This window comes from Indicator indicator, chromosome 5 (assembly GCF_027791375.1).
Source record: "Indicator indicator isolate 239-I01 chromosome 5, UM_Iind_1.1, whole genome shotgun sequence".
In the NCBI taxonomy this organism is placed as follows: Eukaryota; Metazoa; Chordata; class Aves; order Piciformes; family Indicatoridae; genus Indicator; species Indicator indicator.
The window spans coordinates 13,852,335-13,991,999 of record NC_072014.1 but is presented as its reverse complement, the minus strand read 5'-3'; the positions used below and the strand labels follow the sequence as shown (position 1 = coordinate 13,991,999).

At 40.8% G+C, this 139,665-nt stretch overlaps 9 protein-coding genes across 12 annotated transcripts; 4 read left to right on the top strand and 5 right to left on the bottom strand.

Moving 5' to 3' along the window:
- Window positions 1-1,302: 1,302 nt before the first annotated feature.
- On the bottom strand, window positions 1,303-15,302 carry CFLAR (CASP8 and FADD like apoptosis regulator). Its single transcript, XM_054380859.1, has 9 exons — window positions 13,340-15,302; window positions 12,397-12,502; window positions 11,353-11,488; window positions 11,083-11,180; window positions 9,955-10,006; window positions 9,106-9,155; window positions 7,861-7,939; window positions 4,790-5,303; window positions 1,303-3,925 (listed from the first exon to the last, which is right to left on the bottom strand). Exons 1-9 carry the CDS (start codon window positions 13,633-13,635, stop codon window positions 3,787-3,789), a joined length of 1,470 nt encoding a protein of 489 aa, XP_054236834.1. The 5' UTR covers window positions 13,636-15,302; the 3' UTR covers window positions 1,303-3,786.
- A 5,584-nt stretch (window positions 15,303-20,886) lies between these two features.
- Window positions 20,887-23,049, bottom strand: NDUFB3 (NADH:ubiquinone oxidoreductase subunit B3). Its single transcript, XM_054380956.1, has 4 exons — window positions 23,039-23,049; window positions 22,827-22,870; window positions 21,272-21,407; window positions 20,887-21,145 (listed from the first exon to the last, which is right to left on the bottom strand). The coding sequence occupies exons 1-4, from the start codon at window positions 23,047-23,049 to the stop codon at window positions 20,989-20,991; spliced, it is 348 nt and encodes a 115-aa protein (XP_054236931.1). The 3' UTR covers window positions 20,887-20,988.
- A 19,507-nt stretch (window positions 23,050-42,556) lies between these two features.
- Window positions 42,557-67,311, top strand: HYCC2 (hyccin PI4KA lipid kinase complex subunit 2). 2 transcript variants are annotated; one of them, XM_054380721.1, is made up of 11 exons: window positions 42,557-42,607; window positions 43,634-43,735; window positions 50,107-50,286; window positions 52,259-52,339; window positions 52,971-53,086; window positions 53,776-53,871; window positions 55,564-55,680; window positions 56,288-56,375; window positions 60,448-60,607; window positions 61,766-61,933; window positions 66,707-67,311. In XM_054380721.1, the coding sequence occupies exons 1-11, from the start codon at window positions 42,557-42,559 to the stop codon at window positions 67,309-67,311; spliced, it is 1,764 nt and encodes a 587-aa protein (XP_054236696.1). The 2 variants fall into 2 exon arrangements, with proteins under 2 accessions (XP_054236696.1, XP_054236697.1); XM_054380722.1 differs by lacking the exon at window positions 61,766-61,933.
- A 7,930-nt stretch (window positions 67,312-75,241) lies between these two features.
- ORC2 (origin recognition complex subunit 2) lies at window positions 75,242-91,494 on the top strand. The gene is made up of 16 exons (XM_054380723.1): window positions 75,242-75,332; window positions 76,249-76,392; window positions 76,669-76,755; window positions 77,914-78,003; window positions 78,765-78,796; window positions 79,969-80,026; window positions 81,239-81,420; window positions 82,032-82,130; window positions 84,624-84,733; window positions 86,190-86,322; window positions 86,715-86,811; window positions 88,163-88,309; window positions 88,900-89,071; window positions 89,425-89,486; window positions 90,152-90,270; window positions 91,408-91,494. The coding sequence occupies exons 1-16, from the start codon at window positions 75,242-75,244 to the stop codon at window positions 91,492-91,494; spliced, it is 1,710 nt and encodes a 569-aa protein (XP_054236698.1).
- Window positions 91,495-93,296: 1,802 nt separating this feature from the next.
- NIF3L1 (NGG1 interacting factor 3 like 1) lies at window positions 93,297-100,121 on the bottom strand. Its single transcript, XM_054380822.1, has 7 exons — window positions 100,106-100,121; window positions 97,826-98,194; window positions 96,969-97,134; window positions 96,396-96,519; window positions 95,896-96,034; window positions 94,495-94,578; window positions 93,297-93,591 (listed from the first exon to the last, which is right to left on the bottom strand). Exons 2-7 carry the CDS (start codon window positions 98,178-98,180, stop codon window positions 93,407-93,409), a joined length of 1,053 nt encoding a protein of 350 aa, XP_054236797.1. The 5' UTR covers window positions 98,181-98,194; window positions 100,106-100,121; the 3' UTR covers window positions 93,297-93,406.
- On the top strand, window positions 99,669-105,193 carry PPIL3 (peptidylprolyl isomerase like 3). Its single transcript, XM_054380821.1, has 6 exons — window positions 99,669-99,692; window positions 100,802-100,876; window positions 101,653-101,746; window positions 102,389-102,456; window positions 103,171-103,289; window positions 104,906-105,193. Exons 1-6 carry the CDS (start codon window positions 99,690-99,692, stop codon window positions 105,030-105,032), a joined length of 486 nt encoding a protein of 161 aa, XP_054236796.1. The 5' UTR covers window positions 99,669-99,689; the 3' UTR covers window positions 105,033-105,193.
- A 2,718-nt stretch (window positions 105,194-107,911) lies between these two features.
- On the top strand, window positions 107,912-114,643 carry CLK1 (CDC like kinase 1). 2 transcript variants are annotated; one of them, XM_054381085.1, is made up of 13 exons: window positions 107,912-108,013; window positions 109,064-109,218; window positions 109,403-109,598; window positions 110,662-110,752; window positions 111,168-111,234; window positions 112,136-112,252; window positions 112,377-112,543; window positions 112,618-112,712; window positions 112,795-112,924; window positions 113,065-113,147; window positions 113,607-113,686; window positions 113,891-113,981; window positions 114,072-114,643. In XM_054381085.1, the coding sequence occupies exons 2-13, from the start codon at window positions 109,064-109,066 to the stop codon at window positions 114,279-114,281; spliced, it is 1,482 nt and encodes a 493-aa protein (XP_054237060.1). In that variant the 5' UTR covers window positions 107,912-108,013; the 3' UTR covers window positions 114,282-114,643. The 2 variants fall into 2 exon arrangements, with proteins under 2 accessions (XP_054237060.1, XP_054237062.1); XM_054381087.1 differs by lacking the exons at window positions 107,912-108,013; window positions 109,403-109,598; window positions 110,662-110,752 and having other exon boundaries at window positions 109,099-109,218.
- Window positions 114,644-115,574: 931 nt separating this feature from the next.
- BZW1 (basic leucine zipper and W2 domains 1) lies at window positions 115,575-124,588 on the bottom strand. 2 transcript variants are annotated; one of them, XM_054381088.1, is made up of 12 exons: window positions 124,438-124,588; window positions 123,849-123,922; window positions 121,724-121,900; window positions 119,434-119,528; window positions 119,136-119,201; window positions 118,724-118,859; window positions 118,101-118,210; window positions 117,811-117,981; window positions 117,302-117,448; window positions 116,853-116,991; window positions 116,051-116,173; window positions 115,575-115,786 (listed from the first exon to the last, which is right to left on the bottom strand). In XM_054381088.1, exons 2-12 carry the CDS (start codon window positions 123,910-123,912, stop codon window positions 115,755-115,757), a joined length of 1,260 nt encoding a protein of 419 aa, XP_054237063.1. In that variant the 5' UTR covers window positions 123,913-123,922; window positions 124,438-124,588; the 3' UTR covers window positions 115,575-115,754. The 2 variants fall into 2 exon arrangements, with proteins under 2 accessions (XP_054237063.1, XP_054237064.1); XM_054381089.1 differs by lacking the exons at window positions 123,849-123,922; window positions 124,438-124,588 and having other exon boundaries at window positions 115,576-115,786; window positions 119,523-119,528; window positions 121,724-121,838.
- Window positions 124,589-128,083: 3,495 nt separating this feature from the next.
- Window positions 128,084-138,637, bottom strand: LSS (lanosterol synthase). Its single transcript, XM_054380952.1, has 23 exons — window positions 138,504-138,637; window positions 138,136-138,432; window positions 137,863-138,055; window positions 137,638-137,776; window positions 137,474-137,555; window positions 136,932-137,053; window positions 136,511-136,607; window positions 135,552-135,687; window positions 135,238-135,346; window positions 134,780-134,898; window positions 134,350-134,447; window positions 134,165-134,192; window positions 133,494-133,550; window positions 132,154-132,225; window positions 131,526-131,576; window positions 131,226-131,375; window positions 130,879-130,975; window positions 130,566-130,671; window positions 129,987-130,052; window positions 129,450-129,530; window positions 129,000-129,170; window positions 128,467-128,545; window positions 128,084-128,257 (listed from the first exon to the last, which is right to left on the bottom strand). The coding sequence occupies exons 1-23, from the start codon at window positions 138,635-138,637 to the stop codon at window positions 128,084-128,086; spliced, it is 2,658 nt and encodes an 885-aa protein (XP_054236927.1).
- Between the last annotated feature and the right edge of the window lie 1,028 nt (window positions 138,638-139,665).

Sequence of the window (139,665 nt, the reverse complement as noted above, 5' to 3'; positions counted from 1 at the left end):
GATCTGAGGAGAGGCGCTGGGGGCACGTACGCGGAGTGCGACACCGCTACCAGCGGGTGCGCGACCTCTCACGAAGCAGCGGCCGAGCACAGGCGAGCGGCCGTGGGTGTTCTTCCCCTCCGGCCGAGCACGGGCCGTGACCCTGCCGCACTCCGGCTCAGGGCTTTCGAGCCTCTTTACCACCTCTCCGGACAAGTGCTTTACTAGATAGTCGGAAAAAGGAAACCGACAGCGTATCCAGGACGAAATAGAAGTGACCAGTAACATTTTTCGCTTTTGCTGATAGCTCCTTTTAAAGAAGGCCATATCACAAAGAAGTCCCGAACATTTTTGGCAGACTTTGTTTTTTTTTTTTTTTTCGCTAACAGGAATGTTGAAAGTAGTGTTCGGTTTCAGTGTCGTTTTAATGCGGATCCGTCCCCTCCAAACACCTGCAGTAACGGGAGGAGGGTGATGGTGAGCAACAGCCTGCCTTGAGCAGGGGCATTCAGCATTTCCCCAAAGACACTCAAGCCCCTGAAAGGCATTATCTATATTCTGCCAATTCCCTTTTCCCTCATACACATACAGATGTACAAGACATTTCTATTTCAGTAATCTGAAAGCCAAAATGAAATTTGGTGGCAAGGAGCAGTAAGTCTGACATCCTTCTTCCAAACACTGACAGTGCAGGATAAAGGAAAACTAGATATTTTGGCAGCCCCTGATCATGACATTTCATTAGCATGTAACTTCTTATGTATCATAAACTCATGAGGGATCCAGAAAGAAAATTGTTTTTCCCCTTCTCTTTTGGCCAGTTTTATCACAAAATGATCAGAAACAATATATTTTTAGTGCTATTATTTTAAGTAAACAGTTGTATTTACAACGAGCCCACAAAACTCCACCACATTGTTAGATCTGGTAGGGATAAACACTGTTATTCTTACTTCCTTTCTCCCTTTTCTCCTGTTTTCTTCTTTCTCATTCCAATATCGATGCATTTCTCAAATTATCTTTTCCCTAGTTGTTCTTCTCTTGGTTCTCCCTACCATTCCCCTTTTTGATCCTGCTTGGAATTTCCATATGTCTTTCCCACATCTGCTTCCTCTTGGTTCCATTCTCCCTGGTTTTGGTTGTCTAGGGCAGCACGAGTGCTCATCACATGCAAAAGCTAGTAAGGGAAATAGGAAAAATGAAGTTAATTTGTGAAAGACATTGTATTTATTAACATCACATCATTTATTATCATCACATATAACTAGGAATCACATTTTATTTCTACAACCATAGAAAACATACTTGTTTAATTTACCAACCACTACGAGAAGTAACTTCTAAGATTCCAAATACAGCCTTCTCTTACTCCATAAAACATAAACAAGGTAGAGTTTCAAAATTAAGCTTTATTTTATTGTTGGATAGTTGGTTATTTTCAGAAGTAAAAATTAATGCTATTTTTATTACTTATCACATATAATATAGACCCTTCTGTTGACGCAGTGCAGTAAGTTCTCTACTTCAGCATATGGAATACAGATGAATGTGATTTTAAGACAAATATTTTTAAAGTCAAAAGAAACATGTCACTAGTTGAAGAAAAGAACCAGTTCAATTGGCCCTTTCTTAGAAAACAGTAAACTGAAAGGAAGTCCTACCACACTATGCTAACTTGTTTCCACACCTATAACATAATGAAATTGCATTTCCTATTTTCACTGTAGTGCTCACGAAGAATGAGCTTTTAGAAAAATGTCTGAATTATTTCCTATTTTTCCTCTCATCCCTGTAGCTGCATAGAATTACAGTAGCAAAAATAGCATATGTACTCAGAATTTAATATACAAATTTGGGTTGCATTTCACAGTTCAAAGCTATTAAAAAGTTTCCATATATTTTTATATGAAGGAAGACACTTCCATAGCTTGTGAAGTGGAAAGAGAAAAGTATGGAATGCACAAATGTGCAATACAGCTGAATTATTTTTTTTAATTGTGGAAAAATTTTTCCTCATCACACCTGTGTACATAACTTTCTAGAGTTAGCATGCAAATGAGCCTGAATAAAAATGAGGGGGAAAAAAAGTGAAGATTGAATAATAATGATATAAAATGTACTTAATAAATTTTAAAAAAAATCAATTTTCAATATAAATATGTATGTTAATATCAACATTTTATATAAACAGTTAAAGACTGTAACACAAAACTCATTCAGTGGGTATCTCCTCTTTGTATACTCTTAATAGTCCTCACCAATCAGCAGTTTAAGAACTTCTTAACCCATGAAGAGACTGGGTCTGTATCACAGAACAAGGACTCCTGAACACTTTTTATATTTCAGTATGTACTTTTTGCCAAATAAAGGCAATTTTTACTTTCAGTTATAGAAGCTATTTAAAAACTGTTTTCTGAATAAAACTTAAGTCTGGTTTAAAAAAAGACAGTTCATAAAAACAATGTCAAGCCAACACCCAAGTACAACATAGTATCAAGGAATTAAAAAAGTCACCACTGCTAAGTAAAGTTTACTGGCCAAGCCCTTCTAATTATTATTATATGCTACTGATAGTATACAATATATAGTATCATTAGGCTAGCTGCCTAATGATACTATATATTATAATGATACTATATATAATGATACTATGAAAAGCGTTGTTGGCAAAGTTTATGTAAGCACATCTACTTTTTGCTCAAATCCAATGTAGCTGTACTAGAAAAAAATCTTTTTGCATTATATTTGTTCAAGGAACTAGCATACCCTATATAAGCAAAAACCCCTTTCATTTCTGATTGCATGGAATGTGTGCCATGAGGATACATGGTGTAGCTACATCAGAAACTAAGCAATCACACCACGGCCTTGATTGTTTTCCTGGGCTGTATTAAAAGTTTGTAAGCACCCTATGTTATGAGGGAAGAGATTGCCATAAATTCAGTGACAAAAAAAATTCAATGGCATTATTTAATGTAATCTAGTCTTAAGAGCCAGTGGCTGCTACACAACATTTAGATTCAAATATGATAAAGTGTACTTCCACAACTATACTTAGTGCAAAAAGTGTGAATTGTGATTCAGCTTCCATAAACCATGTATCAAAATCCCATTATGTTTTTTAAAATTCTGTGGTAGATCACTATAAAGCCCTGCTACATGTAGACTCATTTTTTTATCAGTGAAAACCAGTACAAAACATGGCAGACTGTGTCATTTATTAACATATAACCTTTGTGTGCTGCGGACAGTACTGATGACACAGGGTTCTGGGTGAATCACAACGTCTAATGCAGCAGGTAGATGGAATCCAAATTATTTAGAAGACTCTCCCCCTTCTGTTTTATTAGTCTGTGAAGGCATGCAAATGACAGCTTACTAATTCTGACACATTTTCCATTATTATTAGTTGCTGGGGAAAGTACCCAGTGAACTTCAGTGATTTACACTGGCTTGTATTTAAGTATCAAGAGAAGAACCTAGATCAATGTACTGCTAAAAAAAATGAATGAAATAAAAACACAACCCCCTGAAAAACCCAATAGCTATACAGAGCTCCTTCCACCCTCTTTACCTGTTGTATTTGGTTGTAAGATCTGTGGCAGTGCTCTATGATAGCTGCCTTCTGTATTGAAATATTGTATCTAGTGCCTTAACATACCACAATGCTTCTAAATCCCTGGGTTTGGAAGCAATAGGTATTTTATATATATGTGCAATAGCAATGCATAAAGTATGTGTGAAACTGTCTGGACCATATTTTGTGTTTCTTATTAGCTAATTCAGACATGTCCTTTCCAACAGCAGTTAGGCAGGAGAAAGAAAAAGTTTCTTCCTCAGTGTGTGCTGGAGCAGAAGTGAGTATTGTTGGCTTGGGTCGGTGGTCTTATTCCATTCATAGACTCTTCTGTTCAGTTCCGTATGGATATCTAATATAGAGAGTTTCCTGCAGCAACGAAAGTAAAAGCTTTCTATTAGAGAATGAACAAGACGCCATTTAAGAATCCAGAAGAGAAGATACCTTTAGACTCAGCTAGAAATCAATTTTCAGTGTTTACTGCAGAGGTTACACCTCTAATCCCCAAGGCTAATATGCATTTTGGAGACATCTGTTACAGCCCAAATCACTGTGCTGATACTGGTTATGCTGCCATGGTATCTGTGATTTCCTTACAAGGCTTTAGGGTTTACAGAAAAGTACTAAATGCTAACCCTGCAACTACCTTAAAAACAGTAGCTAACTCTCTGTTAGATCAGTTGTAGAAAGAAAACCTTTGCTGGTAAATTATATATCCAAATGTACCTGACTTTTGCTCATCTTTTCTGATAGCTCTCTAAATGATAGTTTTTTGATAGTTTAAATTCAAGATTACAAATTGCTAATCTAGTGGCTCCCTCAGTGATGGGACACACCCCTTCCCTCTCAACTGCCTCTTGCCTGAACTTTTTGTATTTGCAAGTGGAGCCCTTTTTAATGATAAAAGGCAATCCTCAGTTTGACAGAAGCCTCGTGTATGCCTTACTATCTTGGAGACTTCCAATCCTCACTAAAGCACATTACCCAGGAAAGGTTCTTCCCTTCTCACTTTGCAAGCCCCAGTGCCATCATACACTTAAATTTTAGTCTCCAGAATTGGAAACTTCATTTTTAAACTAGCTTCTCATGCCATTGTTTCAGGGTCAGATATACTAGTCTTTTAAGCTACAACACAGCAAGACAACACTTTTCAGGACCAGACACGATGAAACTTAAGACTGTCATAGGAAAAAGGTTATTTTTTACCTCTTTTTTTTTTTTTTGGTACTTTACCTTTTATGAGGATTGCGGAGTAGATCAGACAGACAACGCAGATAATATGAGGATGAACTTGGAGAGTTTTCTAGTGTACACACATCCACCTTGCACTGACTCCAAAAGATGTCTGCTACTTGGGGGATAGTGACTTTTGAAGGGATGTTTGCATTAGCAATGATTTTCTCACAATTTCCATCTACTTCCAAAAGACTAGTATATTCTTGCTCATTTTCTGGCACAATGTAGCTCTGAATAAAAAAAAGTTTTGGTTTTCCTAGGAGTTCAGGACATGAGTCTGCTGTAAAGTATTTCTTTATTTGTTCCAGAGGGAATCCAGAAAAGGTATGGTCTGTACAAAAGATGCTCTGAGGACTTCCACGGCTGACCAGTATGCAAACGAAGCTGTCACAATTTCTGTGCTTCTGCAACCTTGCAACTTCAAGCAATGTTTGATTCATGATGTTCATATTTAAGTATCTGTGACAATGAATATCATAGCCTAAGCCTCTGAAGGTCTCTTCCAACATATCTGAAAAAAGCAGGATGTAATTAAAGTAACATCACATCAAGGCTCAGTCTCAACTACCTTGAAGTACAGCATTTCACCATTGGGAACAACATTTATTTCATCACAATAATTAAAAAATTGGGAGAACTTGATCACAGTACATTACATGCTTATAGTGCTATATGCATGTTGTCTTTAACATGAGTTATGCACTTCATGACAAAGACAATATTACTTGGTATGTGATCTGTTCCAAATTCCACAGACACCTGCATGCTTCCATTTAGAGTTAGTATCCCAAACTCCTAGCACTTAAAAGTATCAGATAAAAGAAAACATTAAAAAATGCTTCACACAGAACATTCTTGAAATGATAAGGAGTGATATGTATAGCATGGGAAGTCCATTGCTCTTTTTGTTGAAATTACTCTGAATGGTTATTACAGAGAATTGCATGCATAAGGAAACACAGAGAGGCTCCCTTTTATCAGTCCAAAGAAGCCCGCTCCAGTCATTTATGCTTCCTACTATATAAAATGGACTTTAAGTGATGACTCTTTCAAATGTGTTAGAAACTAAAGAAAAAAAAAAATCAAGATTTAACTCTACTGTATTTGTGTTAACCCATACTGGAGGAAAATGTGCTGCATTCTAAGTAATTTAGTTGTTTATGAATATGGGAGTGAAACCAGATACATGGTCTTTAAAACCATGGGTATTTCCTAAGTGTTCACAGAACCACAAGCTACTATTATGACTCATATCTGTAGCATCATATCTTTAGTATAAGCTACATATACATTGAACATGCAGAGTTTCTTGTATGGCAGGAAATATCAAGTGCCATATTTCTGTAAAATGAATGAATGATGAAACTAGACTGCTCCTTGACTTTGAAAGTTTAACAATGCCTAATTAGCAGAGCCTACTTCAGAGGTAACTGGCAGGCAGTCGGGAGCTGTACTACCACACTGTTCTCAAACAGCCCATAGCGAAAACAGGGAATACAACTTGTTACTTTCTTCAACAAAATACCAAGTAGATACAAACTCTACACTGGAGTGAGGTTATAAACAGGAACTACAGAATTACATTCCAGTTCTGTTTGATTAGATTTTGTAAAATAATTCAAAAAACTTGAGAGTCATTTTTTTATTTAGAAAGAAAAATCCCCCTACTTTAGGCAATAAAGCATGGAATAATTCAAATGGAAGATTCAGCATTTTACTGTCCAGCAGCTACATACTCGATGGAGGACTTAATACATTAGAGGGCAGTAGTACACAAGCAAATCTAGAGTTACAGCAACCAGAGTGCTTCTGTAATTATCTAGGTAGCAGGTATACACACAAAGACCTTATGCACATGCCAAGTGTCACAGTTGAGAGAACAAAAAACCCAAAAAGACCTAAAAACCAAAAACAACCAACAAATTTAGAGATGATACCATAGTTTAACAATGAATCAGAAATTATACATGGTAAGCTTTGGATACAGCTATTTTACTTTAAACCAAGACAAAACACAGCAAGGTGCATTTCAGTTTGAATTTTATCTGCACCTGATGAATTCACATTGTTTACACGAGGCATTTTCAATTGTTCAAATCATGGGATAGCTAGACTAATGCATGCCACAGAATCCTAACACTCTCCTTCTTCTCCAGTCTTCAGAAGTAGCATGGCACAAATACAGAGTAGTGAATGCCTTTCTAACAAAGTCCTTTAAGCAATGCTGTTTGTCCTGTCTCTCCTGAACCTTACTAGCACAATAATGTATTCCAGTGAAAGTCTTCCTATCATGTTAAAATCCTGATGACATTAAACATCTAAGACATACACATGGTTTAATTGTTTCTGTATCCAGTGCAGATACTCTTGGAAACCAAGGCACACCAACACTTGCTTCAGGTGGTTTTGGCACAACAGCAGCAGAGTCATGATTTGTAGGTGTATTTGACATGCCAGATGCTAAAGATGTAACCTATTTTTGTCCCTTCCAGTCATCAGAGTTTTTCCACCATGTTTACACTTTGTTCTTCTGTAAGTAATGAAATGACTGTATGAGCTCATGAAGAGCACATGCATTGATTTTTTCATTTTGTGCACACTTTATATCATTTACCTAAAACACTATTGTCAAGCAACCATAAAATTTTTTTTTCTGTATCTGTTGTCTGCATCCACTGCTCTTCAACAACTGCATCAGTAATTCTAAGCTGGCTCATCTGCCGGGCCATCAGCTATGAGAAGAGACAGGCCCACAAACCTTTTCCTTCCCGTACATCCCCTAACCTACTACAGAACTGGCTGCAAATACTCTCAATTTTTTTTTTTTTTTAGCCTCATGTTACAATTGTTAGAGAGTGGAGTTTTTTGTTTGTGTGGGGTTTTTTTGTTTTGTTTTTCTTGCTTATGCAATGATCTAATATTTTGATTCCACAAAAGCAACCAGGAAAACCCCACATTTTAACCATGGCACTGACTACCTTGAATTCTACATGTGAATTATTAACTTTTTTTAACTAGACCAAGAGGGAAGGTGATAGTTTCATTAAACTGCAATTTCAGAGACTTACCTGTGTCATTGCCAATACAGTCTATTATCAGGCATATTCCTAAAGGCTGACTTTGCATTCTGTATTGATCTTCATTCACCTGAGGAACAAATAAGTTAATGTCACTATGTCAACTTAATGGCTTGATTCTTTTCTCAAATTTAACCACCAGTTACATTCTGTATTTTTTCCATAGAGTAGCTAGCAGAAGTCTCTTTACTGAGATGCAGTATCTTTTATCTAAAGGACAAAACAAAAAAAAAAAATCAGTTGTGGACTAATGATTTTTTTCCACCGTTTCTAGTAGAGGTTTAATTTTTGTATCCTTGTGTTATGCAATCTTACTACTATAATGGTCCTTAAATGACAATTAAGACAGTACCAGAAATGAGAACACCAAACTTGAAACTGAATCTTAACTCTGTACAGATAGATCATAAAATGTTAACAAAAAAACCCCAAACAAACAAACAAAAACAAACACCACCAAAACCCAAATCAGGATGGGATATAGAGCCTTTTTAAAGGCCTGGAGTACAACAGCAATGACCCTTCTGTAGTACTTCCATTAAGTGTAACAACTATTGAGATGTTGGGAGCTATAAGCTTCATACTGCCCATGAAATAAATGGAGAGAACCTTTGTGTTCAAGTGTGCAAGCAAGCACTGCTCATCAAAACAGTTATTTCCTTATTTAGTGGAACAACCTCCTTGTTCCTGATAATCTGTAATGACTTCTATCACAATTTCTCGTCCCTTAAGAAAGATTACAGTCAATTTCCTATAGGTAACTCCCTGGTTCCTGACCTATAGGAGAGCTAGTGAAAATAGCAGCAGTCCATTCTTATCATTAATACTCAAAGGCCATCTGTATTCTACCTGCAGAGCAAGGGGTGGAGAGAGAATAAAGAACAAAATTTAGTGCCTGCTAAGAAGCCCTGCAATTTCTAATGCAGATGGCAAGAGGCCAGACTTCCAACAGATTTTGACTTAGCATCCACTAATAAATACACAAGTCCTGTGTCCACATGATATGTACATGCATTTTGCACACTGCTGCTTCAGAGTAGCAGCAAATATTTTATATTAAAAATATGTTCTGCAAAAGCAATTTATAGAACCTGTTTACAGCTGAGGAAGATATGGATGTACACATTTTTTTGTTTGCATGCAATTAAAGGAAATTTCAAACACAAAGAAAACTAAGGTAAATATCTGCAGAGGTTTGTATTATATTTACATGCAAAAATATGCACAAGCACATACCTTATGTGACACTGGTCCTGATTCCTGAATAGACATGCGGACTGGCTCTGCTGCAGTTAAAACATAAGTAATTTAAGTGTGTATGTACCAATGGCATTTCTTTGATAACAAATCAGTTGAAGAGGCACTTTAACTAACCCACTCCTGGAAGCATTTGAAACCAGGCTGGATGCAGCTTTGAGCAACCCAATCTAGTGGAAGGTGTCTCAGCCAAGTTCTCACTCATCTGAACCTCTTAGTTTCTATGTATGCTACTGAAGTTAAAAAAAAACCAAACTCAACACAATTTTCACCTCTAAAATGGTGCTTGGATTGCATTCTATATTGCTTGTGACTAGAATTAACGAAGAATCTCTCCTACACTGAGAGCATTCAGCCAAGTATTCCTTTGAAAATCACCATATTTGAGAGGGTTTCCAGAAAGAACACATAGCACACGTGGTAAGAACCTGGTACTCACTGGAAAACTTCCTGGATGGCCTGATGGAGAGTTGACCACTTAAGTGATGCAAAAACTTCCTACTCAAGACTTAATGGGCATAGCTGCACTATACAGGCCTCCAGAGCTGGTTAGTCAACTTTTCTCATAATTCTATTAATAAACTATTTATTCTGTTGAAAAGTTGTAATAATGGAAGCCCACAAAAGTTTCAATAAAGTTCTGGCAACACATGGAAAGCAAGTGAAAGAGCAAACAATAAGGCAAGGCTCAGTTTTCAGAGGTACCAAATACTCCTTGATCCTGGTGTTATCACCTGGATTATCCATAAAGTCAACTAGTCTTCTGATACAACGAAATTCGTAATTTGGCTCTTTTAGATTATAACAATTCAGATAGAATGCTCTTACCTAGAATAAGACTTTGTCCAGTTTGTGATTCTTCTTTGTTCACATTCTGGATCTAAAAATGAAGAAAAATGTTTATTTGTCCCCCTTGTTCAAGAAATAATAGTCATGTATCTCAAAATGTAACACAAAAGTATTTTTCTTCCTCAATAAAAGGATGATATATTTCAGATTCACATTTATCAGCTAATGGCAATTGCAAAATAAAAAGTGAAAAAACCCTACCACCCTACCAAAACCACAAACATAAAAACCTGAAACCCTCAGGAAAAAAAAATACAGCTTGCCACAAACAGTAAAGAAAAGCTTATTCCCTAAAATTGTAAACTAAGAACACCTCTGAAGATAGGAATTTTGTTTCTTGCAGAGTAACAGAGAGGAACTTTCACTGAGTTAGAAAGACAATTGTAACAGTAATATCATAATATGGAAAGCCAATGCAAACTTTCTCATTAGTAGTCTGGAAAACAACGGTGTTATGACTTTGTTAATGAAGACAAATTGTTTCATTGCTGTCTTGTATTTAAGCTTTATTACATACATATTTACTGACCATGACAGAAACAATTTCATCAAATGCATTTAGCAGAAAATGCTAAATTAGCTGAAGACTTTAAGTAAGATCATGCTATTACAGTATCAGACCTAGCCCAAATATAAAGAATACTGCATGCAGTATAAGTTGATGACTTCACACATACTGACATATTTTCATTAAAATGAGATTAAACCAAAACACTATAATCTGAAAAGCTGTCCTTAAAAAGCTTTAGCCTTTGGTTTCCAGAGTTAAAAACCTATTTTTCAGAAGTACAAAGAAGAATGTTTTGCAAAGGACAGTTAAAGCAGAACTGTTCACTCCTCAGAATGGTAGAAAAAACTTTCAAGATACCCATTTTATATGTCCAACTAATAGGGGAAAATTCACAGAAGCTCTTTAGAAGGGATCTTTCTCAGTCAAAAGATTAAAATCGTACCCTAAATCCTGCAAATAACAGGAAAAAGAGGAATAAACCAAGTAATATTTTAGTTACTAGCAATCTCTCATTCCTTAGGCTCTGCAGAGATGAATCCCCCTTTCAGTGCCTGGCAATATGTAGAAATAAAGGATCCAATTTACTGTATACTTACCCCTGAATTATAAGGAGGATCAATCAGATTGAGATTAGGGAGAGATGCCTGAAGTGCATTTATATATAGTGGCTGAGAATGAATGGAGGACATTGAAGCTGAAAGTGTAAAAGAAACACAGAGAAACACAACATGATATATCATCTGCTTAAAAATCCTAAATCTATAAAGCATGCAAATACTCTGACTTGTAACTCATAATTTTATCTTCACTAAGTGCACATCTGATCATTGCTATCAAGACTAACCAGTACAAACCCAGCATTTTACCTTCGTGTTTGTACTTCTGAATCTTCCTAATCAGGTCTATCCGGTGGATATTATGAAAACAATTTTCTATCAAATCCAGCTGATTAGGAGCCACCAAATTTAGTTTCTCCAGGTCAATCACAAGAGCTAGAAAACTCTAGAATAGCAATAGATAACAGAACAATTATATCAGTCACTTTTCTCTATTAGTAAATAAAATGCAACCCAGAAAATAACATGGGGAGGTCATAAAGGTTGTATATTCAAGAACTAAGGACATTATCTTCTGAATTACTAAAAAAAAAATTATCTAGAAGATAAAAGAATTCTTGGTATTATCATAAAAGTAATGGAAACTAGAAAGTTATATTCTTAAATCAAAGTTTTAGAGAAAAGAGTTTTGCATTCTCTCGTTGCTAGAAAGGCAGTCACTTAGAATGCCACCTCGCAAGCCACAAAGCAAGAGGCAAGAAAATCTTTGGGGAATTTGCAGGGCTCCTCTCTTTCTCTGGTTAAAGAAAGAAAAGACTCAATGGAAAAAGATAGAAATCTTCAGACCTCTATGCACAATAGTCAATTTTCTGAACCTTCTCTACTGAACATCTGCTTATTCTCAAAGCAATTAAAACAAATATTCAGAATGCAAATGTGGAGAGAAAGATAATTAAAACTGTTCTTCTGCAAGTGAAGCAGAACACAAACATGTAAAGTGACTTCATCATTCAAGATACATTTAATGTAATTACTGGTTTGAGATCCTTCATACATGAACTCTCCAATCAGTAATATTGAAAAGTTTTTTTTAATGTCTTCTCCTCCTGAGGTTCATGCTAACACCATTCATTACAGCAAATCTCTACTGTTCCCTCTTACTATTTCTCATGCCTCTTTCCCTGAATTAAAAGAAAAAATGAAATAGAAGCCACTGTGCCACTACTCTTCCTCCACTTCCTGACTTCTGTCTACTCCTGCCTCACTACCCCCTGCAGTACCGTCTCCCCTCTTTTGCTACTTCCTTTTTCACTTTAATCTCTCACTGCTCCAGAGATCAGCAGACAACCATACCTTATCTTTTGCCATTTTCATACGAGGAGTGTAATCTCTGAGTAGAAAAACAAGAGAACCCACTTCTTCTTTTTCCAGATCCTCATTAATCTCTATCATTAGTACCCTGAAATAAAGTTGAGACATTTCTAAAGGATTAGCTTCTAGCAAGATCCCATCCTTGCTTCTCCCACGTTACACTTTTAATGTGCTTTTCCCAATGAAACAACAGGGAAAAAGCCTACCTTGCTCCAGGATCCTGTTACAAAATACCTACTCTTGCTAGTCAGGACCTGCATCACTCAGACTGACTGTGTAATAGCCATGGCTAGGAAAACAGAAGTCTCCTTACTATGTCACTAAAGATGAAGTGAGAGAACGAGACAACAGAACACATCTTGAATCTTTTACCTAGCATTTACAGGGAGTTTATTTCCATGATAAGTTAACACTGGAAAATCTTCCTTATGAGCACGTATATTTCTTTCTAAAGTCTCTCAAATAAAGTAACTGGAGCTTTTTAATGTAAGCCTCTTAAAACTACAGAGTAAGAAGTACTAAGAGACATGTACCCTGATAAAAGCTGTACTACAAAGCTATGTGCCCAAAGCAAACTAGAAAATATTTCTAATTGTGTTCCTCTAAAGCATCATTTCTATCTACTACTCTAGAACTGTACAAACATCACTGCTTTTACTGATTAACTTACACAAACTCCTTACACACAGATGTTTCTAATGCCATGACTTGTAAGAAGCTACTAAGGCTTGTTTTAGGGACTAAACTCAAAACAGTCTTTTCACTATACTCTAGATATAATACCCTTTTCTGATTTTCTTTTACCTTCATTACCTATTCAGAAAAAGAAATTATAAACACTCCCCGGCCCACCAAAACCAGTAAAACCTCCCACACATTTTGAACAAAGTAAGAATAGCCTTGAAATCTGAAATACATATATTACCTGTAATCAGGGACAAGCTTGAGACTCCTTGCAAGGTTCGCTTCCACTGTTGCTTTCTCAGTCTTCAAGATCCTCCTCAGCAAGTCAAACCTCTTAATTCTGTACAACAGCTCTGATAAGCCAAAAAAAGACAATTTCTCCCTCTCATTCAAAGCCACTAAGAGCTCTCTAAGGTCTGCAGTGGCCAAGTCAGGAGCAAGGTCTCGGCACAGGAAACCCATCATCTCTTCCTCTTCTTTATCCAGTTCTTGTTCAATCTGGTAAATAAGGACCGCTGGCACCTGACACCTGGTCATCACTTTATTGCTCTTCCTTGAAAATTGCCAGCCTATTGTTTTTTAAACAGGAATCCAACATGACTTGAAGATCGTGCCCACAACAGCATCTCTCTGGTTTCATTTTTAACTATATGCATTTTAAAATAAGCAGTTCTGTTGGAGAGAATTAAAAAGTACTAAATCAGTTATCTGCTGTACAAAGTCACAGCTAACTCTCCTATCTGATGTATTTCACTTAAAACTAAAACACCAACATAACATGCACAAATCCTGTTCTCAATTCTCCCAACTGGTCTTTATAGAACAAGAATTACTTGGTAGGTCACACCCATCAGAAAAAAAGATGGAAATTCTTTTAAAAATATAATTATCTTAACACAAGTCTGTAAATTCCATAGGAAGTGAAACAAAAGTCATCAGCTTGCTGGTAAGCATTTCAAGAGTTTCTGTGAACACCTACCATCACAATTTAAGTCTAAAGTTCTGATCTCTTCCCAGCAACCCTCCCTTCCGCTCCTTTCTCCCCTAAAGGTCACAAGACAGGTTTTAGTTAAGAGTTTTGGGAGCTAAGAGGTAGTGCAACCATGCATTGTAGACAAAAGACATGTTAACCCACTGCCTGGGCCTTCAATTAATTAAAAATAACAGAAATAGTCACAATATAAAATCTTGAATTTAAAAATATTAATTATCTATGAATTCAGGAATGTGCAGAATGTGTGGATTTTCTTACACGTTAGCATGAACAAATTACTGGGGGGTTAAGGATTGCCATCTGCCATGATCAAAACCACCAAAGCACCACACAACCTTACAATATGCAAACTGGTTAACTCTGAAGGTATTTTCAGAAGAAAAAGGCCACATACTGCCTTTTTCTTCATGTGATGTTCATGTTTCACCATACTGAAAACTGAAGTGAAAATTCAAGCCTAGAAAAAATTCCACCTTTGTTTTTATCTAAATAAGTAGGGTGCTATGCTCAATTTCTGCTGCCACCAACTATGGAATTTCTATCTAACCTTCTATGATGCCCACTACCTACATGGAGAAAGGTGTAACAAGCAACCTGAAGACAAATTTTAGCCTGTACAAGGGCAAGGCAAATACATTTCATATGTGTACATCTAAGCCAGATCGAATTCACTGTAAGAAGTGAAGGACATGATTTTTTTTTGTCCCCACCAAGGAGCAGAAAATAACATAATAAAACTTCACACACAAAGATGTTCAAGGCTGCAGTTACTCCTTGCTGGCGTTAACAAGTAGAAACTTGGTATGTATGTACAAGGCTCAGGCAATTTTATTGTTTTCTGTTTAGTACTATGCATTGAACACTTGTTCTCATGGTTATGACACAAATGCTACACAATAAAAAAAAATACCAATGTGATTATCAGGCAAAGTGAAACGTATCGTATTAACGAAGGTAAGTCAACATAGCAGGCCTCAAAAGGGAAGGTATTTCAAGAGAAGAGAAATATTTCACACTCTGAACAAGTTCTACAGTAACAGTCTGTCATTTTTGACAGCATTTGGTTTTTGAACATTTCACAAACACCTAGGCAGCAGCAAAATCAGGATTTTACATCAGTGGGTGAAGTTCTGGATTGAAAAATGATCTTTGTTTAACAAGATGAGCTCATGTGGAAGTCCCTAAGCTAGAGGGGGAGAACAGGTAGTTACTTCACTATAGGCTGTATTTTGTGCTTCCTCCGCCCTGCCCTGTTTGAATAAGGTGTTGAAAACACACAAAGGTAAATGCATTTTGAGACTGCATAACCTGTCATTTTTCAAAGTGCAGAACTGCTTGGAGCGTGCTGCCCAACTCTCACATTTCCCTATAAATGATTTGGCACGAGATACTCTGAAAAAACACAGAAAACCGAAAGTAGTATTTTTCATTGCTGTACCAGGCTTAAAAGGTTTGATCTAGGTGAAAACTAGTAGCCAGCAAAATTTCAATTTAAAGATACGCTGGTTTAACACTTCAGTCATCTAAAAACCAAAACAAATAATAACCTCCCCCACCCCTCCGAAAACCCAACTGTTTTTACTGCAGGGAGTTTACGCAAGCTACCACGGAACTTCAAATCACACTTGGAAAACGAAACGAGCATAAATTCCGCTGAAAAACGAGTTTCAGACTGAAGAGCAGCGTCGGGTTTCGTTTCTCCTCACAAGTAACGCCCCGCTTGAGCCGGACGGCCCGTCTCTCCACACCCGGCTCAGCCCACCCCTCGGGTGAGGCCCAGACCTAGACAAGAAAAATGATTCAATCCCGATGCATGGTGTTGGAGCGCCTGCAGTGAAAGCGCAAAGTGAGAAGAGAGGTGTGAGGGGAAAAGGGAAAGCTGTAACGCACCTGAACGCGCCGAAGAGATCTCAGCTACGGCAGCAGTTCCGAGTCCGACATCAGGAGCAGGGGCGGTACTGGCCCCGCCGCACTGGGCGTGGCTTGGACTGTCTCACATCACTGAACGAGAGCGCTTCTCAGTTGTACGTCGTACGGCTAAGGGGAAAGAACTGTTCTGTCTTTGCGCGTAGATAGCAATGCTGTTCAAGGTAGCGATCTCCTTTCGCTGAGGGACGAGAGAAATGGCTTTAGGTGCTTTAACGTCATTATACATCTGCCGAGCCATGTTTGCTTTAACCCTTACGGTTTTATCGTGAGCATGAGCCGTCGGGTGTTTTGTGGCGAGGAGTGGGTGGGATTACGCTTTTCGTTTTGCTTTATCGCCTACATCAAAAGTGAAACCCGGAACGGTGCAAAGAAACCGGCTCTAGTCCTACAAAATGGCGGCAGATTGTGATGGATGGGACGTGTCGTTCTGCGCGTAATCTTCTGCCGGAGCCTGTGGTTGTCGGTTACGCACAAAATGGCTTCCGCTGAACTGGGGTGCTCGCAGCGCTGTGAGGAGACGGAGTTGGCAGTAGAATGGTCTTCAGTACGCGTATAGACGTTTATGGACTATGCTTTTTGTACTGCTGCTGGTATGAGGATAGACAAGACTGCTTTGTATCAGCAACTTTGGTGAAGGGACTTACAGGAGGTGCAACTATTGTAGCTGGAGCTGCTCTCTTAAACGCCTGAAGTCTAAAATTCGGGGCTCTTTTTGTCTGCTGAAACAGACAAAAGCCACCTCCATATGTCGTGGAATTAGTCATATAGAACTCAAAGCTCAATGAACTTAAAAGCATTTACAAACCAGTCATGTTTTTGCGCTGCTAAAAGTACAGCAGTAGAAGCACAGTACTCTGGGATAGCATGATGTTGTGCAGACTCATGCAGTCTTTGGGACTGCAGGGAAAATGGAGGCAGAAAGTAATTGCTCACAACAGAATTTGGTCAGGGACCTAGCAACTGCTTTGTGGTCTGAAAAAAATACCTGGATTCATGCTGAAATTGTAGGTTCAGTCTCTCACTTTAATAAGGGTTATTCAAGAGTATCAAAGTATCCCTGCTACTAAGACATAACATTGTGTCAGTGATGATTCAGATGGAAACCAGCTACCTGTTGTGCATCAGTATGTGCACTTTTCTCCTTTGACTATTCCATACAAGCACATGAATACTTGTAGAGGCTAAGAGTTTGAAGGAGATGGTTTGAATATTTATTTATTTATTTTAAAGGAAAAAAAAGTTTGAATGATTTACCAATTTAACATAGCCATTACTTAAGTGACCACTATACTCTTTTTATTTACTTACTCCACTTTTCCCTCAATTTACCTAATTTTTATACTTATTATGTGTTTAATAAGTGTTTGATCTTTTTAGATTCTCTTTGTTGTATAAACCAAAGAAGTCTTGAAGAATCTATGCCTCCTAAAATACAATGAACTTGTCTTTTATGCTATATATTTCAAAACCAGACTTGGTGTGATCTGGGCATTCCATCTATGTATAAATAAATGGTGTCACTAGTTTAAGCTGGTATGTCGTGGTGTTGCTTTTATGATTTTAAAAAGGCTAAGTCAGTATGATGAGATTATTTTCAAGAGCTTTTCTTCTCCATTGGAACAGTGGTAAAAGAATTATCTTTTATATTTTCAGATTTGTATTTGGCACACAACTGATGATAGGGACTTTATAGAGCATCTGTAAAATCAGTTCCCTGGCTTGCATGTAAAACAGTTTAGGTAAGTCTAAATGTTTTGATACCCATGATGAAATCAGTAAACAACTGGAGGACAAACATGGGTCCTGAGTACATTTCTTGTAAAATCCCTTGAAGCAAACGCTTCTAACTTCAGTTAGTTGCATGTAGAAAACACAGTTGCTTTGATGTAAAATGTCTGTAAATGCTGGTCTAGCAAAGATCTAATTGTGAGATAGGAACTTGTAGTTTTGAGAGCTCAACACAGCCAGAAACTGTTACAGTATGGTATTTAAACTACATCTGCCTCACATCATGAGAACAGTTATTCTGTTACACTCTGAAATAGGAATTTCAGAAATATCCAATGCAGTCTGACCAAGTAATCGTTGTATTGTGTTCATTTAGCTGCTTTAACTCTCTGTAACATGTAAATTTGGAAGATCATACTAATGATGTAAATCTTACAGGTAGCATTAGCAAAAACAATAGATGAATCACCAGTATCTTTCCATGTGAGCAGAAATAGCTCCTTGAATACTGATGCAGATGGGGTTTCCACCTGCATTGAAAAAAACATGGAGCATCATTTTTTCTGTTTTTCAGAACTTAAGAAAGAGCTTCTTGCTTGTGATATTAAAATCTCGTATATTCCTTTTCTGCAGGTGCCACTGCTGTTTGTGGCCCTGTTCTTTGTGCTACAAAATATCTGTGCTGGCAGAATGGTTGTTTTAATGTAAGGGCAGCTATTGCTATGGTTCCAGTGAAGACAGGTTGGGTACTTTTATTTTAATACACAGAAAATAGTCCCTGCCCTGGCAAGATTGGTATTACAATAGATGTGAAACAAAAATCTTTGAGTACTGTATATACAATAAAAATGAGACATTTTTATATTCCACACTAATGGCAAAACATGTTCTTCATAAATTAAGGCAGTCTTTAGGGCAGAGGATGACATCTGGCTATTAAACCTTTGAATGGTATCTCCTTAATTAGTAAATTCATGACTTTTAATTAAACTAGTCTAGTCTTAACAGTGAATATGCGTAAGGCTGACTCTTATGATCTTCCCTACACAAGACAGCACTTACTTATTTAATTTTTAAATCATCTAAGTAGAGCATCTATAGAAATTAATTTAAGATTGCTTGCTTGCATATGTAAGTTTTCTGGAAAGTGTGGCTGAAATTAAAATGTGTAAGATTTTGATTGTCTTAACTTTTTCCATATAGGATGAAGTCTGGATAAAATTATCTATTTAAAAAAATTATCAAGGAATGCATTTGTTTATATAGCAGCCACATGACAGTAACTTAAAACTGTTCATGTATGGATATCTCTATAGAGTTAAAGTTCTTTATTTCTAACAGAATTGGCTGCTGCATCAGTGAAGTGGCAGGCTTACATTTTAAAAGACTTAACTCCACAAGATCTTGCAGCAACTTTACCTCAGACTCTGAAGAACTTAATATAGAACAAACAAACAAACCCACCCCAATGAAAAGTATACATATAGAAGAACATGAAATCAGACTTTCCCAAGAGAAAACTAAATGGGATAGTAAAAAGTTGTTGTGGTTTGTTTTTTTTTTTAAGGCTTATGCTTCTGCAACTGGTGGGAAGGACAGCCAGTTAGCACACAAAATTAAAATTGCAAAGAGCTGCTGAAGCGAGAAGTACATGTCTTAAGTGCAGCAGTCACCAATATTGCATGTAATGCCAACTTTGTTGTTTTTGTAAGCAACCAGCTAAAACTTAGAAGTTTTGTCTTGGATCCAGCTAGAAAACTAGCAGGGAATACTAGCCTTTGAAAACGTGTATTCTGAGCAGGATTGCCTAAGGGGTAACATGGAAATATTTTGTGCAACAGACCTTACACAGTAGGTTCATTTGTTTTTCAGAGAATGAGGTAATTGGATAGAGAAGCTTGAGGAAAAAATTGGGCAAGAAGAATTTAGTAAAACAAGTGTTTGCCCTATGACTGGTGCCTTAAGCAATGTCATACAAAGATGACAGACTCTACTGAACAGTATTGATGCACTCCCACCAGAGCAGATGTCTACTGGCTCTAAAAATAAAACTCTTATCTTCTTCAGAAAGGTTGTGTGTGATTATATATACATATAAAAAATATATTTTAGCTATGTTTTAGTACGATCTTCAAGGTTTTTGTAAACCTGCAATTTGTGACACAATTGCTTAAAAGTTCAGTTTCTTGACTATGTAATTGTCCAGTAATATTTTAAGTTTCTTCCTTGTCTTATTTTGCTCTTCTGCTTACATATCCTGTCATTTGGATGGAAAAATGAGATAACCTCAAGAAGGTATGCTATGTTACTAATAGGATAAAAAAATGTTATGATACTCAGCCAATTCTAATTCCTAGTGCTACAGAGGACATACACTGTCAACAGGCCTTTTTCTCCTGTAGTTTTTACTCCAGGCATTTTTTGAAGCACTCCAGAAGCTGTTAGATAATTTAAAGAAAAAACAGCAAATTTAAAACAGATTACTAAAATGTACTACTACAAACTTAGACCTTAATATGCCAGGACAAGTTTTAAAAAAGCAATTGTTTTTTTCTCCTTTCTTCCCATTACACTCTAGCATCTTGGAATTCAAAGAAGGATAAGGTGCAGTTATTACCAAGTGTAACATTCTACTTCGCTTAGAACATGTGGCAGCAACATAATTTTTAATTTCTGGGTATGACAAAGCAGATTATTTTGGTGCACAGCATCTGCCAAATGAATTAGCTCTTCAATATGATTAAATATAAGCTTTGATACGTAGGCAGTTTTGGGTACTTTTTAAAGGTTGAAGGCAATAGTTCTTTGTATTTAGAGACAATAATGTATAGTAACAAATTACACTTTTAAGAAATGACAAGTCAAAACTACCACTTAGCAGCAAATACTTATTAAACTTGTAATTAATAAATTTTCTCTTAAAAGCAACATACTCACTCAATTTCATTTAATAGAAATTGGCAGGGGTTGAACGAGCTAAAATAGCTTCCCTTACTCTAAAGAGCACGGTACAGCCAATTCAAGAGCATATGCGTATCTTGTTTTTTTCCCCAGACTGAAGTTAGTAAATCACTCTGGTGGGTTTTTTTATCCTTCCACAGAAGTATAGTAAAAATCAAAGAAACATGCTTTTGCCTGTGATAGACTTTAATATCCATATTATAAGTACAGAGTAAGCATCAGTCTTACATGCATTTCAGCTTAGTGATGAGTAAATATTACGCTGTTATATTTGATCTTCAGTGATGGCCTCCATTCTTCTTTGGAGGGAAGAGGGTATATTCAATGCCAAGAGCTATGACAAAAGCTGCAAATCCCCACTTGAGTCCCCTAGTTACGACTTCTGTTAAAGTGACAGGTTTTGCAAAGCCACCCATGTATCTCCAGGCTTCATTACTGGAAGAAAAATGAAACCAAAACAATAAAGCAAGATCAGGGGAGAAATAATAATCTGCAATGACAAGGTCCAGCTGATGCTACAGGACAACATACCAAGATTACTTCTGAGGCTCCTGCACTTACCGAGCCCATGGATCCCTCAGACCCCGCTTAGCTAGCCTTTCCTGGACCTTCTCTAGTGGAGTACCCTCTACTTTCCATTGCCTGTAGTCAGGGAGTTCCATTTTGCCATGGCCATGTTCACTTCCGTGTCCCATACCTACAAGAAAAATTTTTTATTTCTCATAGAGTAGCAGCTTATTTTCACACACTTGCAAAGAATACCCTGTACGGGAAAAACAGGGAGGTTACAAGAAGTATTCAAACCACATTACATCTTAGATGAAGCATCTTTTACATTGTATACAGCACACTGTAGAACAAAGAGCTAAAAGACATTATGCTGCATTTCAGAAGTTGGCAATTCAGCACAGTAAGGCAAACTATGCAGATTTAAGTGTTACTGTCTTAAATCACTACCACCATTAGATTCATGAAGCCACTATGTAAATTTTCTGTGCTAGAAAATAGTGTCAGAAAAACAATTATTTCCAACATCTACAAATACAAACACACTTTAGCAACATCAGAGACTGACAACTTGCAGGCTTTCAAGAGTACATTGAAAAGGTCAGAGTTCACTTTAGAAATTACCAATTTAGGTATGCAGCTCTATGGTCACCACACTCTGAAGAAAAACATGAGAAAAACAAAGACTTGGCTCCTCGGCTCCTTTTAAGTTGCCTTCAATACAACCAAACATAACCGTGGTGACGAATACAGGATGAATTAAAAAGGACTACATCTTACTAGTCATTTCATAAGGTTTTGAAATACATTCTTTATTTAGATACACTGTTGATAGAACTATGAAAACGTTAAAGCTTACATTAAAACATTAAGACAGATGGGAAGCAAAGGAATGGAAGAAAATAATGATGTTTTTAAAGTCTATTTCCACAAAGCACCTGAGATTCTGTGATCCAGGATTTCCTGTTTTAACACATACGTGATTATAAAGAATAGGTTAATATCCTTAATTTTTAGGAGAATTGACTGGAATGCGATGGTGCCAAGAACACAGCTTCAAAGCCGGCAACTCTTGAAGGTGTCATGCCGTGAAGACAAGCAAAAAGGATTATCTTGCAAAAGAAAACCTCTAGAGTTCCAATGCCATCGTTATACGAAAATCTCCCTCCAAATCAGCCCCGAGTCTATCCCCCTGCCATGAAACCCCAAGACCTCTCTTCTACCAATGTTTACCTTTCTACTACACAGGCCCTTACGCGCTCAAACGCCGCGGCCAGCGGGCTGCATTGCAGCACCAGCCGTCCACTCTCCGCCAGCAAAATTGGGAAAAACAGGGCCGAAAGGGTGCCCGGCATGGGAGCAGGGAACGACGAGGAGCGCCCGCGCTGAGCCAGCGCCAAGGCCCGCTAAGCGGGGCCCAGCGGGTGTCAGCCTAGGGGCGTCCGAAGGCCCACGGAAGCTGTACAAGGCCACTACGGCCCCGGGACACAGCCCGGACAGCAGGCATTGCCGCCACCGCCTCCCCTTCCAAAGCCCCCAGACAGACACTCCTGAGGCGGGCAGCAGCACGCGCAGGATGCAAAGGACTCCAGAGTCTGCCCACCCTCACCATCCACGGACGTGCCCTCAGTACCTGCCCGCTCCGTGACTCTCCTTCAGGACGCAACCGCCACCCGGTAGCGGAAGTCAGCGCAAAGACTGGCCACTACAGGAAGCGCAGCCAGCCAGTAGGGTTCCGTGAAGCTTCTGTTCCGGTACTTCCCACCGTCTTGGCGAAGGTGCGAAAGCAACAAGGCTGCTGCCTAGCCCTCTGCTGCTTGCAGGACTCCCATCGTGGTTTAACGAGGCACGTGCCGCACAAGGAATGACACCACCGACTCCCCTGGAGAAGCTGGCCTAGGAGAGTCAGAAGGGACACAGAGGAGAAAGTGACCAATCAGTGCAAAGCTTATTGGGGGAGGGAGCGGCCCAATGGGTAAGTGCGTTGTTGAGGTGCGGAGTTGGCAGTGGTTGAAGGTGGCAGCGGAGGAGAGAGTGAGGGGGTGGCGGTAATAGTAGTCACTACTGGAGCTGTTGAGTTGTGGTAGCGGGCGGGGCCTCGGCCAGCATCAGGACTGGGGTGGCAGGAAGGGTCCCCCTCCTTCCCTTTCTCTCTCTTCACTGGTTACTCACTGCCTGCCGGTGTTGCTGGTGCGCGAGCAGGGACGGAAGTCGGTTAGGTCTGCGCGTGCGGGGGCGCGAGCCGTTGTCCCCCGTCTCTACCCCGCTTCTCGTTCCAACGCTGCCGCTGCTTGCTGGGGTGCAGAGCGCCGCACTCGGCCTCGCCCTCACCTTCGCCTGTCCTTTCCGTTTCCATTTCCTCGCAGACGACGGCTCCCCAGGCACCGCAGAGGGGCGGGCGGTGGGAAATGTTCCCGCACCCAGCGGTTATGTAAGCCCCGGGCCCGCGCGCCCCCAGCCCTGACGACCGAAAGCAGCAGGGCAGTCGCAGGGCCCGGGAGAGTGCCCTCTCGCTGCCTGCCTTTGGGGTTCACCTCGTCAGGGGAAGAAGTTCGGGAAATCGGAGGTGCTTACAAGCCCGACTTGGCACCAGAAGGAGACTTTGATTTTCGGTGGATGTGTCTTAAAAAAGCATCGCTGTTTGTTTCCATAGGCGACGTGGGGAGACGTCCTGAAATCATGGAACTGCATTAAAAGGTAAGTGAAAGTTAGGAATTCTCTTTGACACCTGCTTCTTGAGTGAGGTGGTTGCTTGGTTCCGTCGAATACCTGTCTCTGGGGAGCTCGGCGTTTTGCATATTGTGGCTCTGTAATTGTGAAGTGTTGACTGTGTTCCTATCTGGATAAATAAATAATTTTTTATGTTCCTCAAGCCCGAGTCCCCTTCATCCAAAAAGAAAGTTAAAAAAGTTAACTATACAGTCGGTGACTTATAAAGGCTTAAATTATTCCATAATTGTAGATGATGTGCTAAGGCTGTTTTCTTACAGCAGAATAAAAACACTGTTATATTGATTTTTCGATGCTCTTATAAGAGTGAGAATAAACAGTGGTTTATAGCATGATGCTGGCAGACTTTTAGGACAGAATGTAGTGCCTTTTTCTTAATATCCTGATGTAAAGCTGCTTCTGGGTTTCAGGATTTTTTTTTTAATGGGGATGTTGGGAACACACGAAAAGAGCTTCAAGAGGAATACCAGTATTGTGTTCTTAACATTGAAACTGTTCTAAATAGAGTGCCATGTGTTTAATCCAGGCTGCCTCTATCTGGTTTCAGCATTGAGTGTTTTTCACTGTGAGGTAAGTCTGAAAGACTGAGAGGAGACACATTTGGGCTTTGTGTATATATGTACATATATATATATATATATATATATATAGGGTGAAATTGCGGCAGGGCTCTTTATTCATGAGATGCCTAAATCTTAATCTTATGAAGATGACGTTCTGTCGTACCCATGAAGAATTTCATGTTTCTTATTGTGACTGAAAGTTAAACGATATGTGTTCTGAGTCTGGTGTTGCTGTGGAATGTTAGTATTTTGCTCAGAAGAAAAATTTCAGTGACCGATAGACATGTGAGATACTGGACAATGTATTTGTTTTAAAAGAAAAATTTTAAAGTTCTGGTTTTATTTGGGTTCTTTTTTAATTTATTTTGTTGGTTTTTTTTTCATGGTACTTGGAAGCATGGCTTGATAATTTATGCATGAATCCATACTTCACTGGTATATCTGTCAACATGGATGTTCAGTTCTGATCACAGAATGTTGACTTTGTGTGACCTATTGCAGTCAAACAAAATTGTAGCAGAGGTGTGCAGTCGGCAAGATTTGTTTTCAAATATCCTACTGCTTTCAAGATTTGACAAGGTTTTGGGTAGCTGTTTCCCTCTGCCCAAGTACATAAAAGCTCTTGATAAAAAAAAAATGCTGACTGTTTTTTTTAGGAAGGGAAGGCTGTTGTGACTCCATGTACAAACGATCAGTACTTTTTGTGGTTTATTCAGTTGCCTTTTTTTTTAGTACTACTTGTGGTTGTGGTAATACTGAAAATATAGTGTTCTAGGATATAGTTAGGTTAGCATGTATCCAGCCATACTAGTTATGTTTTACTAATATTAATAATATTATGTTGCTAGGTTAGAGGAAGGTGGCAGGTTTTCTTGAATAGCATTTTCAGAAGGCCATGTTTCCAGAAATATGTGTTGATATGTGTTCTGGATTAACAGATTGTGAGATACATTGTGGGTACTTTTTTCCTCTGCCTGTGCATATAATGTTCTGTCTAGTACTGAACTGTGTTTAGTGGTATGCTCTTCAGTCTTTTTTTTCTGAGGTAGAGAGCTGTGTGCATAAGAGTGACTTGAAATATTTTCAGGTTGGAGAAGATAAAAAAGGGTTCTGGGATTGTTTTGGGGTTTTAGGTTTGTGAGGTTTTTTTTGCTCAATATGTGTTTGCTTAATGCATGTTTCAGCTACTTAAATACTGTGTCATCTCTTCCTGATGTTGCATGTTACTTTAGGTCCTTCTTTAGTCCACCTTGGTTGCTGTGTGTGTGTTTTAAAAAGGCTATGAGAGGTTGGGAAGCAAATTACCTTATTTGTGAAACATTTTATGGATAGTATCACAATTTCAAACCACAGTTTCACCTGTCTTGGACAAGTGATGTGCTGAAGCCACAGTCTTGTTTTCCTTCTGTTTGGTTTGGTTTTGTTTTTTTTCTGGCAGCCCAGAGACCATTCTTCACAGGAACAGCCATACTGGGTTAATCTACTGTGCTTCCTTGAAGCCTAAAGCTCTGGAATCCTGTTGTGTGACAGGACCATGTTTTCTAGTCCTGTTTGTCTTGCACAGCTAAGCAGTATTTGACAGCATGTGCTTTTTTCCGTGCACGTTCAAGCAAGCATATGAAGTTACTCCTTAGGTCAGCTCTTCCAGGCTGTCAGTAGGAATGATGGTTTGTATGGATTTGTATTCCACAGATATACTTAATTTTTAACAACTTTTGACCCTGTGTATGGTTTTTTCATCTACCATGTTTTCTGTCAGTAAGCACCATGCTTCATGTATCGTGTGAATAAGTAATTCCTCTGTTCTGTTTTGAACCTGTTACCTGAGAACTTCATGTGATACTGTTTTCTTTATGAGGAGAGACAGAACTGTTTGGCTTTTTCTCAAGCAGTTTGATATGAGTTTAGCCTTTAAAGATCAGAATGATGAAACACTTGGCAGGAGAATAATTTCAGATTTTATTATTTTTATTTTGTTCTTGTTCCTTTATATTAGGATGTGAATTAGTATCAGAAAGTGAAACTAGAGGCTTCTTCAGCTGACTTCTGGTGAAGGACATCTGTGCCATAGGAATAATCCTAAGAAGTCCTTTTATTCTTTTCAGGGGAAATTGATATGAGAAGAGACTATACAGTTTGAATTGCTACATCAGTCAATTTTTTTCACTTGCAAATAGAAGAGCTGTGCGAAGTAATTCTTGACTTACTTGATGCTGTTTTCCTCAGTGTTTCATTTGCAGTTATTTGTTTGGAGTAGATAAAATTTTGTGCAGAGCTGTGTTCAAGGAAGTACTAACTTCTGAGTTGTGTAAATTAAGACATTTCATGTAGGCTGTAAAGATTAACTATAAGATAGAGATGATGACTTTGAGAAAGATTTTAAGTGCTGTGTGTTGTCCAAATGATCTGTTGTTTTTCCCTGTCATCTTTGCAGAAGCAGAAATGTTTTATAAAACAAAATCACAATGTTTGAGGTTGAAGCGGATCTCTGGTGATCCTGTAGTTCAACCTCTTTGCTTAAAGCAAGGTGAGCTAGGGCAATTTCTGTAGGATGTGTCCAGTTGGATTTTTAGTATCTCCAAAGACAGAGAGCCCACAACCTCTCTGGGTAGCTTTTTCTGGTGTTTAAACACACTACAGATTTTTTTCTTACGCTTAAGTAAAATATTTTATATTTCAATATGTGTCCAGATTGGTGCAAAGTTTTTTTCAGAGTAAGAAAGTATTCAGAGTTTGTGCCTGCATGACTAACTGCAGATAAAACAGCAAGCTGGTTAATTTATCTTTCTGCATCTTTTCTTGGATAATTCACGCTTCTAATAACAGGACATATAATTCTTAATTTTTTTTTTAAACTTTTCTCACAGGACAGATATATGGACTGAGTCAATTGATCTCCTTTTTGGGTAAAATTCTGACTTCAGTTTCTATACTTGAAGCACAAGGTCAAGAGATAGAGGGTCACTTCTGATAAAATAAAATAAAATATCGAAAAACCCTACTCTAAAGCAAAATTCCTTATTGCCAGTAATACCACAGAGCGGAGAACACAAAAACCTTGATCAAGGGCTGTGTAAAATAATACATAGTTTGCAAACTCTTCCAACATGTTATCAAATGTCCGTAATATAAATTTTGTAAGGAAAATTGCTGTGTGGCCATTAGTCATTCTTCTGTTGGTATTACATTTTTATGTCAAATAGAATAAATTTGGACACTGGCTTTTTTATATTCTACTTTCCTTGGAGGTTGAGGTGGTGGTATGTCGTGTGGCATTGATGTTAATTTATGCTAATTATGTTAATTAAAGTTTTAAGAATAATAGGTGATCATGGAACTTACTTGTCTAACAAACCATGGTGGCTAGTTTTAAACTAATTTGCATCTTCAATTTAATGCCTCTATAGAGTAATTTGGATCTCATGTACCCTCTTGGAGGATTAGACTGAATTCCACAGCAGCTTTAATCTGTCACCATGTGATACCCTTTTCTGCTGAAATCCTGTTTCTCATATGGGAATAAAAATCACTGATGGCTGTCTACTTAAATAGGGGTTTTATTGATAATCACAATTCAGATGATTTGTAAAAGATAATCATCATTGGTGAATCACTTTTTCAGTCTTTCCTTGATTATTTTCTGCTCTTCAGAAGGGTCTTCAAGGCAGTCCATCTTGTTTCTGTGGCCCACTGCCTGTGTCAGATCTGCCACCTTGACCTCATGGTGTGATTCTGTAGAGCAATATGTATTTTATGGTTTAAATTTATTAACTGTCTTTGGCATGAAAATAGCCAGAGACATTTGGAAAGAGATTCCAATAGGGTAGTGAAGTGAAATGTCAGGTGAATAACTTTTGCAAAGTGGTAATCTTTTTATTTATCTATATAGTTTTCTCTCTGTACTGAATATTGCTTCTTGGAAAAATGCCTTATTCCCTGGCTGTGTAATACTGTTGAGCTGATGGAGCTTATTGGAGCAGTTTGTGCCTGTTAATCTCCATAATTTAGCTAATCTTACATTGTCTTTATTTTAATTACTGTGATCCTTCAGAAAACTGAACTGGTTAGGTAGCCTTTGTTGGTGTCTGCATTATGTATGGTTCATGAGTTCTTTAAATAGTTATACATTACTGTTCCTCTGAATTATATTTAAGTGAAATGCGTGATGCGGACACTCATGCAGGCTGCATGACTCTAGTTTGCCGATTCAAACAGGGCAGTGTTGATACTCCAGGGATTTTTAAAAAAATTTATTTCCATTCCAGATTATTAGCAGTTTATGAATTTTAAAATGTAATTGTATTTAGGGTATTTCTCCCCTCTTCTGCACAGCCTTGACCTGCGTTTGGGCTGGGAGAATTACTCTAGATCTATCTGGAAAGACAGGAAGTTTACAAGAATGATTGTGCTTTTGATGGCCATTCATTTGAGAAGATAGTGGGTTGAAAGTTAATGAGGTGGATTGTGTAAAATTTGCTTGCCTTTCTTCCCTCCTCTCCCTCTCCCCCTGCCTTCTAGCTTAATTTCTCTAGTTTTTATTCAAATAAGTTGATTATTCCTGATAGTTCTGGTGTCTGTCTCTTTTCATCTCAATTTCTGCCTTGTCCTTTCAGTCTCCTTTAGGGTTGAGAATATCTTAAGCTTTAGGAGAGGCTAGAGAGCAGCCCCTCTGCCTGCCTGCCTGCCTCTGTACAGATTCAGAATAGGACCAAAAGGTAGAAAACTTGATTTAGAAAAAATTCTGAAGAAGCTTGTAGTAGCTTTTCAAGCAACTTTCCTAAATACCCTAAGTACAAGATTTTGGTGGCATGTGGGCATAAGTATAGCAAATTTTGTTTCAGAAATACCTTAAAGCTAGCTTGTCTTTTTAGTTTAAATATGATATTTCTTACATGTGAAAACAAACTAGCTAGGAATTTTTATTGTTTTAGAATTTTTTTAAACAAGAACTTAGTGAAGATTCTGTGTCCTATAACCAATCTACCTCATGTGTAGGCTACACTGATGATTCCACTATCTGCTTTAGTCAATGTGGTAGCAACATCATGATTGACCCACAGGAGGGTCAATAACATTTTAGATGAGACAGGTTTCAGAAAATAGGAAGCTTCTACATTAACTTGGTTATGGGGAGGGTAGGTTGAGCAATTTATCATACATCCTAACGTGTGGCATCAGAGTGGGGCAAGGAGGAAAAGTCTTGATATCTATTACTCCAAATTATGGCTGTACTTTTTTGAAAAGTATTTGATGCTTCTGCATCTTTTGTCAGTCTTACTTAAAGATTGGACACACAGATGTGGTTAAAAATAAGTTTAAGAAAACTCCCTACTTAAAGTGATTTTTATCCTGGTCTTTAGTACCTGCATGTAACTTCATAAAAGATGTCAGATCACTTGGTCATTGTGGTTATATGACATTTAAGTTTTAATAGATTAAAATTTTCATGCTTCTGACACAGCTGAAGTCAATACTAAGATTTACTTCTGCAGAATTAAGGTATAGTGTGAACTTCCAGGCTTCTGTTGTAACCATGTTGCATTGCTACATATACAAGGTCAAGAGATAGAGGGGCACTGTAATACTAAAATACATAAATAGGGGCACTAAAATACATAAAACTGACCTTTAGTAGGCAAAACTAGTATGTGTTTGTAGTTAGAACTAAGAGGTGATGTTAGTACAATTTCAAACTCTTAATATTTTAGTTACCAGCAGTAAGATAGACAAATGACTGCTTAAAGTCCATTTACCATAGTTAAATTATGCAAGTAGTGATTTGGGACATTGTTAAGTAATAATGTGCCCTTTTACATGGAAATGTAAGGCAAGCTGACAAAGGATTTATCCTAGCCAAAGCTCATATTTCTCTGTGTGTCACTAGAGAACCTTCCATTGCTTTTTTGTAAGATGTTCAGCTGAGCTGGAATTTCATAGAGACACGAGCTAAATACAGTCACACAAGAGGTGTTTAGATATGCGATGGTAAAATCACTAGTTCCTTATGTGCATGGATTTTTATTGCTTGTAAGTTGCTTTTTTCTTTTTCTTAGCCTAGAATAGACATCAGACAAAATTGCTGAGCTCCCAAAACTGCTTGTAGATTGTTAGTTGTATGTCCATTCTATTTGACGATTGTGTCACTGACAGACTATGATACCTGATGGTCTCCAATTTTGCCTCTGCAGTAGTTTCAGATGGTAGCATCCTTAAATTTCTGAAGTCACTAAACTATATTTAGGGTAATTTCTTGACAAGATTGCAGAATGAAGTGCTGTTTTTGTCAGACTTGACATGAGCCATTCTGATAGCTTAATTCACATTAATAAATTGTAGCAGATTGCAGTGTAAATCTCTCCATGTCGAAGCAGCAAGAGTTTAATGAAAATCTCTTTACCTGTTTACCTACGGAAATACAAAGAAAGATGAGAATCCTGGGTTGGAGGCTAAGCTGGATGAATTTAGGCTGAGAATTCATAAACTGTATTTCTGCGTCATTTATTTTCAGACAATTTGTGACAGCAACTCTTCCTTTAAGTCATCATTGTCACATGCATTTCATGATCCTCCAGTGAACAGGATGGCTGGTAGCAGACTGGTACCTTTGCTGTTGGCTTACCTTTGTGCACCTGCCAAGGCTTCTTCCATTGGATGTGAACCTTAAACTTTGCCTTTACCCAGGTTGCTGTAAACACCAGGTGAGTTTGAGAAGCCTCTATATCTGTAGTATAGAAACACACAATGGTTTGAGTTGAAAGGTCCCTTAAAGGTCATCTAGTTCCAACCATGGGCAGGGACACCTTCCACTTGACCAGGTTGCTCAGGGCCTCTTCCAACCTAGCCTTAAACACCTTCAGGGAGGGGGGCATCCACAACCTCCCTGGGCAACCTGTTCCAGTGTTTCATCATCCCAACTGCAAAGAATTTTTTTCTAATATCCAGTCGAAATCTATCCTCAAGCTTGAATGCATTCCCTTTCATTCTATCACAAAAAGCCCTAGTAAAAAGTCTCTCCCCAGCTTTCTTGTAGGCCCCCTTCAGGTACTGGAAGGTGGATATAAGATCTCCCTGAAGCCGCCTTTTCACCAGACTAAACAGTCCCAACTCTTGTAGCCTGTTCCCATAGGGGAGGTGCTCCAGCCTTCTGATACCTTTGTGGCCTTCCTCTGGACCCACTGCAGTTTAAGAGAACTTCTAGCTTTCTTTTTGTTTGTTTGTGAGAGAAGGAAAAAAATTGAGACTTTGAAACATCAAAGAAAAAAATTTTAAAATAATTTCCCCTGCATATTTGTCCAGTCTGTCCAATTGATTGCTGGAATGTGAACAGTTTAGGCAGTTTATTGTCCATGAATCTTCAAAGGACCAATTGCAGAAGTAGCTGAGATATCTTTTTGCTTGTGCCAGTGTTGACTGGACTTGGAATATGAAGTTCTTTAAGATGTATAGTAGATCTAGTGAAAATAACTGCTATCCTCACAGAATGTGTATCTTTTCTGCATAAGTGGTGAAAACCTGTATGCAATAATTCTTTGTACATACAGATATGAAACTGTTGGATTATTACCATCCCTTCAGCCATAGGAAAACATTTCTGAGGCATCTGAATATTTAAATCATTCAAATGGCAGCTGCATTATAAGCGCATATCTTGTATTCCAGAAATCACTACACTAAACTCTTTGGCAGAGCGTGTGCTTTACTTTGTTCCTCTGTATAAGTTGAATCCTAGCTACATGTGTGCTAGAGGTTTTAGAAGTTAATTTTTGCAGCTTACATGGTAAAACTAAAAACTACTGTGCTAATGTCCCTTTTTAATTAAAATGTTAGCAATTTTTGTCTATTTTTTTAGTATGCCAAGTTAGCCAAAACCTAAACTCTGGGATTTTTCGGAAAATGACTGGAAATGCTCCAATAAATTCTGTCATAATATTTATACATAAACTGTTTTTGCAATTTTACCCCCTTTTTTTAAAGCTACTTCAGTATTTAAATTGAGTAAAACTCATGATGTTAAGGCAGAAAAACAAATGTGCAAGAGTGGAATCTCACATTTGTTGTGCAGAAGGTCTATGGATGGATTCCAAACTGAGTTAGGGGTCAGTGGCATTGATGTTGCTGAAATTGTGCAATGAAATATTGTGCTGATTGCCATGGGGTATTGAATGTCCCTGCTTCACTTTATTTGGCAACATATAATTAACCAAAAGTTCAAAGGTTGGTTTGTTTGTGTGTTTTTTATCTGTGCTCTTTTTGTTAGACTTGCAGGTATAGGTATGTGCTAAAGATAGAACACTGAACTCAATATGAGGAAGGTAGAAGGAAGTTCAAGAAAACATAAAGGAAGAATGCCTCTAGAGAATAGATCTTAAATGGACATTATTGTGCTAATTAAGAAACCTTAATCGTTATTTAAAGAGTTCTCAGCTGTATGAAGTTTTGGGGTAATTCAAATTCATATTTAAGTAGCTTTCGATAGAAAAAATATTTCTCCTGTATGTACTGGCGTTGTGCAGAATTCCAGTAGCAGTTATGTTATGGCTATTTCTATGAACTCTAGGGGCATGCTTCTTTAGTCATGTGTTGATTTTTAATAGATTGTGTGATTGTCTCTGTAAACACAGACTTTATATCATGTCTGAAATGCACAGTATTGCTATGAGTGAATTCTGAATGTTTATTCATCTGCATTGCATTAATGTTTTTATTAGCATTTACTTTTTTATTGCAGGAGAATGTTTGAAATTGTAATCTTATTTCTTGGTTTTAAGTATTAAACAACTGATTAGGAAACGAGATAGTTAAAAACTTATTACAGAAGTCTTTTTGGTGTGAATTGGATAGCTGGCAGCTAAGCAAAAAGTGTGAAGCTCCCAGTTCTCTTTGATAAGAGATAATTATTGCATAATCATCTTGCAAATCTTCATATAACTGTGAGGTCCAAGGTGTTAGGTCTGGATGTGTATTTTGTTCAAAAGTCTTAAGTATTGAAGTAGTCACATGTGGACTCCCTGTGTTGGTTTGGTTTTGTTGCTTTTTTTTTGTTGTTGTGGAGGCTTGAGGTTTCTTTGTTTTGGCTGTATAACTGATCAGCCTTACTTTTTGAGAAGTTAATCAGTGTTCTCTATGCAGGTCCACTGCCATAATTCCAATAACCTTAGTATTTCTAAACCACCTAAGTTGCCCTTGAAAGACTTCACGTGTTTTGTGAAGCATGCTATATGAAGGGTGTTAGATGAATATATTACACCAAAAACGTATAATCTAACAATTTCAGGTGCCTGAACCAGTAAATGCTGCTGATTCCTATCAACACAATTCTATGGGAAGAGTGACAGTTTTAACAGGCTGTTCAGTTAAACTCAGACTTTGATTAAAAAACTTTGGACAGTGAAGAGAATGAACTGAATTTGCTATATTGTAATATAACTAATAAAAGAGGTATAAGATCATAGCTGTCACATAGATAGTCAGTGACTTACCTGTAAAAGAGTAAGGACACTGTTTAGCATAGTTCATACGGATGTATTTCTGTTTAAGTTAGACATAATATTTAGAATATGATGCGATGAGTAATGTTGCAGAAAGCAATAGTGTAACTCTTTGACATGTTTGCTTATAAGGCTGTCTCTGGTCTTTTTCCAAAGGAAAATATACTCGAGAGACTTGAAGGAAGGAAAAACGCAGTTCTACCAACTGCTTTTTAAGTTTGTTTTTATCAGGAAAACGATTTAGTATTACAAACAAAACCTCTGCGTATGGGTGAGGTTACGTAAAAATAGCCGAAGTTTAGAACATTGAGTCCTTGGTGAGAATTTCTACTGGGGTTTTTTGAGTGCAAGAAAATATATTTAAAAACCTAGAATGCTGTAAAATTGACCACATATGAATAAATGCCATTATTCTTTTTACACCAAACAAGCTGGAAAAAGGGTATGCATGAAGATAGCTGCACAGAATTTTCAATGCTGCCTGTTAAGTCGTAATCCTGCAAGATTCCTGCTTTCTGAGTGTACATTATGGCAGTATTTCACAAAAGGCTTTTCACTTTGTTCAGGTTGTGAGTAGAAAATACACATGAAAATAATAGGACACACTTACTATCTTTCTGTTTTTTCTGTAGCATTAGGGAGGGGGGAATAGGGCTGTGCATTTCAACTAAAGTTGTCATGGCTGTATCTATGGATGGCTGCAGTTTTTTGGCAATTCTATAGCTTAGATAAATGAAAAATATTGTGGAAGGTCTTGCCTAACAGGGTGCATAAAAGATCTGGTTGGTTTAAGTTGTTTGTGCTGGGTTTACATTACATTACAAAAGAGATTATATGCAAAGTTTTGCCCCAGAAAAAAGATTTAAAATTTTAGATTAGAAAAGCCTCACAAAACACAAAAAAGCAACCAATGACACTTGTCCCCTGAGGAAACACCCCCACATACTTTAGCAATTTAATGCTCCCCATTGTTTTAGAAATACATTAAAAGTTAACCACTTCACATTAAAATATTAACTAATTCTTCCTTATGACTGATCAGTCTATTCTGTTCTAATACTGATTTAACAGTAGAGGAATAACAACCGTGTATACAATACAGGTTGTGTTTAAATATTCAGCTGTGAAGATTATTTATTAAACTCATACAGAGAGAAAAGGGGAAATTAGTGTAGTTGTTGCGCTAGTTCACATTGTTCACATTTACAAGTGTTTTAATTCTCTCATAGTTATTTCACAGAGAAGTAGCATATACTTCCATGTGGTAGGCCATAGAATGCCAATTATACTAAACTGAGTTTCAGAATTCCATGAGAGCTTCTATGAAGGTGATTAAAAAGGACTTAATTCTTTAGATGTACTGTTTCATTGTTTTCTGTGAAAGAGGCAGGCCCTTGATCTGGAAGAATCCTAGTGAAGTTAGCAGGGTTAGTCATGAGCATCAATTTTTGTAGCACAGTCACCTTAATCGATGGATAGTTGGTGTTAAGGTAGCTCTTAATAGATTGTGTTGTACAGAGGTAAGATGGTCAGAACATATGTTACTTCTTAAATGAGAAAATCCTGACCGGAATGATTTGTCTATTCTCAAAATAGGTGTATTTTTCCTCTCATTTTGTGAGATTGTTCCTTTGCAGTTCTCTAACCTCCAGAAAACAAATGTGAAAATGAAAATTACTAACACTGAAATAATGCTGTGATGCATAACATGGAAGAAGATGAGTTGTTCCCTGTGAAGTAACAGTTGGAATTATTAAAGGCAGGTAATGGTCTGAGCAGTTTTGATTCTGAAAGTTGAAGCAGATCTTACGTTTCTGGATTCTTGATGCTACTTTGCGTCACTTTATCTGTGAATAGCAAACAACCTCTGCATGTGCCTTCGTGTTTTGTGTACAGGGCTCAACTATCTTGTATATTCTATTAAAACAAGCAGCAAAAATCTGTGCTGTTTTGAAGTCATGTTGTCTTGATGAGTAGTGGTGAGATCATGGTAGATGTTTCATGTAACTATATTTGTTGTTCAGTTTTGCCTTTTAAAGACTGGGAACTTCTGTTGGAAAAGCAACACCAGAATTTGAGTCAGAATTAAATTTATCCTTGAAAACCATAAATCTTAACTGTGACTGATACATATGATTCATGCATATTGAATATATGGCATCATATAGCAGAGGAATATATCATAATGCTCATGAACCTTTATCTGGCATTTTCAAAGTTTATGTTGAAACTTTGTTACTGAATTAGATCAGATACATTTGGAGATTCCACTCATTTAAGAGTTTGTGGATATGTTGGTCTAGAATTGATAGAGGAATTTTTTTTTAATGGTTATTTTCAGAATGTAACAGGCCTTTCTATTGATTCTACAGCAGAAAAATGGGAAGCTGCATAGAATCTACAGTTCATATATTTAGAACTGTTTCTGCATGTATTTCTTTTGCTTGAAGGCCAGACAGTGATCTTTCCCAGCATAATGTCTGCAGTCCTATTCCAAAATTTGTATTGAAGGCTTTTTTAATGGTATGTTTTGTTGTTTGTTTTGGTTTTGTGTTGCATTTGATTTTTGTTAGGTTGATTGGGGTTTTTTCAGTCAATTTTTTTTTAGGGGTTATCACGCAGGATCCTGATGAGGATGTATTAGGTTTAATGTAGGGTGACTACATGAAGTTGTTTCTAAGGAAACTGGTGCTGGGAGAGTAAGGTAACATTTTTATGGCTAACCTAATGCGTATGTATATACATATTTTTAAGTGTATTGTGTCTTTATAATAGAATAATTACCATGTCTTTTGCTGTATTTAAGGCTGCAGGATAATTTCTTTGTTATATTAATGTTTCTGAAATCCTGTAAGGAACATAAAGGACTGTTTTCTTCTTATACGGAAGATAAATGTCTCTTTCCACATTCTCGATCATCTTGACTCTTCTCTTTTCAGTTTCGTTCATTACATGAACTCCTGTGAGAGATTCATCTACAAGTGTACAGTTGTGTTTTATTCAGGTTCTTAGAGCCTCTGAGGCAAATGGGACTTATTTTTCTCTAGTCACCTGTCTTCATAGTTTTCTACAATTTTTTTGATCAATACAATGAAGAAAAAAACCTTTAAAGTAATATTTTCAAATCTGATTTGAAATATTTTCAGTGTTACATTTTCATTCACACTGCCTTAACTGTTTGCCTTCAGCAACTTTGTATCTGCAAATCACAGTTTTCTTGTTGTAATTGTAGAAAGATAGGTTTGGCCACTGAGCTTTCTGGTGCTTGAAAAGGCACAGAAGATACCTGAGGGCTCAAAATGAATTGGAGGAAGCTTTTTGGAACAACAGATGGTCTGTGTGTTTGCCCCTTTTTTTTTTGCCACAGCCAAAACTGATAGGAATTGATAAGTGGAGCTCACTTCTGTGCAAGTAGGGTACTATTAAAATTTGCAGGAGTATTGTCAATTGTCTTTGACCTCACTGTGGTAAGTTACACTTCAATGTAATTTCCTTTGTTGATGGTATCCAAAAAGAATTTTTTTTTATCCTAGTTATTACTAGTAAGTCAGAGTGGACGGGGAAGAAGTGTCTTATCCAAGTTGTTTTGTGTGATTAAGTCTTGTCTAGTAAGTCTGGCAACCTAAATGCTATCTATACAGTATGTCAGCATTTATATTTTAATGTTGGGATGCTTGTCTGGCTGCTTTAGCTTGCAATTAAATTACATAAGAACTGAACTTGGAAGAGGACTCTCATCCTATCAAAGAGAATCCTTAAGCTGAAGATTTAAATTAACAATTGTTCAGAAAATGTTTGGTTTCTTTCTGCCTTTGCCAGTTTTGTACCTTGCAGAAGTTTCTGTTTCTCTGTGCTATGGAGCTGTATGGTCAAGAGAGTTCTGGCAGAATGGGATCAGATTAGCCTAAGAATTAACTCCTTTTCCAGTGTGGAAATCAGACCATACCATGGGTGTTTAATATAATCGAGCATGTAATTTGACAGTAGCTGGATGAAGCTGTATATGCCTATATAAACAGAAATGAAGGGAGGAGATATTCCTAGCAGAAGTTCCTTGTAAAAGCATATGAAGTAAGTGCTAGCTTACACTGTTTTCTCCTTTACTAATCCTGTTCTACAAAAGAAGCATACAAAACTGGTGTTACAATGCTTATCTAAAATCTCATCTTACTGCCCTCATGATATTTTTATGATAATGACTCCTACCCTTACAGTATGAGAAACAGTATTCTGTTAGCAGTCTAACATATCTTGTTACATTTTAACTTTTTTTTTTACTACTCTGTTACAAAAAATACATTCTGCCTTCTTTACCACTTAATTCCATGCTCTTCAAAGACACCCTGTTCTTTTTTTCATTGACTATTTAAAATTATTCCCATATCCAGATTAGAAGTTATTTTTCATTGTTTTTCAACTGCCTCTCAGCTACTCTTCTGCTTTACACGTTCCAGTATTTAAATTAAGAATCTGTGTGGTCAGACATCTTGATTTGTTTTCTGCCTGCTGCTATGTTCCTGAGCAGATGTTTTCATTAAGCGTTGAATATATTACCCAGTCCTTTTTTTTTTTTTTTCCCCCCCTCATTTGGTCTTTTAAACCTCTGCAGTTCACTGGAGTGTTAAGAGAAACAGAATTTGTGTTTTGTTTGTTTTGTTGCTGTTTTGGGATTCTTCATTTGTTTTTCAGTATAACCTTAACTCCCCCTTGCAAAGTTTCTCCAACAAAATAGTCAACTTAATAGAAAGTTTATGTAATCTGGCAAGTTGATACAATGCTGAAGGAGAGAAATTACTTGCCTTCAGTTACTGCTGGTGTTTGCCTGTGATTTAAGGACTGTTTTGTGAATAAACCAGTTTGAGCATCCACACTCCATTTGTGATGTTATGTAACTCTTTTTAAATGTTTTTTAAAAATTATCTCAAATTTAGTTCTAGAAAACCTGCAATTTAGGTTTGTAAGCAAACTGACAAACGAGAATGTTTGAACAGCCTGTGCTTATTTGTAGAGGAAACTACAGAAATAAGAAAAAAGATCTTATGCTTATTTGCTGATATGTAGCTGTGATTCTTGCTTTGGGGCTAAAGTAACTTGAGCTCCTGTCCAGGAAAAAATGATGGCTAACTTAATGCATCTCTGGAAGGGCTCACCTGGTGAAAATCCAGGACCTGTATCTTTGGTTTTTGATACTAGGGAAAGCAGGTTAGCTACAACTGAACCTCTGCTTTGCAAGCATAATAACTTAGATCTAAGAGGCACCTTGTGACATTTCTAGAGAGCAGTGTATATCAAAAGTTAAAGGTTGCTTCTAGCTTGTTGTAAAAGGGGGAAACTTCTTGAAGTGCTGTGTCAAATCTTACACACCTGGTATTCTGTCTGGAAGTTGTGTGTCTGATAGTTACAAGAAACAGCCGATAATAAGTTAAATACATACATATATGCATGTTTAAGTCTGTATGTAATTGACAGTGTGCCTGTAGGGTAGTTGTGTCAGAGGAGGTTTAGACTGGGTGTTAGGAAAAAATTCTTTACTGAAAGAGTGGTCAAGCATTGGAACAGGCTGCCCAGTGAAGTGGTGGTTCACTGTTCCTGGAGGCGTTCAAAAAAACCTGTAGACATGGCAATTCAGGACATGCTGTATTGGGCATGGTGGTGGTGTGTTCATGGTTGGACTTGATGATCTTAGAGGTCTTTCCCAACCTTAATGATACTATGATTCTATAATTCTATACATTACTGTTTGCTTTGCTTTACTATATTTCTCCTTGTTTTGTGATCATCAGAACTTCTTGTCACCTTTCAGAAAAAAAAGGCAGTAATTGAAGCCTTGACAAATGCATCCCAGGTTGAAAAACTGCAACAATCCTCTTCCTCCTTTAGAAAATTGACTTCCTAGAAGAGGTAAATTTGAATGTTGTGAAACTAAATTTCAGCTTCTTCTGTAGTGTATCTTGTGGTGTTGTAAATTTTAATTTCTACCTGTGTCTCCTTCTGGTGACTGATGTCTATTTCCCTATCTTCTGAAAAGGTTGTCTCTGGAAACCTTTGTTTGCAAATGCCTGTGTATGTATGTTGTGTTGATTTTTGTCAGTGCTTCTGCTGAAGTAGGTCACCCAAATGTTACTTGAATTTAAATTAACCCAAATGTTATTTCTGAGTCTGATACAGTTGGAGGCTAGTGGTGTTCCCCAGGGTACAATACTGCATATAGTCTTGCTCCACATCATCAGTGAAGATGATGATGAAGAGATGGAGCATACTTTCAGAAAGTTTGCTGATGATAGAAAACCTCAAGGGATGGCTGACATGCCAGAAGGCTGTGCTGCCATTCAGCAAGACCTGGACAGGATATGGAGAGTTGGATGGAGGGGAACCTCATGAGGTTCAGCAAAGGCAAGTGTACAGTTCTGCACCTGGGGAGGAATAACCCCATGTACCAGTACAGGTTAGGAGTTGACCTCCTGGAAAGCAGTTCCAAAGGGACCTAGGAGTCCTGGTGGACAAGTTAACTCTGAGGGAGTAGTTTGCTCTTCTGGTATCCTGGGGTTCATTAAGAAGAATGTAACCAGCACGTTAGGGGACCTCTCCTCTCCCTTTACTCTGTCCTCGGGATTCTTACTTTTCACCCACACGGCCTGGATTCAATTCCTGGACAGGGAACATCAATCAAAATAGTCAGAAAATTTTTTTTCATGCTGGCAGACTGTTGGAACTCAGCTGCTTGCTGAGTCAAAACCATGACATAAGACCACATCTGGAATATTGTGTCAGGTTCTAGGCTCCCTATAGTTTAACAGAGACAGGGAATTAACTGGAGAGAGTCCCATGGAGGAGGGCTACAAAGATGATGGCACTGGGTCATCTCTCTTTATGAGAAGCTGAGTGATCTGGGGCTTTTCAGCCTAGAGAAGACTGAGGGGGATATCATTGCTTAGAAATATCTAAAAAGCAGGTGCCAAGAGGATGGGACCAGACTCTTTTCACTGGTGCCCAGTGATAGGATAAGGGGTAGTTGGCATCAAAGTAGAACACATGATTCTTTCCTTTGCAGGTGGCAGAGCACTGGAGCAGGCTGCCCAGAGAGGTTCCTGTGCAGCCTGATCTAGGTGAATCCTACTTTAGCAGGAGGGTTGGAATTAGATCTCCAGAGGTCTCTTCCAGCCCCTACCATTCTGTGATTCTGTGATGTTTTTTTAGGATATTTAAACATGCCTTACTTATCTGAGGCAGTTCCTTACCTGCCGGGGTTTGTATTCTCTGAATGACACTGCCAAGAGGTATGCAACATGCTACATTACCATGTTCATAAAATGTTGCTAGCAGTGAACTTATGGCTTCCAAACATAATTTTAGTATCTTATTTCACTTTTTTTTTTTTTTTTGTTTAACAACTAATTATGTGTTCTCAAATTAAAAAAAAAAAAAAAGAAACCACGCTAAAGCAGGGCTCTGAAGCTGGTGGGTATTTGTATCTTTTAGGGAAAATGGTAAAGAGCTATGATGATGTGTGACAGATATAACTGTTATATATCAATATCAGTTTCTTTAAAAGAATGAAAAAAGAAAGAGTGACCGAAGTATCTCTTAAAATACAGTGTTATTTCACAGTTTCTTCTTGTTTCTGTACAGGCAACTGTTAACCTGCAAGTCCTGTCAAAATAAACTTTTGTGGAAACCTTTACTAGGAATCACTGCCTTCGTATGTCTAGTGTGGCTTCAGATAGTTCTTATATTTTACTGTCTCTTCAATTTATCCTTTTTCAGGTTGTTTTCTTTAGTATTGGGCTATAGCTTCATTTCAATTCATCAGAGTTTTCTAGGACTTTAATGAATTTCAGGTATTGCCAACTTATACTGAGATGATGCAGAAAGACAAAAATTACCCTTGTTGCTTAGACATTATTTAAACATTAAGCAAAGGCATCTAATGATGCCTTGTGTTTTAAACTTTCTTGCTGTTGTCTTGAGAATTAAATTCATGAGACTTAAAAAGATGTTAGATAATGAAATATATAAATATAATGGAAAATAATAACAACAGTTGTCCTTTTTTATTTCTGAGAATTTCAACCTATTTTTAGAAGAGCTAAATCTTGCTGTTTGAACAAGAAACCTCAAAATTCATTAAGAACAAGGTTTAAGGAGTGAAGTTCTGCTATTATGATTTCTAATTGGTTTTATGAAACTGCTTTACTTCAAGCTGTATCTAGAATTGTCATTATGTCTCACATGGTTAGTTCCATGATGCTTTACTTTGCTCTGCTTTTCTTTGTATTATATTTTGTAAGAGAGCAAGTTTGGAATGTTGTGTTTGTCTTAAACGATGTACATTTTGGCCAGAAGCACTGAGTCTTCCTTCTTCCCTTTAATGTGCAGTACTTTTGACCAAAAGTCTGAAGAGAATGTTTTCATCATTGTTAGAAAATGGGGCTAGTTGTCCAAAATGCAACTTTTCATTGGGGTAGGGTTTTACAAAACTAAGGTTTGGTGCCAAAACTCTTGTTAATACTTTTTTTCCCTTTGTCATCTAAAGGTAAGAGAGAAGCAAAAATAAGAAAATGCTGGGATCAGAACGAGGTGTTGTGGAAGAATGGCTGTCAGAATTCAAGGTAAGATGAGAAGATGAGTGATAGCTATATGCTTTATGCCACCATATATCAAATAATTAATGTTTTATCTAGTACTTGATCTTTCAACTTCTTACAATGCATAAAGCCTGTAAAGGTCTGTGTAAATGAGTCAGATGATACATACTATACAATGCATAGTGCTTGTAGTAGTTTATTACTGCCGAGTAGAACACTATTGTCGCAATGTGGCTTTATAAAGCATATATTTCTGTGTAAATCAAGGTGATAGAATTTAACTGTCAGCTGGATAACACGGCCTAAATTTCTCGTAAAGCAACTTTTTTATTAAAAAAAATTACTAGACATGTTTGAAGCTTAAAAAATATTTTAATTTTTTTTGTTTTCCTGTCATCTGCATAAAACTGTCATGAAGAATCAGAAGCATTTTTAAGCTATTTTGCGTGTTGATAATTATGATGAATGAAATAAAGGTTAATGCATAAACAAATATTGTCTTTCATTACTGATATAAAATTAATCTGTTACTTAAATTAATAATTCTTCACATCATTGACAGTACACAATGTTATTACATGCTGTTGTTGGAAATTTGTTGATGAGCCAAAGATGCAAAATGTGCAGATGTGGTTGCTTTGTGGCACTTAAAGCTGTCTATGCTTATTCTAGATTATTCACACCTCTTAAATAAATCAAGTTGATTTGATAAAGACTTGAATCACAGAATGCCAAATTGGAAGGGACCCCAAGGATCATCTGATCCAGTGTTTCTAGGTGTTAAATATATGAAGATTCTCTTGGTATTCTATGAAGCTGGAGCAAATGATTTTATGAAAGAAAAATCTGAAACTGCTTTTGGATTTTAACCCTGGAACTTGGCATGTCCCCCCTATAATGTACGAACTAGGTTGCCACTTCAATAGTTTACTGAATGTCAGGATTTTTTTCTTGATGTTGAGATAAGATGGATTGCTTTTGTGATGACTGTTAATACATGGAAGTATTGATTTCTCAGGGTAATTTTTTTTTTTTCCTTTGGTCTTTTAGGCTTTACCTGAAACACAGATTTCCAGCTATGCAGCTACATTGCACCGAAAAAAACCGCTGGTACCAGCTCTTTATAAAGTCATTCAAGATCCAAATAATGAGGTGGGAGACTCTTACTACTGCCAACAGAAGTATTTTTAGTATTTTCCACCTCTGCTACTGAAACTAGAGTAACTGAGATGTGGGGATAGAGAGGAAGATTCTTTGATTCTTCTTTCTAATGTAGTCTAACATAGGTATCATCCCGCTTCTCACTCTGTTGCTTTTTGCAGTTACTTTAATTCCTTTCTGATAATACACAGCCTCATCTGCCCCCAGAAATAGTTGATGCTGTCTGGTAGATTTTACTTGTCACAGTGGACTGTTACACTTGTTTCGTTAATGAGTTTTTGTTACTTTGTTATTTCCCTGCCCACTCGGCTCCTCAAACCCTTTTTCAGTTCTAACAGATGCAAAGTAGCCTGACCCTGAAGCTCAGTAAGACCAATGCGCCTCTCACCTGGAGGCCTGTTACAGTGGAAGATGCAATCAATATGTTAAATCCTATTACAAGAAGATCATCTTCTGCTTATAGTAATATCATGTTTGTGTAATTTGGTTTACAGTGCTGTAAATAAGAATAGAATTAGGGCCCCAAAATACAGATATACACAATGAAAACTTAGCTTACGTTTGCACATAATTCATTTTGCAAATGACATTAAACTGAGCTCCATTTGCTTCCATTATGAGCATTTCTTGGAAAGTGTGTGAAATATAACTTCTGAATAAATAGCTCATTCTCTGCTGTGTAAACTACTTTAGATAAACTGCTTCAAAATATTTGATTTGTCGTGTGTGATCTCTACCAAATTTATAAATTAAATGGCAGGCGTACATAGCAAGGAAGTTCTTAATTTTCCTAAGCACAGCTCAGCTGCTCTTGGAAACCGGATGCCTGATTGAACTTAAAGGAGACTGCATAATGCTCATGCAAAAAAAAAGCTTTGTAGGTGTCAATTTCAGTGTTAAAAATAGCTTGCACAGTGACCTTTGTGCTGAAGCTACCATTGTTCTTTCTTCAACCTGAAGCCACTGTTGCTGCCATTGTCTTTTAGTATATGTGTCTTTGTGCATGCTTCTGAAAACGTAAAAGATTTCCTTTGCTATGAAAGCAAGCATTTGTGTTTGAGTGTTTTTTTTTTTTTTTTTCCTAATGAGGCAAAGTACCGTATTTGCAAAAAGGGTATTTTCTTAAGGGCACACTGATGCTTGTCAGATACTACTCTTTAGAACTGCTGTTGGCTAATCACTAACTTCAGGTTCTGCTTGTTAAGGCAGTATGTATTTACTTGTGTCCTTCTTACAAACTTCTTTGCATGTGAGGATTGTAGCTGTAGTAAATTAATTTGTTTGCATAATTCTGGGGTAATATTTGGCTTTAAGTGGGAAGCTTTTAAAATATGCTTTATAGCATATTTGTTAGAAGGGTAACTGCTGATGAAAATGAAGCTTATGTGGTAGACAATTGTAAAAATACACGTTTTAGATTCTTAAACTTGAGGGACAAGTAATTTTTTTAGTACATAACCGTAAAGTTGACCTACTTTTGAAACTTAATGAAAGGAGCAAACTATTTAGGTAGACATGATTTTTTTTTCTAGAATTGCATTATTCTATCTTGGTAAGACCAGGATTCTCAATTTAACATGGAACCAGTGTGTTTAAGAACCAAAACAACCAACCAAAGTGTTTATCTGTTTTTGACAGCTATCTACCAAACTGAGGGCTATTAAATGAAGGCAAGCATATGGTCAAGTTACAAACAATTCTTACTGTTTGCCTTTTAGGAAATTTCTTGCTTTTTTTTTTTAATATGGAGAAGATAGTAACTGGAACAGAAAGTTACATAGAGTAAAGAGTGATCTTGCTCATCAGCCACATACTTAATTGGATAATGTATTGGTTTTGCATAGTATTTGAGGTAAAAAGTGCTTTTGAAGTACTGTTTTTTGAAATAGTTTTATGATTTTTGGACTTGCTTCATGGTGGTCAATGTAAATATTCTATGGAGTTTACCTTAATGCAGCACTGAATTAAAACATTGAGTATTCATGTGGGATTATTCAGGATTAACTCGGAAAGCTCAGACTTGAAACAGAATGAGGGCACCTTTGCAATGCCAAAAAGTACAGACCTGGTACTTTTAAAATAATAGCTAATTTCACCCATTTTGTTATAGTTAAGCCTAAAAGGAGCACATTATTTTCTATCATGATTGAATTCGTCAAAAAGACAATAATTTCCAATCCTTGTCATACATTTTACTATTATATTTAACTTCAAAGTATGGCTGTTAAGATTTGAAAAACTTATCAAAAAAATAAGCAAAACTATTTATCATCTTTCTCAAAACATAACTAGTCTGAATCTCTGTAAGGTGTAAAAATAAAGCCTGAAATTATATAATTGTCATTTACTCTATATTTAAGACAGTGAAACTTTTGTTTCTAATTGTTCATTATGGCAATTCCTATTTATACTAATAGGAAAGCTCTTGTAAGTTTTTAGTTTGTCAGGAAAGAGATATGGTTACAGGAGGCTTTGTACTTGGATTTTTTTTTTAATCTGATTGCTGTGCTACTCAGTGTTTTTGACTTTGGACTGAAAGATCTTTGGAAGTGAAAAAGTGTGCACCAGTTGTATACCCCTACTATTGGTGACAGAAGCTCCATTTCCTCTATTTTTCCCATGTCTTCTCAGTGTTTATAATCAGAGAATTAATTGAAAGAGTCTGCTTCTCTGAAAAGCAGGTTAATTAGGATTCAAGGAAAATATCTGTTCCAACTTAAGAGTGTCGAGTTTTGTGTTTCCAGGTGGGCGATAATACCTGTATTGTGGTGGGAATAACTTGGGTATTGATGCCTCTAAAAATATTTGTGTTGTAGTGCCTTTGTGATGGCAGTCTGCTTTCTTTGAGAAGAAGATCTCCTTAAAGCTCTGAATGCACCAAAAGCTCTGAAGTAGTTACTGTAAACAACTTTCAGGTTTTCACCTAAGTAATTTTCAGTTGTTAGAGCTTTTGCACAGCTATTAGAAATGAGGAGTATTCATGTACTTGCAGCACCAGTAACTGGATATTACTTGTATCTTTCCAGGGAAACATAGTTCTGCTTAAAAGACTAATTTTATAAAATTTTGATTTGAAGGAAGGAAAATCTCAGTAACTGCTCTGGTTGAATCTTATCTGACCTTAGCTAAAATGAATTACTCTTTTCCATGGGACATGGATTATACCAGCTAGATTCAAATGGGAAACAGCTATGGGCTACTGTCATCTCTCTTTTAATAGAAGTACTATTTATAGCAATGCTGCTGTATGTATCTGGTTTCTGATAATATTTGTTTAGCTTTTCTTTCACCTGTTATCTCCCTGCAGATATGCTTTTATTTATTGTTTCCGGATGTTTCTTTTCTTCTTTACCTTTGTGTTAATAATTTCTTCTTAAAGAAAAACCTGCAAATTTATTCAGTGATCTCTAAATTATTTATTAACCACTGTTTTTTTTTTTTTTTAATTTGAACATCTCAAATGTGCTAGGCCTCTCATAAAATGATACAGTTTTATCTAAGGATTTGAACAATTACTGTAACAGATGGTTTTAATAATTAGTGTCACTTTTAGGTAGGATTTTCTGCTAAGCAAAAATGAAGAAAGAAGATATTTATGCAACTTTTGAACATGAAGTCATATGTATATATAAAATACTGGCATAAATATACTAGACAAAAATAATATATGCTCAGCTTGATAATTCACAGAATCACAGAAACATTCAGGTTAGAAAAGACCCTCAGGATCACCAAGTCCAATCGATAAACCTACTCTACAAAGTTCATCCCTAAACCATATCCCCAAGCACCACATCCAGGTGACCTTTAAACACATCCAGGGTTGGTGATTTAACCACCTCCCTGTGCAGCACATTTCAATGCCTGACCACTCTTTCTGTGAAAAAAATTTTCTTAATGTCCAGTCTAAACCTACCCAGTCATAGCTTGAGGCCATTCCCTCTTGTTCTATCACTAATCACCTGAGAGGAGACACCAGCACCAGCCTCTTTACAACGTCCTTTCAGGTAGTTGTAGAGAGCAATTAAGAAATCCCTAGAAGTGTTTTAATGAAACAACTGCAATAGAAGCTTTATGGGCTTCTAATTTCATTAAGATCCCAAATTAATATAAATAAGCAATGAGGTATTTTATATATATGTGGCTTATAAAGATCTGTGTGATCCGAAAGACTGGACTTCTTTCATGCTATATCAATGTTGTCCATGTCAAGCTTCTGTCCCTCTTGTGTGGGGTATCTCATTGCTTCTGTTGTAAAAACAGGCTTTTAGCTTACAGTTACACTGCTGTCAGCCAGAAGCCTTGTTACACGAGGTACTTATACCAGAGCCTTGTATCGGAAGAGTCATGTTTTGGCTTATGTAATTGGTGATTTAAAAATTGCATGCTTCATTGACCAGAATACTGGTTTTGAAATGAAACTGATATGTTCACCATTTCTTGGGTAACACTCTTTTTTAAAGGCAGCATTCTTGATATAAAATTCTGTCAAATTTATGCTTTGCTTTTGTGATACGCTTGTGTAAAACATCTGAGTCTAAATATGTGTATGTGAACTTGTACAGTCTTACAGATTTATAGCATTGCACATTTTTCAAACATTCAAACTGATCTCTTCTAGGAATGCCTGTTGTTCTGCTGGTAGCAAGGGACATATTCAAAGTTTTTCAAACTACAGTGGGATCTATGGGTCAAGGCCAATTGCATGAGATTCAACAAGGCCAAGTGATGGGTCCTGTGCTGTAGTCACAACAGCCCCGTGCAGTGCTACAGGCCTGGGGAGGAGTGGCTGGAGAGCTGCCTGGCAGAGGAAGACAGGGGGCTATTGGTTGACAGCCAGCTGAACATGAGCCAGCAGTGTGCTCAGGTGGCCAAGAAGGCCAATAGCATCCTGGCCTGTATTAGAAATAGTGAGACAAGTGGCACCAGGGAAGTGATCGTCCCCCTGTACTCAGCACTGAGGAGGCCACACCTTGAGTACTGTGTTCCATGTTGAGGTCCTCGAGCGTGTCCAGAGAAAGGAAGCAAGGTTTGTGAAGGGTCTGGAGAAGAAGTGCTGTGAGGAGCATCTGAGGGAATTGGGATTGTTTAGTCTGGAAAAGATGAGGCTGAATAGGGACCTTATTGCTGTCTACAACTATCTGAAAGGAGGTTGTAGTATGGTGGGGGTTGTTCTCTTCTCCCTAGTAGCAAGTGATAGGACAAGAGGAAATGGCCTCAAGTCTTAGCAGGGGAGGTATTAAAAGAAACTTTTTCACTGAAAGGGATATCAAAGACTGGAGTGGGCTCCCCAGGGAGGTGGTTGAATCCCCGTTCCTGGAGGTGTTTGAAAGATGCAGAGATGTGGTGCTGAGGGACATGGTTTAGCACAAGACTTGGTAGAGTTAGGTAATGGTTGGGCTTGATCTTAAAGGTCTTTTCCAACTGAAAAAAATCTATGATTCTATTTTCTGACTCTCTAACTCCTCTTTCTATATGATTATAAACACTTTAGGTTACATGGTTGCCTCCATCTTTTTGCATGTTGAATCCCGTGAATATTTTGTTTAGGTTAGATCTTCCCATTTCTAATAATGTAATACTACATACTGGACACAGACCTTATAAAAACTCCTCTTGGAATATTTTCTTGGGGTAGCTTTTGACTTTGGTATTATAAACTTCATTAGTCATTGGAAAGGAGGAGTCAATTTTATGTGTTTGGTTTGTTTGTTTTCTGTTCATTAACAGCTCTGTGGATGCATCTTAATGATTGATTTGGTGTCTATGGTTTTAAAATGGCAAGATATTTCTCTTGTTTATTGCACACTTATTTGGCAAGGACCTTTTTTGATTCTCATACTGAAACACACAGGGCATGTCAAGACTGAAAAAAACAGTTTACTTTGTAATGAACAAATGCAGACTTGTGAGGTTTGAAACTAAAAAGCTAAAAAGAAATCAGTTCACATTTCTGTCAATAGCATCATTAGCAGCTAATCTTTAACCTTCGTACTTTTGGAAACCTTACAACTGCACCACTAAAGTTATGGTGCACAAAGTTCAAGCCACATGTCTGTCACATGCCTTAAATTAGGACCTGCATACAAAATACATGTCATACTGTGAACCGTAAAGAATGTGGTCGTGGCTGTAGTAAGGCCACATTTCCCAGTACCACATACCAGTGCTGCTCAGGACTGTCCTTACAGATCTTCTTAAAAGGAATGCAGATACACTTTTGGTTCATTCACTCAATCACCATGAAGGAATGTATTTTTATTGGCTGCAGTGGCCATATGATATAGCTCTTATATGCTATGTCACTTTCCCTTATTAGAGAAGCCTAACAGTAATTCATTAGTATTTTTGCCTTTCCACAGCTCCTGGAGCCTGTTTGCCACCAGCTCTTTGAACTTTATCGTAGTTCTGAAGTTCGGCTCAAGAGATTCACACTGCAGTTCTTGCCAGAGTTGATCTGGGTATATTTGCGTCTCACTGCCAGTAGAGACAGGCAGAGTAATGGTTGCATTGAAGCATTGCTACTTGGCATTTACAACCTGGTAAGTGAGATGATGAGAATGGCTGAGGAAAGCTTTGCTCTGAGAGTTTGCATTGCTGACCACTAGAAATAAAGTAAATTATTGGAACAACATATCTAAAATTATAATACACTTACATGAAAGCATATTTATTCTGGAGAATAGCGTCATGTAATGAAGGTTTAGTAAGAACATGTTTGCAAACATTTTTAATTGTACTCTCTCCAGGTAAACATTTAACCAAAAAGGATCATTTCATGGGCTTTCTGGAGCTGTTTTATGCTCATGTTTGTAAGGAAATTAAATAGCCTTCCTTAATGTTAAAAATGCAACTTTCTATGGACATTATTGTAAGGCCAATATGCTTGGACAGTTTTCATGCGCACTTTGCCTTGCCCCCCACTTACTCTGAAGATGTTTTCTTAAGGGTAATTTGCAGCTGAAACCACCCTCCATGCTAGCACTTCAATACATGCATGTACAAATTTGAGGCAGATGGTTGGTGAGTGAAACTGTGATTTTTAAGGATAAGTACAAATAACTGTAGATGATTATCTGGTGATTGCATGTAAAAGTAGTTTTTTATATCCTTAACCTTAGCCTGGAAACGTTTTCTCTTGTAATGTTATGATGCTGATTATGCTGATAAACCTAGCAACACTGCCAAGATAGAAATTCCTATTAGAAAATGCCTGTGTTACAGGACTTTAAAACGTATTATACTGTAATGTTGCCCTTTCCTCTGCTCTCACAGTAAACCCCTCCTTTAGATTGTGCATTATGTTTCTATATATGATGAAACACAAACCAGTCAAACTCTGGTTCTTAATAAAATTCTTGTTATGTGTCTGTTGATTATCTCTAACAACTGGGAGATCCAGTTAATTTATATTTATTCAGATAGAAAAAACATTGGAAACTGCTTGTGGATTTTTTGTACTGTTTGTTGGGCCAAAGTAGCATGAGTATGCTTTCTGATAAAGATCCTTTAGCAGTCCCTCTGTTATGTTGGTGATCCTTTTTTTTTCAAGGACAGCAAATTCTTCATTCTCTCCAGATTCAGGAAGAAAGAGGCTTCAAAATGTACAGTGGCTGCCACTATTTTTTGTTTTTCTCTTTCTGTTGATATTTTTCGGTGTTTATACCGAGACCGAAGTTTTCTCGATACTTAATTACATAAACAATAGAAAATGAAAGACAAGGAAAAATATGCATTCCGCCAAATTCTGTCAGCTGTCATCCCATTGTAATGTGCTACCTTGCACTAAGTTTTCACATAAACTGGAATGACTAGAGCTCATTGCTAGGAAATTTGCTATACAAAGTGAAAAGGCAGGATTTTGGACTCCTTTTTGATACAGTCTTATGTAATTGCTCTTAGTATATTTGCTTTTAAAACTGCTGGATTTGCTTATGTAGTAGCCTAGCAACTATAAAATCTGGCCAGTCTGAAAGCCTGTTGAGAAAACATTCTGTCTATGTATTGCTGATAGAATGCCTGAAAAAACTTTGCAAGTCCCCTTGATTTCACCTTTTTATTATGAATTTATTATCAATTATTATGCATTTATTATGAAGTACTGCCCCTTGTCACCAAGTGACTCATCATGTATCTGTCTTGTGGGCTTAAAGTTTAGCTTTACTCCACTATGCAGTTCTATTATAAATAAATGCTATAATGGTGGGCTAGAAAAGCTTTTTGTTCTTTCAGTTTTGATTGTCACAGTGATCACGGAACCAGTCCTCTGGTTTTTAAGTGTTGCAGACTGATCTGCAAAACAGACGGTTTTGCAAGTAGGAGAGGTCTTTCCTGCTTTTAAAATATGTATGTAAATTTGCTGATACTCTGCAAAAACATGGAGAGCCTGGATTGTTAATAGCCTTATCAGATCAGGATTCCTGACTTCTTATTTGTCAAATGCGTTTCTAAGAGTAGAGAATTTTTTCAAGTTTTATCTGCTTACTTCTGGTTTGGTTTTGTTTTTTAATGCAGGAAATTGCTGACAAAGATGGAAACAACAAAGTTTTGTCTTTCACCATCCCTTCATTATCTAAACCCTCAATATATCATGAGGTAAGAGCTGCTGTGGTAAATTAGAATTGAATCTATTAGATGAACCAAAACTGAATCCATTTGATGGAACAGGCAATTTTAGATGGGTCTTGTTGCAGTAAATTTTCAGTGTCAGTAGCTTCCAGTCAGCGCAGTGAGATTCAGTAGTATTATAAGAAATGCAAATGTTGAAAAATCTTTACTGATGGTGCCCATTTTGCACAGAGGTTAGTTGTGTTGTAGTTGCAACTGTGGGGTTTTTGCCTCTTGCGTGCTCATATACAAGTGGTCTTCCGTCTTTTAACTCCTCCTTAGTACAGCTGGAACTTGGAATTGTTTTTCTTTCTCTACTGTTGCTGTACAAAAAAAAAAAAAACTATGATTGCACAGATAGTATAAATGAATATGTAAGAATCAAAGTTGAAAATTATTCTCCCCTGCTCTACTGCTTCTAAGTGAGGAAGCTGTTTATAATAAGGAAATGAGGTAATGTTTTAAAATTTACTGTATTCTGGAGTAATCTTTGTTTTTACAGATCAGATTTGTGTCTTTTGGCTTGAATGGTTAGGAGTTTTAATGCTTTTGAGGACCTTTCACTTATGATTTGATTTCTACCCTTTCCTTTCTTCCTCATCCAACCACTTATTTCTAGCCCTCTACTATTGGATCCATGGCATTAACGGAAGGAGCTCTGTGTCAGCATGATCTCATCAGGGTAGTTTACAGTGATCTTCATCCTCAGAGGGAAACCTTCACAGCACAGAACCGGTATGTGTATGTATTCTAATGTTAGAGGTGCATTACTAGGTAGACAAGTCTTTAAACATTAAGACCAAATATTAGTGTTCAATCCTTTCTTAGCATTAAGTGCTTGGAAATAAATCTAGAGAACAGTCTTGGTAATCTTTAGGTATGGGTCCTGTTTTGTTTTGTTCCAGTTTTCTCATTTCTACTAGTTAACATAGAAGAGAGTAACATTTCTCTGTTCATCGGGTTTATGTCTGTCAACTCACATTTTGCTAGAAGCATAGCAAAATTCGGCTTTGGCTCTGACTGTTACTGATTTTCCCATAGGAAGGGGGGAACGCAGCTGAGTGGATAGGCAGAACTAGGAATGAGAGAAATTGGCCTGCCATTCTAGTGACTGCCAGCTTTACCTGTGTCTAAACGCAGCTCTGGGAAAACTGATAAAATACTTTTGAATACATTGCAAGCTCTAACTCTGTCTAAATATTATATTCCTTCATGGTTCCTGCATATGCTAATGGATTTTAGTAATAGTAATTATAAGTGTTTAGTAATAAAACTTTAAATAGCCTGTTTCAAGTTACTGAATTACAATGAAAGAAGATTTCAGGATTTCTGTGTTCATTTCTGACATTTCATATTGCTGGATATTTTTTGTGTTAAATTGAAAAATTTAAACCATGCAAGATTTTGTTCTTGTCTCTTTTCAGGTTTGAGGTTCTGAGCTTTCTTATGCTGTGCTACAATTCTGCTATTGTCTATATGCCTGCCTCTTCTTACCAATCACTTTGTGGGATGGGTTCCAGGTGAGATACTTGCCTTTGAAATAGTCTTGCATGGTGCATCTAGACTTAAAAATACTCATATAGCTAAAAATAAATGAATTTGCTTGTTTAGTAACCTAAACTATTTAGCTCTTGGTCAGTCTTGCAACTTAATTGGAGATTTGAAGCCATGCATGCATACATACAGTAAAAACACATGGATTATCTTACTATTGTGTATGTTTTCATTCTAATTATAAAACTTCATGTTATTTGGAAAGAAAATAAGGCCAGTTTTGGGGAAAAAGATCAGTTTAAGCTAGTCGGACATTTTTCGGTGTAGTCAGCTTAAAATTCCTGTGAGGAATACCACCAGTTGCCTCCACTTCCAGATAGTAATGTCTTGCTTATGAGGACTTTTTGAATATAGTGCTTGCATAATTTTGTGGGTTTTAGTGATTATTTGGGGGGTTTTTGTGTGTGTATGGGGTGGTGTTTGGTTTTTTTTTTTTTTTTTTTTTTGGTGTTCTCTACCCCCACCCTGTTGTTTTTCCTTCCTTTTTCTTTTTCTTTCTTTGATAATAGCATCCCACTCTCTGGAAAATTCAGTACTCAAACTCTTCTACATGCCCTTTACATAACCTTCTATTTGAGTAGCCTTAGAAGCATCTGATTGGCAAAGATCCCTGCTTTCTGTTCTGAAGAATCTCAAATATATCTGATATTCCCATATGCCTGGTTTTACCAGTATTTTTGTCTAAAATTAGATAAATTCTCTCTCCTACTTCTAAACAGAGGAACCTCATAAAATATTTTTTGCTTAGCTCGTTTGCTTCAGTACAATACTGCTATAAATACATGCAATTCAATTATGTAGCAAAGAGGGATCAGACTAGCTTCTAACATATATTCTGTAGTAACACACATATAACGATTAGGATTAAATCCCCTTTTCTGCCCCTGCTTTATGATGTGAATGGTTTAATTATTGGTATTCTTGCATCATCTTCACTTGAGATGTGGCTATGTTAAATTTGACGAATACGCTTCTGAAAACTAGATGCATCTGAAAATTAGATCTGTTCTTTGTGTACAGAAGAGAGTCAACATTTTACAGGTTTGGGGATTTTTTATTGTGTTTGAAACAGTGCAGCAGTTACCATGTATTAGTGGTCATGATGTTGCTTCCGTGATGAAGGTTCAGGTGTTAATGTTATGAAAAAGTTTATTCTGTTATTTATGAAGACTCAATGCTATGTAGTATAGGGGAAGGCAGGTCCTTTTTTCAATGATCAGAAGTTTTTTGGTTGTTTTTACAGTATCTCTTTTATGTAGCTTTAGATAAAATGATTAGATGGGACATGACTTATTTCTCATATACAACCAAAATATTTTCTTAAAGAAAATTGGTTTTAGTTGCTGAGTTTAGGAGAGAATCTCCTACTTGGTGCTGGCAGTAGGGAACATCTTGCCACCTTCATTCTTCAGAAGCTGGTTATGATTTGAAGACAGCAGTTGGAGTTAATGCCTATATGGGAATAACACTGGGTTTTGAACAAGCCACATCTCAAGGCACTGTTGTAGAACTCCTTAAATGTTGGAGAGAGCAATATAAGATTGTTTGACTTTGTTACTTATATTTTGAAGAATTTTGAAAACTAAATAAAATCTCTGTGACATAAAACATTTGCAGTCTTGTGGAGCTAGGTTTTTTACAATGGTGTGTCTTTTCAGACTGTGTGTGAGTGGATTTCCACGGCAGCATGAGAAACGCTGGAAAGAACACTGTGGTAGAGTGGTGTTAGATCCTGACTTCATGGTGCAGCTGCTCACAGGTGTTTATTATGCCATGTAAGTGGAAGATTTTTTGTTTAAAGAGAAATGTCTGGTTTTACGTGAATTAAAATATAAATATTTGGGTTATAGATAAAAAAAGTAGAGTTCGTAACACAAGTTTATAATTTGATTAATATATTTCCTGTTACTTGCTTACTTAGCCAAGTTAACTTTTTCAGCATTGAATTAGGTGATAAAAAGTAGTCAGTAGGTGTTGAAGAGGGTTAGACTTCTGGCTTTACCTTTTTCCAAGTTTCCTCTACAACCAGATACCTTTTGTTGACAAGCTTGGATGCTAGGATAACCTAATGAAATGCAAGACCTCTTCAATGTCAGTAGCTTCCGACACAGCAAAGATGCATTTCTGATGTAAATTCAGTTTTGCTAAGCAGTGTTAGCTTTTACATCTTGACTCCTGTTTTCTTTTATCTTTTAAGTTTGTCCTCGTTGTGGCTTCAACTTTGCCTTGCTTGGTGGTGACAGGGAGGAGCGTTTTTGTTACACGAACAAAATTAAATGAAAAATGCTTTGTTTATCCTTTTAAAAGAAGAAAAGGGGCTGGGATATGCATACAGTTGAGTTTATAAGATATGAAGGGTAAGTATCTTCCTTTACTTTTTAGATATAATGGTCAGTGGGATCTTGGCCAGGAGGTATTGGAGGACATAATTTACAGAGCACAGCTTGAACTCTACTCACAGCCTCTGCTGGTAAGAAACAATCCATTGCAATTTATGGGCTTGGTTAAGAGGAGTGTGGATGTGTTTCTGAAGTGGACTGATGATGAAAGCATTTGTGTCCATTTACTGTGCTCCCAAATGCAAGTGGTTGTTAAGAGCTGGTGTTTTCAGCATAGCTATTTGTACTATGTTTTTAATGCTTGAGTATTAAACTAGGGCACTGGGATCTCCTAGGACTCAATGATGCTAAAAACTAGAATTTTGTAGTGGATTATGCTTGGATCAAAATGTTTGTTTTGGAATAAGTTTAACTGAATGATTACATGTCATAAGGCATTTGTTGCAAAAAGGTATTTTCTTTGTTTCAAGACATTCAGTGGGACTGAGAATATGCTGTGTGGTTTGACTGCTAACAAGGTATAAAAAAACAACAATAACATACAGCTGAAAGTGAATGGGAGCTTCATCCCTAGAGTCAATTTTTATTGGTCAGAGTGACACAGATTTTAGTCTTTACCTTCTTTGGAGGAGCAGCCGTAGCATAGAGTTTTTCTGATTGTTTGGGATTTGTTTGGTTGGTTGCTTGGCTTTCAGTTTGGTTTGGTTTTTAGTTTCTACTGTATTTGTTCTTCTAATAATAAAAAGAGAAATTAAATGGGGAAGGTGGTTAAACTGGGCTGGGTGCAGGTGGATGGGAAGGATGAGGAGGTTGACAGGAGGAATGGAAGGATTTTGGCTTTTGTCGGATGTAGGCATGAGGATCAAATTAATTGAGAAAATTAAGGAAAAAGTAAAATAGATTTGTCTCAATTTCTGCATCAGAGTTGTGGCTAGAAGCTTTTAATGATACTCTGAACCAACAGCAGTAAAATTTCACTGCTTTTTACATAACTGAGAAAGGAGTGGATTGGGAAATATCTTTTTATGTGGCAACTAGAGATCTCTGTTCTGCAAAAAATTATGTAAAATTATTCTCTTGATGAATTAGTATTGGCTGTAAAATTTATCTACAGGCTTTCTGACACTGCTGCATTTTAAATCCGTGATGTTTGTTGATTTATTATAATAGTTGGTTCCTTTTGTAAATGACTCATCACTCCATCAGATTGAAAAAATATTAAATTAAATATTGAACCGGCTGAATTTGGCCACCCAAGCTACTACATTTAAAAGGTGTATAAGAGGATCTGGAACTTGATGATATGACAATTTTCACTCCTTATTGTTAATTTTTAATCAGTGTATCCTTGGAGACTATTTCTAACTGTAAGAATTGTGGGGTTTTTCCAGAGTTACTATTGCATCTCCATTCCATTATCTTGTGTCAGTGACATGATGACATCACCAATGTTTCCCCGTTCCCCAATTTTTGGGTTTTCCATGCATATGCATGTGGGCACATCTGTGAGGTTTTTTTTCTTAATACTCTGATTGTTGCTGTGCTTCTTACCTTGTTTTACTGCAGTTTTTAAAAAGCAGCTTTCAGAAATAGCCAGTTTTATAGAAAAATGACCTGCATATCTTTAGCCTCATGCTATATATTCAAGTGAGGTTTTTTCAAAGGCTGGAGTCCTTTAACCATATTGTCTTCTTCAGGAGATGTGTATAATTTAGCAGCATTATAGAATTTTGTATTTTAAACTTATAACTGCTGGCACCAAATAAAATACTGTCTGTGCAACATCCCAGATAAATTTCAAGTCAAGCCTCTAGCTAGGATTTCCTAACAGCAGTAAATTCTTTGAAGTCCAGTTAATATTTAGGCAAACTCCCACATTAGGATTATTTTTACATATCTGTACTCAATCTGTCCATATAATTCTGAGAACATCAGTAGTCATTACAATGAAAAACAATTGTGTTTGGGTATGTCTCTTGCAGAAAAAGTTAGACAGTTGTTAGGGCCAGGCCAGCCACTAGGCATATGACAGATGCTTTCTATTAATCCTTCTCCCTCCCCAAAAGGGAAGAGAAAAGAAATATGAGAGAGAGACTTGTGGACTGGAAAACAAGCCTAAAAACTGCTTCAATGAAAACAATAACACTAAAATTAAGTGTGTGTAACAATATACAAAACTGATACTGAACCAAACCTCCCAGGGGCTATTACCTATCATCACAGATCCTGTGGACAGGCTCTGAGGAAGTCCCACATTGAATTCAGCAGTAGATGGGAACCAGATTCAGGAACTAGATTCTGGAGCTGAATTACAGATTTTGATTCAGGAACACAGGGATCAGGATCAAAGGCAGAACAGACAGAGTCCTCCTTGAATGCTGGCCGTTCAAGAAGAGAACTTGACCTTTGTGATCCCTCAGATGTATACCGAATGTGATGTATATGGAAAGGAATACCTGTTGGTCAGTTTAGGATCATCATCCCTTCTGTCCACTTCTCCCCACAGGTGCAGCCTTTTACTTGCTACACCCCCACAGTAGTACACCGCCAAGCTAGCCTGAACCTGGGCAGTAGCTCAGTTCCAGTCAGTCTTTTCCTCTGAACACAAGATTTTTGCATTTGTTTTAGACAAAAATCCCTGTCTTCAGTGCAGAGACATAAGGGTTTTTTTAGCCTGGTACACAAAAAGCACAGACCTTTTGTGACAGCATCTTTATCCAGTGTATTTTATTGATGTACTTAGTGCTTGTATTGGGTGCTCTCTCATTAGAGCTCCTTTCTGCAGACAAGAGTGAATATCTGGCCTGAAACCAGTCCTTCTTTGTCATTGATAGTTGCAGACTTGCCAAGTCTGAATCGTGCTGTTTGTTTTCCTGCCTTTAAGTACCAGATTAGACATAGTGATCAAGTATTTTTGCAGCTTGAAGGATTGCACTTTGTTTTTTTCCTGTCAGAGAAGGACTACGACTCATTTAAAGTTGTTGTTTAGATTGTTTCCAAGTTCTACTGCTGCATTAGTTTTTATCTCCATATGGTTTTCTTCAGACTCCAGAAGTACAAATTGTGCTATTAGAAAGGGCCAGCTGTTACAAGGTTCACCAAGCAAAAGTGCTGTCATTTTTTGGTCCTGTTGCAGAAGGTTTTTGCTACTAAGATTTTTAGATTTTAATCCAGCATAACGAGAAAGGTATCCTTCAAAAGAAGGTACAATTCTAGAGAGTAGATAGAAAGGCAAGCCACTGTATACTCTTGAACCTGATCTGTTTTGGTTCAGTACAGCAGAAAGGAATTTACAAAGTCTTTAGTATGGTTAAAGATAGAGTGAAGGCAGTTTGTACCGTTTTGAGAGGATGGTATGGAAACAGGCCTCTGTGAACAGGAGAGCAGTTCCCAAACAAGTGTTGTGGCTGAGAGAATTGGCTAGCAAAGGGCAAATCAGCATTGAACAGGTGGAAGGCAGAATGATAAGGAGCATTTCTGTAATGGTGCCAGTAATCTTTTGTGCTGGTTAGAAGTCATACAGAAGAAGATGTTTAATGGGAAGTGAAGCAGTGTTCTTCCTGGCTAAATCCCCTTTTGTGATTGCTTTCCCTTGCAGCTCATGTACTTGCGCAGCTAGGACTGAAGTGAGTTTTTCATCCTATCTCCTCATGTCTTCCTTTGGTCACATAGGTAGAACCACAGGGGTATACCATGATGTGTACCTCACATTCTCTCTCTTGGGCAGGGGGAGCATCTGCTTGCTGTAGAGATATGAGACTCTACAGGTGGGGAGTACAGGTGGCCCTGTCTCCCCCATGCACAATGCCATACGCTGTTTGCAGTAGCTTGGTCTGTGACTTCAGTTTTGTGGCATTTTTCTCATAAAACATGAAAGGTATTTTCTCTGTTTTATAGTCTCTTTTGGTTGGAAACCTTTGTGTGTAGATTATTACCTGTGTCAGTAAAAGTAGCAAATGTAGAACAAAATAAATTGCCTCAAAAATGTTAGAAAACCCATCTATATTTTTTTGGAATATGATTGTGTTGGCTTTTCAACAGTTATGAACTGTGAATCTTGAGGATGGAGCTGTCCATCTGGATAGAATCTGGCATAATTAATAATTCTTAATTGTTTCCCTTTCTGTATGCAGTAAGACATCTAAATATTGCCATTAAATGTGCAATCAAGGATGGTAATAGAGCATTTTATTGTTATCTTAGGTTGCAAATGCCATGAAGAACTCGCTGCCCTTTGATGCTCCTGATGCATCACAAGAAGGCCAGAAGGTACTGAAAGTAGAAGTTACTCCAACAGTGCCAAGGATTTCTCGGACTGCTATTACAACAGCTTCTATTCGTCGTCATCGTTGGAGGAGAGAAGGTGAGCTTTCTCTGCCAAGAATAAATACTGTAGTGTACTGTATTCATCATCATCATTGTAATCTGGCTTCCAAGTTTGAGTGTTTGCTGAACAGTTGTTTTGGGGTTTGTTTGTTTGTTTTCAAAAAGTGATACTCCATAACAATGTATAGTATTTTACATCTTTAGAGCACTGCATTAACATGAACATTTGGGTGTTTGTTTTTTTAGGTAGGTGAGAAAATGAAAAAGCTGTAAAATATTCAATAAGTCTTCCTTTTTTTTTTTTCCCCCCTTCGTGTAGCACAGCATAAAATCATAGGGTTAGAGTTTGGCTTAGAATTTAAGTTCTAATCCATGCTAAAATTTCCATTGTAAATAGCTCAGGGAATGAATGGTATTAACCAGACTTGATAGGTTCCAGCTACCTAAAGCTACTTGAAGGCAATGGGAAAGGGAAGAGCTGAACATCGCATTCCTACCACCATATGGCCCAATTTAGAAAGGGGCCGTGTCATAAAATAGCTTTGAATAGCTTCAGTTAGTACTTATTTTTCTTTAGTAAGTACTTACGTCATATGTAAGCCTGATCAAGTGTGTGAAGAAAAAAATTACTATGTAATAGTATTTACCTTGGTATGATGACATCTTCAGTGTCAGTGTAACAAAAAGCTTGTTTGGAAATCACTTTCACACATACAAAGCTTTGTTGTTGCATATATAAAGCTTCAGTTAAAAAAACTATATAAATAGCTGAGGGTAGAAAGCAGAATAACCTAAAAATAAACTGAAGGTAAAAGAGTCTGAAAACAAGGATTATATGTTTTCCTGTGGTGTTCTTTGAGGTGTTTTTTCTGTATCATGTGCAAAAAGATTTCATGATCTCTGGTATTCGACTGAATCAGGATGTACAGGACAACAAGTAGCTGCCTTCTGTTTTCAGGACTCTGAGTCATGTTTGTCTTCACTGTAGCTGACATTATATTAATTTGCTAGCCTCTGATCTACAGCATAGCTCACCTGTCCCTTTCTGTGGATGTTTTCACCAGCTCCTAACTAAGCGTGGATTCTGTTTTGTGTTTGTTCGATGTCCACATAAATATTCTATTTTCCCTGCCTGGGTTGGAATATGCCAAGAAAGGAATAGAAAAGCACTAAAATGTTATATGTTGAATCCCAGATGGCTTTGACTTCTCAAACGAGGCTGACTCAAGCATACCTGGCTCACCGATCCAACACGGCTCCACAGACCTAGGGATCAAACATGAGCAAGAGGGGGAGGTGCTGATGCGCAGGACCCCTGAGCATGGCTTCCTGGAGCCCGCCTTGGCAGCAGCCACAACAGAGGGTAGGACAGAGATGAGGAGGCAGAAGTCAGTGAGGCAGTTGCTGGAGGAGGATCCTGGCTCCTTGTCCCCAAGCAGAACTTCTTTCCATTCTAGTGTGTGTTTCCGCTATCCCAGAGTGTATTAGCTTCTCTTTGCAATACACGCATCCCCTATATACCTAACATCAGGTCAGGTACTACCTTTTGTTATCATGTGGGCTGGCCTGGGGCTTGCATCTGTGTGGTGAAAGATTGCTTGGCATGGCAAAAAAAGATTAAAAATCAATAAACAAACCCCCAAACCAGGGGTAGCAGTGAAGAGCTTTGGGATTGCTTGGAAACTTTCTATTACTGAGCATGTTTAACATTCAGAAGGAAGAAATGCACCAGATGAACATGATTCTAGTCCTGAAAAGTAGACAATGTAGAACGTAAATAGATTTTACTACAGTGAAGTTACAGCAGTGTTTTCTAAGTTTGCAGTTTTTAAATTTCCAAGAATGAAATTTCCTGTTCCCATTAAGTCAAGCCTATCTAAGACAAATGTACAACTGTTGGTTGTTTTTACTTGCCAGTTGTCCTTTAATTGCAAATTCATACATGTACAACTTGTTTACATGAATAGGCTGGCTGCTTTAAAGACACATACCAAAAAATTACTTTTCAAGAAGAAAAAAGGTTGTCATGTTCCTAAAAAGTTTAGAAACAATTACTACTTTCTCAGTCACGCTGTCCACACAAATGCTGTAGGATTCCATATGTCTATGCTCTGCAGCCAAGAATAGCAAATAAAGTAGCTGGTAGAAATCTGTTTTGTTAAGTTCATCCATTAATTATCTCATATTTAATCCATAAAATACATGGCTTTTGAGTACTCAATATGAATCTTGATTTCTCTTCAGAGATTAGAATTAATTTATTTTAAATGTTAAGTCTTGTTTTCTTAAGTCTTCTTTTATATCTGAATGTTCCTTTGGTGTTTCTAGCCTGTATAAGCATATCAATTCACCATAAATGAGATTTATTTGCACATTCAGATATGAGCTACATAGGTTTCAGATTTGTTTTTCTGGAAACAACCTGGAGAATTTGGAGATTTAATGTACTGTTATCACAGAATGCTTATCCTTTATCAGAGCTGCTATTAATCAATAATTTAAGACATCATGCTTCTGTAGAAAATAGGTACACAAAAATATTTAGTACAGGTTTATAATCTACTCCTTGGTGCATTTGAGCATGCTCAGTAAATGAGTGCTGTCTTCTCCTAAATTCATTTCTTCGGTTGGTCTTACTGCATTTTACTAAACTTTGCATGTGCATGACCTGAAGGATATGGAGAAGTCCTTATGTGCAGAGAACCTTCTTGGAGAGATAGGAAGTGGAAAAGAAGTTTATGAAGATGTGGCCTTCTAGTCTTAATTTAAGATGCCTATATAATTTGGCATGTCCTTGGATAAGGCATCATTCCACATGCTTTACTTCAGTCGGTGTGGGTTGAATACCCTTCACTTCTGTAACACTAGCAATGTATAATCACATGCTTGGGCAAACTGAATTCTGCCAGTTAATAGCACTTGGGAGGAGAAAGAATGGAGTTTGGCTTATTTACCAGTATAGAATTTTGTGTATATATAATGGTCTTTTATTTTACTGATGTTGATTTTACAGAAAGTTTCAGCTAGCAAATTCCCTCTCATAAATATAATTTTGATATTAAATAATATAATGAAAGACTGGTCATTTCTAGTGACTTTTCAGTCTTCAGGTACGGGAAGGATAAACAGAATAAAGATAACTTAAAAAAGCTATATAAACCCCCTTCTTGAGATCCAGAAAGTAGAAAAAGGCAGATTTCAAGATTGACTCTGTAACACCTCACAAGGTATTCTGCTTCTGGATGGTGGCATCTGGGGTTGTGTGTCCTATTTTGGGTCAGTGGAGAATGCTGTATCTACATCTACAGGATTAATTATGTACAGGCATAATGAGAAGTCTTTGGGGACAAACATTCTGGTAAGAACAGCAGAAGTCCTGAACACACACTGTAATGCAACTGACACAATTTCTGCCAGGTTGCACTCTCTCTCTTCTGGCCTTACAGAAGAGTGCTTGGGAGCAACAGATTTTTAGTTTTTGTTTTCTTTTTAAATTGTCTTATTGGTCTGTTGGTAGGGAAAACAATAATTAAAAACTTTGAGTTCATCTTATTTTTTCCTAAAAAATGTAAGAACTCAAACTTTATTGTTTCTGAGGGGAGTTTTTATAGAAACAATAACATGTATTGGTAAAAGAATATTTGCTGAATTACTGCAATCCCACTGAGAACTTCTGTAGATGTATGAGTCTAACTAGATGGAAATTCTCTTGCATGTTGTCTTCTCTATCTTCTTCATTTTTGAGCACTGCTGAGCTGCTTGGGCCTCTCTGTAGTTGCAGCAACCCCTCTCAATCTTGTTTTTAAAATCTGTGAATAAAAATGCCATTTTCTCAGTGTGACTCTTTTGCATCACAGTCCCTAAATAGGAATGTCTGGTTTAGCATCCTGCTTACTTGGCCATGTTTTAACATAAAGTTTGAAGACAGCTAATGTCTTGTAATAATAAAAAGCTTAGCAGTATTGTCTGGAGACACCTTCTTTCAAGGTACATGGTTTGTTTGAATAAGAAGGGCTTGAGAGGGGACTTCAGCTGCTGCTATTTCTGCCTGTAACCAAACACACCTTCATCTAGCTTTGCATGATTATATAAAGAAACATAAATGTTGGTTTACTGAAAAAGTGCTCTTGCTTTCAATATGTTCCAGTTTATTAGCATCTTTGATTATGTGAGGGAAGGTTGTGGGAGAGGGGAATGAAGATGTGGCAGATTGTGAATAAAATATATCAGTGTCTAATGTAAGAAAATACACTTGTGTCACACTGAGAAGATAAAGGCCTTATTTGACTAAATGAGGTGGGCAGGAATGGGGGAAAGTATACATATTTTGTATACGACTACAGGAAGTTAAAGCAAGTAATGCACCCTTCATTTTAGTAATCCTTGAAACATAAGAAGCATCTTTTTTAAGGCTAAAGGCTTTACCAAGGAATGAAGACTGCAGTAGCTTGAACTGTATTACCTTTCTGCTTCTGGGAGGTTAATGAGCTGAATAGAACTGTATAAAACTACAAAATAATCTCACATTGCATTGTTTTGAGAAAGGCCAGAGAATGGTCTGATTTGGAGATGGCTTAACATCCTTTGTAAGCTGATACACAGTGATGGTAATTCCAATGCAGTTTCCTGAAAAAAAGGTAAATTTAAAACAGAATAATAAAACCTCCCTGTAAAGTTTACATTTTGCTTTACACTTTGGAAGAGTGAGGTTGGATCAGGCTATGCTTCTGTGACACAGAAGTGTCAACAACACTGAAAACTTTATGCCTGTTCTTCCATAATGTGGAATATTCCTTAGTGCTCAGCTAACAATCAGCATGAAAGGATGAGCTTCCACTCAAATATTGGTATCTCTTAGGTCCTTCCTAGTGCTTTTTCCTCATTCCATGAAAGAGTTCTAAACATATTTGCTTGGTGGCAAGGTGGGTTGAACAAACTGCCAATGGAGCAGTACAGTGGCTTTAGCTGGGACAGATCCATAGGCTTTGCAAATTTCTTGTAAATAATCAAGCTCTACAGCTTACATAAAGAAGAGCACTGTTCTTACACACTGTCTCTTATTTTGCTAGCATGGCAAAATTTATGGCTTTTTCCCATTGAAATGTAATACATGGAAGAACTTCATCTCCATTTTCAGTTTTGAATGCTGTTAGTTTTGTACAGAAACTAACTCTTCTTGTGAGTAATTGGAGTTTAGAAAAATGACAGAATATGATTTAAAAAAATAATAATCCTTGTGTGTAGACCTAATCATATTATAGACAAGAAAACAAGGATTTAAGAAAGAAGTTTATCAAGATCTTTTTTTCTCTTTGAGATTAGAGTCAAAGGCACAGTGCCTCTTCTACAACACCAAGTGTTTCAGAAATTAAATTTCTCTCAATATAAGATTTTGGTGATTGTTTTTCTTCCCCCTCTGAAAAATCTAGATGCTGAGATAAAAGCAAATACAGTGAAAGCATCAAAATAGGATTGCTGGAAATGCAGGAAGAATAGAGCTCTGGAGGAGAAAGAACTAGGATTTAGGTTAATCTCCAAAAGATTGCATAGTCACGTTGTTTGAAGTGCCAGTTCTGCACAAAAGAAGCCTTTGCCTCTTGGAGCATTATGATTGCTGGCCTAGGAAGTAGCCTAATTCTGAAGCTTAATGAGCACTCACCAAAAATTACTCTGACTTGAAGAAATCCTGAATATGCTTAGATCTTGCATCAGAATAGGATAAAATAGTCCGAAAGGATTTTCTTTCATATTTCACATGGAAGAGGAGAATAAGCACTACTTTGAGCAGGCAGAACTAAAATAAATTAACCAAATGGGGCCTAATTATTCTTGTTTTTAGACAAAGTTCAGGAGACGTTCAGACTGATAAAAATGATGTAGAGGGAAGGCAAATTAAGATCAGGGAGTACTTATTATCAGATTCTATTTATTCTGCTAAATATAGCAGTAAGATTATTGACAATCAGAAATTTTTTAAGCAAATGGAAACTCAGTGGATTAGCAAATGAGGTTTGTTTTGACGTTCTGTATGCATCTTTTGACTTCATGTAACTTGAATACTTACTGTGTGTTCTGATTTGGTTTGGTTTTTTTTTTTCCTTTCTCTTTTTTGTTGTTGTTTCTTTTTTCTTAATAGACACTGAAGGTGTAAATGGAAGAGAGGAATCTGTGAACCTTAATGATGCTGATGAAGGATTTTCATCAGGAGCTTCCCTCAGCAGCCAGCCAGTTGGGACCAAGCCTCTATCATCTGTATCCCAGAAGGGCAGCTTAAGGAAAACAGCAAATGGGCATTCTGCTAAGGATAAAGAAACCTCTTCTGCAGCAAAATCCATCGAGAGCCCTCGAGATTCAGTAGCTCGGAAGCAGTACATACACCAATCTGCTGAGCTTGGTGCAGATATAATTGAGATGACACCTACTAAGAAACACCTCAGCCTGCCTGCTGGGCAGGTGGTGCCAAAAGCCAACAGTTTGAGCCTGATCAGGACTGCCAGTGCTTCCTCCAGTAAATCGTTTGACTATGTGAATGGCAGTCAAGCAGGTTCGAGTGTTGGAGCTGGTACAGAGGGTGTTACCAATCTAGCAGCTGGCAACACCAATCGCTTTTCAACTATCAGCCTACAGGAGGACCGACTAGGCCAAGCTGGGGAAGGTAAAGATCTCCTTCCCCCAGTAGCTCCCCTAACAAAGCAGTCTCGATCTCCAAGTTTTAATATGCAACTGATATCCCAGGTCTAACTTTGACTTCCTTCCTTAGGACTCCGTTTTTCCTCTTAATCCCCAGACAAGTTGTTCTTTTGTCAAAGTATGAACCATCATCCCACAGTGTAAAAATACTGACTATTGTGATCTTGTTTGATTTGGTTTAGCTATCATATTGTATTACTGAAACAGCAATAATTCCTCCCTCACCTTCATCCTCCCTCCCACCTTGTAAACATGGTTGTGAAGCAGGATATAATGTACTGTATGCCTTTTTCCATGCCTTCCTTTCTCCTTGGGTGATGTGCAATCCATCGTAGGCTGATCAGTCCCATTTCAGCACTGTGAGACTGGAGACACCGGCAGAAATGGTGAATGTGATCCCTATGAGATGATGCTTTGGCTTTGTTAAGAAATAGAAACGGGTTTGTTATCTCGGTCTACAGTACTGCAAAGACTACTGGATCATGACTTTTCTTTCTCAGAACCAGGAGTGCCTCAGAGATTCTAGTGTGACTATGGACCTCTCTGAGTCTGTGCAATCAATTCTGGGGAGGGGATTGTCATTGCTGCTCCTGGCTGCTTACAGCACTTTTTCATTAGAATGAGGGTAGTTTTTCTTGCCTGCCCACAGTCTCTCATCCCAGAAGCTTTTGATGTTCAGCAACTGAGACATGACTATTAACAAGTTGTTTTCCTTCAGAGAGAAAATTTTAAGTAGGTAATGCAGGTTACAATGCACTTCTAGTGGTATTGTAGCCATATGTAACATTACATGTCTTCCCCTCCAGGACACAGGGTCATTCTGTGTATAGACTAACATTTAGATAACACCATGCTGTTAAAGTGATCTGATTTGTACATGGGAAGGAAACACTACTTTCCCAGGAATTCATGACTAGCTCTGCTTCATTTTTGTTGTTGTTCTTGTGAGGTGCTGATCACTGAATTGAAAAGTGTACTTGGGTAAAGAGTATTTCTCAGGCTGCTTTCTATGGTATCATGGCTGTTGGACACCCCTGCCCCTCTCAGCTGCTTTCTCAGTGTCCCTGAAGTCATTTCAAGAATCCTGCAGTCCAGGCAGACCATTCTTTTCAGGGGCTGTGTCAGGAACAGAGACAATGGCTTGCTAGAAACACTGAAGCTTCAATGTGAAATGCTGTTCTAGAAACACCATTTGTTCAAAGGTATACTGGCAGTGGTTTTTCCTGGAAGGATTGCAATTCATTGCCTTGGTGTGTGTAATCTGTTGAGGTTTTTTTAAATTATTGTAGTGGATTTGCATACTCTAGAAAATTCAAAACTTAAAACATTGAGCCAAGCCATGAATGTATATGATTGGTGTATGGGCACTAGCTGGTATTTACGCTAGAGAATAGCGCTTGGGAGCACATTCTTGTTACATGAGAGAATGTCATTCTCTCTCCATCTCTTGTCTCTCTCTTCTTGGATTGGTAGAGAGAGAAGGGAAAAGTTCATCCTATATGCTTAAGTCATGTGTGATATCCTGGAAGTTTACAAATTGTAAAACCACAAGAGTTACGATCTTCATGTGGGCACTTTGGTTTCACTGTCACTGTGAAGGATAAAGATAAGCAGTTAGAAATAGCAGGCTATTGTTGAATAATAGTCTTTATGAAATTATTGAAGACGATGACATGATGTTGCATTGCTGGTAGGTGGTTTGTGGTTTTGGTTTTTTTTTTCTTTGCTTCTGATTTTTTTTTTTCTTTTTTTTTTAGAATTTACATTAATTTTAATTTATTGTAATTTTTTTTTTTTTTGGGTAGTCTAGTCTTCATATTTTACTTTCATAAAGTGAACTAAACAGCATCTGGACTGATGTAGAAATTCACCTAAAGAGTGAATCATCATCATCATCATCAAGAAAACCATACAGTTTCTAAATTGAAGTTAATCTTTAAGGACTACCAGTCACACACAGATGGAACTAAGGCAAAGTTGAAATTAGGCTACGAGGCATTTTCTGTAAAAATGTCAAAAGCTGTATACTGTTAAACTCATCCTTATCTTACAAAGTTACGCTGGTGCAGACAGTTATAAGTCTTGGCTGAAAGTACAAAGTTTATATTTTGTAGAGACCATTGCAAAGGAAATTCTATGAAAGAGTCATCACTCTAAATTGAAAAGGACCAAAAAATTTGCTAAATCCTTGGGAAAGAAAAGGTCAGGACCGTCATCTAATTTTATAAGAATTACTTTATTTTAGTATTTTTAAAACAAAAATTGTGTGGGGTCTCACACTATTAAGCTATTTGAGGAAAGTGAGACAGCTCAGTGACTTCAGACAGGGAAGTCAACTGTACATACATAAATTAGAACTTGTTAAAACTTTAGTCGAACTACCTTTTAAGATATTTTTTACAGATCTCATTTTGATGATGTGCCTTTTTGTTACTGTTTCATTCACTGCATTTTGTTTCTTGTGTGTGTATGTGTATAAATATGTATTGTGTGTATATATATATACACATACACACCTATCCTATATAAAGCTTTTTAAAGAGTTCAAATTTCTTTCTGTTAAATTTTTTGCTGATGTGGTAGATTTATAAATTCTCAAAATTACCCACTTAGTGCAATGTTTCAGTTGTGGGAACTTGTTCTGTTTTTTTTTTTTTCAGACAAGCACTCTTTGACATCTGTCTTATGAAATGAGTCGTCACTAATGTTTACAAATCAGCTGTAATCAGACGCTTTGCCAGTGCTGTACAACTTGGTTATCATTAATGCTTCTAGCTGTGTCTCAAACTACGCCAGTGTGTTTTAGGGTCGTAGCAAAACTTTATACACTGAAGTTCAGTATACTTCAAAGTATTGTGGCAGAAATAAAATTGGAAGAGTCTGGGATATGGGCTGAGGGAATAATCTGCTAGCTTCCTGATAATATATGCTAAGTACTAAACAAAGTATTAAATATGCCTAAATTTTCTGACACTGGTGGCAAATATTTAAATCTCTTTATCCTGAATTCACTCTACTGTGTCTTCTTTTAGAACATATGATACTTGATATGAGGCACTAGATTCAGATTTCTGGAGTGTTTCAGTGCAACTGCAGCATTATCCAAGAAGGTCAAAAAGCAGAACACCATTTTTCCATGTATATGTGCACATGCATGCATATACATGGGATTCTTAGGTGAGGAAGAGGTACTATATTTTGATGTATATATACATTTAAGTAGGGATAAATGAATTATTTCTTGATACACTTTTTTACCACATCACAGTATGCTGCTATTTTGCAACTCATTTTGTTGGAATTTATAATTTTAAGAAAAGGTAAAATGTTAGGATTTGTAACTCCAGCCTGACTATCCTTTTCAGGGGTTTATAGAAAGCAGCTTTTTAGTTGAATGATGAGCTGTTTTTTCATCCTGCAGGCAGCAAAAGTGATGAAGTAAATGTTGCAAAATGACAGTTTTCATTGCTGTATTATCCTTTTAGTTTTCATTTGGAGTCTCCGTATGTCACTGTTCATTTTAAATGCAGATTTCTCTGAACACGCTTTCTGATGTGAATTTGCAGAAATTTTTGATAGCATACGTCATTCTGTAACACTGAACATCATGTTGCAGCCAGTAAGCACTAGATCTAGTATTTGTAGTTCGCAAGTGTGTTCGTCTTAAATGTGTTTCTAACATACTTCTGCTAGCTTTAGCATAATTAAAATTATCTGGTTTTACATCAAAATAGTGAGAAAAGTTGCTGTCTGACAAAGTATTTATTTGCACTACTTACGAATACTGGAGTTTACTGGGACAGGGTTCTTTCTCACCATGTGAGGTTTACTTGTGTGTGGGTAGGTACATACGTTTGTCACATGTTGACAATCAATTGCCTCAACTGTGTGTATACTGTATGTAAATATGAACATATTTTTCAAGATTAAGGGGGAAACCTGTATCTTAATGGTGGCAAAGCTACTCTGTAGTATGATGACCCCAACTCTAACCCTTTTTTGTCCCCAGATATTAAGTGGTTTGTTTTACTTCTTTAATGAAGATTATTAGTGTTCTTGGAAAATTTTAGCTCCAGGGAAATTTTCCTCAATATTTAATGTGTAACATGATCAGAGATTTATATTTTGAAAAATTAATTTTTGAATATACAATTCTATGCCATGGCTGTATTTTAACCTAGGAGTTTGAACTTGGTCTGTTTTATCATGAACCAATGGCTATCTCTTAAGTGTCCGGTATTTTAATTTCAGTCACAAACCAGAATTTTTTGTTTATCTTGGCTTACAAATTAAAATTAATTTGAAGACTAAGTGAGAACCAAGAATTAATTTGTGAGTAAAATCATAAAATACAAGCAGTGCAGACTGGGTATTGTATTTATAATCCTGGAGGAGGTGTGGAAAATATAATGGAACATGTTTGAATGAAAGCTATGTACTGCATACAAAGCAAAAAGATGGTTTTGATGTTAGTAAATCTAATAATCTCATCCTTAAATTCTACAATTCTCTCATTGCCAAAGATACTGGTACCTTGGCATGTTTAATATAGCATTAAAGCCATTAGTTAGGTCTTAACTTGTAACAGCTGTTTGCATCATAAGAATAGTTTGTATCAGAAGAATAAACATGCCCCCTTTTTTAAGTTTCTTGTTTAGGATAGTTGCAAGACTAAAGTTGCAAAATACCACTTCTTTCCAACCATGGTAATCAAAGAAGCCTTTGTACAAAGCCCCTCTACTTGGATTGCATTGTTGGTTTATATCTCATTGTTCAATATTTTATATTTTCTTTGGTATTTTAAATGCTGCTTGTTTCTAGCATATGGGCCTTAATCTCTCCTGATCATTTTTTTCAGTTTGCTTTCCCACTGGCACTTAGATAAAACTTTGTTGTGGAGAGCTTTTCTGTAGGTGATTCAGGGTAACAAACCATGACATATGTGTAGGTACTGTAACAGTGAATACATGTATCAGTCTGTCAAAATTTGCAGGTCATGACCATCTGAAGAGTCAATGGATTTTGCAAGTCTGATTTCCACATAGTCTTTATGAAATGTTAGTTAAAATAAAACAGATCTTGGAACAAGATTTCAAAACATATAACAGCTAACCATTTCAGACAAACTTGCCTAGTAAGTTTGGCCAAGTGTCAAGGCCTGTGATATTAGAAGTTCAGAAGGAAGCTGTAGAAGTCAAAGTGTGCCTTACAGCTTCCAGAAATGGATTTAGTAAAAATTTGCCCCATGTTATTTGTCTGTATTAGAGAGGTAATGAAAGAATTACTTTTTGTTTTGCTTTCATTCTTTTATTTTTCTCCAGGGTACCCTCCTCCTCTGTTTTTTTGTTTGTTTGTGGGGGAATGTTGTTGGGGTTTTTTTTCTTTGTTTTTCCTTACTGTGTTCATCAGATTTTATCAAAGGTAGTATCTGAGTGACCAAATTAATTAAAAGTGGGTCCATAAGTTATCCTTCCTATCATAAAGGATTAGTAAGGTATTCCAGGGAAGAGCTGTTGATGGGAGCAGATATGTAGTAAATATGTGTGTCTGTACAGTAAAATCTTCCTGTACATTTTACCTCGTGCATGATGAACAAAGTGAAGAGATCAAGTTGTATTGATCAATTACTCGATTGTGAGCTCCCAGTGGAGAACTCTTTTAAAACAATTTAAATGTTGAGTCTTGAAAAGATAATTAATAACTCATTAAAATGTGGCATAGAAGTCACACAGGCTTTTTGGTTTAGAGGGTAAAATGGTCAGGGGAGATTTCTGTTTGGGAGTATCTCCTAGTAAAGTGATTTTATGGTGCTTTGTCATGGAAACATCCTTAGAAATCAGTAGTGGATCCCGTGTGTTTGAATCCTCATCCTCCCCAGAGGAGAATCACAAAGCGGGGAGAGGCAGCAGCGCCTTGGAGGTGAAGTTCATGCCAGATGAGGATGTCCTTAAAAAAAAAAAAAGTATGAATGAAGCAACATTTTACCTTTTGTTCTAAAATAAGGAGGCCTTGGGAGTGACAGAACAGTGTCAATATTCAGTATTTCTTTGTGTTCAGATAGTTATTGTTGTGCTAGACTTTCATGTTATTAGTTTATGAAAAATGCAAGTAGTTAGAAACTTTGTGGCTTCAAGTATACAGTAGATGTGAGTTAACAATCACTCAGGACAAACCAACTTGTCAAAGTATTAATAGATTTTTAGTACTGGAGTGTGTCTGTGTTTCTGTGTGGCAGTGTTCAATGATTACTTTGAAACAAGACTTCTTGTTTTCTTGCAGATAATAAATACTTATGGGCTGGGTGTTACTAGCTGGTTATTTATGGAAGAATACTACATGATTAAATAAAAATGTTAAATGACTTAATTTTTCCATATCAAAGAGTCCAGGAAAAAGCTAATAAATATTTTTAATAATTAAATCAGATACTCTGAATGCATTTTAGATTTACTGTGGTGACTTTTATTTCCTGTTAAAAAATCCCGACAACTAAATTGAGGTACCCTATGCTGCATTTTTTTAAAATTCTAATTTCTGTACTTTACAATGAATCTTTTGATCTGTTCTTGTCCTTGCAAGAATACAGGATATGCCATCAAATTTACTAGCAAAAAGGAACATTCTGCAAGGGTTAAAAGATTATTTTCTTACTTTTTTCTGTCATACTGGGTTTGTTTCTCTGAACTAAGGTTTCTGAGGATTTTTACTACTTCAACACTATGTAATCTTATCTCTGTCATTTAAGAAGAATAAGCAGCAAGTAGCCTACCTCTTGTGGACAGAGGCTAGGAGAAAGGACACAGAATTAGTGGTATGAGCAGGTCTTCAGCAGGGTAGCCCTGCTTGTTGGTATGAACCCTAGATGTTCAAGACTTGGTACTGGTGAAGGGCTAAACCAAACAGGTTATTAAACCATGACCTCTGCTGTATGATGTCCTTTAACCTGGGACCAGGGAAAATCTTTGTTCTTGGACCTGAAGATGGCACGTATTGAAGATCATGTTATTGGTGCATGTAAGCCATTATTTAACTGTCTTACTGAGCTGGTTAATGCTGTTGACTGTTGTTGAAATGTGAAATGTAGTTAGTATTGACTTTGTAAATACCTGCCAGAGATGAAATATAATTATTTTAAATCATTGTAAATAGAGATGTATAAAACTCGACACAATCTGCAATGCAGGAAAAAAAATATAAAGATGTTAAATAAATATTGTGCTGTTTCTGAGCAAGAATGAATACTTTGTGAATTGCCTTCATTGTTTTCGTTTTTTTTTGTGGGGGGGGTTGGTTTTGTTGGCTTAAAATTCTGATTTACGCTACTGCGGGTGTGTAATGCAGGGTTTCGTAGCTCAGACACCCACGACTACGCGAGTGCGTGGAGCGGGAAGCAGACGCCGAGGCTACGTGTGAGGTTACTTTACCTCCAAGCGTCTCTCTGCAGAAGCGCAGGCAGAGCGGTGCCGGGGCGGGCTTTGAGGTAAAAGCTCTGCCTCGGGAGGAGGGCGGGAGCGGGCGGGTCCAGCGCGGCGCTCAAGGCGGCTTCGGGTCGCCATGGCAACACTTGGGCGCCTGCCCGGCTGCCAGCAGAACTCTCGCCCTCTCGTCGCTCCCGCCGGCGGGAAGTGGGTCGGAAATGAGCCTCGCACATTGGCCAAGGCACCGGTCACTCAAGACGTGACGGTGACGATCAGTGTTCGCTCTCAGGGCGGGCGCTGGAGTCGCCCAATTGTGACACGTGAACCCGCTTCCGCCTCCTGCTGCCTCCCGCAGGAGGAGGCCTGGAGCCCCCAGCGAACCGGCGGCGGAGTGGGAAGGGGGCAAAAGCCCGAGGCCCGGTCCGGGCGCTGCGGAGGGCGCACGGTGATCGGAGGACAAATTCCGGCGGTTCCTGCCGCCTGCCTCCGTCCACACTTCGCTGCGGCGCCACCTGGTGGCTGGGCCTACGTGACTGATCCGGGAGTGCTGCAGGGTTCCCGCCATGAGCCAGCCGGCGGGGAGAGGCAGTGGTGCCTTAGAGGTGAAGTTCGTGCCGGACGAGGACGTCTTGAAGCACATTATTGATGATGCAGGTACAGCCAGGCTGGAGCAGCGTCCCGCTGCTCTCAGGGCCGTGGGAGAGGAGCCCGAGCCGCCGCGGCGGCCTTCGGGAAGGGAGCCCTTCTCCAACAGCCGCGGCGGAAAGGCTTTGGCCGAGCGGCGGGCAGGACGAGCCTTCAGCGTCACTCCCCTCCTACTGCCTCTTCCGCATCTATTTCTGTCCCCTCCCCGACCCACAGAAAGGCCCTCAGCTGGAAGCGGCGTGGATACCGGCTCTCGGTCCTAACTTTCCTGACAACCAGGGAGGTGGTGCACAAGTGGCCTGGCTAACGTCCCAACCCCCGATGTGGTTACACGCATACAAAATCAAGTCAGAACGAGGTTTGAGGTGACTGCTACAGGAGTCTCTTGCTGCGGTTTTGACTACTTTTAAGGTTTGGAACCTCTGTGGAGATGCTTCAAACTTGCCTGTAGAAGGCACCGAGCACCCTGATCTGACTTTGTTGTTGGTCCCGCTTTGAGGCAAGGGTCAGACAGATGGTTTCCTGAGGTGTCTCAGCCCAAGTTCTCCCTTGAGTGTATCGACATCCTATAGGCTAGATCTTTTCCTTGCTCCCCTTTGCTAGGGATGATAGGGGATGTCAAATACCACCCCCTGTGCATGCAATTTGATAATTGTTTGTGTGACTGTCAGTTCACCCAGGATGTGTGCTGCAGTGGGTATCTTCTTAAGGACTGCAGGGGCTAGCGTTTGTGATAAAGGAGGGCCTGGTGGCTGTAGGCACATGTGGCCACTAGGGCACAGGCCTGTTTACTGGGATGTCTCGTCAGTGTTTTATTTGTTTAGTGGTTTGGACAACAAGAATGGTCTCTAAATGCAGTAGCCATGTGCTACTACAATAGAAATAATGTAATAGCAGGAGGTTAAAACTTTTATTGCAATTCCAGGTATTAAAGTACGGAAGGACAAGACTCAGCTGACACTCAGTGCAAAGAGATTTGTGAAGAAGCTTGACAATATTTCAAATGATGAGGCTCAAGAGATCCTGGAAGAAAAGAACTATGTTACTGCTCTTGGAATAGGTGCCCAAGGTATTAGCAGGGGAAAACCTAACACAGCCTTGACTTTAGGAGATTTTTGCAGTCTCAGGGTTGTACAATGTTGATGTAACTGCTTTTGAACACTGACCAGCTCTGGCTGTTAACAGGACAGGATAATGATTCCGAGTTTTTATTATATTTGTTTCCTAACACCTGCAATACAAAGAGTCATTGGAGCCAGAGAGTAAAATGTTGCATTCTGTCTTCCTTGGGTTGAGAATATACCAGCTCTTCTTAAAGAGCTACAAGTAACACTTGTTTTCACAGATCCAATGGGAAATGGCTCAACTGTAAGTGGTGGTGAAGTTTATACATTTCAGACTCCCAGACGCTCCAGCAAAATGTCAGAGCTGGGTATGTTTTCATCTTTGTTCATTCATTCTTTCTTTGGCTGTGGTCTTTTTTTTTGAGTACTCAATATGATTTCTCACTTCTTTGTAATCAAAAGATACATCTGCAGTATTTCAATAATGTTAATCTTGTTCTGAAACAGTTTTCCTCAGAAACGAAAGCAGGGCTAGGACAAAGCAAAGTCATAGGAGGAAAAGAAACACAGATGATTAAAAAAATGCATAATAAAAAGTGGAAGTTTCTTAATGCTCGGAGAAAGTCTGTATGTAAGCACCAAAGCATGGCAGGAGTTTTATTTGTGTAACTTAGATGGATATGACAATAATTTATGTAGCATAGGAAAAAAAAAAGGGCAGTATTAGCTTTGTGTGTCTGGGAATTTCTCCTACTCAGTGTGCTTGTTAGGCTAACTGTGGTCTTAGGAGAAGCAAGCAGAAATTGGCAGTTCTGGAGAAGGTTAGCTGTTATAATTAAATAAGATGCTTGAGGCTTGCTGCTGCTACATGTCTCCTCACTGATTTCTGTACCTCTTCTCCCCTGAGCTTCTGTTGTGTCTTGGAAAGTTTTGTGTTTCTTACACCTCCTTTCTACAGCAGTGTGGGTTTTACTGGTGCTCCCTTCTGGAACCATCACTCAGTTTTCAAACTGAGGCAAGTCATACAATGGAAGGCTAATTTTCTTGAGGGATTGTTAGCAGGATGAGGGGGCCTACCATATTCAGATCAGTGAATCACCTTCAGCTTATAGTGCTCATAAGTAGTAGAAAGAGGTAAATAGAGTACAAAAACTACCTGGGAACCAATGTGTTTGCTATATCTGATGCACTGTCTAGTTGAGAAATTTTAAAGGGCTAAGCGTGACTAATTTCTGCTCTGATTTGAAGACGTAGTCTCCCAGGGAGCAAACTATGCTTTGTCATTGGACAAAGCTGTACTTGGAAAATGAATTATCTGAGGAGTCCAGCCTTTGAAAATCTTTGTTAAGGATTACATTCACTATTAGGGTTAAGGAAAAAAAAAAACCAGTATCTGTTACTCTTCCTGAAATAGGAAAATAATATTTAGAAAGTGTTTCAAGGGTATGGCTCCATGGTTGACTAGCTAGAGCTGGGAGTTTTGTGCCTCACATTGAAACTTATTCCCTTCCTCTTGTTTCCTACAGCCTCTGAATTAGCCCAGACACCAGGACAGAATGTTGCACCCAATTACTCTAAGTGCCCTGAGAAGACAGTCAAAACACCTCAAAGCAGCAGTAAGTCCTGTGATACTTTGGGGAACTGAAGCTAAGTGAGTGGGGCCTATGTTTCTATTTAGGTGGTAGAGCAGATGCTTAAATGCCAGCTTCTGTCATGCTTGAATATTCTAGTCAGCATAGCATTTTAGACTGAACTGTTTCATATGCATGGCCTCTGGTTCACCAGAGTGTCAGATCTTTTATTCTGCCCTGCTGGTGTAGAGAAAATGTGAACTTCTCTCATCTGTTGCTGTGGCACTTGATGATTCCTTTGTGTTCAACAAAGTGTTTTCACTTTAGGGAGCTGGGATGACGAGCCCAGGTAGGCTTGATGGGTAGGATTGTGTGGGTGTTCATGTGTGCATTCACACTTTATTATAAGACATTGACGCACTCATTGCTATAAGGAGAAATACAGATGGGGGACGTCAGTGCGAGTCAACACTGACAAGGGCATGTTACTTTGTGCTCAGAAATGGAGTCTTATGCACTTAGGTAGAAGACATTAGCTCATTTTCCAGCCTCTTTGCTCTTCCTGATGGCCCCACAAAGCTGTGACCAGAATTAAAAGCTGCCTTCTGTAGTAATAACATTGACTGTCTTTGTCCTCTCCTTGTCTACCTGTAAGGAACTAGAGGCTTCCCTCAAAGGATTAATCACCCACAGAGATGATATTCTGATGCAGTATAACTTTGAATGTCTGTTTTTCTAATGGACCATCTTATGCCACTGTTGAAATTATGCAGTACTCTGAACAATGCTGTTTTCTTGCCTTTCAGAACGTTCAAGTTCAAACAAAGTTCAGCAGAGGGTGAGTGATGACTGCCTTGCTTGAGTTTTGTTGTTGTTTTTGTTTGGGGGAGGGGTTGTTCACTTTTAAGCCTTGAACTGACCAATTACTACAGTTCTGGAAAGGAAGGACCTCATTCACATGTCTCTCCTAAAATAACCAGGCAGGAATAGCTCAAGTGAGAACCAGTGCTACCATTAATCAGTACTATGGGATTTGGAGCTAGTGGGTAAATAGTGGGTTTGACAGCTAAATTAGCAAGGGTGGAGACTATTTCCTTGCATCACACAAATGAGAATGTTAGACAATCCCTTAATACGCAGTTAAACTCACAGCTTTCTGTTTCTCATCAAAGGAAGAAACAGTCTTAATTGTAAGGAGTGCTGTTACAACAAATTCAAGAACTGTGGTGCTGTTCAGTTTCTTATTTTAACATTGGTTTATAAAAATGAATTGTGGTAATGAGGGAGATGTAAGGTGATATCATCTTTTGTGATACTACAGAGAGGTGCAGTCCAGAACTGCTAGTTGTGGTAATTATAAAGAGAGTGCTGTGAAACAACTGGCTTACTAGAATGGTAGAGTATCATACTGGAAATATGTGCACAGCTTTTCTGGTGCAAGATTCCAGGATGAGTTATGTCTGCCATCCACTTGGATAAGATTAACGGAAGTGTTTCCTAAGTATTGGAGACGTGAAGAGTCAGGGGCGTGGTTTCCACGTCTGTAAAGAAGATGTGCCACTGCAACCTGATGAGCTTAGGCAGCTTGACTATTTTGCTGTGCTTCTTCTGGTCTTAGTATTCTGAGTGGTCTTCTGTTGTTCTGGTAGTTGTTTTCATAGTGGACTTCCAAATGACTTTAAGTAGAGAGTGTGATGTGGAAGATGGGGAACCAAAACATTTCCAGTTCTTCTTTGCTTTGGTTTTATTGTTCTTGAGTGGCCAAGACTGGCATCTTGACTGGAGATATCAGCTTTCTACCCTCCATCTTGAAAGAATTAAGCACCTTTTGGAACCCATTCCTACCCGCATCTAGCTCTGAACAGCAAAGTAAGAATTCTCCATACCCTTGTCTCTTCTGTACCAGTTTCCCATGGGCTGAAATAGCTTGGAAATGTAACCTGATTCTACTCGTTGCTTGGCAGAGGGCTGTTTCTTCATCTAATGCATGTTTCTTATTTGCTGTTACAGAGTAAAAAGAAAGAATTTATCTCCACCACACCTTACAGACTTGGAAAGAGACTGACAGGTAAAGAACAACCTTTGCAGTCAGTTCCCACAGTCACTGAGGCACTGAGAGGGCATCTTATTAATGCTTAGAAATAGCTAAAGGCCAGGTGTCAAGAAAATGGGTCCAAACTCCTTTTAGTGGTGCCCAGCGATGGGACAAGGGGCAGTGAGCACAAACTAGAACACAGGAAGTTTCACTTAAACATAAGGAAAAATTTCTTTACTTTGAGAGGGACAGAGCACTGGAACAGGCTGCCCGTAGAGGTTGTGGAGTCTACTTATCTGGAGACTTTCAAAAGCTCCTTGGACATGTTCCTGTGCAACCTGATGTAGGAGAACCTGCTTTAGCAGTGGGATTGGACTAAATGATCACCAGGGGTCCCTTCCAACCCCTACCATCCTGGGATCCTGTGTTCTGAGGACAGCAATTTATCTTGGTGGACTTCTATCTGTAGTAGTGGTCTGACTGAATCTAATCTATCCTGCAGTACAGAAATATTCTTAAGTCTGTGTAGACCTTTTCTCTACAATAGATTTCTACTTAATTAAAGGGTGGGCGGGTTAGAAGCATGAAGTTGTTGAACTTTGGTAATACGATCAAAAGAGACAAAACTCTCAGTAACTATATTGACACGTAAGTCTGGCACTGTTACCTGAGCCAAGTCAGAAATTTTATGGTGATGGCTGAGACATTGCTGGTAAAGTATTTCCAACAACTGCTTGGCTGTATGTGCTCAGAATGAATGCAGAGGAGAGTTTAGTGTGCAGCATTTAATATTCTGTTTCTTCTTTTGTGTTGAGAGACCAAGACTGAGACAGAATCCATCTGTGCTCTATTAATCAGCACTGCTGACAGGTCTTTTACAAAACGTTTTTTGCAGAGTGTGACCCAGAAGATACTCACCTGGCATGACTGGCATTTGGGAAAACTGATGTAGAGATGCTAAGAGAAAGAGGGGATTCCATTGTCCATTTTTAGTCACTTTTTATGGTATGATTATGTTTCTCAGTTGGTATCAAGAAGCAAGCTTTAGTAAATAATTTGTGAGCCTAGAACTGGGAAAGACCTGGCTATGAGTGCTTGCAGTCCTCTTAAACACTGATTTTACTTTTCTGTGAAATATATTTAGGAATCATGTGCTTGGAAAGCGTATGTGAGAGAACAAGATGGTGCAAAATGTGTCTGTGTAAGAAGTTTTTGCTTGCTTTTAACCTTAAATTTATGCTCTAGTTGCAGATCCCTATTTAGAAAGTGAGAGTGATTACTCTGCTTCCTGCTCAGAGGAGGAGGATGAGGAAGACCAGAAAGAATCCAGCACTCATTTATCAAGTCAAAAGACCCCAGCAAAAACTAAGGCTGCATCTGAACCTCCTCCCAGAAACACTCTAGCCAAAAAAAATGAGGACAAGATGGTGAGTGAGAAGAAAATATACTTCTGAGCCTGCAAGCGTGAAGGGATGTGTAGTGACAATAAGTTGTCAATGACCACACCTAACTGTGAGGAAAAACTGGTATACTAATTTCAAATCAGATAAGCTGGGTTGGCTTTTGCTGTACTCCTGAGCAATCCCTGTTAGACAGGCATCATGGGAGTGTATGGACTAGTCCAGTCTGCATCCTCAGAGGCTCCAGAGGGAGAAGTTCTAAGATGTTCACGAAGTGGGACACCTTGTACAGGATGAAGAAACTGACTCCTATGGCACCAAATGAAGCATGCATTGCTTTCTAGCTTGGAGTTCACCTTTGTTGTCTGATTTCCTTCCAGCACAAGGAATCCCCACGCTCCCTTAGAATTACTACTATGTTCTCCTATCTCAGAATCTCTTTTCTGTCTCTGTCTTCAGGAAAGAGCCATCTGACTCGTTTTACAAAATGCTACTGTAGAAACCGTTTTTGCAAATATCTTCTAGTTTTCTATTTAGCTTCACTCAATGTCTCATATTGGCCATCCTTGGACATGTGGTGCATGGGAGAGGGGTAAATTGACAGCAGAAGTATGGTTGATCTTTCTGTCTGTTTCTAGAGCAACCTGGTGGAGGAATACTTTGAAGCTCACAGTAGTTCTAAAGTGCTCACTTCGGATCGAACGCTGCAGAAGTTGCGGAAAAAAAAACTGAATCAGGTATACTTCATAGTGAGCCACACAACTCCCAGAGAGTTTTCATTTCTTTGAACATTTCCCTCAACAATTTCCCTCAAAAGTTTCCTCAACATTTCCCTGATGTTGCTATTTTTACTTTATTTCTGCTGATTACATTGTCAGTGGTAAGACTCATTTTGGTATCATTTTAAGCATTATGTTCCCTGCTGCTGCTTGGAGCAGGGACAGTACCCAGTTTGAGCCTGGGACAGTAGGTAAAATGCAGGGAGCAGGCTCTATCAAGTGAGTAGATAGTTAAAAGCTGCAATTACCAGATGTCACAGTCCGTGCAGAGAACTCATGATGGTTTGTTACTGTGATCTCAAAAGTGCAAAAACTCAGGTGACCATGCCAGGGGATTCACTTCAGTCAACAGCAAAACTTCATTGTTTGCCCGTAAGATGGCGTGCAGTAGGTAGGGAAAAGTGAGAGGAGAAAGGTAAAATAAAGTGAGGAGAGAAAGAGGTTTATAGTTACCACCAATGAGAGGGTTCAAAGATGTCTCTCTGGTCCCAGGTCCAGTCCTGCTGGTCCTTCTGATCCTTTCTTGATCCTGGTGGGGAAAGCTCTCCAAGTCTCGTTGCTAGGGAGACCTCTTTTATGATCAATTTCACACCTGCCAATGTCCAAACTCCACCTCTCTCCCTCATGCCCCCCACAAGTAAGACTGCCACTCATGCCCTAGCAGGAGTGACCGAGGTGTGGTCTGGGCCTAAGAAAGCATGTCCAAGACGTGATCTGCCTTGGAGGCATGTGGCTTTAGGCCAGGAGGTGTGTTTTTGTGTTACAATGACATTATAATGAGCAAAGTTCACTAAGGTTCATGGTTCCCATTTAGCAGCAGTTATGATTCTTCCTTCCAAAGGAATAATCAGGGATGGTGGGTCCATCCATCATACTTGACAGATACGGATTGCTGGTGCTAGGTACCCTCTTCCCATGGGACCTACACCTGCATATCCCTGGAGACCACAATCCATTGTGCAGGCTCCCTAACTTATTATGGAGCAGGCCGCTGCAAACTCATGCTAAGATGTTAGCCTGAGTATTAGTCCAAGTCTTTTGGAGGTATGAGGTCTTGATTCCTGATGACAATGATGAGACAGATAATGCTCCTCACACCAGTTTGCTTTTGAGGGAGAAGAGGAGGAAGAAGGAGAGCATAGACACCTGCTTCAAAAACTGTCACCAAAATAGCATTTTTGTCAATAAAATGCTATGGGGAATTTCAAGCTTTCTTGAGTAGCTGTGTGTAAGAGGAAATGGGGAATCCTTTTCATCTGAGCATTACTGAGTCAAGCCATATGCAGGACTAGGACTACATTTTGTCAGTTTGTGAAATGCGCTTTGTCCCCTTTCAGTTCCTAAGATACAGGAATGGTCTAATTGTGGTGACTAAACTGCTTTAATTTTTTTTTCCATAAGCCAGGGTTTTTTTCCATGTGACGGTTCAAAGCAAGCAGTTGCACCTTACAGAGATAGGTACAAAAGGGCAGGTGCCAGGGAAATATGTAAAATATGTGGAGTTCTCCTGTCTATGACTACTTTTTACACCCATCTGTCTTTTAAAGAATGGCATCTGTGCAGATTGCCTGATACCTGCTGTTGTCTGGAACTGCTACCCAGAGAAACATCTGGATTTTTAACAAGTTCTTTCATAATAGCGCTGGAAATCAAGGTTCTCAGTAGTAAATCTGTGTCTGGCTACAAAGAAACTGAAGGTTTGGCAGTTCTGTCTTGCAATGCTTTATGTTTGTCTGATACACTGCATCTGTCTTTGTCCTCTTTCCAGCATAAACTGTCTTACTGCAAGGGAGTGGAAAGCAAAGCTGTTAAAATTGAGAAGGGAGTAGGTTTCATGCCAGTTGTGATGCTACTGTGCTGTCATCCCAGCATATCTTTAAAGCTAAATTAATCCTTTGATTCTTGATGCTTCTGAGGTACCTTTTTCTACTTTAGCTGTCAGATGCAAATGATTTCCTTTCTGCTGTGTTTCTTTTTTAAGGTGATTTGTGAGTATTCCCTTGTAGTGACAAACACCTGAACCACTGCTAAGCATGTCAGTTGGAGCCCCTGCTCCTGTGGGGATGGTTGTGGTGTTGGTGTCTTCCTGGTGCAGTGTGTGGTGCTGTGTAAGCTCTGACTATGTCCATTAGTTCAGTTGTGGTTTTCCCATATGCAGCAGGAGGAGATAAAAGACAGTACAATACCAGTTCTGGTTCTAGTTTGGCTGCCATTTCCCATTATATGGTTGCTTTATCTCTGCCTTGTTTCTCCAGTAGCAAAACTGTGCTTAGAGGAGTCGTCATGGTTTAAAAAAAAAAACAAACAAACCCACAGCTGAGTGCCCTGTCAGTGAAAACTATTCTGCTCCTTACCAAGAGAGTCTACTAGAAGGGTATTTGTAAGGATTCTGGATACACATCTTCTTTATTCTCAGCTTTGAATGACTGTCATCTGCTCTTCCTCACACAGCAAACACTGCATGATCTTTTGAGAAAAGCTCCCCTTGCCTATGATGCTGAAATCAAAATGCTAAACCAGCAACATGAAAATCTGTTTTCCAAGTGGATGCTGCAATTACAGTAAGTATCCGATGACAGGAACTGAATAAGCCTAGTAATCAGGCACTGCCAGTAAACTTGCCCTCATGTCAACCATATTCTGTGGATAAGTTAAGGAGTGACTTTTCTTCTCTGATTAGTAACTTAATTTAAAATTAGGTGACACTAATTTACTACAATGTTTCCTGTACAGCGATTTGTATTTGACTAAATCCTTGAACTCAAAGCCTGAACTGAAGTGAGGTTGCATTCTGCCTGGCTAGTTTGTCTGTGCCTCTGTAAACCAAGCCAGAGGGCATTCACAAACAGGGCACATGAGTGATGAGAAAATGAGGAACGTGACTGATGAGGAAAGCATCCTTTGTGAACAGCAGCATACTTAGTAGTGAGTAGTCCACCACTGTGGTCTTCAGGATGTGGCTCTCATCAGTGGTGTAGCAGTTAACTTTGCCTGTAGTACCTAATAATCTAGGCATGAAGAAACCTTAATGCTGTTGGAAAATTTTATCTGGGCTTGCATTTGTGTTCATAGGAAGAAGAAAAGAGTAAACATCCAGGAAAGCAAATGGGGAAATGAGAGCTGTGACATTCTGAAGCACCTTAGGGAAGGCAGGTCACCAGCTCTGAGGTTGAGTACTGAGGCAGAAGCGGATATTTGTCAGGAGAAAGCCTCATGGAAACATTGCAGGGGAGTAGAGTATACAGAAATTTGTGGTCCATGAGGAGTGACAGAGCATATGAAAAGGGCATAAGCTTTGAAATTTGGAGAGCTGTAAGAAGGAGGAGTTCTCTTTGACTCAGTAGCAGGGAGGGTATCAGGAACAAATCTGTAGATGAAACTGAAATCAATAACAATTGCTGAAGACCTTACCTTTGCTCATTGTTATTTGAGTGATCTGATAGTCTTTCTTCTGGTCAAGATTATGATTTTCCTTCTTCTCAAAAATGAATAAAGCTATGTGATTCCCTACCATGTTCTCTATGCTTTCCTGCCTCATTCTCTGAACAGTTAGGATAAGAAAGAGAATAGTGTAAATTTGCTTTGCAATTGTGCCCATGGGTCAGAGTAGAAAACCACTAAGGCTTTTTCTTCTTGTAATTGTTGTGATCCATGGTAAACATTTAATATAATCACTGGTGAGGGGTGAATGTGAGTGCTGGTTACTCTTCATTATATTAGGTTGCAGATACAGTCTCATTCTTGGGCAATACCATTTTTTCTATAGATCTTTTGCTAAATTTATGGGTCTCCAGGCTGCTAAAATGCCTCTTTTACTAGGTATGCCACATTTTAGATTTCTTGCAGCTAACTAACCTTCTTTTGTCAGCTGTGAGCTGAGGGTAAGTCTGGAGATGATGAAGTATGAAATTTTTAGAGGTAAGATTGCAGTGGATCATTTTGCTTTATGAATGTATGGACCTGAAAAGGGACTTCTGCTATTTTGATTCAGTGTATTATTTGCTCACTTTTCTGCAGCTTGGGTTTCAATATTGTGCTTTATGGACTGGGCTCAAAGCATGATCTGTTAGAGAAGTTTCGTACTTCTCTGCTCAAGGATTCTGTTCACCTTGTGGTTAATGGATACTTCCCCAGCATCACTATAAGATCTGTAAGTGTGGGAAAAGCTTCTGGGCTTATCTAATCATCCTGTGTTACACATACCTCTAAAGTAAAATGTTAAGGACATCTGCTGCATCCTATAGCAGCAGACTCACGAATAAAGAGCAGCTCCTACATCTCATTTAAGAGTTTAAAGAAATTAGCACATGCATTTTCCAAGGAATTGCAGTAATTCCTATCCTTAATAGATACCCATCAGTCTGTAGCCTTATTTCATGTCACTGTTTTGAAAGGGGGTAGAAATTTTTGGGTTATCTTGACTGTTTTAGGAGTTTGATGGTAAAAATCAGATTGCCTCTCTTGTGACAGTCAAAGGCTTAGTTTCGTATTTTTTGCACCGTGCCAGAGCCCTTCAGAAGGAACTGCTATTTTCTTTTTCAGATTCTCAGCTCCATTACAGAGGAGGTACTGGACCATGTAGGAACCTTCCGCAGCCCACCTGACCAACTTGAATTCATCATTAAAAGGTTTAAAGAAGGTAAAAATGACTAACTTTATACATAAAAATAATGGAGTTCACTTTCTGTTAGGAGAGCCTGGTCAGTTTCTTTCTCATAGTGTTCATATCTGCAGTTACAGTTTTGTAGTTATTGTAGCTGGTGTACTTTGCTTGTAGTTTATGTCACATATAGGAAAACCTACACACACCAGGGACATATGTGCACATGATCCCAACCTGTTACCTTGGTCTGTATTCCTGAGTTTTCTAGAAAGGCAAGAAGAGGCTGGAACATGTCTCCTATGAAGAACAGCTAGGAAAATTGGGGTTCACCCTGAAGAAGAGGCGAGTCTGAGAAGACCTTATTGTGGCCCTTCAGTACTTAAAGGGGGCCAATAAGAAGGATGGGGCAGTCTTCTTAGCAGGGCCTGATGCAACAGGACATGGGGTAACCATTTTAAACTAAAAGAGGGGAGATTGAGACTAGATAGAAGGAAGGTTTTTTACAATGAGGGTGGTGAAATACTGACACAGGTTATATAATACTACCAGAGAGGTGGTAGATGCCCCATCCTTGGAAAAATTCAAGATCAGGTCAGATGGGGCTCTGAGCAACCTGATGTAGTTAAAGATGCCTCTGCTCATTGCAGGGAGATTAGACTAGATGACAGACATGAGTGTTCTCATGTACAGTAGCAGCAAGAGAGCTGGAAATGTTAACAGCCTCCTCCCTGGGGGTGTTCAAGGCCAGGTTGGATGAGGCCTTGAGCAGCCAAGTCTAGTGGAGAGGCATCCCAGCCCATGGTGGGGAGGTTGGAGTAGATGATCTCTAAGGTCCCTTCCAACCTAAGCCATTCTGTGATTACCAAAGCTAACTTCCTTTGAGGAATCAGTGAGAATGATTTCCAATGAAGTTAGTGTGCTTTGGGTCCAACCCTAAATAGAAAATGCATTTTCATTGTGTGAGGACAAGCTTAAGGATCTTAGTCATGTAACTCAAGAGCAGCTGAACAAACTGTGCTTAGACTTCCGTCCAAAAATACATTTGAATGACCTTGAATCTCAGGACTAAAAGTCATAGCTAAAAGGGAAATTCCTGGTAAAGCCATAAGCAAGTGGAAAGTGGATGGTAAGAGAAAAGCTTAAAATGCATAAAGAACTGTAGCTATGATGAGAACTGATAAAGTAAATTGAGAAAAAGCCTTTTAGGTGCTCAGGAATAATAAATATGGGATAGAGATCAAAGTAAGCTTTACAAAAAAATTATTTCATATTGGAGTGATGAATATGGAGCCTGATGGAATAGACTTGTCCTAGGCTGCACTGTGAATGGGAAACCATGTGCAGTTTGATTGGTTCTCTGCTTTTTTTTTTTTTTCTGATCTTGCAGATTCATCTTTAGAACTCTATATCCTCATTCACAACCTGGATGGCCAGATGTTGAGAGGAGAAAAAAGTCAACAGATCCTTGCACAGTTATCCTCTCTGCCTAGCATTTACTTCATTGCCTCTATTGATCACATCAATGCTCCTCTCAGTAAGTCCCCTTGGGCCTGATGTAGCAAAGAGAAAAGAATCTGCAATCTACTTTGGGGCTGCAGAGTGTGTTTCATAAGCTCATGTATTACTGTTGATGTGCAGAATAGATCTGGTAATATATGTATGGTGGTAGCAGCTAGGAGCCCCAGTTTTGACTGTGGCTGTGTTGCACCAAAACTGTATAAATATACTGAGAGCTGCCAGCCACCAATCAAATATACAAATAGACTCCAAGCTTGTGGCACCCTTTGATTTAGGGACTTAACAAAATGGAGATTGGGTGTTATGTCTATCACTGCATCTAAACAATTTTATCAGTCAGAAATTCTTTGCATTCTTTGTTGACTCTGGAAGGATTTACACTGTATCTGTGAAGCTGGTATGAAAAAGGGATGTGTGCAAATGTTTTGTTGCAGATAATTTGTCATGATGGAACACTACTTGGGTGCATGCACTGTGAATTTTCACAAGCATACAGTTTCTTCAGACCCAGAAGTACAATTAAGTACACTTCAGTACTGCTTACTGAACACCTTAGAAAAGCTAAATCTCCCAATTCTGTCTGCTCTTTCTTTTCTCTTTGTCTAGTGTGGGATCAGGCAAAACTAAGCCTCTACAACTGGCTTTGGTATGAAACAACCACATTTAGTCCTTATGTGGAAGAAACATCTTATGAGAACTCGTTTTTAGTACAACAATCTGGATCTTTGGCTTTGAGCTCTCTAACACACGTCCTGCACAGTCTCACTCTCAATGCCAGGTAAGACGCTGTTACACTTCATATTAGCACTTGCTGAGGATCCAGTCCTTACTGGTCTACACCTAGCAGGAGGCAATCCCTCGCTTCTGTCAACAGTGTTGAAGGTGGAGATGGTAGGACCTGGGTTCCAATTGATGGGTTACTTTAAATGAACAGTGTTTGGGTAGCAAGCCTTGTTCAGTGACAGAGTTTGCAATTCACATGTAAAGTTTTGGTCATGAGGGAAAAATCAGTTAAGATATCCTAATGATGAGGGTGTGGGGCTTGGTATTTGGTTGTGTTTTGGTTTGTGGTGGTTTTGTTTTAGTTTTTCTTTGATGTTTTCTTGTGATCTCTCCTCCTTTCCGCATTAGGGGTATATTCAGATTGCTTGCTCAGTACCAGCTGGAGAACAAAGACAACCCATCTTATCCAGGTACATAACCACATTTTCTCATCTGTTTGGGGTGTTGCTATTGCCAGCTCAGTCATAGAAGCACTGGGTTTTGGTCTGCAGGTTACATCACCAGCACCAGAAGCACTGTTAACTGTTGGCTCAGTGAGACTCAGTGCTGGCGTGTCTGACTGACAGGGAATCAGAAGATTGTCTGTTTAGGCGTGACTGAGAAGAACATGAATTTGCATAACTAGCACTTAAAGGGCCAGAGAAAGACAAGAGATTCTGTTCCCTTGCTGCTCCTATCTAAGTGACTTCTGATGTCCCTGCTTTCTAGGATGTATGTGAAATGTTTTGTCACCATTTATAACAGGTGCTTCTGGGGATGTGTCTAAACATGATAACAGTAAAGAAAGTTGGAAGTAAGGTAGAGCAGTTTGAAATTAAGAGAGATTAATCACACTGGGAAGTGCATTTAAAGTGTTATTAAAATAGCTTTAGACAAACAAGGTGACTGGAACATTAATTTAGGTGATTTCCATTAACTGAAATACTGGCTTTGGTATATACTTGAAAGAAGTGATGATACTACGATAGTCACTGTGGTCTGAGTCAAAGTAAGATTTTTAGGTGGAGGTAATCTGTGTTGTTAGACCTGGAAGAATCTGTGAATTTCTTATTCTTGGGTTTTTTTTCATCTTCAGGGCTGCCTTTCCAAGACTTCTACCAGCAGTGTCGAGAGGCTTTCCTTGTGAACAGTGACCTGACGCTCAGGGCACAGCTGACAGAATTCAGGGACCACAAGCTCATCCGGACCAAGCGGGTGAGTTGGGGGAAGAAGATAATTCTGGATATTGATGCAGCTCTCTCTGTGCCTTCCATTCATCAAGACTCTTTACAAGAACAGGGGTCTGTAAAAATGCAGTGTGCTTTGGTTATTCAGTGATCTACAGGTCTCCTCTTCCTGAAGACCATGAGAAGTAGTGAACTCTGGAACCTGCCAGGCTGCTTCCAGTAGTTACTTATATTTGCATGGGGGTTGGTGCAATCCCAAGTACACATATAGAATGGGTAAGGAACGATTTCAGAGCAGTCTTAAGGAGAAGGACTTGGGGGTGTTGGTTAATGTAAAACACAACATGAGCTGGCAAACCATGTCCTGGGCTGCATCAAAAGAATTGTAACCAGCAGGATGAGGGAGGTGATTCTCCCTCTCTGCTCTGCTCACCTGGAACACTGCATCCGTTTCTGGTACACCCAACACAAGGACATCTGGCTGCTGGAGTGGGTCCAGAGGAGGGCTATGAAGATGATCAGAGAGCTGGAGCACCTCCCCTCTGGGGACAGGCTGAGAGAGTTGGAGGTTGTTCAGCCTGGAGAAAAGAAACTTGCTCCAGGGAGACCAATGCCTGAAGGGGGCCCACAAGAAAGCCGGAAAGGGACATTTTACAAGGTTGTGATAGGACAAGAGGGAATGGATTTAAGCTGGAGGAGGGTAGATTTAGACTGGGTATTAGAAATTCTTTACAGTAAGGGTGGTGAGGCACTGGAACAGGTTGTCCAGGGAGGTTGTGGACCTGGAGGTGTTCAAGGCCAGGCTGGAAGAAGCTTTGAACAACCTAGTCTAGTGGAAGGTGTCCCTGCCCATGGGGGTTGGAACTAGATGATCTTTAAGGTCCCTTCCAACCCAAACCATTCTGTGATTCTATGAAATACAGTGTTGAGGAGAAGTGTAGTGTCAGACTAGCATGGCCTACCATAAGATTTCTCATCTATGGACTTTGCTCAGTGTTTGTCCATTACCAGTGTTGCTCTAGTGAAACTTATTCCTGCTTTTTATCAATATCATCCCTATGACTGCTGGCCAGCATTCACCCAGACTGTGAGTATCAGTGCTGTCTGGTGGCTTGCACTGCACTGTGCCTTGGTGCTAACACTGTGTGTATCTGTCTGTTCACAGGGAGCCGATGGTGTGGAATACTTACTAATTCCTGTAGATGATGGTACCTTGACTGACTTCTTAGAGAAAGAGGATGAAGCTGTGTAATGTCTTTCTGTTCTTAAAGCATCTACAGCAATTGCTCTCAAGGGCTGATGGAGAGGGGCCTATTCTTGGCTGCTGGACCACTTACTGAAATGTAGTAATTGTAGTGAACAATGGCCCCTTGTTCAACTACTTTAGGTAGTTTGGAATGATGACTTCTGTGAGTAAGGCATCTCTTGCTTTGTAGATTTGTCTGCTTTGTCTCTTAGCTCAGATGAAGCCTTCTTCGTATCTATGCAGCTAGCCTTACAGCCAGAAAAATGAGCTCAGTAAGACTGTGACTTCTGCTCTCTGCCACACCAGCCAGGAGGGTTTGGCTGGAGCAGTTTGGGAAATGCAAATCACTAGATGGTCACAGCTTTAGTTTGTACCTAGAGATGCAACTTTTATCTCAACGGAGTGCTTTGCAGTACTCCTTTACCAGTAGGACAAGACTAGCTTCCAGTGTATGAAGAAGTCAAGATTTGTAATGCTAAGAGACCTGCCTTGACTGCATAAGGAGAATACTGGTGGGTCTGGGATGCTGTGGGTAATTTCTGGCAACAGAACTGAAGGACTTGTCCCAGACCTGAATCCCTTTATAAAAAGATGTAGATAAACAGAATTGTCGTGGATTCAAGCCATTGTCTGTTGGTGAGAGGCTCCATCTTTTTTCCATCTACTTTTCAAGTTGCAATCCAGGACAATGAAGAGGCTGTAAATCTTTTTGTTTATTTTTTAAAAGTTTGATTATATATATGTATTTTTTACATCAGGAGTGTCCACTGATCCTGGAGGCCTTAAATGCCATTTATAAGCTCTCCCTTTTTAAAAAGTCCTTAGAGGTTGGGAGACTGCTGAAGTTTGACAGCTTTTCTTCACTTTTGTTCTCAGGTATGTGGGAGTAGACTATATAGTTCCAACAAGTGCAGTCTGCCAACCAGACTTCAGAGACTCTCTGTGTAATGTTTGGTACTTATGTTACAGCTCAATGTTCAAATCAATCAAATAAAGTACTTTAATAATTTTCATTAGCTTGTCTTCCATAAAATCTTTTTATGTTATAGGAAGATGGAGATCTTTCTGGCAGTTGTGTGAAAGCCTCATTTTCATTATTATGTCAAATATCTCTGCAGATACTCATGCAGTGTGTAGAAGATTTCAAACTACTTAGTAAAACCAGTTTGCCTGCCTTTTAATAACCAATGTATAACTTGAAGAGAACCGTAACATCACATGGAATATTGTTACCTGGTCTCTGAGAGGAGCAACAGGCAGGTTTTTAGCCTGAATTTGTATTGAAAATACAGGGTACCTAGTTACCTCACTGACAAATTAATTCTTCAAATTCAAAACCTAATTAGCTTTGCTGGACAGTCTGATGAGGAAAAGTGGCACATGCCAGCAGTTCTCTTCAACTTCCTCCAGAACATTTTCCAACGAATAATCTCTTTTGCTGGCACTTTCAACAGTCTGCATTTTTTAGTCTGTATTCCAAAACTGATGCAAAATGCATCAGGTCTTACCTATCACTATTTAGGCTACTGTCATTAACTATTATCAGGAGATTTATTAGCTAAAATATCAGTGACCTATACTGACATGGTTCACCATAGCTGCAACAGGGTAGAATTGCTGTGTAAGCTTAAAACTGGAGATAAGTCAGGTTTTTATATTTTACCTAAAACAGTCCTTGAGTATCATGGTTACCAAATATCTAATAAGAGTAAATTCATTCAAGTGCAGCCCAGTAATTGAGGAAGTCAGCCTTCTGTAGCCCAAAACAAGCATTTATTTATCTGACAGAAGACAAAATACATCACAACTTCAAGAAAATATAGAATACCATCCTTCTGTTCTGAATCAGTTCAGAGCATCTTCATTAAGCTTGCAGTTGACATCATGAAACTCTTAACTGAATTCTCTCCTTTTTCCCTTATGCCACCTGGAGGGGATCTTTGTCTTTCTCAGACACAATTATGTTGACTTTGTTCAGTAGGTGGATAGCTAGCATGTCACGCAGCTCTGACAAGAAGCCTCGCTCAGTGTTACTGTGCTCACACAGGATAACACTTATTCCATTGGCAACTGCATCCAGAACGTCATGGTGGGACATCTCTCCTGCCATTTTAAGAAAGAAATGCCATGTAGGTCACTAACAGTACAGTTTAGGTAACCAGCTTTGCCATGTATGCAGAATCTTAGCTAGAAGCTGGGAAGTTGTAAGGGGACCAGACCCTGAGGGGGAGTGCAACACCATCTGCTCAGTGCAAGAATATACAACACCCCTAGTGTCCTTTGAAGGGGATACATCCCCCAGTGACAGCTGTGACAAGCCCTCTTTGAATAGTGGTAGATTCTGCCACTTTGGGCAGGAAATAAGGGTGCACAGATTGGTCTGAATGTTACATGGGTTGCTGTGATGGAGGAGAGCAAAAATGAAGCCTTGCATAGAAGCTGTTTGAGGGTCAGTTCTGCAGGGTTGTACGTAAGGGGGAGGTGGGACATGCCTTGCCGTAGAACTTGCTCAAGTTAAGTACTAGAGAATGCAAGGCAGCCTGCACACTTTCAAGCAAGCTGCAGGGAAGTAGGTGTCCCACTGCTGGAAAAGAAGATAATGTACTAAGTGTCCCTTTGGTTACATACACCACAGGGTTCCTTTGGAAGATTCAGTAGACTACATTATATTCCATTTTCCATTAGGAAACTGTGGGGAACGGAGGAAATACCTTTTATCTTGCCAAAGGAGAAACACTCTGAAGTTTGCAATAGACTGCCATCAGCACTGGTTTTGTGTTGAAATAATGTACATACATTTAATTCATACAACCTTCACTCTGCTGTACAGCCTGTTCCACATTATCTCTAATGTTATTCTATCATTACAATAATTAACGTTTCTCAGTTGTTACAGGTGATGCTTTCTGGCCAAATGTTTCAACAGCCAATCAACAATTTCGTTTTGAGCCTTTTTTTTTTTTCCTAGTTACTTTTATGTATGTATATAACAACATAATCTTTTACCTGTGAGATAGAGGTCTGCTTCTGTTCCTTTCAGGATACTGCTCCCAGAACCAGCACACAGAGCAGCTTTCTTTACTGGTGATTCTGCAGGATACAAGGTGCCACAGTTAAACTCTTTTCCCTTTGTTCAGCCCTCATGTCTGTATTGCTATTAATTTTCACAATAACTACTACCTTGAATTTAGGGTCAATGTCATGGACCTGTAACATCTGTAGTAACACTGCAAATTCTGTGTACCAAACAGATGCAGAGTTTTTTCTTCAAGAGGCAGGAAAGTTTGCAGAAAACTACAATACAGAAGGTGGCTGCTGGCTAGTTCTGTCCCAGTGAGGTGTTATTTAGTCAGGTTTTTGAGCCCTTTAATAGGCTGTTTCTCTTTCCAAGACACTCATGTTCCACTATCATTAGTTTCTCAAATAATGATGCCACTAATGCAGCATTTTACCTCTGAGATATACTGGTTCCAAATTTTTAGCTCTCAGAAGGCAAGCTGAGAGCTGCTCCGTGCCATTAAAAATCTGGCTGTTTGCTATGATTGCTGATTCCGTGCTATTACACACAAGATAGTGACATGAAATTTAATTCTCCATATATGTTACATTCCCTAAGGAGAGGGGACACAACACAGAGAGTTTTCAAATCCAGTTAAGGATTTGTTGTTGCCATGTAATTACTGCTGATTTAGAGGAATCACACCACTGCAATCCCACAGCATAACAGACTTCAAAATAGTTTGAGGTTTTCTGTAGTGCAACTGGTAGTACAAGAGGCTTCTAATAAGACTGCTGTCTTCTGAGTTATGAAGAGTGTTCAACAAATTTGCTCTCACAAATTACAATAGCTGTACCCCTTGGATATTAGTATGTCTAGCCAGGATAAGAAGATGTCTACTCTACATTTTGCTAGTGACCCACTGTCTGAGCTAGGATAGTTCACCTTCTTTGACACTACTTTTCTTTCATTGAAACATGGATGGTTACATGTTCATAAGGATACCATAAAGCATCTTATTTTAAGGTGCTGTGAAATTTGACATTTAGTCTCCAAAGGTAATGTTACAATGAAACGGTATACATTTGTGCCTGATATCCTGAGGACGAAAAGAATCTCAGTCATTATACAAATTACAAAAAAGAACGTCTTATATTCAACTTGTGCTGTCCCTTCTTCACAGGGACAACCAGCACAATATACAACTTTGAATTAAAAATACAGATTAGATTCTTTTTATGTGATTGTCTCACGTAAGTTCTAAAAGGCTGTTTCTTAACAGTGCTTCATATCGCTCAGGAAAAAACCTGGCAGCAGTATTTCACACACTCATGTATACATATGCTCATGCTCCCACTCATCCTTAAATATTAGTTCTAATGAACAGTCTTACTTGCACGCCTGCTTACCTAGGGTCTTGCCTGCTCCCATGGCTAAGCGGACATGGGGTAATTTTAGGTGGTTCTTAACACGCTCAATTATGTCTGACAAAGAGACTGGCTCACTCAGCGTGCACAGACGTCCCATTCCGGTATGGGGAAGAAGAGGCTGAAAGAAATTGAAATGAGTGCGAGAAAGCTGACTGCAGAAGATTCAGTTGCTTTCCATACTGTACAAAGATGATTCAGGAATGCCTCTGAACTTTACAAACACCTTACAAAAGCTACCTATGTATGCTCTTGAATGTAACATACTAACTACACTAGCTATGGGAACTGATTTAAGAATTAGTACAGGCCACACAGCTATTTTCATTGTCTTGGAAAACGTGAGTGGCTTCAAATCCCCACAGGCTAGTATTTCAGAGCATAAAAAACCTGTGATGCTACTGACTATTGGATTTCAGTGCCTGAGGCATTCAGCTCACACGAGTAAGACATTCACTGGAACTAATACATGATTTTATTACCTTTTGTAGTAAGAGAACCTCGGTCTTGTGATAAAGGTTGTCCTGGGACAGTAACGCCACCACCTCCAACAGTGCTTTCTGAGAACAGTTCAAACTGACTCGTGTTTGCTCCTCACCTTCAACCCTGATGAAAGATATGCTTGGTCCTTGCTACAGAAGTAGGTAAAATTTCAGAATCATATTAATATAAAACAAAGCTACTCTATCCATTGGCTCTTCTGCCACAGAGAAAGTAAAAAAAGAAGGCACTGTAATAAACCTAGCCTAGTCTAGTTGACTCTTTTGAAAGAAACAGATATGAGAATTTAACTCAACTGTCTTCATCAACCTTCCTGTTAATTCTGTCCTTTATCACCTCACCTTAATATACATGATGCTACATTGAGGTGCTGTTACCCATTTAATGTAACATTGGTTAATGAGGATGATTATTCCTTCTGTTTCTAGATCTGTTGCTGAAAAAACCCGCAGCAATGCACAGAGCAACAAAGTGATTACAACAGTAAAATACAATTCTGGAAACTCAGCTTAAAACAGCAGAAAGAATAGAACACCAGAGAATGAGGTAGATACCTGGCAGGAAGAGTAGCAAGACAGGAGATCTCTTGGATGGTTTTGATTTTGGACAGCACTGTGTCCAGATGCTCAGTGTTGTTTGCACAGAATTCTACCCGGTGAGTGCCCTCAGCTGGATGGCTTGGTGCAGCTGATGGATGCAGTGGGGTGGCAGCACAGGCACCTAAGAAAACAGTACAAGATTACTGTTTTATGAAGCTGAGTAAGTATCCTAATACCAATTTAGCACATACCCTAAAGAAAAGCAACAAGAAGATATGAATTTGCACCTGAATCCATTTTCTCTGACAGGAACTGAGGACTTCTTGACCTGTTGTTGCCATTATGCAGTCTATTTTAAGGGCAAAGATGTTGATGGATAGATATTATTCATCATTCTTAATGCTATACATTTTATTCTAAGAACTGTACAAATCAGAACTGTTCCTGGTTTGTAAATCAGACTGGAAAAGACAGCCGTTTTCATTTATGTGCCACAATACAGGACAAAAATCTGAAAGAATTTCAGATACGTTCAGTCCTTTGCAAATAGTGAGATCTTGCATTCTATAAATTAATGGTGGTGATTTAAAGTCAGTGGTCTAAATTTTGGGACCAAGACAGAAAATAAATATGCTGCACCAGCAAATCCAATCAGGCATCTGTCAGGCATCTGAAAAAGTACTCTACTGTTCGTATTTGGTATTCCTCACCAAGATAAATTCCCTAAAATATGTTTACGGTACTTAGAAGTACTAGAAAGATAAAATAAAAAAATTCCTCAAAAGAAAGGAAAATGAGAGGAAGTCTCCACGTAAAATAGCTCATACCGATACATAATTGTAACCTTTTGTTTGTTTCTAGCAGAATCTCACCAAGTCCCTTTGTGAGCCAGTTATTGACTCCATGAGGTATGGCATCGTATGCCGTATGTGGAGAGTAAATCCCGATTCTGTTCTCCAAGGCTCGGACCACCAGCCGTTCTTTCCAGGTCTTCCACGTCACCCTTTTGAGGGGTGTGAATATAGGAGGGTGGTAAGAAAGAATAAGGTCTGCCTTCTTCTGCACGGCCTCTTCCATCACCTCCTCAGTGAGATCGTTAGTGAGGAAAAGGGTGTTCACAGTGTGGGGAGGGCTTGGTTCCACCAGCAACCCCACATTGTCCCAGCTTTCAGCCAGAGAGAGGGATGCAAAGTCATTCAGGGCAGAAACGAGCTCCCCGAGGTTCATGAAGAAGCGTGAGGGTACGCAGCCCAGAGCACGGATGTAGAGAGACCGCCGAACCAGCTGTGTGCCAGGCAGCAGCATGCAGCTATCTGCAGAACACAAAAAGGCAGCAGTAAGCCTAGCTTGAAAAAGAGCACAGCTGAGACCGTTCAGGTTGCGAACGCCGCCCCACTGGCAGCACGGAGCGCGGGGGGCGCAGGCAGCGGGTACACCCTTGCCTGCCTCCGTAGCTCTCCTGGTCAAACACCGTAAGCAACCCTGCACGGTGGTGCGAGAAGCGTACAGAACTTAAAACTTCGTCTACCTTCACAACCGGAGACCGCTCGGTGCTCGTTCTCCAAGGAGGGAGGTGGTGGAGCAAGAGAAACCGGGACGGGCAACCTTGGGACCCCACCAGCGCCTCCGCCCAGGCCGCTCGCGGGGCCCCGTACTCACCTCAAGCCAGAGTCGAGCGTAAGCGCGAGCTCGGCCCTGCCGCCTCCGTCGCGCCAACACCCGTCGCGCCAACACCCGCCGCGCCAACACCCGCCGCGCCGGTCCGTGCCCTGCCGGAGGTGAGCTGCGGCGAGGGCTGTCCAGCCCCTTCCTGCGCGCGTGTTGAGAGCCGGGTTGCTGCTTCCTGGCGGCTGGCGCCAGGTTTGGGTCCGGCCTCGGCAGATGCCTGAGAGGCCTACGTGAGGCCAGCAGGGGTGAAGGCACCGGGACGGCGCAAGAAGGCCGAACTGGCGGTCGCGGGACGGTGGAGGAGCCGGGCCGCGCCCCGCAGCTGCGTGTGTGGGGTTTGCGTGGAAATACCTCAGATCGGCCGAAAAGGAGCGGCAGGGCCAAGCTGTCGCTGTTCAGGTAGGAGCTGCATGGGTTGTAGTGAACGCGGTCGGCCCCTCACCGGCCGCGCCGGGCCGAGTTGGGTTGGAGCTGGCTGCTGGCGGGCTCCCTGGCCTTTGTTAGAGGCCTTGCCAAGCCTAGGTGCCAACAAGGGAAGACAGTTTATAGAGAAGTTAGTGGGTAACGCTGTTGCTTCTACGCAACGGCGATGTTATTATACTTAGCCTAAATGTTTTATCTGAAGATATTACTTAGAGCTTGATCCTTTGCTTGGATGCAGGTAGCTGTCTATTGCACCCACAGCTGTCAGAAGGTGGCTCCGAATCACACTTCAATATTTAGGTACTCGTGGCTTTTGTTAGTAGTTATCATTTATAAAACTGTAGTCTTGGGAAAAGATGTGATTTCTAGTATAACCTTTTGCCTTAGGAAAGGGTAGGAAGTCTTCCCCATTATGTTTCTTTAAGCTATTTTGTTCTCCTTTCTGATTCTTTATGCATAGTTGTGTAGGGCAAAAGTAATGCATTTATCCGGAGACCACTTGAATGACACTGTAAAAACGTATAAACACAGGAATATTTTAGTATCAAAAGGAATTGCAGATTGGTGGGAAAAAAACCAACCAACTTCACGTTTTCTTTGCAGGAAATTGCCATATACAAATCTAAAGCCTTTTGATAAGCAGACATGGTGAGAACAATAGTATTTTTAATATATTTTCATTTTTCCTGAGATGATCTTCCCTTGGAATGGAGTACGCTTTGAGATGCTGCACTGCTTCTCAAAGGATTACACATTGTATTTGGATGTAATGAAAAATTCAGGTTTTCATTTAGGCCTTCTAACCAAATATTGTGAAAAAGAACATAGGTCAGTTTAATATATTTAAAGTTTCACTCATAAGATCCTAAATTTTGATCCCACTTTGACTAATACTTGGTAATCTAGTTTGTTTTCTTTTACCACAGGAGCATTATTCAAGCTGCAAACCCATAGCGCTGCTTGAGTGTATGTAACCTTCTACACTTGGCAAGCTTTTGAAGGTTCAGCAAATCAGAAAACTGACATAACTGTGTGTCTTAAACTGTACATACTCCTTTTATAGGTATAGGTTATTGCATGCAACTGTCTTCTTTCAGGAACAGTGTGCTAGTATTAAGATTGTGGAGGGTTTTATTATTTTTCTTATCCCCAGTATAGCCCCTCAATAGTTGCTTAGCACTTTCCATGGGAGCACTGTGATATATTTGGCCTATAGAGATATATTTGGTTGGGTGGCTGAGTAGCTGCCATTTTAAATGTTAGGTCAGTTATTTATAAATTCTTAGGAAAAGTGTGATTTTGTAGATTTGCTTGTTTGTGAAGGCAGGTTATATACAGTGCCATTCAGAACTAGCCTCTCAAAAGGCAAGCAATACACAGCAGTTTGTCTTGTAAAGCAGTGAGGTACGTGCACCACATCGTCATCTGAACTAGATATAATCTTGATTCTTCAACTCTGCAATTAAGTGACTGAGCAGGTGTAGTTCATAAATGAATAATGTATCTCTGGAGTGTAACAATATGAAACAGAGCTTCTGCATTACACTGAAAAACTTGATTTATCCTAAAACTAAACAAAACCAAAAGGTTTCTGGTGATTGCACTGGAAAAGGGGAAGGTTTGTGATAGTAACCTTGCCTGTGGCCAAATATTGAAACAGTGGTTATTTCCATTGGGGAGAACTTGTTTTATTCTTGGTGGGACTGGGAAATAAAACTGAGTCTGCTAGTAATTCTTATTTTCTGCCCCCTGCTTAGGCTGTCACGCTGCATACTGATGTAGGAGATATTAAAATTGAACTGTTCTGTGAGCGTACACCAAAGACTTGTGAAGTAAGTCAAGTATAGGAGCAGGATTGCCTATATCTTGAGGCAATGCAGTAGAAATAATGAAGACTACGGTGGAGATGATGTGGCTTTTGCAATTAATCTTTTCACATAATGGAATGATAACATGTTAAGCTAGTATAGTACCTTTTCCACTTGTGGAACTTGTGCTCTCTGTCAAACTGTCTAAAAGCTTTGCTGCTTGTTTCTCAAGGTTTAGCTAAGGGCCACGTCTCTCCAAGCGTACTTGTCTCCAGCATCTCCCAAAGTGTCCTTTGTCCTTAAGGGGAAATACGGTAAACAGCGTGGGATTCCCAAATTTCCCTGGGTTTGTTCACTCTTGCACAGATTTGATTCTAATTTAAAAGAGTGAGAATCACTCCCAGTTTATCAGAAGCCCCAGGTTTTCCTTTCTGCAATAAACAAGCCTAAATTGAAGTAATTTACTTTTTAATTAACAAAGCTGAGGTATAAAGTTATTGATTACAAAATTACATTTACAAATTAAAAACATTGAATGGAAATTATACTTTGGAGCATATTTCAGGTTTTTTATTTGTTCCTTAAGACAAAGAACCTTGTGCTGTAAACTTTATTTAAGATCCTTGTATCTGTGACAGTGTCAAAGGAATATGTTAACTGCAAGTACTCTGTGGAACTCACATGGTCACAATGCAAAACAGAGGCAGAAGGGTTAGTCTTGGTCTTGCCAATGATGTCATTTTCATAAGAGGGTACAATTTCTCAACTGTTTGTTAATATAATTTGTTCCATTTCCTTAGAATTTCCTGGCTCTTTGTGCTAGTAACTACTACAATGGATGCGTATTTCACCGGAATATAAAAGGCTTCATGGTTCAGACAGGAGATCCATTAGGTAAATTCTTCTGCCTAGGTCTCTCTATAGAAAAATGCACATAAAATATTAATAAAAATAAATTATAAGTATGAATATTCAAACAAAAATGTAAATAACTTAGAAGAATTATCGTAGTGTTGATAGAGAATTTTATGATGAGATTAGTTTTCAGCAGTGAGCTTACAGAAGAACAGACTTTGTTGTAGTTCTAAATAATCATGCAGTATTAAAGCATTCTACAAACTTTATTTTTATTAGTTGTTTCCACTAAATGTGATAGTCCTACTGGCTTACCAGCTCTTTAACAGGTAGCATTTGCTACTGTGGTTTCTCTGTTTTCTGCCTGAAAGGTTCTGTGCTGCCTCTAGAGCATTTGGCGAAAATTACTCTGATAGTATGAACTGCTTGGGAGCTAATCTGATTCAACTGTGCGACTGTTTGTACTCGTACTGAATTTAATATGATGGTATGTCAGTGTTTTGTTCTGCAACTTAGTAAGTGTTCCTTATAAAGAGTTAATGGCTCTGCTCAGTATGAAGACATGAGAATCCAATCCCTGCCTCAAATCACTTGCAGGCTATCTAGGGTCTTTTGTTTTAACTACATAATTTCTGGATTTGTCAGTCTGAAAATCCAGTAATCTCTTTGCTTCGTTGTCAGGCACTGGAAAAGGAGGTAACAGCATCTGGGGCAAGAAGTTTGAAGATGAATTCAGTGAATACTTAAAGGTATTTCTGTGCTCTTAATAGGTAGTTATGCTTTCATATGAATTTTCTTTACAGGTTGGAGAACAACCAGCATTGTGTTGTACTGTATTAAATACCTTCTTTGTAATTGTGAAGCAAAGTACAATCCTTCAATAAGGGGATTGAAATAATTACTATTAAAACACCAACAGACATTCCTGTACATGATAAGTTAGGTTTGAGAGTTTTCATCACTGAGAACAGGATCGCAGGATGTTAGGAGTTGGAAGGGACCTCAGAAAATCGTTGAGTCCAACCCCCCTGCCAGAGCAGGACCATAGCACAGGTTGCACAAGAACACATCCAGAGGGGTCTTAAAAGTCTCCAGAGAAGGAGACTCCACAACCTCCCTGGGCAGCCTGTTCCAGTGCTCTGTGACCCTCACAGTGAAGAAGTTCCCCCTCATGTTGAGGTGGCACCTCCTGTGCTGTAGTTTATATCCAGCACAGGAGATAAAAAGAAATAAAAAGAATTTGTAATAAAGTGGTTTTCATGCACTGAGGGCAAAGATGTAATTTTTCATTCGAAGAGCAGTTTGGAGGAGCAAATTATGAACTGTGATGGAATATATTAGCAACCAAGATTTGTTCTTAATAATGGTATTAAGGTAGCATGTGAAGTCATTGAGCACTTTGTACAGGTTAAAGTCCTGTTTTCACAGATGTGTGTTCATGTTGAGGTTTTTCCCTGTTTCAGCACAGCGTCCGTGGGGTAGTTTCAATGGCAAACAATGGTCCAAATACTAATGGATCACAGTTCTTCATCACTTACGGCAAGCAGCCGCACCTAGACATGAAGTACACCGTGTTTGGAAAGTAAGTGATCCAACTGCATGCCTCCTTATCATACTCTGTGAAGGATTTGAATATGCAGAGCAAATTGAGAAGTTTCTCTGGTTCTAAAATTCTTTAAAATGTTGGATGTGTATATGTAAACATGTGCTCCTGCACTGGCACCAGAGGTAGTTGCTCCAAAATGCTGCTCCCCTTTTTTAGTAGTAAAGAATTCAGTTGAAATGGGCATATTTAAAAATTACCTCAAGAATGAGCTTTTTTCCCTTTCTCTTGTTTTGCCTCCCAGTGGTTATTCCAGCTTGCCTTTTCATCCATGTCCAAATGGATGCAGCCTGATTTTAATCAAACTCCAGAACAGCTGGATGTGCAGTTGTAGGGTTTATTGAGATGCAAGAATCTGATTTGGGACTGGGCCTGGGGATGGTTGTGTTACTGGCATGGTCATGCTTCTGTTTAGGTGAAACTTCCTGCTGATCAGATAAAACTCATGAAACTGATAGTTTGTAAAATTAGATGAGGTTGTTCAAGATGCATCATTATTTTAAAAAATTATTTTAAGATGCTGCTGATAACATATCATTCTTAAAGCAAATGTTCAATTTTTGAGTCTTTAATACACATCTTTTTCTCTCTCAAAATCATGGTAATATCTTTTCTTTTGCTTGTTAAAAAATCTCCAGTGTGCAAGCGAATATGCTGAGAAAGTTGCGTGTTGTTTAAATGGAATTAAGTATTCAAAGGAAACTATCGAAGTATGGAAAACTATTTTCTACCACTTGTATTTTTTATGGGCAAGCATGATTGAAAGTAGGTTTTTAGACATCTTTTGTAGATATGGGTAGAGGCTCTGACGGATGAATTTTACCAGATTTTCTGTGACAGTCTAAGGCACTCCTACCCCAGTTGCAGAATCAGCAGAACAAGCATATGCAGTCTCTTCTGACCCACAATCCAGCATCACAGATTCAAAGAGTTGATGAATCTAACTGAACTGTAAACACCACAATGTGTTTTCTGCCAAGTCCATTATAGGGGAATAAACTGCCAAGATTTACCAGAGCTAGTTATTTAAACAAAAAAGCAAGAGGTTTATTAGAACAATCTCTTTTGCCAGTTCTTCAGCCTGAACAGGAAATCTGAAAGCCTAAACATATTTGCACCATTAGATTTATTTACACAGTTACTAAAGATTCTGTGTAATCTTGTCTGAGTCAGAAGATGAGAAATTATAATCTCGCATTTGGAAATTGATTTTTCTAGCCACAGGATTTCAGTAATTCACAGTGAGGTTTGGCATGGCTGGTATCTTACTGCTACTTGAACCTATACTATGACTGGTCAGGTCTGCCTGCCAGGAAGTGCACCCAGGGTCTTTATACAGCTGTGGTTAGTAGAAAATGTGATACTGTCAGGTCAGTGGCAATTACTTGTACTTTTTATCAGAATCTGTCATGGATGCTTAATATTTCTTTCGAAAACAAATTATATGCCATATATAATTTTTGTTTGTCTTGTATCATTTGCTTGCAAAATCCTTGCACTGTAATACTGAACTGTAACATGCTTTGAGATACCCCAATTGTTGTATTTAAATCATTGTTAGAAGCATATTCCTAGCACTTCCTCTTTTCTTCCAGAGTTATTGACGGCTTGGAGACTCTGGATGAGCTGGAGAAGCTGCCTGTGAATGAGAAAACCTACAGACCTCTTAATGATGTTCACATTAAAGATATTACAATTCATGCCAATCCTTTTGCTCTGTAGCCACAGAGTGGATTACAAGGTATAAAGTGTCACTGAAAAGGATTACTTGAGCTGGATCATACCTTTGCTCATTAAATGTAGGATTTTCAGGAGCTGTGACATTGTTTGGGAGTTGTCACAGAGGAGACCTGTGCTTTAGAGGTCAGTTTTTCCATGGTATCTGCCAGGATTTTTATTTTTAATTTTTTTTTTTATACTTGTAAAATAAGAAAATACTTCAAAAAAATACATTTTGTTTTTGCACATCTTTTTCTGCCTTAGTCTCGCAGGGATACTGTCTTGAAACAATGTCCTTTTGCTACAATTTCCTCCTACCAGTTTTCTGAAACTTTCTCATATAAATGCTAACCATCCTTACTTGAGTAGTTTTTAGAAGACTGAGTAAGATTTGCAGTTATTTCCCCTAGATGAAATCAATGTCATATATAGATGAAACCTATGTCCTAGAGGAGTGCTTGCTCTTGTACTGCTGTGTTGGAGTGGGAGCCTCTTCAGCCTTCCTAAAAGGTGCATTGGAAACAATTGCTTCTGCTTTGGCACAACGCTTTTGGTGTGAAAGAGTAAGTGTTTATGTCTTTACATAGCTGTTGATTGAAACTGGGTAACCATGGATTTACTGTAACTTGGTTTTCATCACTGTATGGCACAAATAATGGGTATACAAAGAGGTCGGATTTCTAATCAAGAATCCTGATACATCCGAGATAATTAAAAAAAGACACTGTAGCCAAGATGATGTTGATGGAATAAGAGAAAGCTATTGGTTGGTCTTATTTGAGACCAAGTATTGGACTCAAATATGAAAGTCTGCAGGAAAGTATAGAGATATCTGAATATTGACTGGTCAAGAGGAAATATGAAATACATGCATACGTGTGTGTATACATATGTGTGTGTATATGTATGTATACAGGCTAATCCTACATTCAAGTCACTTAGTATAATAAGCATAAGATAAACTGACTTAAACAGGGAAAAAGAGTGATTTGTACACAAAAAAAGTAGTGTTCTACCTTTGGCATATTGGGAAAAGCAGAACGTTCTACCCTTCCTTGTTGATTTAAAAAAAATGCGTTTTTGTTTTCATAAAACAGGAAAAAAAAATATAGACTTGTCTCCACAGAAGTTCACTTTCTCACTATAGTGTAGAGGTGAGAGATCCCCTTTGGACTTGGTCATAACACTTAGCAAGTCCATTTTTACAGATACACCTTGTAATCCTTGGGAGGTCAAGGTATATTGGACTTACAGTCTGCTTCAGTCTAGTATTTCCTATTGTGAGACTTTGCCTCCTAAAGAGGCCTTAGGTGCAAAAGAAAGGCAAAGGTACACCAGGTAGAGGTTACTGAGGTGTTACTACAAAGTTGCACAACTTTGAGTGCTAAGGCATATTGCCCCACAGCTGGCACACCAGTTGAACGTATTAGCTACACCTCATATCAACACCTACTAATGATTCATTGTCTAGTCTCTTGCTTGCTTTGCATTAAGGGTACAGCTTTTCTTAAATTCATTGAGTATGCTCATAGGCTGAGGGGTTTATTTTGGCCAGGGACCTTTCAGCTCATTTTATAATGAGGCTAGTTTAGCCTAGGACACTATTTTCAAGCCAAAAGCTCACTTACGTTATTCAGTAGCACTTTTTTTACATACTTGTCCAGCATGTTCCAGTTGCTAAGGACATCCTGACTAGAAGTCTCTTTCTTTATTGTTCAGTATGTTGTCTAGAAGTTTACCCCTGAATGTGCATGCTTCTTTGTTGACGGTGAGGTGACCACTTAAAAATCACTGACAGACGTGAAAGCTCCTTCTGAGAGATGTGGCTGAGAGCCAGCAGTAAGGCATGGGGCATCAAGAGGGAGTAGCTATGACTTAAACTGCCCTTGTGGTAGTGAGCAGCAGAGGAACCAATGGTTTGGGGTTTTTTAGTGTTGTGTTGGTTTTGGTTTGTTTGGGTTTTCCTCCATTCTTTGGATATGGAAGAGCTGTTTTTAATTTGTTTTACAGTGGGTATTATATGTTCTGTTCAGACTCAAAAAACATGACTGGAAGTTAATAAAAGATCCTACAAGACATTAAAGATACCCAGAAATATTGTAAACCATTGGCATAAAAAATAGGTATCTTCAGTTTTTTAGTAATACATGGTCCTTTAAACTTCTGGTTTATAGCTGACTGGGTATGTGCTTTAAGAGCCTTTAAAATTTTTTCTAGAGAAGTACAGAGATAAAGGCAAAAAAATTATGATTTAGCAGTTTGGGAGAATCAAAAAAAAAAAACCAACCCCAAAAATCTTCTGGCAGTTATTCCTAAATGTTGGTTAGAATGTTTAGTATTTTTTTGTTTCCCCTAGTATCATGTTACTTGTCTTGGCAGGGAAAATGGTTGAAGCTTTTCCATAGCTGCGTTTACTTACGTAAAACTACTTTTAAACTGAATGACCTGATGAGGCATAGGGGTACCGTAAAATGTTGTGACCGGGTGAAATGCACCTGTCAGTAAAACTAGCAGAACTGGGAGTAAAAGGCTTTCATAACATGCAGAGGGGTGAGGGCTCTTAGGCGCTGTGGGAAGGTGATGTCCCGCGCAGTGCCTATCCCCACTGATGCCTGCCGCCGGCAGTACCCGGAGGAAGGTAGCCAGAATCCTTAAAGTGTCTCGGAAGGGCAGACCGACTTAAACTTAAGGCCGACTTGGCGGCGGGCACGTCGCACCACTGACCCATTCCTGCACAAACCAGACGCAGGCGCAGCCCGCAGAGTGAGGGTCAAGTATAGGGGAAGCAGAGTGTCGCAGTGCCGCCCGGCTCGACCCCGCCCCGTCCTCTGACGCCACGGGCGCCGCGCCGCCGCACTCCAGAAAGTTCTTGGCAACGCCATTTGTGGCGGAGTGCGAGTTGAGGGTCAGCGGTTGCTGCGTTTAGCCCAACCGTAGCGGGAGAAAGCGGCAATCCCCGGAGAGAACTCTACCGTGCCGCCGAGGTAGGCCGGATGGGAAGGCGCTGCTTGCCCGGTGGCGGGGCAGAGTCGCCGGACAGCGTTAGGCGCTGGGCCGGGTCGCTACCGCGGGAAGGCGGGGCGGAGGGAAGGGCGCCGCTGTGATGCGGCGGTGGAAGGTCGTCTTGGGCCGCAGGGAGGACAATGGCTCGGGTCGGGTGGCGGGAGCGGCCACGTGCCCGCCTCCGCGCGGCCGCCATCTTCTGTGCTAGCGCGTGGTTCCGCTAAGGACAGAAAATGGCTTCGGCCGCCTCAGCGGGGAAGGCCGGACCCGCTTCCCGTGCCCCACCGCGGGGTGGAGAACGGAGCAGGGGGGCTTGCTGGAACGCGGCCCAGCTGGCACCAAGTGCAGGGGTGGGCCCGACCCAGGCGCGCTGGCTGGGCGTGGCGAACCGCTCAGGAAGGGAAGTGTTCGCGACATGTGCGGTGCCGTGAGGCCCAGGCCATAGCTTGTGAGTCAGAACCTGCTTAGGTTTGGCAAGTGAAATAGAACGTGGGTAGTGAGATACTTGCCTTTTGCTCTTGGAGCTGAATAACTAGGAGATGGCCCGAGTTTTATTGGCGCTTTAACTTAGCATTAGGAATTTTCTGGGAATCATATTAAAAGAGAGAAGCATATTAAAAGTTTACGCCAAGTGTCTTTTAAGTGTCATGGGGACGCTGAGCAGTATTTGTGTGGCCATTTTACGTATGCGGAAGCCTGTCTCTTTCCTAGCATATGCACTGCTGGGTACCTGAGCAGCCTTGCTGAAAGGACATCTGTGGTATGTGGTCAGTTTCTGAGCCACAGTGCTTCTTTTAATTCTTTTTTATAAGAACTAGGTTATTGGTTATGTTCGTCTGTTAAAAAAAAAGACGGTTAATTTGGAAAAAGGCTGCATTTAAAAAATGAAAGAAAGCACAGGTTAAAAATGAAAATTGGATAGTTAAGGAAAAATGCAATTTTGATTTTAGTTAATTTGGTAATTAATGGCTTTGGAAATTATTTGTTTGTCGCTGGGACATAACTCAAAGAGCGAAATACCTTTGTTACAGATGCGGCATTCCAGACGAACTAATTATCCTGACTGGGATAAAAGAGAAAGTCTGGATCACAGGAGGTATGACAGGGCTGATAAAAGAAAGAGATCATCAAGTGGTGCACAGGAGAATAAGCACTGCAAAAACGACCTTTATAAACTTCCTGACAGGTAAATAACTTGTGGACTTCTGATACCAACAAGCGTATGTTTCAAGGTTTCTCATCAGGTTATCTGACACTGTATCATTTTTGAGTTGAAGATATTTCAAGAGAGATGTCTTAACAGCTTCAAACAACCTTGATAGGTCTGCAGGAATTATTTTAATTACGTTTATTTGATTCTTTGTTTGTAGTAGCCATTCAGAAACCAAATCTGTTAACGAAAGAACCAATCATGAGCGACGCTATGTTGAAGAATACCGAAATGAGTACAATCGAGGATGCGATACTGGGCATCACAGTAGCAAATCATCGGGTCATAGTGGGATGAGTAGTTACAAAAGGAAATACAAGACACACCATGCTACCTGTCGTCATCGTCATTCACAGGTGGTGTGACCAATTTTAATTGAGGATTTTATTTATTTTAAGAAGATAAGATTCTCACCTGGGTAGTAGTGATTCCAGTATGGGGATTTAGGGACTTCTGTCAATAGTGGTTTATTCCTATAGTTTATGTTGGTAGTTTTTTTTTTTCTTTTTTTGCTAGCATTTTATTTCTTTCAGTGAAAATGTGCAGTTTTTAAGTATGCTTGTGATACCACAGAACATAGTCTTGTTGTTTGCTCATTAGATATATTTGAGCATATTAATGGCTAATACCCATCAATTGGAGTACTTGAAGTACAGGCATCTCTTCTCATGCCTTCAAAATTCTTACTATGACAAGTATTTATTTCAGCCCTATTTGAAAATCCAAGCACAAGCTTCTTTAAGCTTGCTTTTGACTGAAATAGCAAGGAGATAATAATAGATTTTTACATAAAGTATTTAATAAGATGTTTTAAGTATCACTGGAAATATTTAAAATCAGATATGTATCATGCCTGCTAGCAGGGCAGTTTTTCTGAACTTTGTTATATATTCATAAACTGAAGGCAGGATTTATAATTTTAAGATCTTCAGCCTGAAGTAAATGTATTTGCTATTTATGAAACAAAAAAAGCAATTGCCAAATATTCAGACCAGTGATGTAATCTTGATTACTTAAGATGGGGTTTTTAATTTGGCCACAAGGCTATTTTTTTAATATATATAAGATAATTATTAAATCCTTTTGCTTTAAAAAGAATAACACAGATGCTGAAATTCTAAAGTAAAATTCAGTGAACCAGTCTTTGGAAAGAAAAAAAAATTGTATTGTAATTTTTTGTTGCCTTGCCACTTTGAGTATCTCATCTGAAAATCTGTTCCTTGCCATGTTTTTCTCCTGTAACATAAACTATGTGCCCTGTGAATTTCTGGGGACTGAATTTGAAATTGCTCCTGCCAACCGTTTGTGGCCTGGCGTGTATCTGAATGCCTGAATATCTCCATGCTGAATGAATTTCGTATTCTGCCCTGAATTCACTCGGGTTTATTGATGGGCTGGACGATCTTGGTGCCGTTCCAGAAGAGTCATCGAAAGAAAAGATCCAGGAGTGTAGAGGATGATGAGGAGGGTCACCTGGTCTGTCAGAGTGGAGACGTACTAAGTGCAAGATGTATAGAATATTTTTCAAAATCTATTAACTTTTCAGATAGAATAAGTTCTTTTAGCATAAGATGTGAGGGGGCTCTGGAAGTCTTTTCTTTCTGTCTTGACTGTTTTTGTTTGGGGGTAGGGATTGTTATTTTTTTCTGTAGAACTTGAACATATTTTATTTGCCTTGTTCTTTTTTCTTTTCTCTTTTTTTTCTCCAAGTACAGTAAATGAAGTTAATGAGCCTGATAGAACGAGATTCCTGTAAATGTGCCTTGATGAGAGTTGTCCAGGAATACCTCTCAAATTCTATTTTCAATTTAAAGAAGCACGTTTTAGAATAGCTTGTCATAGTAGTCTTTTATTTTTGTTTGCTTCATTTTTTTAATAGCTGAATAATTTACAACTTTGGTGACTGAGAATTCTTCTCTTTATAGATGAGATTGTTGCTAATCTGGGTGAAGGTGCTTTTGGAAAAGTAGTGGAATGCATTGATCGCAAAGCGTAAGTCTTAAATACACATCTTTTTTTTTTACTGATGGTATCACAGCTTGGTTGTGCTTTCCTGTTGTATCGGGTTTCATCTTCATGCCCTCAGATGCTGCTCTCTGTATTTCTTTAAGGCTGCCACAGTTCGCAGACATAAATTCATGCTAGTTCATGATGTTGAAAAGAGCAGACAGGAGGGTTCTACAGAGCTGGTGGTTCAGGCAATGGGTGTGTCTTCTGCAGGCACACTGCAGGTCAAGGGCTGATGAGGGAGCCTGGTGGGCCTAGACAATGAAGTGTTACCATGTTGTCCTTCATTCCTCCACTCCACCCTGCAGTCCTTGGGGCCTGTACCATCCCAGACCAATGACCAAAGTCTCTGACCATGCTTACCTTGAAGTACTGTCTGTGATGATGCAGTGCCACTTGGGTTCTAGCAGCAAGTGTATTGTATACATCAAGAACCTATTTTGTTGATGGCAGTTTTGCTGTGTGTGAAACAGTACGAAATTAGATTGCCGTTCTGGTCACTGTAGAAGGCATGTGCCACCTCAGTTAGTGAATTAGTGACTGAAGGCAGCGTGTCAGTTGTGACTGACAGTGATGTGAGGCTGTGCAATGTGGAGGTTTCTGTAGTATTAGCCCACCATACATAAATGCAAAGGGGAGGTGAAAGGGGTTTTTCACATAGAAGAATAATACCAATATATAAGGTGTTGAGGATGTTTTCAACATTTAAAGATTAAAAATGTTAGTTTTGTCTGCATGTAGAAGAATCTTGGTTATGTAGTCAGTATGTACTTAACGCAGCAAACAACCACTTTTCTAACAAGGCTGCCATTGTTAGAAGCAGCAATTGCTAAATATCCTTAGTTAAACCTGCCTGCTCTTCTAATGACTTCAAACCTGTCTGCAGGGAGGACAGGCACGTGGCAGTGAAAATAGTGAAAAACGTTGATCGTTACTCTGAGGCAGCTCACGCGGAAATACAAGTCCTGGAGCATTTAAATGCATCAGATCCCAGCAGCACATAGTAAGTGTGCAAAGGTGGCTGTTGTCGCTTTGAGTGCTGTGGCATTGCTTTCTGTAATGGATGCTGAATGTATTGGCGTGGCACAACTTCCTGTTGCAAGTCATGTATTTTACTGCTTTTGCAGTCGCTGTGTCAAGATGTTAGAATGGTTTGAGTACCATGGACATGTCTGCATTGTTTTTGAGCTACTGGGGCTCAGCACCTATGACTTTATTAAAGAAAATGGCTTTCTGCCATTTAGGCTGGACCACATTAGACACATGGCCTATCAGATCTGCAAGTCTGTGAACTGTAAGTTACGTTTCTGTTTTGCTTTATTTGTTAAAAATTTCTTCACAATTTGCTAACTGTTTGCTATCTTGCAGTTTTGCATTTGAATAAGTTGACACATACAGATCTGAAACCAGAAAATATTTTATTTGTGAAGTCTGACTATGTAGAAGAGTATAACCCCAAACTGGTAAGTTGATGTCCTCTTCCCCCACCCCTGGCCATTGTCTGGGTTGAGTTGGTGACTTGCATCCCCCTACCTTTCATTTCAGAAATGCGATGAACGCACAGTGAAAAACGCAGACATCAAAATTGTAGACTTCGGGAGCGCAACATACGACAACGAGTATCATAGCACTTTGGTGTCTACAAGACATTACAGAGCTCCTGAAGTTATCCTAGGTCAGTGGAAGTCTTAGGCTGATCTTTTGTGTAAGATTTCTTGTATGCTAGTGTATGGTCAGAAGTGTTGTGTATCTTGCTTGAGCGGTTAAACTGTTCACAGTCTGGTATAAACATGGACTTTCTGAATCTTCCCACAGCATTGGGATGGTCACAGCCATGTGATGTTTGGAGCATTGGATGCATTCTTACAGAATACTACCTTGGATTCACTGTATTTCCGGTAGGTAATCGCAGATTTCACAGTGCTGCAGCAAGTGTGGGGACTAAAGGCAAGAGTCTGTGTGAGAAATCAAGCTGCATTTCTCTTGAGGGTCAAGGTAGAGAGAAAATGTAGGCACAAAGAAACTTTCTCAGCAGAACATTTCTAACAGTTGTTTTCACTAAACATTTTGGCAGCAGCTTGGTATGGAGAAGCACCCTGTTAATGTTTGTAATTCACAAGCCACACTAGTCACAAGCGTACCATCATAACCATCAGCAATTACTGCTCAACTACCTGAATTAGGTCATCTGGATGGTATTGCTAAAATTTGAATTGTGTGAACAAAGGAAAAATCTAAAAAGGCAGGGTCAAGAGAGAAAGACTCCAGTAGATTGTAACATTTCAGGTAACAGATGAGTACAGGTTCTTGGTGACTTCCTGTAACAACAAAAATGTCTTACCTTGATTTCCCTCCAGACACATGACAGCAAAGAACACTTGGCAATGATGGAGCGAATACTGGGGCCTTTGCCAAATCACATGATAAAGAAAACCAGGTAATTGCATTTTTCCATACCTGGACTGCTACACTTCAAGTGATACACTTTCAGGCTTGGTTTAATGGCAAATTAAGACATCCTTTTGCTCTATTTAACAAGCTGGCCAGCTAGCTCTGTTCCAGTTTTGTGAACAAACATGCTTATAGTTGTAGTGAAGGGGCAAAGCAGACTCTCTGATTAATAAACTGTGCTCTGTTGAAGGAAACGCAAATACTTCCGTCATGACCAGCTGGATTGGGATGAACACAGTTCTGCTGGCAGATACGTCTCAAGGCGCTGCAAGCCGCTGAAGGTAAGATGGCAGGGAAAATGGTCTTGGGGAGAGGAACTTCAAAGTGAAATTTTAAGATTTTTTAAAAATTAAAATGTTGTTTTTGTGAAGGAATTCATGACCTGCCATGATTCTGACCATGAGAACCTCTTTGACCTCATTGAAAAGATGTTGGAGTATGACCCAGCCAAGCGCATTACTCTTGAAGAAGCACTGAAACATCCTTTTTTCTTCCCATCAAATGAAAAAAGGGCATCATCACCTGCAGCTGAGCAGGCTTGTACAGACATCATTCCACCAAAGAAACATAAAAGATGTTAAGTATTTATTGTGTACAGTTTTGTAAATGCCTTCTTTTGTATCACAACTTTTTGGATACTGATCCAGCTGCTGGCATTAAACTTAAGAAAAACATACTGATGAACCTGCTTGTGTTACCTCAGTAAAAACATGGGGATGATTGCACTTACACGAAGTGCTCTATAAAGCAGGCTTCCTAACAGCAAAAAGGTATTTTCCTAATGTTTTTATTCAACTACCTTTGGAATAGTGAAAGATCTAAGACTGATTTCTACCTTCTCATGGCATTGCTGCTTCTGTTTTGAGTAAGAGGACTGACAGCCCTTCCCCTGAAGTGTAAGGATGGCCTTTGTTTTTTTTTTTTTTTTAAAGTTACAAAGTAAAGATCACTGGAGTACTGAGCAGACTGCATTGCGATCACCATTTTTTAATATATTTTTTTATTTTAGCAGGTGCACTCTGGTTACCAGTATTTGTTAATGTTCCTCATTATCTTACAACAGCATATGCTTCACTCTTTTACCAAATTTTTCTTGAATTATGAGCTGTCCTGAGAAATTTCTATTAAGAACTAGTTTCAGGGAGCAAAGAAGCTGTTTAACATGTCAACTGCCAGCACAAAATAATCTCTCAGCTTCATGAGGAGGGTTAGTTTGGTGTGCTTTATGTAAACTTCCAGCAGTCATGTATTTCCAGAGCTGCACAAGCAAGCTGGCCCCCTGCTAGCAGCATTGGGAAGCTGTTGAGTGGCTGTGTGTTTATACTTCCATGAGATAACAAGTGCAAGACTTCCCAGAACTGATGCCACGCTGTAAGGGAGCTTGAGAGGCCATCAGCTGTGGTAGGCACCAGGCTGGAAGACGCCACTATGCACATCCATCCTGGCTACTGTTTGCTGCCACCAGAACAGCTTCTTTCCAGTAGGACACAGCTGCCAGGAGTGGGGCAGCTACCTCACCATCAGTTGGGATGGAGGATTGCTTTATGCTGGAAGCATAGCAAAGAGATGACCAAGTCCAGGGGGAGATGAACCACCAGCTATGAATGGCATTACTTGGAGCAAGTGGTAAGTAGAGGTGTCATGCTGAGTTACCACAGAAGCCATGGCTGCTTCAGGGGCTTTTTACATTTTGATTTGCAAACAAAACTGCCATTCAACCTCCTTCGGTCTATGGCATCTACTCAAGTATAGATAAAAACCCCAAGGGGTGAAATGGGAGTTCATTGTGAAGGCCTTAAATTAACATTATTACAGTAGAAAATACAGGAGGTAGAATATAACTGAAAGGACAAATGCAGATTAGAGTCAAATTATAACATGGTTTTAAAAACTAAACCTGGTATTTCATTACCTGTAGAAAACAGTTAAAATAAATTGCCATGAGAGCCCTTATATCATGCTTGATACAGGGAGGTAGGATGTAAGAATGAGGACACGTGAGACAGGACACTTATCTACAGCTGTTTGCTTTACTGAGGACAGAGTTTCACAGGTCAGTCACCCTCTTCAGCTTCAGACTCCGACTCTGGAACAGAGAGACCTCATTAACAGGTTGCCAGCAGGCCCCCTTCCCCCACCCCAAGTTCAGCTGTTGCCCCACATCCTGTATAACAGCTGCTACTGGATCCATAGCATTTCAACTGGCAAAGCTTTTCTAGTCAGTACCAGGGGGACGCCTAGTCACAGAGGAGCAATTTAACACCCCTCCTCAACCCTCCAAAACAAAGCAGCATTGCATTAAGGTTCCCTAAATGAACAAGCTCAACTTGTGAGCTAAGCTGCTGGTTACCTTCTTCAGCATTCTTGAGCCATTCAACGAACTTTTTCATTTGCTCCAGAAAAACACTCTTTCCCTTTGCAAGGTGTGCATCTTTGTACCACTTCAGGATGGGTTCCTCACTCAGAACTTCAGCTGTAAGGTGTGCAAGAGCAGTATTAACACAACAGCATGTACTCCTTCCCTGGAATATGATAGGTCACACCTGTGCTAGGCATGCCTCCTATTTTGAAACTGAGAACCATGCATTTTATATGGGCTGCTGGGGGCTGCTTGAGCACTGCATGTAGAAGCTGCATGTTCACTCCCACTATTTCAAAGCTACCCAAGATGACACACTAAAAATGCCAGAGAATTTGCATCTGTCCCTAGGTGTTGATTAACACCCAAAGCACACCACAGGAAGCATTTAATGTTAAGCTAAAATTTTACAAGTACAGTGTCATCGACAGTTTAAAAACAGATGTCCTTTTATTCCTGTAGTGTTTCTACACATGCACAGCATGGTTTTCAGTACCTTCTAACAGCCATTTTGCAGTTTAGAGCACCCCAGAACACCTTTGTGGTCTCAATCCTCAGTCAGAGGACGAAGAAGAATACATTAACACACATTTCCCTAACCTGAATGGGCCAAAGAGCCATAAAAATCTAAATTTAGCTTTTAGCAAACCCTTAAAAAGATCTTCCCTAAAGGCCTTATCAGGACTGAAACATCCTGCAGATGCAGGCTTTGGGGAAAACATAAAACACACCCCCAAAGCTGAACAAGAAGCAAGTCTCCAAAATACCTGAAGTGCCATGCCAAGTAAGTTACCTTTATAGAAGAGCACCACTATTTTCTGGAAGGCCTTCATGAAGTGAATGTTGTCATAACAATACTCCTGAATCTTCAGCAGAAGAGTCAGCTCTGACTGACCTTGGGTAGTAAAGGCAGCGAGTAGAGGGCTGTATTGCTGTAACAAGAAGTTGGCACACAGAGCACTTCACATTTACTGCCTCACGAGACTGGTTTCAGAGTTTCCACCAACCACTGCTTAATACATTTGCAACTCCCACCTCACCCCAGAGTGCTTTCTGCAGAGGGCACACTGCTCAACCTCAATAATCTAGACTATAATACCACCCTGAAAAGAGGCACACCCCCCTGTCTAATGCTGTCTCTGCATTAGAGGGGTTGTAGGTTTCCATTCATTAAAAGGAAGCTGCAGACAGAGGGAGGCCTAAGCCAACAGGTGTGGAAGTCCACAATTAAGTTACAAATACCTTCAAGTGCTTAATGGCTTGCTCTGCTACCAGCTCCTCCTTTTTGTTCCATTCCACTGTGCTCATTACACTTGACCAGATTATGGCTACCACAGTCTGTTCAGAGATGTTGTTTTTCTTCATCTCCTCTTTCACATACAAGATTATCTGCCAGTTAAAATAAAAGAGTCAGCACAGCCTACATGTCACTAAGCTAAATAAAATTTTTATTCTAACAGTAACCCAGAAGTGTTCAGAACCACTAACACCTCCCTTGACCATACAGCAGGATTCAGGACATTAAGGAAAGACTACAAAACTAATAACCAGAACACTCTGGTCCTAATTTTAATTCTTAGAACTAGGTATTTAAGTTCAATATTTAATTAACTATGTATCTTCTTCAGATTAGTATTACAGACTATTTTATTGCAGATAAAATTCCTACAGAAAAAGTACTTCAAGGAAGCAAAAAAAAAAAAGAAAAAAAAAAAAAGGCCTCTCCACCTTGTCTACAGACAAACACTCACATCCTTGAATGGATCTCCCCTTGACATCTGCTCCTGAAGTTCTTTCTGTAGCTCTTTGCGAGCTCCTATGCTTTGCTGGTTCCGAACATATTCAGAAAGTTCTTTCAGTCCTGCTTCAGTGAAGTACTTGGAGAAGTGTTCAACACTTTGCTTATTGGCTGGGAAGAGTTCCTGAAAACAAAGTTTAAAACAACTTTTTCACAACAGAAATGCGTGTTGAGTACTTTGCTGGTAAATGCTATTCACTAGACTGGCCCAAGCAGTAAATCAGCCATTTCAGTGATACTCACCATCAGCCTGTTATCCATGTTTACTTTACGAAGACTGACAGCCACTGCGTTAATATCTTTCTCATTTATCCATGACTTGAACAGCTTGACTGCAAAAGCTGCAGAGACACCTGTGCAATACAATTAACATTATTAATGGCATTCAAAACAAAGGGAATTTTAAAGCCTTAGAGAACAAGTTTATCAGACCCCTCCCCTGCTCAAAGTAGCTGTGCTCAGAGGCAGCCCTGGCAGACTCTGCAGTACCTCCATGCCTCCAGCATGTTGGACTTTTCCTACCACTCAGCATCATGAAGGCTTCCCTATACCAAATTCAACTCTCCTTGCTACATTCTAGGAAGTAGTCTAAAGACATCATACAGCTTCTGCACCTCCAAAGATCCCTCTCCAAAATACAGTACTGCCTTTCTAGGCAACAGTAATGACAATAGCCCCCAGTGTCATGCAGGGCAGTCCTGCACACAAACTTGCCAAGAACACTACGTCTTACCAAAATTTCCAAGCAAAATTACCTTTGCTAATCCTGCGTTAAATCTAGCACCAGATGAAGCTGGTGTACTATTATTACAATTTCCATCTACTTGCCAGGGTTGCCCCTAAAGGAGGAACTGGTCAACACTTACCTTCTTTAACCAAATTCTCATTGTAAAGACTGTTGAGAATGGATGCGTTAAGCGTCCCATTGGCTAGCAGAATACCCGTCAACATGGCCAGTTTGTTCCTCTCAGACTCTGAGAACCCTTTCAAGAACAGCAGCAGCTGCAAGAAGTACAAAGAGCTGCATAAAGCTACCATCTCTCACTGAAGTTTGGCCACTGCCTCCATGTTAATACTTTTGTTTCAATCAAGCTATTCAATGAGCAGAAGTACTAGTTCACCTATAGTCTTTTCTCTACTAGTCAAAGAGCTAGCTGTTCTTCTAGCAAGAACGCATAGTGCTATTTTCATAACACATTGTATGATACAGCTCTTCTGTTTGGAGTGATTTACTAGCAATTTTGAAGGTTTGTCTGCTGATAAGGACCTACTCCCTACCTTTTTGACTTCATCTTCAAAGCCTTTCTCCAGGTACTTGTAACGCCTGATGAGCTTGTTAAAAACCTAAAAAGATACAGTGTATTATTTTTTGCTCTGGACTACAATTAGAATTGAAAACAATAAAAACCAAGTTCAATTAAGTTCAACCAAACTCTCTAGAGCACTTTGAGTTTAGAACAGTGTTACTGTATCTTTCCTAGCATGCTTTTTTTTTTTTTACCTAAACTTTCAGCTACACCAACATTTCTTGACTACTAAACAGTTCAAGTTGAATTGCACTCATTTCAGAACTAACCTGAGCAAATGCCTGCATGGTTTCTAGGTCTTCCTGTGCTGCAAATACGCAGACGTTTGTGCGCGTCATGTCATCTGCCAGAGTACCACCTGGGGCTAAAGAAGGATTTCAGCATTAGTGGCATTACTCCTCAGTGAGTGTACTGAGTAGTCTTCACACTAAGAATTTCAATACATTTCCATCTGCTCCACCACCATCGTGGAAACTTAAAAGTCAGCAGTATATATATATGAACATTCAAATACTCTGACCCCATACTGCTAAGTGGGTTGGCAACGCACATTGTTTACATAAGCATAAGTCAACATGGCCATGAGCACCACCTCGCTCCCTTACAGGAAGCCAGAGAACTTGCTTAAACCTATCAAGTGTCTCTTCAGTGTCTGCTGCAACAGTGCTACTTTGTAAGTGTCTCTTAAATAGCAGAGTAAGTCACAACAGGAATGAAACATACAGAGATGCACATTTAAAATTCAGTGCCCCAGAGATGAGCTGCAAATTTTTGTTTTGAAAGGCACTTCAGCTTTCTAGCCTAAAATGAAAAGATGCTTCTTCACCACTCTTCATTTTAATACAGGTGTTTGACGGGTAGCCAGGTTGCTTCACGAAGTAGGGTGAATTGAAGTCACCAACTCCAGTGCAGGAATACCTCAGCATCAATTTCTATGCCATCATAGATATATGGGAAGTCTTTTTGTTATTCATTAGTCAGAAGCATGACTTAGAGATGGTGATAAGTGCTCATGATAATAATTATAATAAGGTGGTAAGGCAACAGGATGGCAGTTTTCATTTTGGCCTTGTCTGACTAAAAGCTAGTCTACTAAGCTACTTGTTACAGAAAGGGAATGAAAGAGCCCTGTATGAGCATTAATGCAGCAATGCAGTTTTCCCTTCCCTCTCAGGCTCCCTCCTAGAAGGAGCATCATCTAACAGTATGCACTGGTTAAAGACTCTTCAATGTGACCCCACAGATTATAACAAATTGCTTGTTAACAACTTCAAGTAGCCATACTCCATGTGACAGGTAAGTTTTACTTGTTCTGCTACCAGCCCTTGCAATGTTAGCAAAAGGAACACCACACTAACTTCAATTTACTAACTTTTCTAATACACAGCTTTAAGATCAGTAGCTACATGAAGTCAAACACTTTGGAAGCCTCGCCTTTCAGCATTTGTTTGCCTCAGTCACCTGACATTACTACAGTATCAGTGCAAAGACCTCCTCAACATGCAACAGTTCCCTCCTCCCAAACAGCCACCCCCACTACAGAACTGACATCCAGTCTGACTGTGGCACAGAATCAGGTACTTCCTCTTCTCCCACTACGCATTTAGGTAATTTGAATTCTATTTCTGTTACATTACAGAAAAATCTTCTGCAACCAACAAATTTCTCATTTAAGTTCTCCTCCCCAACTACTGCATAACAAATGCTAAAATCTGAGACAAATCTTTTCAAGTCTAGGCAGAACAACATAAAAAGTCCCTGCTATCTCTCACTAAATGGCATTTAGTCAAATAGGGAATGTAAAGTCTAAATCTAGAAGTATGTTGGTTTTTTTTACTACTTTCCAACCTCATTTAGTTTCATCTACTTCTTACTGGTTGGCGAGCATCTCTTCCACTCTTTGCTCTTCATACACAGCATGCACATGAGCTTACAAAGCTTTTCATAGTTATATTGTACTTCCTCAGTTCCCTGTGTTTACTGCTGACTCCATCACCTCTCACTTTTCATTCCCTGACATCCCTTAGAGCCCACGGCCTCACTATTGTCAACAACAAACAATACAATAGCATTTCCAAGACTAAGCACATCAGATTCTTCTGTAAACAGTATTACTTTACAAAGTAACAGGGTAGCATGCACAAAGCACAGGATCATGTCAGAATATTTCAGAGCAACACTGTTGGCCTTCTGGCCACAGATCTGAAGCAAGAATTAATTCATCTCACAACACCAAATGTGAACTTCACTGGAGTCAAGATCCACTGGTGGTGAAAAAAAAATAACAATCCCATGTGTTTTCCTTTAAGCTAAGTCTATGCTTCAAAGAACGCAAACTCAGGCAAAACTATGGCACGGGACACGTAGTACTTCTACAATAATCCGATTGCTCAGTTGGTCATTAAGATTGACAAACACTTTACCACACATAACTTCAATCCTGTTCTACATACTCAATGGGCTCTTTGGCACAATGTTTACACTGAAAGAAATAAAACAGTGAGTTTTAGTGAAGTCAAGTGAATAGAGGCTGACAGCAGCCCCACCAAAGGGACTTACCCAGCATTCCACCAGCCACCAGGATGTCAAAAAGAGTTTCTGCATAGCGGCGATAGTCAAGTTTTGCACCAGAAGCATCAAGAAACTTTGCTACTGCCTCCAAGTCAGTGCCAGCTTCAGTTAAACCTTGAATAATACAGTCCTGGAACTGAGTAGGGTCAAACCTCTCTTTTTCATCTGTAAAGACAAAGTGTTGAAACAAAGTTGCCACACAGCTACCTGGATTTTATAGTTGTCATTTAGATCTTATTGGAAAATAAGCCACAAAACCAAACCTGCACTGACAGCTTTGCAACTGGTATTAATTAGCACCAATGGTGACACAGTAAGTGTAGCCTAAAATTAATTTCAATGACCAATGCAGCAGTAAGAAGTTTTACTGCTTTCACTCCCCTATTCAGTCAAGGCTAGGGGAAAGGCTATCAAAAGCTAAAACATTCCTTAGTTACCTCTAATTGAATTCTTACTGTACTTTCACTAATAACAGTTGTTTGCAAAGATCATTAGTTGGCTCTAACAAAGCTTATCTGACTTCTCAGCTTAATACTTATACCCCTGTTCACATGTCAGATCACTCTTTCCCTCCTCCAAAAGCAGAGGCTTAGATCTGTTCTAGAAAGTAATTCTTAATATGCATCCCTACAATTTTGTGCATTTGGCTCCATTACATTTCAGCCTTTTGTCCTCACTGTTTTGGATTAAATACAGTGACTGAAAAGCTGCATATCATTATCATGTTAGAGCCAACTGACAGGAGTTGCTTTTTTGGCTACAAAGACCGTCCTTTCCTCTTAGTACAGGGGTAAATGAGTCTGAAGCAATTGCTTTTTCTCAAGGGCCTGGGGAAAATATAAAAATCTGATCTAACTCCTTAGCATTAAATAAATGATGGACTGTAATTGCATATGTATTTAGCACCCTTTCTTGCTGCTAAAGCAGAACACGCACTTCTTCATTTGAGATGTATCAGCTGATCATAGCCTTATGGCCACTATAGGGTAGGGCATAGTTCACAGGCAACAAATCCCCCCAAATAACTAATAGAAAGCATTAAATGACTAAAAATTTCAAGAACTTTTCCATCTCAACTTCTTACATTATGCAAATTATGATGAAAAGCTTCCAAAGAGAAACAGAAGTCAGCTGCAAATCTTAGGTTGGATGCTGTTTACAACACCTTAGCCAATTTTGTTAGCATGTGTTAGCAACCTTTCTATATGGGGCATATTAGTGTCCTTGCATTTAATGCAAGTATCAACATGTTAACAGCTGGGTGGAAGTCTAGAAATACCAGATTATCTGCTGGACAGATGAAATCCAACTCTCTCAAGGTGCTTTAACAATAAAACTGGTTCTGTAAGTCAACATGTACTTCTGTACAGCTTAATCGCTAGTTCATTGTCTACAGCATCTTTAACACTATCAGTTTGAGATGAAGCACTGCTAGTATATTAGTAAAACAGTATTAAACAAAAATTCCAAGAGTGGTTGCCACTTCCTCTTCAGACTAAAAAGAAACATAATTACCAAAATATTAAATTTCTGATCATACCTCTTCAGTTATCAACTCTTCTTAGGGGAGCTAGCTGTGTGCATACAGAGATAGGCAGATCCCATGCTTTGGGTACTTTTTGTAGTTTGGCCAGGGAATGTGGGATTTATTTATTTAAATCGGGTATTCTTATAGCATTAAAAAGATAATGTCATTTTTTTATCCAGTGGCTAATCATGAAATTCCTATTAGATAAAATGCACCTTAAATATATGCATTAACCTGCCACAAGCTTGTGTTGTAGTTTCCCTGTAGCTCCGGGGTACCCCATACTTTTGTGTTCAGGCTAAATACACTCAGCAGAACAGTTCTAGAATGATCATCTCTTAAGGTTATCACCATAAATTCAGCCACAATTCTACTGACAAATATTTTCTATCAGTGCAGAGAACATTCTAGCACCCCGAGTTAGCCTCAAGACTTGGTATTTAAGCATGCTCTCATTTAAAAGATTAATGGCAAGAGCATAAGAGCGTTAGTTCGTTTACTGAAGCACCCGACATTTTACTGGGGGCTGCACACACACAGCACTGATAGCAGGCACAGGAGGTATGCAGACTGTGAACAGCTTACCTCTTTTTCTCGTTTTAAAACGCTGCCCTGATAGCGTCGGCTTCTGCGGCTTTTGATTATTCATAAAAAACACCCTGCAAAGAAGGAGGCGCACAGTTCAGGGCGCTGACGACGGAGCCTGCCCGCACGGCCGACCCGGAGGCTCGTTGGCCATCCCGCGTGCCCCGCCCGACCTCCCGCTCTCGTCGGCTGCTCCCAGCCAGCCCTGCGCTGCAGCAGCGTCGCTCGTCCTTCCCTTCTCCCTTCCGCAACCTCCATTTCTCCTGGGACACAGGGCCACTAGCGGGGAGGCGCCGGCCCCAGCCGCGGCTACCCGGCAGGCACCGAGGCTCCTCAGCCAGAAGCAGGGCGTTGGCGGGGCCTGCGCGGAGCTGGTGCCTACACGGCACCCTACACCCCCATCGCCCAGCGCGGAAGCGGCGGCTCTGTTGCCACCGCGCTTCGCTACCGACGCAGGGGAAGGCAGAGAGCGATACCCTCCGCCCGAGTGCGGCGCGGCTGTAACAGCCTGGTAGCCCCACGCGGCCACGCTACCCACCGCATCCCCACAGCGGGGCACGACGCCTGCCCGCCAGGCCCGACTCCTTACCGACTTTAAGGCAGAGAGAAAACGCCCAAACGGCCGAAGCGCAGACGTGCGCGTAGAGTAGCGAAGAACGGCAGCAGCGAAAGCTCTCCAAACGGAACCAGCACGAGAGGAAGAGGAAGACGAAGACGGGAGGGCCGTGCCTCGCCCCGCCCGGGACGGACCATCCCGCTCCGCCCCAGAGATGGAGGGAAGGGGGCCGGGCTTAGCCGGGGTGCGCTGCGGCCCCACCACCACCTAAAGGTGTCCTCCCTCCCTCCGCGCAGTGGTCGCGCCGCCTCCCCACGCCCTGCTGATTTTACCGTCACACGCAACAGCTGCCCAGCTCCCCCTGCTCGGCGGTGCGCGTGGGCCAATCCGTCGGGAGAGCGAGGCGCCCCCTGGCGGCCCCACCGCGCCCCTCTCGGGCTGGGGAGAGCCGAGTCGGGCCCGGCTGTTCCTGTCCCTGCCGATGGTGTCTAGCCCGGGGACAGCGGGGACCACTGCCCTGGGCCTGGTCATCGCTCAGAGGAGAACGGTCCACAGAAAACTGAGCCGGGCAAGAAGTTCGGGGGTAGGCCCGAGTTCTGCTTTGCGTCAGGTTTTGCAGCCTGATGTGTGCAAGGGAGGCATGTGGTCTGCTTACAGCAGAGAAAGGCCCAAGCCTGGTGCAAGGCAAAAACTTCTCCAGGCTTAGAAATTCTCCACTAGCCTAAAGTGGTCTTGTGCTGTGTGCACTCACCAGAGGCCCAGCTCCTAAAGTTGATCTGTCCACTGACTGGACCCGGTGGTAGGAGCCAGCACTGAATGTTGCTGCTACTCCTGTTCCCTTGGAAGCCATTTCACAGCCCCAATAAGCTCAGGGGCTCCCACCTTTGCTTTAGCCACTAAGCCACTAACCTTCACAATGTACGTCATTCATGCAGGTCTGAGCCTCAGCTCCAAAACTGAACACCTCCAATGGCTGCTTCTCCAGGGAAGGTGCTAGTGCTGAATGCTGTTGCTAGCCCTCACCTTCACTTGGAAGCCCTTTCAGAGTTCCAATAAACATGGGGCTTCCCAGCTTCGCTTGAGCCAGTAAACCACTAACATTGCAACATATTGGATTTGCACTCATCAGAGGCTTAGCATCAAACCCAAAAACCTCCAGGGAGGGTGGCAGCACTGACTGCTGTTGCTGGCTCTCGCTTTTCCCTGGTAGCTATTTCACAGCAAATGTGGGGCTCCTAAATTAGCAGTTCAGCCACTAAACTTCAAAACATGCTCCATTTGTGCTCAAAAGAGGCCCAGCTGCAAAACTGGAAACACCTGGCAAATGCTTGCCCACAGGTGTCAATGCTGAATGCTGTTGTTAGCCTTCACCTTCCCTTGGCAACCATGTCACAGCCCCAACAAACCTGTGGCTTGTATCTCTGCTTTAGCCACTAACCTTCACAGTACTCACGCTTGCCAGAGCCCCAGTTCCAACATTTAAAACATCCAATGACTGCTCCCCTAGGGAGGGTGCCAGCACTGAATACTGTTGCTGGCCCTCACCTTCCCTTGGCCAGCCAAGCCCTGCCAGCACTGCCACAGCCTGCAGGCACCCCTAGTCACATAGCCCCATTACACTGAGGGGCTGCTGCCATCAGCCTTACTGGTTGGCCTTGCAGGTGGAGCCCCTTGGGAACAGAGAAGGGGAGGCTATGGCGGGCAGCCCTCTCCGGGACAGTTGAGGCTGTGGGGCAATAGGGGTGCCCCAGCACTTGCCAAAAGCTAAGGGAGGGCCCAGGGCACCAGAAAGGAGAGGATGGAAATGCATTGTGATGGAGATAAAAGTGAGAGCTCTGGGATGTGATAAAAAACATTGTGGGCTGATGGCACAGATGGCTCCCTGGGGCACCTAGAGGTGAAGACAGGTAACCACAGTGCACACCAAATAACATCAGGATGGGAGAAGGCTGCAGAGAAGGCTTGGTGGTACATTGCAAGACACACGAGCCCAGAGGTGTGCAAAAAGGCGCATGGAGGGCTTGAGGTGCATCCAAGCACAAACAATGCCTCAGTGCCTACCCAAACAGCTGTGATGACTTCAGTGGAGCTTGGACTGGCAGGCAGGTTGTCATCTTCAAGCACCCCTGGCTCTGTGCAAACCCCAGCTCCCATCACCATTCATGCTGGCCTGGCCCTCAATTCTGGATGTACCCAAGTCATCTGAAAGCAAGCCCAGGAGCACCCTGAGGACCCCAAGCAATGCAAGGGAAATCCCCTGCAGCCCTGGACAGGGCAGGACACAGATGGAAAAATTAAAAAATAATGTTGGGCAGCAGAACAGATAGAGAAAGCTGGAGGAATAGAGACAAAAAGGATATGGTGGGCAATGGTGGGGAGCATATTCTGGGCCGGAAGCAAAGTGGGAATGCAGGATTGTCCTGGTGTCTCCTGGCCATGTCAAGGAGGGCCAGTGAGCCCTGACACACCACAAATCCAGCCCAACGATAGGAAAGGTGGGTGATGAGGCCACTTTAGGTCACAGCCGCATCCCAGAGCCTATTCCCTGAACTGTAGGACCAGTGGGCCCAGGGTCAGCCAAGGAGGTTTGCCCAGGGTAACACAGGAGGTGTGTGGGCCCCTGCAGCTCACAGTGGCTAGCAGTGCTCAACTGGTCTAGGCTCTCCCTGGAGGGAGAGAATAAATGAATAAATCCCAGCTGTGCTCACATTGCCTCTGCTGTGCAGGCTCCAAACATGGCTTTTGGTGAACATGGTGCTCATACCACTGGGGAGAGGTGACTCAAGCCAGGAAGCTCTCCTCTGCTTGGGACACACACTATGGCAGACCATAAGGGGACCAGCACAGTTAAGTTCTATTTGCAACACCATTAGCAATTTATTAACCTGTCAGTCAGTGTGACTTCCAACTCTGACAACAAAATGTGAATGCCCAGCTGCACCTGAATAGTCTGAACAGAGCCACCTACTTCTTTGGGGAAAGACTAGAGCCCAGGGAGTGGCTGTGCCCTGATGCTCACCACCTCAGTGTTTTCTATTTCAGTTTCCCTGTTTTCAAAATGGGAATGACATTGCTGATTTCACCTGTGAGGCTGTGGCAAGTCAGGTGCCACCATCTGGGGCACAGGATGGGAAGAACTCCTCTTTCCCATCTGTCTGGAGGAGGACAGGTTGCCTTCCCCTCCCAGCATAGGCTCCAGACCAGAGTATTTGAAAGGCAGTCATTGGCATCCACAGCACAGAGGCCAGCTAAGTAGAGATTGTGCATTGCACCCAATCACAGTAGGCACAGAGCAGGCCCCCAAACCGACATTCTTTCTGCAGACAGCCAACCTAGACAGCAGGAGGGGAAGATAGAGGTAGCCTTGCTCTACCCAGGATGAGAGAGTCTGACTAGATGTGTAATACAACACAGCTTGGCAGCTTTCTCTTCTCAGATCATCAAATTGGTCTGAAAAGGCACTTTGCTCCCCATCCTGTGAGGTAGGATACACCTGGGAAAAAATCATTAAAAGTGGATTTTTAGAAGAGGTTTAGAAGACGGAGACTCTGCCAGGGAGAATTGCTGCTGTGGTGCTGCAGAGGCAGCGGTCCATGTGTTACAATCAGTGTCGAGATATCCTGTGCAGCAAACATCCCTGTGTCCCCGTGCAGCAGCTGGTATCTAGGACACGCTAGGTTCAGGCAGACAAGGTCTTCCCCACACCAGCCAACGACGCAGATTGCAGTTGCCCAGTGAGAGGGCTGCTGGGATGCAGCCGGCAGAAACGCCCTAGCGTCCAGATGGGGAAGACGTTGCGGTACGCAGTGTAACTGATAGCACATGACTTGTTGAATACTCCAGAAATATTCTCCTGAGAGACAGACAGAGAGCAAAGTGCTATGGGTGACAAGGGACCACAAGTGTGTCCACGATGTGGTGCTGAGCTCATTGCCTTCTTGAAGTTCCCCATCAAAAGCCACCTATCTTCCTTTCGGAAGTACACTACTGCAATGGCTGCACAATGCCCAGGACATCTGCAACACCAGGGAACCCCTTGGAAAGACCTGAGGGAAGACGTACCTGAGGCCAGTCCCCGTTGGGTAGCTGCTTATCAATCAACACTTTGATGCCCCTTTCCAGCACATCAGTGTCAGGATACCTGCAAAGCACAACAGAGACAACATGAACATTCTTATCCAAGCTATCTGCAAATCCCGCACCATGTGCTAAGGGAACTCAACCACCTCCAGGCTGCTATGAGCATGTCCCAGGCGTGCTGAGTGCTTTGGGAAGGCCCCTCACAACCCTAGGACACCAGACATTATGAACAGAGAAACATTTTTCCAGGCTGGAGGCTTGCAGTTGTGATCCAGACCTTTGCTTTGCACTGCATCTTCCTTGTCCAGTATTATGAACCTTGCTGGCCTATGGAGCACTGCACATGTCAGTCCCTCATTGCCAATGAGGTCACAATCAAATGTAGTTGGGTGTATGGCCTAAGCCAGGCAGGCCTAGGGCTTATGCCGGCCCCGCCACACAGCTCAACCTGTATTTCCCATCTCACTGAGCACTTAGGGATAGGTGGTGCCTGAAGAGGTGAAGGATGCTCTTACCTGACAGCCATGAGTCCCAGCAGGGCCCAGCACGTGTTGTGGATCTGCGAGGTGGCACTCTGCACATACGTGCGCTGCTCGCACGACTCAAAATCCTCTCCCCACCCGCCATCTGCCATCTGCTTGGAGAGGAGGAACTGGCAGGCCTGGGCCACTTCTCGGCATGCAACCCTGCAAAGACAGTGCAGAGAATCAGAGCAGGGGACGAGAGTGCTTGCATGCCCATGACTCCCGGGCTGCAAACAGGAACTGTGCTCTGCCCTGTGCACGGCCAGAATGACCCTGAGGCTCAGGTAGCGAGTGCCCTGGCCATATTGCAGACACAAGATTTGAAAGGAGCAGGACCTGGGGGCAAGAGAGCCCATGTGCAGCCAGGACATGACCCCACCACAGTTTTGCCCCAGCCCAAAGAACAGGTAGGGGCAGGAGAACCAAACAGCCCCTTCTCACCCATTGTGGTATGTGTGCTGCATACTGGCAAACGCCTCCAGACCGAACCAGGTGCCATAGGTGAAACAAACGCCCCAGCTCCTAGGAAGAAGGGGAGAGCAGTACTGTCAGGAGTACAAGGCTCCAGGTAGAGGCAGGCTTCAACATGTCTGTGTTCACAGCATGAGTACAGCCAGGCACAGAGCTACAGCATGAGTACAGCCAGGTACAGAGATGCAGCCTGCCTTTCCTTATGGCACAACCATGCCTGGTCACATGGCACCTGTGACCAGCTCACTCAGGCATCAGCAGATGCTCTGAATGGAGTTGAAGCCATCACCCTCGCCTGAGGGGTTTTCTGGGTCTTGGGCAATGCATGAAGTGCCTGCTCTGCCTGGGCTAGAGGGAGAGGAAAGGAGACCAAAACACAGGAATTAGAGGAGGATCAGGCCCTCCTTGTCCCTCCCACAGATCTTGCCAGCCAGGAACGTTTGCTATCATGGTTCCACTCACACTGGGGCAGCCACGGGAAAACTGGGCACCAAGAACACTGCTTACCCTTCCCATGACCCATCATCTCGCTGCTTCTTGCGACAGAAGTCCAGGCCCTTCTGCAGAGTCACCCTGGTCAGGAAAAAGACACCTGATTCAGAAGCAGCTCAAATTCAAGGGCATCCATTAGTTTCTCTGAGGCTTTGATGGGTCCAATTATTAGAGGGCTAATGAGGCAAGAACATGCGGACCAGAAACTATGTTGTTCATGATCTGAGGCAAATCACACACCAATTGGGTGCTTTTCTACCTTGTGTCAGCATGCGAGCAGGGGATCCAGCCTACAGCTGGCTGCAAGAAACATCTTGGTCAAGAGGCAGGCAGATCTCCAACAGTTCCCCTAAGCCTGATCTCAATCTATGCTCTGCTCCTTGAGAGAGGCTGGGCCCCAGACTCTTGCAGAGGGCTCTAGTTTGCAGAAGTCACCAGTATCCCAGCTGTGCATGCATCAAGGGCCAATGCAGTGGTCCAGGCAAGACTCCTGAGAAGGTTCAGCAGGGTCTGTGCTAACTGATGCCATAGCAGACAGCATGGAACATTGCAGCCTGTCTTCTCCCCTGTCTGCTTCTCCTCTTAGTGCCTCACCTGATCTCTGGGGCTCTGTGCTCAGGGAAGATATCATGGAAGTGTCTCAGTGCCTGCATGACAGCTGATGTGCACTCGACGTAGGTGTAGTCAATCATAATGTCGCCTGCCAGAAGGTGAAGGGTATCAGTGTGATAGGCCCTCTGCTGCGGAGCCTCTGAGCCACATGCTGCCAACCTCTCCCTTGGACCCAGGGTGCACTTAATCCACAGAGGGACCTGGGGCAAAGCCAGGCACCCACTGGGCACAGTGAGGCCAGTCCACTGTGCCCCCTCACAGTGGACAGGATAACCAGCCCCACAGCTCCCCTTACCAAACACCTCCGAGGGGTTCAACAGCTCCAGTAAGTGGCCTCCTCGCTTCGTTTCGTATGTGGCGAAGCCTCCATCTGAGTTCCTCATGCTCAGCAACTGCTCAGGCAAGCAGGGAGAGGGCTTAGAACAGGGCAGTACCACCCCAGTCTGGCCCCAAGACAGGTGTGAGGACAAAATCAGAGCTACAAGTCTGTGGGGTTTATATCACAGTAAGTATAGTGTTGCCATACCATGTCAAGGACCTTGTACTAACTTAGCAGATCTAACAACTCATCAGGCCGTGACTTCTTTTGCTCTAGCTCACTTTAGCTGCATTTCCCTTGGCCCCGATGTTTGTAGCACTTACCACATTCACAGCATCAAAGAGACGCTCAGAGGGGACAAGCTTGGCTATGAAGGGACACTTCTCCTGCAGTAGCATAACTGACTTCAGCCCCTCTGCTGTGCAGTCTGCCACAATCCAGCCACAGTCTCGGGTGCTGAAGGGGAAGCCACCCTGGAAAAAGGTCAGGAGGGCTCAGCACCTTCCCCTGACCCATTTGGTTCTTGTAAGGGTGGGAGACGTGCTGCTCCTCTTTCCTGTCCCCTGTGCCCAAATCCCTGCCCTATTCACACATTCTTCAGAGACCAGTTCCAGTCATCGCACCTTGTTCATATGGCGATAGTATTTCTGGTAGTCAGGTGGGTTCTCTGGGATCTGCAAAACACAAGAAACATGTGAGGGCAGGCTGGAGGTCCCTGGCTGCAGAACCATGTGGGACAGGGCACCACCTGTCTCTTACTGATGGAGGCAGACAGAGAAAGAGGTCAGCTTTGGAGCAGAGAGTGCTGAAATCATATTTTGGCCTGGTTTCAGCAAGTGTCCCCTCTTTGGGCACTTTCCTGTGAGGGAGTCACTTTCAATGGTCCCATTGGCAGCACCATAAGCAAGACCTGTGACTTCATCTACACCAAGCTGCTACTAAGCAGCCTGGGTTTCCCAAAACAGTGCCTTAAATGTGCATGCACCAGACAGGACAAAGGGCAAAGAAGGTTAAGCTCTCAATTTTCCAGCCTCTCTTAGCGCCAAACCCATACATCCCTGGGCCTGGCCAAGGTCGTCTCCAGCCTGCAAAGATGGCTTCCAGCAACAGGGAGCAGAAGACAGGAGGCTGTCCCTAAGAGTTTGCTAGTCCAGCTCTTCAGAAGAGCTCTTCAGAAGGCAACAGACACATGCAACAGGGCTCTGAGAAGCAGCCAGCATATGAGAGACATCATCAATTGTCTCTGCTCACCTGGGTGAACCGGAGGAATTCATAGGCATTTTGGAGGCAGGATGTGAATTCAGGCATCTTCTGGGCTTCTGCCTAGAAAAAGAGGTGCATAGTCAGCAAGTAGTTGTGGCCACCAAACATGCCCCTCAGGAAGAAGAGAATGTATTGAGACCTTGATGACATGCTGATCTAGGTGCCATTAATGCCTAGCCCTTCAGTTAACCCTTTCTGCAGGTTCACAGTCATACTTTGTTTCCCATTTCCATTACAAATCTTTACAGTGAAAACTGAACCAATAACTGTTGCTGGCGTCTCTAGGACAGATATTTGCATGACCAGGTCAGAGGCTTACCAGGGCAAGTACACCACCCTCCAAAAAGAATGCTCACCATAGGTGTCTCTGCCACAGCGCAGGAATGCAGGAGACTTGCATACTGTCCCTGCCAAACGGCAATACTCTTGAGCCAAGCAGAGCAAAGAGGAAGGCCCAAGGTTTTACCTCAAGATGGTGGCAACTGGGAAGCCTAACCTGACTCATTCATCTGGAGCTGTGGCCTCCTCCTTCAAAAAGCCACTATGTGGCAGTTTAGGCTGGGTGCCCCCTGCTACTGCTACATGAGATACACCTCTGGTGTCCTGGGTGCCCACCCAATAGGGGTGGACACAGGAAACGGCGTATTTCTACCCATAAATCCTGTGCCCTATAAAGCCATCTGCAGAGTCATTCTCTTCCTCTTTCTTCCCTCTCTGCTCCTATGGGAGATGCTCTCTCTTATCGGGTAACGGTAGGGGAGTATCTCAGGCCCCTTAGGCCTGACTAGGCCTAATGCCAGGAGGAGAATGGAGGGGGGGCAGTCTCAGACCTGGCCAGCCTGAGACTTGCCTAGCAGTGGGAAGGGGGGAAGAAAGAGCCCTGAGGGTTTGGGTAGACCCTCAGGTGGGAGGAGGGAAGGATTGGAAGCCTCTGGGAATTATGTAAGGGACTCTGTATGCTTTAGGATGTTCTTTGCCACTATGCTTTGTAGTTTTCTGTAGTTTCACCAATTGCTTTTCCATTTAAACTCTCCATCACACTCCAATCCGTTTGTGTGTGTCATTCTTTTGTCCCTTTCGGGGCAAGAGAGGATCTGTCTGGCCTCACACTAGCAAAGATGGGCTGTACTAGCTCTGCTGGACACCCTGCCTACCATGACTTAGTGGGCTCTAAGATGTATGTTCCCCTGGCTCAGTCATATGATGCCATGCCGTAACAAGCACAGCAGAGGTCTGAGGGAATGCACAGTAGAAGTTACTGGCATTCAGGGATGTGCCAAGGGTGACCATTTTCCTAAGGCAGCATGTAGCACTGAGGGATGCATTACCTCCAGGAAAGCTTGGATGGCAAAAGCAGTATCCCAGAGCTGGGATCCATTTGTGCCCTAGAAGAGAGTAAGTAGATAGTGAGGTGCAGGTACTGTCAGCAGCCTGTCCCCATTGTAGGGTCTATGGGACAGAATATCTCTCCTGCATTACCCCCACTAGTTCCTTCCACCCTGTGTCTCAGTTTTACATCACCCAGCATCACAGTTAATGTGCTGGCATAGAGCAGGACAGATCCAGCAGCTCAGAGACAACAAGGGAATAGGAAATGACATAGCTGCTTCAGCCTGCTCTGTGCATAGCTGAGACAGGAGAGGCGGCCAGCAATAAGGAGCACAGGGACACAACAGCTAGGAGAGAAGTATAGCTTAGTCCATATGCAATGTTGGGGCCTGTCCTTCTCTTTTGCTTCTCACAGGACCCATGGGGATGAAAGGGATGAAGGCCTAGACCTGCCCCCTCAGCACACAGCCACAGAGAAGCAAACAAGCAGGACAGACACTACTCACTCCTGGCACAGCCAGGGAAAGTGGCAGTGAGACAGACAAGGCCATCAAGCACCAAAAGTGAGATGCTAAGAGCTCAGGGTGAACAAGCTATTCTGTTATTCCATGGGCTGCCCTGGCACACCAGGGTCCCTCTCAGTCACAGGTGAACTCCTACAGCACTCCACCTGCATCTTCATGCCGTCGAGGCCCAGCCTGTGGGAGGAGAGAGCGCAGTGCTGTATCACAGGTACAGCAAGAGTGCCAGGAAGTGCGTTGAGAGCCATGGTATGCTCACTCCACATGGATCACATGTGCTGTGATCCATGGAGCACACCTGTGCTGTGCCAGGTGAACCATGCTCAACCCTTACCAGAGATAGTCAGGGATCCTGGAAACATGCTCCTGAAAAGCTGGGGAGTTCTTCCCATCCACAAACCAGCGAACCAGCATGTTGATTGTTTTGGAAATCTGTTGAAAGCAAGACTGTCACTGCTTCAGATACAGCTTCTTCCATTCCCAGAGACATGTATCCCTCCAACCCAGCACAAAGCCACATAGAGGTGGTCCTGGGCTTGATCCCAACAGCTCCATCTGTAGCGCCTTCTTTTTTTCTGTGGCATCACTCAGCATAGCTGAATTAGTGGAGCAGGTGCCATCAGACTACTCCAGAGCTTTGCCTCAGATCATTTTCCTGGACCACAAGAAGAGGTATTCTGCACTAGGGCCACAGTTGTCCCCATCTCCTCTGCATTTTCTGTGCCCTGTTAGCATTTTTAAAGGATCAACAGTAAGCATCCTACCGGCCCAATACTGATACACTTGGTGAATCTGTCATCAGCTTTGATGTGGTCATACAGCTCTGTGATGGCTTGCTGCCGCAGATGAGTGCTGTGGTGGGCTTCATACACATTCATGATGGCTACAGGAGAAGAAAAGGCCATGCAATGAAAAAAACATTCACTTTCTGTGGCAGTCTGTACCACTGCTCACATGATGACTGAGTTGAGGAAGGTATGGGAACTGCTCTGCCCCAGAATGGCCTGAGGAATGGGGTACAAGGCCTTGATTCTGTCAAGGTGGGAGAAGCCCAAGGATCATACAATACATGTCTCCATCTGAGCTCCAGGGTGTGCACCAATAACTGGCAGTAGAGCCTAAAGAGCCCCCATAGCACAAGGCATCTTCAGTTCAACCACCACCAGTTGACACGGAAAGGCCCCCCCCCTACTCCTCCGCTGCCAGCCAAAACTGCACTCACCATATGCAAGCCTTAGCAGCCAGCTGTGTTGCGTGTACACATCACAGGCAGCCACATTGTTCCTCTGGGCTGGCCAGTCTATACTGGCATAGTCTTGTACATACAGCTCCTAGCAAATATAACAAAAGGGCATCAGCCTGGCAAGCTAGGAGCAAGCACCCAGAGAAAGCTTACTGGTGGAAGTTTGTTCTGCTGCCTGGACAGAGAGACTGTGTGGGTATGAGAGCTGTCACTTTGCAAGCCAGAGGCTGAGCCACAAGAACATGGCTGGCACAACAAACGGCCAGGGAGCTCTGCCAGGGTCAGCTCCTCACCTGCCGCAAGCTTTGTATGAGCTCGTCCTCTTCTGCTGACAAACGTTTGGCATAACAGTAGCTCATGGGGAGGTAAACCTGGCGGCAGTGGCACCAGAGCCGGGACGGGTGGGCTGGGAACCATGTAGGAAGCAGCCTGTTTGCAACACAGAAAATGCTACTGTAAGGACCAATAAGAGCCAAGGGCAGCATGAAGAGATATGTGCTGATAGGGATATGAGCCAAGCATGCCTTTCTTTATCCCAGGCCTATTGCTGCTGGAACAGCTGAAGCAGAAAAAAAAGGAATATTCACACAGCCTGACTCTTCTCAGAATCTCCCCAACAGAGCTGCTCCCCCACACCAGGGCCATCAAACACTGCTCCTGATCCAGCTGACACAGGGAAGGGAGAACCCCAAGCTCAGAGAGAAGTCGATTCAATGGCCTCACTTCCCCACATGACTTTCAAGGCAGAGGCCCAGATTAACAGTTAAGTACATTTGATGACAAAGCACCAGCAGCCCTTGGTAGTGTGCAGCCCCTGATTTCTGCCAGGGAAAACATCCTGTACTTTCTCTCTCTGGACACTCAGCAGCCCTCTGTGTAATCAGAGAAGGTATGAGTGAGGGTTAGAGGTGGCAGCTTCACATGTAGCTGTCCTGTCCAGCTAGGGCCCAGTTCTGACTGGCCACAAAGGGAAAATACTGATGACAAGCAGGGAGCACATGGATGTAACAGGGACCTTGTGCGTAAAGCTAATATGTCTGAGCTCTGGCATCTCCCTTCAGCACAGTGTTCACTGCTATCCACCCACTGGCTGGCTTTGCTGCTGTTCTCTGAGCTGACAAGCAGCCCGAGTATCCCCAGTTCAAGGCCACAGCTGTATCCCAGTAAACACCAGTGCCTGGGACAGCTCTGGCTTGAGGCTAGTGACAGGACTAACACCACCTCCTACCTCCACATCAAAGAGAGCACATACCACATCTCTGGGAGAAGCGTATTCATTCCCTCCCAGCTGTAAACGTTCAAGACAGACAGCCAAAACTTCCCCCAGGAAGGAATTCCCACAGCACCTCCTGCAGAGAACAATATAAACTTTCAGGGTTAATGCAGTCATGCCAGCTCCCTGCTTTCTTCCCCACTACATGGCTGACTTCTCCCTGTGTTTGGAAGCATGTCACACAGGCTAGGACACAAATCCTGAAGAAAGGTAAGCAAGCAATGGTACAAAAACACAACACACTTCTCCACCATTAACTGAAAATGCAGGTGCCATCAAGGGCAAGCAAGAGCAACCGTTTCTCCACTATCTGGCAGCCCCCCATGTTCCACATAGCCCTCAGACCTCTCTCAACAGTGTACCAGCCCCACAGCTCTGTGCTGGGCACAACGGAGCTGACCTTTACTGTGCAAGTTGACACGGGCCCGCACAATGTCAGGGTCATCTGGTCCAACACCCAGGATCCTCAGGGCTACATAGTTGAGTGCCGTGCCAAATACTGTTGATTTATCTTCTACATGCCTGTCATACACATGCACAGAGAGAGCATAGCCATTAGCTAGCTATTAGCATTAGCCAGACACAACTCAATGCAGAGAGCTGTCTTTGTTGGGGTCAAGTGGAATGCCAAGGGTGACTGTAGAAAAGGGAAGACCCAAACAAGCCAGGAAGAAGCATTGCTCTGCACTACCCAGTCACACATGATACTCTGGGTTATAACACCACAGTTGACTTAATGCTCCAGCCATCTCTGTGACAAAAGGTGTACCTGGAGCACTATGCAAGTAAATCCAGCCACTTAGAGGTAGCACAGTTGCCAAGTCCCACTCTCCAAGCCTAGGCAGATTTGACAGCAGCTCCAAGTACTGGACGTTGGAGATGCCATCACTAAAAAAAGGCATCTTTGCTACTCACAAGCCCCATCCTCCGTCTGGGAGCTGCACAGAGCGAAGATAGCGCACCATCTCTTTCCGGACCCCCTCTGGCAGCTGGATCTTGGCAGTATGGCATGTGATGAGGAGACCTAGATCAGACATGCAAACTCTTACATGATACCAAACGAGAAACATTCACCCCTCTCTGGGAAGGTGGCCCACAAAGCCTACCTGGCAGAAGGAAAAGAGGTCCTCCATAGTCGCCGGCCCAGTGCCCATCCTCGGCCTGCAGGGCAGCGTAAAACTGCATGCCCTTGCGGGCAGACTCCCGGGCCGTGCCAGCCGCCGGCAAGGGCTGCAGCGTCTTTGCCTGGGGATAGACAACACCTCAGCCAGGGCTGCCCCTCAGCCCGGACCCCTGCCGCACGGTCGCCGCCCCGGTCCCCCATCCCGCACCGTGTCCAGGCCGAGGCTGTGCTCCTCCAGCACCGTCTGCGCACGCCACTCGCCGCCGTCTTCGCCACTGACATCGCTGTCGCCGTCGCCCAGGTAGCGCCAGCGCTGCCGACCGCCCTCGCAGCGCAGCCGCCAGTCAGGCAGTGCTGTGGCCGCTGCCGTGCGGTATGGGCCACCGCGCCGCCGCACCGCCCTGCCGGAAACGGGTACCGTTAATAGCAGCCCCCTGCTCCAACCCCCCGGGTCCCCTCCACCACGCCGGCACCCACCCGCCATCCGCCGCCATCACCGTCCACGTTCCTGTCACCGCCGAGCCGGTACCGGGAGCCGTACCGTGGCCCGAGGCGCGCTGCACTGGGCCGACATCGCCTCACAGGCGACAGCCAATGGGCCGCGGAGCCCGGACGACAGCCCCGCCCCCAGCCCCTCCCCCAGCCCCGCCCTCGCGGGCAGGTGTCTGGCGGCGGGGGCAGCGCCCGAGCTCTAGCCCCGTAGCGGCCCGGCTGTAGTTCCTCTGCCGCTGCCTTCGCCTTCTCTGCCCTGACAGCTGTCGGGGGACAGCGCCAGGCTCTAGGGCGTGCCTTGCCGTACCCTCACAAAGAGCCGCACTAAGTGCCTTTGGGGTATAAAGGTGCTCTCACGAGGCTGTCAGCCGGCCAGTGGCACCACCCTTTTGTCTGCGGGGATAGCGGGAACCTCCTGCCTGCATGTCCATGTCATGGCTCACACGGGGAGTGTTGTTCAAAAGTCTTCTGCCACACCCAGCTGCCACCATGCACACAAATGCACTTTTATTTGAACCCAAAAAACGTAAGCATCCCTTTCCTTGCAGGCTGGTGCACAGACCCAATGGAAGTGATGCTTAGTGTGGGCCAGCAGGCAGCCTGGCAGGGAAGGTAGATCTGTAGGGAAGCAGGTGACAAGCAGCAAGAGCAGCCAAGTGGATGATTAATAAAAAGGAATACATACCCAATGGAGTGGGTGTTGATGGCATTTCACAGCCTAGCAGTGGCTGTTCCTTCTGAGGACCTGCTTTCACATAAATGGCCATGGACCACCAGCCTGGGCTCAGTTCCGTGAGCATTGCCCTTGGACACAGTGGCCACGCTGCATAACTCAGCTCCAGTGCCTGGCCCCAGGATGTGCCATGATCTTGCTGTCTCTGGCTGTGTGACCCCACTGCATCTGTCCCCATGCACATCCCCTTCTCTGCAGCATCTCCTGTCAGGGGAGATCTCCTGTCATTACCCTGCCATCAGGTGGGGCCCGGTTCCTCTGTCCTGTGTCCCTGCTCAGGCACAGATAGCACTTACTTCCCCAGGAGTGCTGTGCTCCATACAGACGCTGACTGCTGTCCTGTCCCTTCGGATGACAGTAAGAGTGAATATTCCTACCTCTGTGCACGATCAAAGCCTGGACACCTGGTTTGAGAAGCCACTTTTGCCCACTGAACCTGCAGAAAAACTCTCAGCAGGGGCAGTGTTCACAGCACCCTCTGAAAGCACCACTGCCAGCAGCATGTGATTTGAGTGGCAGGCACCTTTTAAATACCTGGGCCTTGTTCAAGTGAGAAGGGGTGATGTGGGCAGAGCTGAGACCCATAAATTTTGTTATGCATTATGGGTGCATACAGGGAACTAAATTGGGCCCATCATCTCCCTCCAACAACTTCAGCAGGCACCAGCCCACTTCTCAGATGTGCTAACCTTCTGTTTCTAGGCATCATTCAAAGCTTTCCATGCAGAGCTTAGCTCATCTCTGGCTGCTGTGTTTGTGGGTTCAGAAACAGACACAGTGACTGTG

Coding starts and splice junctions, on each gene's coding strand:
- CFLAR (XM_054380859.1), bottom strand. CDS start 13,635: ATGACCAGGTGTCAGGTGCCAGCGGTCCTTATTTACCAGATTGAACAA. Junction 12,503..13,339: donor AAGCTTGTCCCTGATTACAG/GTAATATATGTA, acceptor ACTTTATTTCAG/GGTACTAATGATAGAGATTA. Junction 3,926..4,789: donor CTCCGCAATCCTCATAAAAG/GTAAAGTACCAA, acceptor TCGTTGCTGCAG/GAAACTCTCTATATTAGATA.
- PPIL3 (XM_054380821.1), top strand. Junction 100,877..101,652: donor GTACACCAAAGACTTGTGAA/GTAAGTCAAGTA, acceptor CCATTTCCTTAG/AATTTCCTGGCTCTTTGTGC. Junction 101,747..102,388: donor TCAGACAGGAGATCCATTAG/GTAAATTCTTCT, acceptor CTTCGTTGTCAG/GCACTGGAAAAGGAGGTAAC.
- CLK1 (XM_054381085.1), top strand. CDS start 109,064: ATGCGGCATTCCAGACGAACTAATTATCCTGACTGGGATAAAAGAGAA. Junction 112,925..113,064: donor AGCTCCTGAAGTTATCCTAG/GTCAGTGGAAGT, acceptor ATCTTCCCACAG/CATTGGGATGGTCACAGCCA. Junction 113,982..114,071: donor GGCGCTGCAAGCCGCTGAAG/GTAAGATGGCAG, acceptor GTTTTTGTGAAG/GAATTCATGACCTGCCATGA.
- BZW1 (XM_054381088.1), bottom strand. CDS start 123,912: ATGAATAATCAAAAGCCGCAGAAGCCGACGCTATCAGGGCAGCGTTTT. Junction 119,529..121,723: donor GGTGGCTGGTGGAATGCTGG/GTAAGTCCCTTT, acceptor ATCCTTCTTTAG/CCCCAGGTGGTACTCTGGCA. Junction 116,992..117,301: donor AAGCCATTAAGCACTTGAAG/GTATTTGTAACT, acceptor TTCTTGTTACAG/CAATACAGCCCTCTACTCGC.
- NDUFB3 (XM_054380956.1), bottom strand. Junction 21,408..22,826: donor TGAGGGCACGTCCGTGGATG/GTGAGGGTGGGC, acceptor TTTTTCTTGTAG/GTATGGGACACGGAAGTGAA. Junction 21,146..21,271: donor CTGAGGGATCCATGGGCTCG/GTAAGTGCAGGA, acceptor TTTTTCTTCCAG/TAATGAAGCCTGGAGATACA.
- ORC2 (XM_054380723.1), top strand. CDS start 75,242: ATGAGCCAGCCGGCGGGGAGAGGCAGTGGTGCCTTAGAGGTGAAGTTC. Junction 76,756..77,913: donor CAGCAAAATGTCAGAGCTGG/GTATGTTTTCAT, acceptor TGTTTCCTACAG/CCTCTGAATTAGCCCAGACA. Junction 81,421..82,031: donor AAAAAAATGAGGACAAGATG/GTGAGTGAGAAG, acceptor GTCTGTTTCTAG/AGCAACCTGGTGGAGGAATA.
- NIF3L1 (XM_054380822.1), bottom strand. CDS start 98,180: ATGAACCTCGGGGAGCTCGTTTCTGCCCTGAATGACTTTGCATCCCTC. Junction 97,135..97,825: donor CTGGCTCACAAAGGGACTTG/GTGAGATTCTGC, acceptor CTGTTTTCTTAG/GTGCCTGTGCTGCCACCCCA. Junction 96,520..96,968: donor CTTGCTACTCTTCCTGCCAG/GTATCTACCTCA, acceptor ATCTTTCATCAG/GGTTGAAGGTGAGGAGCAAA.
- HYCC2 (XM_054380721.1), top strand. CDS start 42,557: ATGCTGGGATCAGAACGAGGTGTTGTGGAAGAATGGCTGTCAGAATTC. Junction 42,608..43,633: donor AATGGCTGTCAGAATTCAAG/GTAAGATGAGAA, acceptor TTGGTCTTTTAG/GCTTTACCTGAAACACAGAT. Junction 61,934..66,706: donor GGCAGCAGCCACAACAGAGG/GTAGGACAGAGA, acceptor TTTTCTTAATAG/ACACTGAAGGTGTAAATGGA.
- LSS (XM_054380952.1), bottom strand. CDS start 138,637: ATGGTGGCAGCTGGGTGTGGCAGAAGACTTTTGAACAACACTCCCCGT. Junction 135,347..135,551: donor TCATACAAAGCTTGCGGCAG/GTGAGGAGCTGA, acceptor TATATTTGCTAG/GAGCTGTATGTACAAGACTA. Junction 134,899..135,237: donor GCTGCTAAGGCTTGCATATG/GTGAGTGCAGTT, acceptor CTTCTCCTGTAG/CCATCATGAATGTGTATGAA.